The 119,611-nt window shown below is 55.2% G+C and overlaps 34 protein-coding genes across 34 annotated transcripts; 18 read left to right on the forward strand and 16 right to left on the reverse strand.

Annotated features, from left to right (window-relative positions):
• Nucleotides 1-3,370: 3,370 nt before the first annotated feature.
• On the forward strand, nucleotides 3,371-3,852 carry ISF_00880 (Cgr1; the record flags this gene model as incomplete). Its single annotated transcript, XM_018844487.1, has 3 exons — nucleotides 3,371-3,422; nucleotides 3,490-3,635; nucleotides 3,712-3,852. 3 exons carry the CDS (start codon nucleotides 3,371-3,373, stop codon nucleotides 3,850-3,852), a joined length of 339 nt encoding a protein of 112 aa, XP_018708937.1.
• A 903-nt stretch (nucleotides 3,853-4,755) lies between these two features.
• On the forward strand, nucleotides 4,756-5,935 carry ISF_00881 (hypothetical protein; the record flags this gene model as incomplete). Its single annotated transcript, XM_018844488.1, has 2 exons — nucleotides 4,756-5,183; nucleotides 5,254-5,935. 2 exons carry the CDS (start codon nucleotides 4,756-4,758, stop codon nucleotides 5,933-5,935), a joined length of 1,110 nt encoding a protein of 369 aa, XP_018708938.1.
• Nucleotides 5,936-8,140: 2,205 nt separating this feature from the next.
• On the forward strand, nucleotides 8,141-11,202 carry ISF_00882 (PX domain protein; the record flags this gene model as incomplete). The annotated part of the gene is made up of 4 exons (XM_018844489.1): nucleotides 8,141-8,273; nucleotides 8,360-8,589; nucleotides 8,660-9,382; nucleotides 9,439-11,202. 4 exons carry the CDS (start codon nucleotides 8,141-8,143, stop codon nucleotides 11,200-11,202), a joined length of 2,850 nt encoding a protein of 949 aa, XP_018708939.1.
• Nucleotides 11,203-12,011: 809 nt separating this feature from the next.
• On the reverse strand, nucleotides 12,012-13,413 carry ISF_00883 (eukaryotic translation initiation factor 3 subunit M; the record flags this gene model as incomplete). The annotated part of the gene is made up of 2 exons (XM_018844490.1): nucleotides 12,012-12,750; nucleotides 12,848-13,413. The coding sequence occupies 2 exons, from the start codon at nucleotides 13,411-13,413 to the stop codon at nucleotides 12,012-12,014; spliced, it is 1,305 nt and encodes a 434-aa protein (XP_018708940.1).
• A 920-nt stretch (nucleotides 13,414-14,333) lies between these two features.
• On the reverse strand, nucleotides 14,334-16,522 carry ISF_00884 (Serine/threonine-protein kinase domain protein; the record flags this gene model as incomplete). Its single annotated transcript, XM_018844491.1, has 3 exons — nucleotides 14,334-14,728; nucleotides 14,780-15,742; nucleotides 15,808-16,522. 3 exons carry the CDS (start codon nucleotides 16,520-16,522, stop codon nucleotides 14,334-14,336), a joined length of 2,073 nt encoding a protein of 690 aa, XP_018708941.1.
• Nucleotides 16,523-18,821: 2,299 nt separating this feature from the next.
• On the reverse strand, nucleotides 18,822-22,392 carry ISF_00885 (ARF GTPase activator; the record flags this gene model as incomplete). Its single annotated transcript, XM_018844492.1, has 5 exons — nucleotides 18,822-21,487; nucleotides 21,548-21,614; nucleotides 21,668-22,042; nucleotides 22,104-22,237; nucleotides 22,326-22,392. 5 exons carry the CDS (start codon nucleotides 22,390-22,392, stop codon nucleotides 18,822-18,824), a joined length of 3,309 nt encoding a protein of 1,102 aa, XP_018708942.1.
• A 2,811-nt stretch (nucleotides 22,393-25,203) lies between these two features.
• On the forward strand, nucleotides 25,204-29,358 carry ISF_00886 (C2 domain containing protein; the record flags this gene model as incomplete). The annotated part of the gene is made up of 1 exon (XM_018844493.1): nucleotides 25,204-29,358. One exon carries the CDS (start codon nucleotides 25,204-25,206, stop codon nucleotides 29,356-29,358), a length of 4,155 nt encoding a protein of 1,384 aa, XP_018708943.1.
• A 447-nt stretch (nucleotides 29,359-29,805) lies between these two features.
• ISF_00887 (protein kinase domain-containing protein) lies at nucleotides 29,806-30,390 on the forward strand (the record flags this gene model as incomplete). The annotated part of the gene is made up of 2 exons (XM_018844494.1): nucleotides 29,806-30,077; nucleotides 30,147-30,390. The coding sequence occupies 2 exons, from the start codon at nucleotides 29,806-29,808 to the stop codon at nucleotides 30,388-30,390; spliced, it is 516 nt and encodes a 171-aa protein (XP_018708944.1).
• Nucleotides 30,391-31,128: 738 nt separating this feature from the next.
• ISF_00888 (Glycosyl hydrolase 92) lies at nucleotides 31,129-33,822 on the reverse strand (the record flags this gene model as incomplete). Its single annotated transcript, XM_018844495.1, has 6 exons — nucleotides 31,129-32,174; nucleotides 32,225-32,533; nucleotides 32,587-33,364; nucleotides 33,434-33,474; nucleotides 33,525-33,626; nucleotides 33,672-33,822. The coding sequence occupies 6 exons, from the start codon at nucleotides 33,820-33,822 to the stop codon at nucleotides 31,129-31,131; spliced, it is 2,427 nt and encodes an 808-aa protein (XP_018708945.1).
• A 3,239-nt stretch (nucleotides 33,823-37,061) lies between these two features.
• On the forward strand, nucleotides 37,062-38,366 carry ISF_00889 (UDP-glucuronosyl/UDP-glucosyltransferase; the record flags this gene model as incomplete). Its single annotated transcript, XM_018844496.1, has 3 exons — nucleotides 37,062-37,110; nucleotides 37,181-37,348; nucleotides 37,402-38,366. 3 exons carry the CDS (start codon nucleotides 37,062-37,064, stop codon nucleotides 38,364-38,366), a joined length of 1,182 nt encoding a protein of 393 aa, XP_018708946.1.
• A 332-nt stretch (nucleotides 38,367-38,698) lies between these two features.
• Nucleotides 38,699-40,210, reverse strand: ISF_00890 (hypothetical protein; the record flags this gene model as incomplete). Its single annotated transcript, XM_018844497.1, has 2 exons — nucleotides 38,699-39,982; nucleotides 40,049-40,210. 2 exons carry the CDS (start codon nucleotides 40,208-40,210, stop codon nucleotides 38,699-38,701), a joined length of 1,446 nt encoding a protein of 481 aa, XP_018708947.1.
• Nucleotides 40,211-40,981: 771 nt separating this feature from the next.
• On the forward strand, nucleotides 40,982-42,523 carry ISF_00891 (hypothetical protein; the record flags this gene model as incomplete). Its single annotated transcript, XM_018844498.1, has 2 exons — nucleotides 40,982-41,707; nucleotides 41,771-42,523. 2 exons carry the CDS (start codon nucleotides 40,982-40,984, stop codon nucleotides 42,521-42,523), a joined length of 1,479 nt encoding a protein of 492 aa, XP_018708948.1.
• Nucleotides 42,524-42,734: 211 nt separating this feature from the next.
• On the reverse strand, nucleotides 42,735-44,649 carry ISF_00892 (Chloramphenicol acetyltransferase-like domain protein; the record flags this gene model as incomplete). Its single annotated transcript, XM_018844499.1, has 3 exons — nucleotides 42,735-44,294; nucleotides 44,353-44,365; nucleotides 44,435-44,649. 3 exons carry the CDS (start codon nucleotides 44,647-44,649, stop codon nucleotides 42,735-42,737), a joined length of 1,788 nt encoding a protein of 595 aa, XP_018708949.1.
• A 371-nt stretch (nucleotides 44,650-45,020) lies between these two features.
• On the reverse strand, nucleotides 45,021-47,279 carry ISF_00893 (CCCH zinc finger and SMR domain containing protein; the record flags this gene model as incomplete). The annotated part of the gene is made up of 3 exons (XM_018844500.1): nucleotides 45,021-45,561; nucleotides 45,617-46,291; nucleotides 46,354-47,279. The coding sequence occupies 3 exons, from the start codon at nucleotides 47,277-47,279 to the stop codon at nucleotides 45,021-45,023; spliced, it is 2,142 nt and encodes a 713-aa protein (XP_018708950.1).
• A 1,503-nt stretch (nucleotides 47,280-48,782) lies between these two features.
• Nucleotides 48,783-49,920, reverse strand: ISF_00894 (Transcription factor jumonji; the record flags this gene model as incomplete). Its single annotated transcript, XM_018844501.1, has 2 exons — nucleotides 48,783-49,815; nucleotides 49,901-49,920. The coding sequence occupies 2 exons, from the start codon at nucleotides 49,918-49,920 to the stop codon at nucleotides 48,783-48,785; spliced, it is 1,053 nt and encodes a 350-aa protein (XP_018708951.1).
• Nucleotides 49,921-51,339: 1,419 nt separating this feature from the next.
• On the forward strand, nucleotides 51,340-52,919 carry ISF_00895 (eIF4A-like protein; the record flags this gene model as incomplete). Its single annotated transcript, XM_018844502.1, has 4 exons — nucleotides 51,340-51,376; nucleotides 51,631-51,708; nucleotides 51,788-52,212; nucleotides 52,266-52,919. The coding sequence occupies 4 exons, from the start codon at nucleotides 51,340-51,342 to the stop codon at nucleotides 52,917-52,919; spliced, it is 1,194 nt and encodes a 397-aa protein (XP_018708952.1).
• A 1,001-nt stretch (nucleotides 52,920-53,920) lies between these two features.
• ISF_00896 (hypothetical protein) lies at nucleotides 53,921-55,541 on the reverse strand (the record flags this gene model as incomplete). The annotated part of the gene is made up of 3 exons (XM_018844503.1): nucleotides 53,921-55,000; nucleotides 55,055-55,473; nucleotides 55,526-55,541. The coding sequence occupies 3 exons, from the start codon at nucleotides 55,539-55,541 to the stop codon at nucleotides 53,921-53,923; spliced, it is 1,515 nt and encodes a 504-aa protein (XP_018708953.1).
• Nucleotides 55,542-57,808: 2,267 nt separating this feature from the next.
• Nucleotides 57,809-59,241, reverse strand: ISF_00897 (DnaJ domain protein; the record flags this gene model as incomplete). Its single annotated transcript, XM_018844504.1, has 3 exons — nucleotides 57,809-58,105; nucleotides 58,184-59,049; nucleotides 59,169-59,241. The coding sequence occupies 3 exons, from the start codon at nucleotides 59,239-59,241 to the stop codon at nucleotides 57,809-57,811; spliced, it is 1,236 nt and encodes a 411-aa protein (XP_018708954.1).
• Nucleotides 59,242-59,616: 375 nt separating this feature from the next.
• Nucleotides 59,617-60,648, forward strand: ISF_00898 (D111/G-patch; the record flags this gene model as incomplete). Its single annotated transcript, XM_018844505.1, has 1 exon — nucleotides 59,617-60,648. One exon carries the CDS (start codon nucleotides 59,617-59,619, stop codon nucleotides 60,646-60,648), a length of 1,032 nt encoding a protein of 343 aa, XP_018708955.1.
• A 156-nt stretch (nucleotides 60,649-60,804) lies between these two features.
• ISF_00899 (Hly-III related protein) lies at nucleotides 60,805-61,931 on the reverse strand (the record flags this gene model as incomplete). Its single annotated transcript, XM_018844506.1, has 3 exons — nucleotides 60,805-60,984; nucleotides 61,043-61,273; nucleotides 61,350-61,931. The coding sequence occupies 3 exons, from the start codon at nucleotides 61,929-61,931 to the stop codon at nucleotides 60,805-60,807; spliced, it is 993 nt and encodes a 330-aa protein (XP_018708956.1).
• A 1,847-nt stretch (nucleotides 61,932-63,778) lies between these two features.
• Nucleotides 63,779-65,673, forward strand: ISF_00900 (hypothetical protein; the record flags this gene model as incomplete). The annotated part of the gene is made up of 3 exons (XM_018844507.1): nucleotides 63,779-63,896; nucleotides 64,587-65,154; nucleotides 65,211-65,673. 3 exons carry the CDS (start codon nucleotides 63,779-63,781, stop codon nucleotides 65,671-65,673), a joined length of 1,149 nt encoding a protein of 382 aa, XP_018708957.1.
• A 306-nt stretch (nucleotides 65,674-65,979) lies between these two features.
• On the reverse strand, nucleotides 65,980-71,762 carry ISF_00901 (cellular morphogenesis regulator DopA; the record flags this gene model as incomplete). The annotated part of the gene is made up of 4 exons (XM_018844508.1): nucleotides 65,980-67,974; nucleotides 69,562-71,430; nucleotides 71,483-71,610; nucleotides 71,663-71,762. 4 exons carry the CDS (start codon nucleotides 71,760-71,762, stop codon nucleotides 65,980-65,982), a joined length of 4,092 nt encoding a protein of 1,363 aa, XP_018708958.1.
• A 483-nt stretch (nucleotides 71,763-72,245) lies between these two features.
• On the reverse strand, nucleotides 72,246-73,973 carry ISF_00902 (Cytochrome P450; the record flags this gene model as incomplete). The annotated part of the gene is made up of 1 exon (XM_018844509.1): nucleotides 72,246-73,973. One exon carries the CDS (start codon nucleotides 73,971-73,973, stop codon nucleotides 72,246-72,248), a length of 1,728 nt encoding a protein of 575 aa, XP_018708959.1.
• A 704-nt stretch (nucleotides 73,974-74,677) lies between these two features.
• On the forward strand, nucleotides 74,678-78,677 carry ISF_00903 (vacuolar fusion protein mon1; the record flags this gene model as incomplete). Its single annotated transcript, XM_018844510.1, has 5 exons — nucleotides 74,678-74,776; nucleotides 74,858-75,121; nucleotides 75,186-75,276; nucleotides 75,333-76,313; nucleotides 76,858-78,677. 5 exons carry the CDS (start codon nucleotides 74,678-74,680, stop codon nucleotides 78,675-78,677), a joined length of 3,255 nt encoding a protein of 1,084 aa, XP_018708960.1.
• Nucleotides 78,678-78,956: 279 nt separating this feature from the next.
• Nucleotides 78,957-79,427, reverse strand: ISF_00904 (hypothetical protein; the record flags this gene model as incomplete). Its single annotated transcript, XM_018844511.1, has 1 exon — nucleotides 78,957-79,427. The coding sequence occupies one exon, from the start codon at nucleotides 79,425-79,427 to the stop codon at nucleotides 78,957-78,959; it is 471 nt and encodes a 156-aa protein (XP_018708961.1).
• A 3,055-nt stretch (nucleotides 79,428-82,482) lies between these two features.
• ISF_00905 (hypothetical protein) lies at nucleotides 82,483-82,966 on the forward strand (the record flags this gene model as incomplete). Its single annotated transcript, XM_018844512.1, has 2 exons — nucleotides 82,483-82,756; nucleotides 82,884-82,966. The coding sequence occupies 2 exons, from the start codon at nucleotides 82,483-82,485 to the stop codon at nucleotides 82,964-82,966; spliced, it is 357 nt and encodes a 118-aa protein (XP_018708962.1).
• A 1,821-nt stretch (nucleotides 82,967-84,787) lies between these two features.
• Nucleotides 84,788-85,678, forward strand: ISF_00906 (hypothetical protein; the record flags this gene model as incomplete). The annotated part of the gene is made up of 1 exon (XM_018844513.1): nucleotides 84,788-85,678. The coding sequence occupies one exon, from the start codon at nucleotides 84,788-84,790 to the stop codon at nucleotides 85,676-85,678; it is 891 nt and encodes a 296-aa protein (XP_018708963.1).
• Nucleotides 85,679-86,179: 501 nt separating this feature from the next.
• ISF_00907 (Transcription factor) lies at nucleotides 86,180-88,296 on the forward strand (the record flags this gene model as incomplete). The annotated part of the gene is made up of 6 exons (XM_018844514.1): nucleotides 86,180-86,223; nucleotides 86,292-86,316; nucleotides 86,374-86,459; nucleotides 86,522-87,835; nucleotides 87,892-87,976; nucleotides 88,045-88,296. The coding sequence occupies 6 exons, from the start codon at nucleotides 86,180-86,182 to the stop codon at nucleotides 88,294-88,296; spliced, it is 1,806 nt and encodes a 601-aa protein (XP_018708964.1).
• A 4-nt stretch (nucleotides 88,297-88,300) lies between these two features.
• On the forward strand, nucleotides 88,301-88,507 carry ISF_00908 (hypothetical protein; the record flags this gene model as incomplete). Its single annotated transcript, XM_018844515.1, has 1 exon — nucleotides 88,301-88,507. The coding sequence occupies one exon, from the start codon at nucleotides 88,301-88,303 to the stop codon at nucleotides 88,505-88,507; it is 207 nt and encodes a 68-aa protein (XP_018708965.1).
• Nucleotides 88,508-88,694: 187 nt separating this feature from the next.
• Nucleotides 88,695-89,228, forward strand: ISF_00909 (hypothetical protein; the record flags this gene model as incomplete). Its single annotated transcript, XM_018844516.1, has 2 exons — nucleotides 88,695-88,903; nucleotides 88,979-89,228. 2 exons carry the CDS (start codon nucleotides 88,695-88,697, stop codon nucleotides 89,226-89,228), a joined length of 459 nt encoding a protein of 152 aa, XP_018708966.1.
• A 2,265-nt stretch (nucleotides 89,229-91,493) lies between these two features.
• On the forward strand, nucleotides 91,494-95,067 carry ISF_00910 (F-box domain protein; the record flags this gene model as incomplete). Its single annotated transcript, XM_018844517.1, has 2 exons — nucleotides 91,494-91,651; nucleotides 91,716-95,067. 2 exons carry the CDS (start codon nucleotides 91,494-91,496, stop codon nucleotides 95,065-95,067), a joined length of 3,510 nt encoding a protein of 1,169 aa, XP_018708967.1.
• A 693-nt stretch (nucleotides 95,068-95,760) lies between these two features.
• ISF_00911 (hypothetical protein) lies at nucleotides 95,761-97,305 on the reverse strand (the record flags this gene model as incomplete). Its single annotated transcript, XM_018844518.1, has 1 exon — nucleotides 95,761-97,305. The coding sequence occupies one exon, from the start codon at nucleotides 97,303-97,305 to the stop codon at nucleotides 95,761-95,763; it is 1,545 nt and encodes a 514-aa protein (XP_018708968.1).
• A 3,842-nt stretch (nucleotides 97,306-101,147) lies between these two features.
• On the reverse strand, nucleotides 101,148-103,569 carry ISF_00912 (transcriptional regulatory protein pro1; the record flags this gene model as incomplete). Its single annotated transcript, XM_018844519.1, has 2 exons — nucleotides 101,148-103,243; nucleotides 103,425-103,569. The coding sequence occupies 2 exons, from the start codon at nucleotides 103,567-103,569 to the stop codon at nucleotides 101,148-101,150; spliced, it is 2,241 nt and encodes a 746-aa protein (XP_018708969.1).
• Nucleotides 103,570-116,347: 12,778 nt separating this feature from the next.
• Nucleotides 116,348-119,344, forward strand: ISF_00913 (SAM and PH domain-containing protein; the record flags this gene model as incomplete). The annotated part of the gene is made up of 3 exons (XM_018844520.1): nucleotides 116,348-116,350; nucleotides 116,416-116,631; nucleotides 116,699-119,344. The coding sequence occupies 3 exons, from the start codon at nucleotides 116,348-116,350 to the stop codon at nucleotides 119,342-119,344; spliced, it is 2,865 nt and encodes a 954-aa protein (XP_018708970.1).
• Between the last annotated feature and the right edge of the window lie 267 nt (nucleotides 119,345-119,611).

A 119,611-nucleotide genomic window follows, 5' to 3' on the forward strand; every position in this document is an offset into this window, starting at 1 on the left:
GATAGTCCTCTCAAACGCAAAACATAAACAAAGCCCAACGACGTGCACGCATAAGCCAGCGTGTTCGTGTCTATCCGCATCTATGTAGGGCAAGGCATCAATCAATATATACACGCCCAAGCACACCTGCAAGCCTGCTGCCGGATTCCTCCCCGTCGACATGATGCGACATGACCCAACGTTGGCCCGTGTTTGACTTGACCTTCTCAAGTTCCCTTGAAGTCAAGTGCCAATGAGATAGCAGGAAAGAGCTGGCGGTCGTCTTCCGGATGGCGCAGCGCAATCATGAACATGGGTGAACTGGTCGCGCAGCCGCCTTCCATCTGCACCAGGGCATCAGCTTGGTCAATGCAGCGCGCGGAGCCAGCCCGCGCCTTGTTTTGTTGCTCACTTGTGAGTCTGGATATTCATAGACGCTTCGTATCCCTCGTGCACGCACCATCACGCTCTCGTCCGCGGGACTGTACCTTGCAGTTTGCCGCCTTGTCTCTGAACCAGAGCCTCGCCCATGTTCCCTGTCAGGTTGCTGGCATGCAACCCCGGACGGAACCCCCTGTGGGCAGCGATCATACTTGGTACATCACAATAACGGAACTAACTATAGTTAGTTGGATGCATAACCTGCAACGACTTTTTTTTTTTTTTGGCTTGCGAATTGCCTTCAATTTTGGCAAGTTTCGGTTTCCCCGGATGGCATGAAACCGGCCATGGTCAAACTCCCCATCAGACAGACAAGCCGGATCGGGCAGGTATTGACGGTGTCGAAAACAATGGCCTCTCTACGCAATGACACTATTTTCGTGCGGGCTAATAAGACTAGCAACGATGATCCTGATGGCCTGCCGATGACAAGGGCACGCTTCCGCCGTTACGGCGATAGACGACAGTGCATATGCGCAACAATTGCCCCGTAGCGGCAAACGCAGAGACAGTATGTGACGAATGTGCATGGGTCTTCCCGCTCCCCACGGCAAGAGTCAGATGTTGAGTCAAAACCTCCATGTAATCTGCAAGCGTGACCGAGATGCCTACTACCAGTCCAGCTCACGACTCGGATAGTTAGACGACTTCGCATCGCCAGGTCTACCGGGTTCAGCGGTGTAGGCTGCAACAAGGCACGAGTCGATCAGAGACATGGCTGACAGCCAAGCGTCATGCGAACGACCATCAAGGACCTGCCCTCTCCGAGCACCCTTTGCAACTCCATACCTATTGCCACCTGCTCCCCAGTGCTAGCGCCGCCAATCTCCCTCCCTTGCGCAACGCCTTGGCATTGCGATTGGCCTGCTAATATCATTCAGACTTCCTAATACCACCATGTATGGCAGCTGCACTCGATCAGTCCAGCTTCTTCAGCTTCGGCCAACTCGTCGCGAGATGCGACTGTTAATAATGGACGAATTCCTCCCCCGTAGTGAAGTAGACAGCCAAGACTCTCGGGTTCCCCATACAAGACCAACTAATAAACGGGCCCGAATTCGTCACAGTCATAATTCCTACTAGGATGTGTGGGATTCCTTTTTGCTTCTTTAATTGCAGTGGATACGGGGGGAATTAACTCTGCACAATCGTTATGCGCTGGCCCTGCAGGAAAAAGGTCGCCAGTTCGTTCTCGATAACCCCTGGTCGGCGCTAGTTGCTGAGAGATGCTTGGTGGGCTCGTGTATATTATGCAACTGTTTTTGTTGTATTATTTTCCTTTTTTTCCTTTTTTTTTTCTTTTTTTTCTTTTTTTCTGGCTGTTTTGCTTTTTTGCATTGCCAACGGTTTGCGTTAATTCCGGGTCCGGCGCGTACGCATGCAAGCCCAATTGTTCCAGTGCGCGCGCCTCGACAATTGCTCACAGCTAGTCCGTATTGTAGCCGCCCTTCCTACGTTCGACGATAATAATTAGCTATGCTCTTCGTCACTAATTATAACAACAGACGAAGTATCGTGTCCGCAAAAGCAACCATTCTCCAGGCACCCACCAATAACTCTGCCCATGGGAACGAATCCCTGCGAATGACGTGGGCTCAGCTACTATCGACGATACTATCCCGGCACTGGTCCTCTTTGCCCCCCTGTTCTCATGAATCGAAATCTCAAACTGGTTTCGCCCAGAATGGCGAAATGAAATCCTCGCCCTCGACTTCGCACTACTTTGTAGCTCCTCCCGTCGTCGCAACGAAAGGCCCTCGCATCGCGTTGTCGGATGGCACTCTCACTATGGAAACGTATTGAGGGGAGTTCTCCTTTTTCTCACTGCGCCAATCACCACGGCTTGATATTCGCGACCTAATATCATCCCATTCAAGGTTTCCGTCACCGATTCTCTCCCTCGTGTACCTTATTTCCGCCACATTGATATCGTGACTAGTTCATAGCCTAACTCCAGCGTACCAAATATTAATCTACATCACGGTTTATGTATACCCTGATCGCATGTGGGTGCTATAAATGCCTGCTTCGATTTCCCTTAAGCTTCTCGCCATCGACACTATCAAGACTGCGAAATACAGCCAACGCCTTACTTGACAGGGGCAGCACTAAGATCTGCTGATATCAGGACCGGATGTCTCCAAGACATGTGTTCGTTCTAGCGGCTCTCGCCCTGTGTGTGATGTTCAACTTGAGCGGCCGCTTTACATCGCTACGGGTCTCAAAAGGTCTAATGTAGCCCCCAACCCTGCGTCTCAGTTGCCATTGCCAGGAAAGCGAGGGATACATTTCAACAATACAAACACAATCCCAGTAACTTACCGGTTATCTGCATGTTGCTGGCATTGTTTGACGCAGCATTTCAGCAATCCCGCTGGTTTGATTTGTCACTATGCGACACTGTATGCATGAGTTGTAGGCGGTCCGACGGGATCAACCGTGGGGCGAGTTGACGCATAGTTATAGTTGAGTAAATGTTTGTCTGGGGTGTTCTCGTTGGTGTCTTGTTTATTACCTTATGGGTTGTTTGCAAGGTCCTGTCATGTAATGCCTTACAAGGCTTCATCTATTATGTAGAGTGATTGGTTGAAGAGTTGTTGACAAGGTCAACCCTGACCAAGGAAGACAACGCGTATTTGTCATGGAACATGTAGCAGCAATTAAAAAATTGCAAAGGGCATTGCATAGCATTACTGTAAGATATCTCTCTGAAATTCCATTGCTAATGCCGCTTCGAGGTAGCATAATGTCACAATTCAAGGTACCGGGTATCTAGCAAATGATGTCAAAGCGGCCAGCATCCACACCGCCTTTCCCCATCCGCGGGCGGTCCCGCTAGCATATGCTTTTAAGCGGCAGAAAAAAAAAAATCACTGCCGTGGATGGTGGACTAGTTTTGCGCTGGCGATGGGATGTGAGGCAGAATCGACCCAAGCAGCCCAATAGAAAAATGACGGAAACTACATCGATTCCCGAAGCGACCCAGGCCGACAAGCCCCTGGGTATGCGACAAAATGGTAACTACCTCCCGAGTGCTTATTGGCGCCCCGACGCTGACACACCAGTCAGGCAAGCAGTGGCATGCGCCGAAAAAGGCCTTTCGCCCGACCGCAGGCCTCACATCGTACGAGAAGCGCACCAAGGAGCGCGCCTTGATGGCGCAGATGAAGGCCAAGGAGAATGAGATGAAGGCGGAGAAGAAGGCAGAGCGCCAGGTACGGACAAGCACTGGCACCAACACGACCCTGCACAAGACTGTGGAAACTGACATGACCTCACGCCCCTTCGCAGCGCAAGGTTGACGCGATCCGCGAGAAGCGAGCAAAGAAGGAGGAGAAGGAGCGATACGAGAAGCTGGCCGAGAAGATGCACAAGAAGCGCATCGAGCGCCTGAAGCGCAAGGAGAAGCGCAACAAGCTGATCAACTCGTGAGCGGCGCGCCGACGACGAGCATTTGACGAGACACGCGTTAGCCGATTCAGCGACAGTAACATTCTCTCTGTTTCCTACAAACATGCTCCCTTTGTGTGCTGGCTGCAAAGGTCTCGATTACCGCCCCAAGTTTGGAAGGGCATTCCTAGAGTCTCGGCATCGTCACGGCTCGTGCAGCAAATTGCATTTTAATAGGATATGAGATGGAGGATCCATAATAGAGACCTCATTTCGGAAGACAATCTGAAAGCGCTCGGTTGGGGGTGTTGTCTTCTATCACGATGCATTCCTCCTTTCGTTTTCTTCCGATATCAACACGCGACCGAAATACCCGGCAATGACACCAACCAGCAAAAACTTTATACGGAAAGGATAAATCTCATGACTGCCATAGTATTGCATAAAGAATTCAAAGTATTACAGGAAGTCTGGTGTATTAAATCGATTTTGTACTGAGTGGTACAGGGTGTGACCTGCGGGCAACTTTCGGGGGAATGAACAATAAAGAACGCGAGTATTAAAATAGAAACTCCAATATTGATGACGATCCGCCGTTTCATTTTCCGTTGTTAATTGTCCGGCCTTGTTTACTATGTGGTAACATGGGCTTAGACAAGGTCTGGCTTCTTTGGCATGTGAATATATGAGATGACGGGGACCAAATCTGCGCCACCTTAACAGGCGGGGGTGGTCACCCGGATTTTGCAACTGGCCACTACTGGCGTAACAAGCTCCGCCTCGTCAAGCTCGTTTTTCCCACCGAGAACATCTTCTTGCAACCGCAGTACGAAATGAAACATTGAAAATACACGAGATAACAATCCTGATTGCATTTACCCTGTATATGGGGCCTCGGGCTACGTAGGTGCGGTGAGGCTCAACCTTCCAGGACAAGATAGCATCATGTCTAGCACAAACCTTGCCGCCTCGCCCCAGACCACGACGTCGCCGACTCGACGCCATCAAATCAAGCGATCGCTCTCCGAGCTTACATCCCCGGGCAAGCCGAGCCGGACCCGAAAGGAGCGCCTGGGCAACGGCAACTACGATGAAGGAAGCGGCGTTGCGGGGGCCAGCGGCACCCGGCTTCTTCGCCAGCCGCCTCTGGCCCCCAGCGACGCTCGCATGTCGCTTGACACGCCACGCAGCAACAATTTGTCGCCTACCATGAGCCCGGACCAGAGCAGGCGAGGCAGCGTGCTAATCCCGCCAGTCGCGCCGTCGCTGGCCAGGGAGAGCAAGGAGCAGCAGCAGAGGGCGAGCTCGATGGAGAGCAGCGGCAATGCTGCCCAGCTGCGACAGAGCCAGGCGAGAATAGCTGGCCGCACCGAGTATGTCTCCGGAATGCACGCACTGTCACAAGGGTGGGAGGACGATTTTTAGCTGACCACGAACGGATAGGACGCTCACGCAATCCCTCGCCGAGCTCAATGACTTCTCGGCCAATGCATCGCGGCAGCTCGACGACGCCTACTACGCCGTGCTCGAGAAGATGAGCGCCCTGCACGTCACCATCGCGTCGCTCAAGGGGCTGGCCGAGACGTCGCACGCCATCCACGAGACGTTCGAGAGGGACTCGCGCGGGCTGGAGAACCAGATCGCGACGCAGCTGGGCGCCATGGGCCACTTCCAGAACCACCAGGCCAAGGTGACGGCGCTGCGGCGGCGCATCGACAAGGGCCGCGCGCGGGTCGGGGCGCTGGGCGACCGGGTCGACGCGGTGCGGCAGCGGATCGAGCGGTGGGAGCGCGCGGACCGTCAGTGGCAGGAGCGCACGCGGCGCCGGCTCAAGATTGTCTGGTCCGTCATGTCGGCCGCGGTGCTGGTGCTGATCGTCTTGATGTGGACGGTGAGCAGCAGCGGCGGCAGCTCCGGCACTCCTGATGGTAAGGGGCGGGCGGCGGCGGCGCGGGGCGGCGCGACGGACGACCTGGGCCGCGCCATCTCCGTCCTGGAGCCGCTCAACTCGTCCGACTCGAGGCAGCCGCCGGGGCCGGAGGTCACGGAGACGAGGCGCACGAGGATCCTGTGGAAGACGCCGGTACGGGGAACGGATCGCCTGCGGGCCTTTGACGAGCTCTAAGAACATGGATCATTACCATTTCCAGGGTGGGAGATGACGCCTGCCAAGAAGGGAAGCAACATTCGACATTGGCAGCTCCGCTGTTATTACGCCGTTCTTTGGCGCTGGCCGGGGGGAGCCAAGTTGTCGGCAGCCCCGAGTTGGCTGCATGAGGCTGCAGCGAAACGTCACGCGCTGGGTCACTGCCACTGCCACGGCGGAGCTGCAGCTGAAGTTGTTTAACGGATACCAGTCGTGGAAAGTTGTTGTTTAACAGCAAGTGGGGAAGTCTCCGTTTGTGTTTTTTTTTTATTTCCTCATCTTGCATGAAGCGTCATTTAAATCTGTATTATTTCCTTTTTGGCGGAAATGAGTCGAGGTCCAGGCCCTTTGCCGCCAGCCTCTGACGAGCCGCACATACATTGCGTACTATACCCCCTTGTATTCGAGTAATTGAATTAGCATTCTGCCAGCTATCCAATCAGAGACCCTGAGGTGCACTGCCTAGTTATACTGTTCTCGGTTCTGCTTGCCGAGGAACCAGTTTACAGAGAAATTGGCGATGGCGAATGATAGCACTTTTGTAAGAGAACTGATGGCTGAAGAAGAAATGAAGAATGCCGTAAGGATTACAAGGGATAAGTGCTGAAATTCCCTGACGCGGCACAAATCGGCACCTCGGCGCCTTCACGGCTACATATGTTTTTGGACGGCGATGCAGCCTACCTGACTTACTAAGTTAGTTACACAGTAATGCGGGAACCATGCCGGTACGGAGACAGCTTGCTGCTTGGGCATAGACTGGACCGGATCAGTTGCGTAAAGCACAGCGGCGCAGAAATGCAAACGCAATTACAAAAAAAAAAGAGTAAGAAAATAAACAGGAAACGATGAGAATAGCAAGCTGCAAGGGCCACATTATACACGTCGTCCTTGTCCTTGTGCGTCCCACGCACTGCCTCGGTGCCAAGAGCGCGTAAGCCCTGCTGAGCCACATACTACTCATCTTCGTGCATGGGCAGGTAGAACGGGCTAGAGAATTGGGCATCAAGAAGGATAGAAAACCGAAGTACTTTTTGCCGCCTCATGATGGCCAATGGCGAAGTTTGCATGGGTTTGATGTGTTTGGGCCGACACCGGTGCCAACCAGAGCTGGTGATGCTCAGGAAACAGGCATGAATGCATTGAATAAGTGAATGGCGGCTAGTTCTCTGCGACCTGGCAATAAGACGGGTAATTAATGAGGCATGGGCGCCTTCTCTCCTTTTTATTTTGGATATGGGACGTAGGCGGCGAAGGAAAAAAGGACGTACGTACTCGTTGATGTGTATGGGAGAACCATATTAACGACGTCATAGGTAATTGTATGATGGGCCTTCGGCATATGCAGCCGAGAACGCGTAGGAGGGGGGAGAGGAGGGGGAAAAATCAAGTATAAATTTAGGACGCAAGCTGAGGCACGTTGGCATTTTCACTGGCAAGGAAGAAATTGTTGGCCTAGTAAACAATTTCAGCGTCATCGGCGTAGTTTTCCATTATCAAGCAAAGCAGAGGCAATACAGTGGGCGAAGTTGGCCGTAGCCCCTCGTCCCCCGCTGTACAAACTGTTATCTCCAGTGTTGTAATAAGCGCCGCAACGCTGCCGTGAATCAGCATCAGCCACATCAGAGAGGGGCAACGCCGCAAGCCAGCCTCGGGCTGAGCAACAAGGCGTCCAATCTCAGCTGTCAGAAAGCTTTCCCCAGTATAAGGTTATTACGCGCCCAGTTTGCTGCTTCCAAGTTTTCCCCTCCTCCAAGTTTTCCTTCCTAGCAACAACTCGGCAGACGAAGCAAGAAGCGGAAGTACGAGTGTCTTGTAGTCTACTGTCTCTTCTTCTCGCCCGGCTTTCTTTATTCTTCTTGGCTGTGTCGTACGGCCTTGCGCCGCGACCGCTATTGATACCCAGTCGTCTCCCGTTTGCCGTTGCTGGGGTAAGCTCCTACCTTGTACCAAGCTGACGCAATTACCGCTTTACAACCTCTTGTCCTCCCATCTGCTGTCCTACGACCTTTCTTCCGCCATTTCTGCTTTGAGTGGTCCAATTACACTTCGCAGCGTTGACCCGAAAGCCATCGCCGAGACCGAAGGCCTAGACATACGTTGGGCTGATTATCGATAACACCCACCACACCCACCACACCAACCCGAAACCCGACGCACCAGGAAACATCACCACTTTTAGCCATGACCGGCGACAATCAAGAAACGCTCGTCGAGGCCACCGCCGCCCAGGATGGCGCCTCCTTGCAAATTACCAAGACCAGGTCCTCTGAGCTGCCCCCAGAGGGACAGTCCCTCACCGGAAAGCAAGAACATTGTGAGTAGCTGCACCCCCGCCCCTCTCCGAACGCCGGAGCCATTCGCCCAAGCACCTACCTACTTGCTAATGCGCCATTGCTTCAGACCTGAAGCGAGAGCTCATGGCCGAGCAGAGTGTATATGAAATCAACGAGCTTAATTCTCCCACTGCGCTCCAGCGCTTCGGCTCCCCCTTTCGATCTGAACACGGCGAGATCTCCCCGCAAGAATCAGAGCTGCCCCTTCTGCGATACATTTTCGTTCACCATGTCCGCGACTTTCCCTTTCTCGACAAGGCGCGCGAAAAGGAATTCTGGCAGGACAAACTACAAGTCGTACGTCTCTTTATGAACCTGACATGCAATAGTCGAAACCGCAGCTGCTAACATTTTATTACCCCCGCAGTTCCTCGAGTCCTTTGCAACCAAGCACATCTCCTCTTCAGAGGACCGCCTCGAAGAGACAAAGCGGAGAAAACTCGCCATCAAAGCCCAAAAGATGGTCGAACTCATGATGGTCTCTGGAATCGGCACTTCCTCTGGCTTCGAAGAGCGCATCCGATTCTCCGAGCTTGATATTGTCGATTCCAACGCCATTGACACCGGTGTTATGCACACTATCCCCGAGGGAAACTACATCAACGGTTGGGACGTGAACGTGGCCGCCGTGCGCACCGTTTCGATCAAGCGCAACATTCGTCAACATAAGCACTCCGAGTTTATCCTCCGCGTTAAGAAGAAGGGCGAACTGGAGCACTTTATCGCCCGCCGCTACGGTGACTTCAGCCGTCTACACAAGCGTATTCGAACTGAGCTGCCCGGCCGCGCCCTCCCCTCATTGCCAAGGAAGAACAAGTCAAGTTCCACGGCGTCGACCATAATGTCCGCCTTTGGTGGCAACGCCGACTCTGACGATGGAGCTAGTCTGTCCACCGTGTCGACGCGATTGACTCGCCTGTCTGTGGAACCTGATGCGCCGTCTGCTAGATTATCGCCTGGACACCAAAGAGCTGGCTCTCTTAGATCGATGCAATCAAGCACTTCCAGGAATGGAAATTCGCCTCGACTCTCTGCTGATGGGAGACTGGCTCCTGGTGGCGCTACGCCAGATCGTGTTCCTAATGGAGATGTACGTATTGGCGTTAAAATTGAGTCGGAACAAACCAACCGCTAATTTTATTATAGACTGTTGTACTCGGCCGCGAGAAGCAGAGAATCTCTCTGCGATCCTTCATCCGCTCTATGCTACACAATCCGCAGGTGGCCAACACAGTTGCCATGGAGCAGTTCTTGACTACGGACACCATCACACCAACTGACGAAGATGTTGAGGATATTGTCCGCCGCAAGGCCCTAGACGAGAAGCGTGTCGAGGAACAAAAGAACTTTTACGAAATCGCTCGCAAACGTGCGGCTGAGCTTGATGAGTACATGGAACAGTTTCGACGGGACATTGTCGAGCGCAACGGTCTCACCATGCTCTTCAAGGAAATCAAGGAAAAGAAGACAATCGGAGACCTCAGCATCCAGTATCGGAAGTTTGCAGAGTGGCTGCGCATCGAAGTTGCTGCCGTCATCTACCACCTCTTTTTGGCTGAGGACAATTCCCCAGAGGTATTTGCGCAGGCCCGGAGGATTCACTCGTTGGTGCCTTATACCATCATCAAGAATATCATTCGCATCGCCAACCCGGCTGCTGTCATGTCAGGCATATTGGACGTGTTCATGGCGCAACCGTTTGGTACGCGCTCGTTGCTGCAGCGCATATTTTCCCTGACCTTAAACGACGGCATCAGGAGCTTCCAGAAATCTATTGACATCCTCAATGGCAAGATTGGTGACCCGACATTCTCGGAGAAGCTACAACGATATACAAATGCCGAGGAGCACATTAAGACGGCTATTCGGCAAGAGGCAGAAGACGAGAACATGGATCTCGTTGTCACCATTTTGCGCTCGGATTTGTTGGAGCCTGAGCTGACGGGACCACAGACCCAGCGGCTCTTTAATGCCTACGTCGCCTTCAATAACGCTGTAGAAAACATTGACGAGGAGCTCAAGCAAGGCGCTGAGCTCTTCTCTCACCTCAAGCAGCTTCTCAAGTTGTGCACGCGTCAGCGTGACAAGGCCATGATGCTGAATCTCGTCGAGGAGCCCGTCACACTGCAGCTCTTCCGCGACTTGTTTACTATTTTCTACGAGCCCCTCGTCCGCGTCTACAAGTCAGCCAACGTCTACAACAGTGTGACCGACTTTTCAGATTTTTTCAACGACATCATCCAGACGGTGGACAAGTGCCGGGAGCAAGACGCATCCGCGGACCCCAATCAGACGGTTCAGGCGTTTATCGACTTGTGCCAGCGCCATGAGCACAATTTTTACAAGTTTGTTCATGAGGTCCACACCCACGACAATGGGCTCTTCACCCAGCTCATGGGATGGATTGAGGGGATCCTCGAATTCCTCCGTAAAGGCCCCAAAAATGGCACGCTTAACGTCAACGCGTTATTTGAAGGTGGCGTCAGCACGGGCACCATTGACAAGGAAAAGGCAATTGAGGAGATTAACGCGCTGATCGCGTGGCAAGAGGCGCGAAAGAAGTGGCACAATGACAAGACGCGGCAAAAGATGGCCGCCGAGTCCAATGCAGCCGGCGGCATGGGCGGCAGCCTGGTGACCGGCGGTCTCGGCTTTGACGTCTCCGACTTTGGCCTCGACAGCGCTGACGTTGAGGATTTCAACAACTTCCACGACGAGGACTCGGAGGACGAGCTCGAAGCCGAGGCCGAGGATGAGCTGGACCCGATCGAGGCAGAGCGCCGGCGCAGGCAGAAGCAGCAGCACACCCTACGGCGTAGGGCGGGCGAGCCGGTCAAGCCCAAGATTGAGGAGGTGCACAAGCTCCATGACAACTTTTTGGTCATGCTGCGCGAGGTTCTCGCAGATTAGACTTGGATGGAACACTAAATATGCATCTCTGTGTGTTGTGGCTGGGAAGAGATATATACATGTTGTCCTGCGGGTTGTTCATATCATAGAGTGTTTTTGTCAGTGGTTTCTTTCGAGAGTGTCTTTTTGGCCTACGATACACACCAGTTCACATGGCATTACTACATAATCGCATTGCATTCGTCCGTTTCCTACATCTTTTCGTCCTATTCACGTAGGTTGTTGTTCATCACGGCGCTGGTAGTTTTGCTTCTCTTATAAACTTTTTTTTTTCAATCGTCATTCGCTCTGTAAACAGCATCATCTTTAAGGGAGGACATTAAAAAAACAAATAAACAAGACCCCCTCTCGCCAGTATATCCTCCTTCAAGATCATCCATCACCCCACACTTTTTTCTCTCTCTATTCAGTAGATGAATCCCGAACAGAAAAACAATTCAAGTCGACTTGGTTTGGATACTGTCGACTTGTCCCCAGCCCTCTCTATTCTTCGTACTTCCTTCCTTCCACCCCCTTGTCCCGTTTTCGTTTCATTCATGCCAAAAACGAGCCATAGGGAGAACCCCCTCCTCCTCAATATGCGTTATACTTTTCATTGCGCCGTATACATGGTATTGAACTTTGCAAAATTTGTCTTTTGGTCCTTCTTTTTCCCAGCCGAGACGAACCTTGGGGAGACTTTTGTGTGTTTACTCATGCGTCGTAGCCGAAATAACATCCCCCATCCACCAATGATGATTTTGTATGCGTGCTGGAAAAAAAAGAAGTAGACAAACAATTAAAAACAGGCTCGTCGACACATCTTGAAATTAGTCGTCGTTGTCAGTACGTTCGCGCTGCTGTCGGCGACGCTCGCCGCCCTGGTTGCCGCCGGCGCCGGCGCCGGCCAGCTTGCGCTCCAGCTCCAGGGCCTCGCGCTCGCGGGTGGCCTTGGCGGCGGCCTGCTCCTGCAGGAGGACGGTGAGGACGTTGCCGAGGGTGGCGCGCCAGTGGTCGACGCGGGTGGCGAGCTCCTGGTACTGCTTCTGGCCGAAGACGCGGTAGGTGACCTTGTGGACGAGGAACATGCGGCGCTGCTGCGAGAGCTTGCCCTCGACGAGGCCGGCGCGGACGACATCGATGGTCCAGCGCTCGACCTCATCGGTGGGGATCTGGAGGGCGCGGCAGATCTTGTCGTAGGCGATCTCGCGCGAGGGCGTGGCGGCCGCGAGGCTGGCAAAGGTCAGCAGGCGCATCTTGCGGTGCAGGCGGTCACCGTCGAGTTTCTGCTGCGCGACCCAGCCAGCGTGCTCGTCGTTGAAGTCGTTGTAGTCCTCGAGGTCCTGCTCGGCGAAGATGTCGAGGAGCTGCGCGTAGACGGGGTGCGTGTCGGCGAGCGCCTGTATCGAGGGGATGGCGCGAAGGTCCTGGAAGAGGAAGTAGGTGTTGGAGAGGAGCGCAATCTTGACGGCGCGGAGGGACAGGCGCTGGGCGTCGTCCGAGGTGAGCTCCTCCTTGTCGTCGGCGTCAAAGGTGCGGAGGGCCTTGAGCAGGAACTCGTAGCTTTCACTTTGAAATGGTAATTAGCATTCCCCTCTTAGAAAACGTGCGTGCATCTCTATCTACATCCGCCGACGGCAACGACATATTGGGCAAGGCAACGTACCTCTCTTCGCCAGCCTCGGCGGCCACGTCGGCCACCTCCTCGTAAATCTTGCGCTCAATCTCCTCGCCGGCACCCCAGGACTCCAGCCACGCGGGCAGGCGCTCGAGGTACGTCCGCAGGCTGTCGAACATGCCCTGGGCCTTGAGAAACTTGAGGATCTCCATGAAGACGCGCGCGCGGATGGGGTCGGCCGGCTCGAGCAGGTTGAAGACGGTGGAGAGGGCGTTGAGCGAGAGGCCGGCGCCGTGGACGGGCGAGTTGCCCATGGGCTTGGCAAAGTTGGCGCAGAGCGCGGGCAGGTACTTTTTCGGATCGGCCGACTGCAGCACCAGGTGGATCATGAGGTTCGACGCCGCCGTGTACTCCTTCTCGGGGACCGTGTTGAGAGCGCTCGAGGCCGCGACTAGCTTGGCGAGGACGTCCTCCTTGGAGGGCGCCTTGTCGCCGCTCAGCAGCTGCTTCGCGTCCTCGGCCTTGAGGTAGTCGGCCATCTCCCGGGCCAGCTCCTCGAAGGAGCCGTCGACGAAGAGCAGCTGAGGCTGCGCGTCGCTCTTGGCAGCAGGCATGTTGTCGTCGTGGGGTTCCGCGGTTGTGCTTCTGCTTTGGTTGGTTTCCGTCGATCGAGGTTCAGGGTGTATTTTGGCGATGGGATATGCCCTCGTTTTGGCAGGGTTGATTATCGACGCGGAGGGACTCTTTCACCACACCACACACACAGTAGACAGTAGGCGGGGAGTGGGAAAAATTGGACACACGAGGCACAGCACAGAGAGGTTGACTCAGCGGAGGGGCCAACCGAAAAGGTAAAGGTGGGTGGTGCTTTAGCGTCAACTTGATCCCAGTGGTGGATGTCAATGAGAGGAGGGATTGAACTGGGCTACCAAAGTGTGATACAGGGCGGGCAGTCAGTCAGTGCAGTTTGCTATAACCCTTGGGGCGGGGCTGTCTTTTTGGCAGTTGCTGCTGTGTCGCTGTGAACTTCCAATCCGTGCTTTCCACCAAGACCCCGCCAAAATTTCTGCCGTCTCAAAATGTGGGCGCTAAGCGAGAGCGGTGGCCTGTAAAGGGGCAGGTGATTTCGCACGTGACCCTTCTCAATACCTTGCAACTTTCAACTTTCCAACAACCAAGCATTGTGTATTAGTAGTTATGTATTATCACGATGAAGACGAACAAGGTCTTTACTGTAGCAATGTTGATTTAAGACTTTTGGTACTCCTAACCACCATTCCAACATGAAACCCGAGAATGAGTTCAAGTCAGCACGTAACCTAACAAAGCCACCAACAATCAACGTCTCCAACATCCCCTCTCTGTCCATGTGAACCCAAACGTACAAACAATGTCTGATATCTATGTACAATGCAATGAAAAAAAAAACACAAGAATGCCAATACTCGAATGCTGCTATACATAAAAAACGGTTGATAGAAGAAAAAGAAAACACCAAGACAGCGTATTAACGCGGCACTCTCAGTGACTGCCCTTATCTGCCTTTGCCTTTGGCATGGTCTGGATAAAGGACTTGGTCACCTTTGCCACCCATCTCCATAAATTCTGCAGGAGCTCGCTGCGCTGATGGTGCTTGTTCGCGAGGGACGTTGATAATGCGATCCCTCGGGTTGAAGACCTTGACTGGGTTTTTAGCATTGCCAGCTGTGACATGCTCCGGAACCAGCACCTGATTATAATGGCACAACAGGGTGCGCTCTCGCTTTGTGGCCCTACGATTCACCTCAAGACCAGCAATGCCGCCAACAAGGCCACCGGTGCTATCGTTAACGTTCATCGGTTGCTGCGTGAGCCATGGGTGGGAAAGGCATTGGTCGACCGTGAATCTCTTCTCAGGGTCGACAACCAGCATCGAATCAATGAGATCCACTAGGAAGCCGTTAGTTTGGTCATGCCAAGGATTGATTGAGGGCTACTTACAGGCTGGGTCACCGACAGAGTCCCAGTACGGCGACGGGTAGTCGAAGCGGCCGCTCCTAATCTGCTGGGAGAGGTTGTAGGGGAAATCCGCAGACAGGAGCTCGTCAGAAAATGGTGGGAAGCCGCACAAGCAAATGTAGAGCACAACACCCAAGGACCAGATGTCGACGGCCTTGGTGTACTTGCGTTGCTTAGACTCGGCAAGGATCTCAGGCGCGACGTAGCTGGGAGTGCCGCAGAGTGTAGTAGTAAATGATTGCTCGCCAATAATCTTGGCAAGACCAAAGTCAGCCAGTTTGACGTGGAGATCCTTGTCAACCAGCAGGATGTTCTCAGGCTTGATGTCCCGATGAACAATGTTGCGCTCGTGAAGATACTTGATACCATGGAACAGTTGCTTAAACAGTTTCCTGGTCTCGTCTTCACTGAGCTTAGACTTGGCAACAATGTAGTTGAAAAGCTCACCCTCCGGGGCGAGTTCTAGAACGAGATAGACGCGGTCTCGCTCGCTAAATGTATCCTTCAGACACAGCACGTTCGGGTGGCTGACGGCCATGAGCATGCCGATCTCTTGTTGTAGACCTTCCGTCTTTGACTTTTCGTCCACGCCAGGCGTTTTGGTGAAGATCTTGACGGCAAAGCGCTTGCCAGTCGATTTCTCAATGCACAAGTAGACTTCGGCAAAGTGACCCTTACCCAATTTCTGAAGTAGTGTGTATTGTTGTAGGAATGCGCTGGTGTGACGGCTTTTGGGGTACCGGAAGACAAATCGAGCGCGACCGTGAACGGCAATTTCATCGCCGTCTTCAAGTTCACGGCGTTGGTTGCGGCCAACAATGGCCTCGTTGACAAATGTACCGTTGCTGGATAAGTCCTCCACGATTGCAACTGCATCATTTCCGTTGTTTTCGGTAAAGATCAGACAGTGGCGATTGGAAACAACGCCCTCGCTCACGACAACATCTATAGCTAGTTAGGGACTAGAGGCGCTATGAATGAAAGAAAAGGGGTATGGCCATAACACCTACCGCACTCTGGGTGACGACCGATGAGGTATCCACGAGACGCAATACCGCCGATCTGTGTGCGCTCATAAGCCTCCTCTTCATGGATCGCGGGTGGTGTTTCACGGACGTTATCTTTCTTCTCGGCATTAGTGGCCGACTTGATTGAGTCATTGGGTGGGCAAGCGCATCGCTTCTTGAGGACCTTGGGCTTGTCGCCGTACTTTGCGTCCAGTGGAACAAGGAATCCCCAAACGCCCTCCTCGGTCGAGTCCTGTGCGTCGACGTCGAACTCGAGATGCTTGTCCAGGAGCTGGCTGACGGGCTGGGTATCCTGGGGAGGCGAGGAGAGGGCCTGGAGCTGCGCGTAGTCATCTTCGGTTTTGCGTGGCGTGGTCTCATCGACCGTCTTTGCGCCGGCAGGCGTGGGCGTCAGCTCCTTGGCGTCGCTCGAGCCGTAGGTCGCGTCGGTGGTGAGGGGGGACGGCAGGTGGTTGTCGCGGGAGACGGGCGTCTTGTCCTTGGCGGCGCCGTTGGGCGCATCGCGGTCCTCGGCGGAGATGCGGTCGGAGCGGCGAGGCTTCTTGCTCTCAGCCGGTTCGTCAGGCACGGTGCCCTTTGCGACGAGGACGTTGTCAGCGTGGTGAACGAGGAAACCAAGGAAAAAAAGACGGGCGGCGCGAGCACAAAGACTTACTCGGGCCCGCTTGAGAGAGCTCTTTTCGCCGCTAGGCGACATGACGAAGAGCAGGAGCAGAAGAAAAGAACGAGCACAGTAATAAGAGATCTATGTTGGTCGAGGGAAGCCAGGATAGCTAGGCAGCCAAGACTCAAGATGACGAGGTCCAGGCAGACAGTCAAAGGCAGGGAGGTTTCGAGCGAGGAGGGTCAATAAAAGGAAAGGGGGGGGAGGGAAGGAAGTCAGAGCAAGAAATGTGGCACGGATGCCCTTGTCGTAAATACAAACCCTCCGAAATAAAATGCAACTATGGAATTGGGCGTGACGCGCTGGTGCAAAGCGCTGGTGGATGAAGAAGAGAGGGAAGCCTCGTGCAGGTTTGGGGTGGGCTGATGGAGTCACTGGAGTCGCCTGGAGTCGCCTGGAGTCACTGCCGATGGAGCAGTTGGGATAGCAGGTGGTTCGCCTCGGCGGTGCGCACTGCATCATTCAGCAGACTCAATGCTGGTAACCAGCACCACTGCCACCAGGGAGGGAGCGAGTGGTCCTATGCATGTACTGTACATACAACATAAGGTAGGCTAGTGGTAGCCTGTTCTAGCGACCTGCTAACAACGGGGGGGAACTGCCTTGCTGACCGGTGCGGTGCCGCTTTTACCAGTGCTCTTTACCAGTGCCACTACATGCCCTCCTACATTCCCGGGGAAAAAAAAAAAGTAACAAATAAATTGGTTTCAAAAATATCAATCAAATTATCAAAGTCCATGTACATAAATTTTTAACCCAACTTCCCTCGAGAGCAAATGACCTCGCAGACTGTCCCAATGGCCTTAGGTTGTCTTGCGCCTCTCCAGCTAGACCAAGGCAGCCTTGTCCACCTAAAAAAAAGCGGCGTCCACTCTAGCCCTTCCAAAACCAGCAGCACCATCGCCACGATCTGGGAGCACCTACATACATAGACGTACCCACCAAGTACCTCTACACCCACCATAGCTGTAAACGGTACCCGTCCCAAACCTCGTACAACGCTCACCAACCTTCAACAAAAGTTGATGCGTGACTGGCAAGGCAGCCGACCAGGCGAACCATTCACACCCTGACAAGGCGTCCCTCCCTTTCCCCCCCTCCCCTTCTCCCCTCGTGAGCAACCAACCATCCAACACGAGGGCGCTCCATCGTGCCGCTTGGATTGATGTTTTCTTGATCTTCGGACCTGCCATTTCTGCTCTTCAACAGGTTGCGGCTCTCGCACCATACAAGGGAAAAAAGACCACTGAAACGGGTTCCTGCATTCCCTCATCTCGATTCCATGCACAGATCTTTGTGCGATGGAACATGGGGGGCCATCACCATGCCACGGGAGAGCTTCAATGCTTCGTCGCCACCCGCACTTTTGTGAGACAAACTTGTCATCACGTGGAAGGCCCCGCGTCGTAGACTCATCGTGACTCGATTTCCTTGTAGCTCAACGTCATTACCTTGCGCTTCTGTGTGTACAGTGCTTCCAGCGATTCCCCAACTACCATCGGCGTCAACAGCCATAGGGTAGCTGCTAAATATAATTGAGCAATAACACCTCGGACAAACGACCCGGTTTATCACATCTAGCTTTATGTGCTCCAGAAATGCTTCGTGAATTCCTGTCATTATTAATTACAGAGTACTTATGTTCCGTACCATCATGTCGTGTCCAACCATCTGTCGATATGTATTCCAGAAACAGAGAAAAAAGCAATGGGAGGAAAAGTCAAACCCAAAAGGCCATCCCGGAATTTAAAACCATGTCGTGAAACTCTATAGCCTTGTGGCACACCAGCTCTGTGTAGCTCCCCATTGGCCTCATCATCCATTGGTCGTGAAGAAAACCGATAAGCTGTGCGGGAGAAAGAAAAGTCGCCGCCACGATGTTGCTCATTGCAGCACCTTGGATCTTGAGAAACGAAACACTGTAGTAGTTCATGTGTCGCTGTCTGGCCGCACGCCTCGACTCCTTCTTCCGGCAGAAAAGAAAAAAGAAGGAAAAATAATACACGCCCTGTCCTTCTGCACGAAAGAAAAAAGAGAAGCGACAAGGGAAGAAGCGGCAGGGGCAGAAGGCAATGCTAGAAAAGCAGAAGAGACAAAAAAATACACCAGCCGCCAAATCAAAAGCAAAAAACCAGCGTCAAGAAGAGAAAGCGCCACAAATTATACCCAACCCATATTAACGTACCGTCCCTTACTTTAATAAACGTAACCTGTTGTTCATCCGTCCCATTAAATCGTGGCGGTTAAGTCGTTCTGCATTTCTGCGATAGCGCACTTCCATCATGTGGTAACATAGGCCAAGCCCCGTTAGTCGATCCCAAATGCCGTTCTCCTATTTCTCAGGAATTGGCGACCTGGCCAGTCTCCCACCGGCGCTGATGCGCTTCTGTAGTTTGGCAGTATCGGAGCGTGTTCTCTCCACCTCGCACCCACTGTTAGGGAGCACTTGGACCGAGTCTCTTACTCCTGCTCGAGTCTTGCCCTGCTTTTGCTGAACGTACAGCTGTGCGAAGCGGCCCAGCGGGAAGGCAGGCGGTGTCGCTGGGATTTCAGCACCATTCTGCGTCAGCAATTCTGCAACTGGGAATGGCACTTGCTTTCCCTCCTTGTCCGCGGTAGCCCCGGGTGTTGGTGACGGTGACGCTGGATCGGCCGCTGCCAGTGCCAGCCACACGGCATGTGTTCCCCTCATTCTGTCAACAGCGTTGGGGTTGGCCTTGAGCGCCAACGCATACAAAACCTGCTGGATTTCATTCTTCTTAATTGCTGCCAGCAAAGTCTCATCGGGCGTTGCGTAATGCGACAAAGTCGATGATATTGGTTGCACGTAGCTTCGGTTGACGTATTTATTGGTGATAAACTTGAGGCGGACCTCGCGAGTTGCTTGCGGAGCAAGTTTCGTCGTGGGATCCAGGGTCGCCTCCCAAACCATGTTTGAAACTCGGTTTCCAATCAAAACGAGTAATTCGACAATATCGACAGTGAAAGACTTGATATCGAGAGTCAATGACCGCACCTTGCTGATGTGAGTACCCAGCGAACGGTGAATGCCGCTGCACTCGATGCAGAGGATAATGCCCAAGTTGATAGACACCCACTCAACCTTTGAGCCCGATCCACAGTCAGCGCACCAGTTATTGCCCTGGTCATTGTCCCGAAGCATTTGCAGAAGCTGGTCGGGGTTTTCATCGTACCCTGCGCTGTGGGTTCGTACTGGCGCGGGTCGAGCTCCAACAGTGATTCTGCGGAATGGGATGCCACTCGAAGAACTGCCGTGCGAATGACTACTGCTATGCATCAGCGCCTGGGTTTTGCCGGTAAGAATAGAGCCAATGTCTCTCTTAATGGACGAGTCGTGGCTTGTATTTGCTGGTGCGGCATATCGTTCACGGCCGCTTCTGCCTTCCACGGCGCTTTGCAAGGCATTGTTGATGGAAACTATCCAGCTGTTCATGTCTTCTCCCGATGTAGCCTGGTAGACACGCTTGAAATTAGGGGTAATTACTTCAAAGCAGAAGCGACGTTCAGCATTGCGAGCCTCCCGCACAGATGCCATCCTCAGGTCAATGGGATCCATGTGGAGGTCTAGTTTTTGTTTCCAGTTACTGTATTCCAACAGCTGACCCTGGTCTAGCACAATCCAAAACTTGTGCCAGCCTTGCTTGTTGAGATTTCGGGGATCAACATGGCCACCGGGGCGATTGAGCGCCCAGAGAAGCCCTTCTTTGCGATGCGGAACGGAAGACTGTGAAGGGTTCGGTTCCTCTAAGTCACGGAACCCCTTGAATTTGGTGTTTTGAGAGGGACTGCCGATGGTTGTGGGTAGGCCGCCTTGGGGGTTGACCACCTCGACGCCGGATATGCTGACCTGACCGCCAGATGACGTCGACCTCAGTTGAGAGCCGGTGCTATCAGCCCTGCCTATCTCCGAGTCGGAATTGTGGCCCGTGTTGCCATTAGAAGACGCGGTCGGAGGCGGAACGGCGGCAAGGCTGGCCTGTTCGGGCTCCAGATAGGGGGTGTTACTCTTTTCCAGCAAACGCCGCTTTTCTTCGCGTTCTCGTCTTTGATATTGGTATTCCTTGTCGGCCTCACTAACTTCCGAGGACAGAGCGTCAAGCTGCGGCAGAAGAGCTTCTATCTTCTTTGCCGTGGCGAGGAAACCCTTGGTTTGTGCATCAGCATACTTTGTCAGGTGCGACAAGACTTCTTGCTCCTTGCGACCACCATGCAAATCCTGCATGAAGCTGGAGTAGTCGAATCGTTTGAGCTCGAAGTTGCGCCTCTTGTTTTGGTATTTGGAGTCGCTGTCAGCGAGTTTCTTAGCCTTGACCGAGTCGTGGCGCTGGCCAAGGTATCGCGATACGTATGCGTAATACTCTTTGCTCTCATCTTCAAAGTCGCGTTTCTTTGCCTCTGCTTGCTTGATGTCGAGCTGGTAAAGCTTGTTTATCGGCTCGATGATGATCTTCTGCAGGTTTGCAGTGTTCTGGCGGTCGTAGCTTAGGATTTCACGGGCGATCTTGTCAAAATAGTGTTCGAGCGCAGGCTGAACTGCGTGCGCGTTGGTGCTGGAGGCTTCACGCAAAGCGTCCATGAAAGCGACCAAAGCCTCATTGGCGACTAGTTGGCAAGTATGCGCATGTTCGGCACTCTTTAGCACTCTCTTCATGTGGATTCGCATATTGCCAGTCTTTTGCTCCAGGGCTTTAAGAGTGGCCCGAAAGACAGGACCATCATCCGATACCGACACATCCTCACCAGGACGCGGACATGAGACGTCGACCTTGACGGGCTCCTGGACCTGCGGTAGTATCGATGGCGAAAAGGTTTCTAGTGCGCCAGGCAAAGGCGATAATGGTACTTCGTCGATGTCGGAGTGTAAGCGAGAGTCTACTGATTGAGCAGAGGCAACACGAATCTTTGGAGGCGAGCCGAGCAGGAAGCCAGGGTTCGGAGAGTTAGGTTGACTGGTGTAGGCTGGGGAGACCGGAGAGGCTGCGATACGAAGGTCAGCCGAGAAAAATTAGCGACACGATCCTGCGAGGAAGTACATACAAGCTACCCAGAAAGAGAAACTGGCGAGGGCGTGCAAGCGATGCGCACGGGAATCATACTCGACAAACTAGGCCATGTCAGCACTCGGGGGAGATGGCACCCAAAACGGCGGGAACTTACACTGCAGAAATTTCTCCAACCGCCGATCTTGTCCTCGACGGGCTTGGGAGGTTTCCATTTCCAAGTCCATTCAAAGGTGACAGAAGAGCTGCCGCTGGTGGAATAGTCTCCGACGAGAGCGACGTTGTCGTTTTTGTGGAGGTTCGGGTTGGCAAGAAACTCGCGAGTTACGAGGTTTTCGACTTCGCGCGAGGTAGAGCCGCAAACGAATGTTAGCCCAGATATGCTGGTATCGGGAGTAGCGGTGGTCGCATCGGGAGGAGGGGAGGTAGGCTGGGTTGCGCTTGGCTGGCGCAAGACGAAAGTGAATGTGAAGATGAGTTCATCGTCGCTATCGAGCTTGAGCAAGAAGCCTGAAGCACCCGGCTCGGGATCCTAGAAAAGCCAAGTGGTTAGAAAGAGAAGACAAGTCGAAAGAGACTGGCCGCCAACGCACCTGGACGAATTCTACAGGGGCCTGTTCACCAGATGTCCGGATGACAGCCAGCCTGGTCGCAGGGAAGGTGTTTGGGGTAACATGGACAGATGTGCGTTTTCGCGGATTGGTAACGATGAGGGAGGAAATAGTCACTAGGTAGAGAGAAAATGTTAGGGGGGTTGTCGGGAAAACTGCAGGCTGCAGATTGCAGGTGATGAAGGGATCGCGGGGATGGCATACAGCGATTCTGGTCCCTGAGGTAGAGGGCGGCAGCCTGGTCATCGGGTTTGCTGGTGATATTGCCCATGTTGGCGGTCTATCGGCTGCAACCGCGGGCGAGGATGCAGGAGAAGTAAGCGCCGGGGTAAGCAGGCCGGTGAGGGCTAGGAAGAGGAATCGACGAGAATAATAAGAGTGATGTGCGGTGCAGGCGCTGGCTGCAAGGAGCGAGGATCCAGGAAATGCAGGCGGCGCGGGGCTCAGAGTGGGACAAGAGCAACGGCCGTCATCTGGCTGGGCGGCAAAGGGTAAGGTAGTTGGAGGAGAGGAGAGCGTCACGGCGATGGAGGGCGCGTAGCGATGAGCAAAATCGATGTAAGACGGAACAGGCGACTCATGGAGTGTGGGTTGAAGGTGGCAAGAGACGTGGTGGAGGAGGAGGAGGAGGAGGAGGAGAGGGAAAAGAGCGAAAGGATGGTTGGTGGTTGCGGTTGCTGTTTGCTGAGGGTCGAGGCTTGGAAGAGAGAGAGACAGCGTGCTGAAGCTTTGTGTTTTGGTGGTGAGGAGCCGTGGGGACACTACCTGGGGCGGAGGTATCTTCGTGGGGAAAGTGCGCCAGCAGGTGACTTTGTAAGGTAAGCAGCCCAAGGTATCTCGGTCTACCTCACTACTACTAAAACTATCCGCAGACAGGTTAGACTTTGGGAATTGAGGGGCTCCGTGAGGATCTTTATTTCTTCCGTCAGAGGAGTCTAGAGTGCCCTGGATTTTGGACTTTAGCGGATCCAGGGCCAAGCTGACAGCTGGGCGTAGCGCTGAGCTGCTGTAGAAGGGTCCTGTCACGGATATTTACATGTCATTTATTAATCAACTTGGAGTTTATTATCTGGCAGCCGATTAGGGTTCGACGTGAGACGGTTAGTCAAATAAGGACTGATTCGTACTGGTATCCGTTTAGTGTCAAAATAGACTCCTTTCCTGGAATCAAAAGGGGCTGGCACATGTACTGCAGTATCGAGGTAAGACAGCACCGCGTGGCCTGCGCCGCCTGCATGCACAGCCCATATCACTCCACGAACTTGCTGCTGGACGGCGGTATCACGAGCATGTCTCGACTGCTAGGCAGACAGACGGGTGACTGATTAGTTTCTGGTAGTCAAATTAGTATTTTGTAGCCACTGGATAATTATAGTCGAATATTGCCACCCATTTCTAGGTTGCCACTCTGGCAGTTCGTTTATGTAGATGCCTACTTACCTAGTAAATAGGTTGATGTACGAATTACCACTAACAGATATCGGAGACGAGCACCTGCCAAACACTCAAGCAACTTGGTCTTTGCTATTGAGCTGTAAGAAAAAAAACTCCCCATTTCCTTAGGTTTTTGAGCTCTCGGTAAATGCACCTAGGAGCCTGATATTTGCATCAGCTATGTGTTCCTTCAACATCTTGAGCGCCGTACAAGCTAACTACTTGGTCGCACGGAGCCAACCAGTGTTGCGTTTTATTTCGTGATGTGACATCTCTCCACCTTTTGCCTTGATTGCGCATCTGATGCGCTAGGTAGATCGAAGAAGAGTTTAGGCGACAATAGTAAGTTTGGACAACACGAAAGTAGGCAAGCGGATTCGCATGTTGCCATGGCGGTTCAGTAAAGGGCCCAGCAATCGTTCCGTGACTAGCATGAATTAGAATTGCCGCAATTCGATGATAAAATGTTTGTTTGTTTAATCTTTCTCAAAAAAAAAAAAAAAAAAAAAAAAAACCCCGACTGCCGTCGACTCGGTGGAATGCTGGCCACAGTATTGATCTGGGATGTGGCATCCTTGTGTCATTCCAAGAGGTATATCCGTAGTTATGCCTGATTTTCCAAACTCTACGGCCTTCCACATGGATTTTCTTTTCGTTTTTTTTTTTTTTTTTTTTTTTTTTTTTTTTTTTTTCAAAACTGAAATGAACTTGGTCGTTGATAGTTGTGGCTCTCTTGAAAAGTGTAGTTTTGGATATGCGCAGCATCGTATTGTATTGTACTGAACTTGGCTTTCTAGCAAAGGTCCAGATGCAATCTTTTTGTTTCATTTTCCTCAACCCTCCCTCACATCATAGATACCAGCGATGACCGCCTCGTCACATCTTTGTCCTCATTGTCTTGCCCATTTTCCGTTCCTTTGCCCCCACACGCTCTTCCAGTGCTACCCAAGTTCAGTATGGCGCCCGTCTTTGGCCTCCTTCCAGGGCCCTGGCGCTGCTACTATTCTTGGCTCCTTTGGTCTTGCATTCCACCGCCTCCACGATACCAAGAATGGCGTGTTTCCAAGCTTGTTTGGTTGTTTCAGACAGGTCTCCAGGGCAAAGGCATTTTTTGAGCGGCCCAAGCTCTGTTGCTAGGGGCGCTTCTGTCCAGTGTCCACACAGTACCTACGGAACGCATGCCTTCCCCGACCCAGCGCTTGTACCTGGAAGACAGAGACAGGGAGGGAGGGACAAGATGACGTTGCGCTCCCAAGACTTGTCGCACCTCTCGTTTGGGCTGCCTTTTCCATCTACCTGTCTACTTTCGAGCTTCAAGTTACATCTGCACAACTCCAACTCACAATTCCATCTGCTGGCAGTCTCCAACTGCCGAAAGCCACACTTTTTTTTCCCTGCCGCTCTTTCAACCTCCCTCCTGTACCACTCTGTCTCTGTCCTTCATTCACTCTCCCGCCAGTCACCAGCCGCCAACCTGAACCCATCACCGTGACGCTAAATATCCCACCTAGCTACTTCAACCTTCCGCCCCTCGTTCGCCGCCTGCTACCCGATCATCACAGTTGCTGTCGCGCCCATCTCTGGACCTAGGTCATGAACCACCGCAGAAAGCACTCTACGCGTCGACTTGCTTCTTGAGTCTCCCGCCATGTCCCAGGATTTTCGCAGGTCCTCGGTCGGCCGCCGTCTTAAGAGCAGCAGCAAGGACTCAGGGCGCCGCGCCCACCCCAAGTCCAAGTCCAACATCACCCTTGTGGAACATGATGAAGCCCGAAGCTTCGCCCTACGAACCGCATACCTCCACTACCTCCTGCAGCCGAAAGCGAAACGAAAGCAATACGTCGCCGCTCCCAAGCCCCCAGCTCGCACCCACACCAGTGTTGGCCAGCTCGTCCAGGAATATGTGTCTGGCAGCGCATCCGCCCTCAAGCTCCCCAGTAGCTTTCCTGTCGCACTTCTCGATCGTGTCGGCGGCGTCTTAAAAGGTTCCGAGCGCTTGCCCGGCTTCAACGATGCTGCTGTGAAGCGGAGCTTCGCAGAGGCTTACATTGCCTTTTCCGAGAAGACATTTTGCAAAACCATTGAAAAGGAGCGCAAATTCGAGCCCCTTGTTCTCATGTTTTACTCATCTGCGACCAAAGCCGCCCAAAAAGGGCGCGCCCCCGACGATGACTCCTGGAAGCTTTTGCCCGATCGTCACCTGGCCTTGTTCGTCCGCCTCGCCGCCACCATGCTCCGAGACCAAGGTCACGAACGCGACAAATCTGAGTTGTTCTCCAGGCTTATTACCCTGGAAAACAAGCTCCTGACCAATGACCAAGATCTCGTCAGTTCTGGCTCCGATTCTGCAGGCACCACCATTGAGGTTGTTGTCCCTCTGAGTTATGATGTCAAGGACATGCCTATGGTACAAATCGTCGCCGGTATATTTGGGCTCAGCCTCTCCGACGTACAGGCCGAAGTAAATGAGAAGCACACCGTTTGGACTGAGGAAGCAGCTCTGAGGGATCTCAAGACGTACCAGCAGCGCCTAACTTCCAACGGCTCTGGCGCTCTCCGCAGCGACGACTTTGATGTCGAAGAATCATTCACTGAGTGGCAAAAGTCGGAAGCCCACTTTCTGTCGCAAATGATGCTGGAAATCTTGACTGCCAAACCGGAGCTTACAAAGTCGTCTTCGTCTGGCGACAAACTCCTGCCCAGTCGCCCACAATCTATGTACGTGGAGGACCAAGCCTACGCCGACCTCAGCCGTGCCATCTCTTCGCTGGACACTTCCCTTGGATTCGATCCCTTGGCTTCCATATCCTCCATCTCCAACGACGCGAGCAGCATTCGTACTGTCGAAGAAGGTGGCTTGTATACTTTCATTCCGCCCAACCCTCGAGCATACTATAAATATATTCTCCAACACGCTGTAGCTTTTGACCAGCTACATGCCGACCCCGCACTCGATTACCAGCCCCTCTCCAAGCAATCCATGGATCTCATGACGGAACTTTGTGTGCGTTGGCGACTCCCGCAGGCTTCACGATTAATAACTCTGCTTGAAATTGCGGCGCGCAAGTTCCTTGACCAGGAGATTGTGCCCGAGGAGCTTGATACCATCATCGAAGTCGTCAAAAACCCGCAACCAGAACCCAAGAAGCCACCGTATATTCAAAACTATGCATTACCCCTGACCGATATACCACCGAGCAAATGGACCATACACGACTTTGCCGTCTATCAAAGCACATTTCACTCTATTCATGACGCTATATTACGAGAACTTTACGACATAATGGCACAGTGCTACGATAGCAAGCCTCCAAATATTGGCGCTGTCATGTTTATCCTCGAAAACCACATTTACAAGGACGAAATATTCACACCGAGACCCGAAGCAGTGGCTGAATTCACAGAGTATCTTACTACCGCCCTCCGGAACAAGGCAGTCGAAGTTTACCGTGAAAATATGCGTAAAGAAATTCCAGTCGTCAAGGAGGATTGGGAGTTTGCGCATGTTGTGAAGCTCGGCAAGACCATTACAAAACTTTGTGACCGTATTCGCAAGAGATACAAGAACAACCAAACCATCATCGGCGTGGACCCTTTTGCAATCCTGGTGGAAGAAATCTTCCCAAATTTTGAGAGCGATGCCGGCGCCATTCTCGAAACGATTCTTGGGCAAGCGCAGGTCAGCGGTGAAGACATTGATATTGAAGACGGATTTGAGCTCTACAAGGAGCTTGTTGCTATCCGACGCATCCACCATGACTATCTTCCCACCAAAGCGTTTGCTTTCAATATCGAGAACTTGCTTGTCGACTTCGTCTGGCGGTGGATTCGCGTCGCTGAAGGAAAAATGTCAGACTACGTCGACCAGGCAATCAAACAGGACCAATTTCAAGTTCGCACCGCACATGTTGATCACATCGTGCGCGACTCAGAGAGACATAGCGTGTCTGTCATTGACCTGTTCATGCTATTCAACCAGACAGTTGACCAGGTCTTCAAGCTGGAGTGGGACAATGATGAACACCATGCTCGTTTTATGACGGCGCTTGCCCGCAGCTTCTCGGCCGGCTTGGGCCGCTACTGCGAAGTGATTGAGCAGCGGTTTACCAAGGAAATGGATCGTCCATCCGCCGAGGAGATTGCTTTGCAGAATAAGTCGACGCAGGAGAAATGGATGCAATTTGCCAAAGATGCCTGGAACAACAAGGAAAAGGCGGAGCCCTTCCAGTTCTTTGCCGAGTCCTTCGTCAAGCTCAACAATATTGAGTATGCCATGCAGGAACTTGACAAGCTGGAGAAGAGTATGAACTCGGATGCCTGCGCCGAATTACTGGAGAAGATTGATGGCCCTAGGAAGCAGACACGGAAGCCAAGCAAGTACACGTTCACCATTAAGGTTGTTGAAGCAGAAGATCTCAAGGCTTGCGACCCAAATGGTTACAGCGACCCGTATGTGGTCTTTGGAGACGAGTATCAGAAGCGTCTGTACAAGACCCGCATCATCTACAGGAATCTTAACCCGCGCTGGGACGAGTCATTTGAGTTTACTGTGCAAGGCCCGGTAAATCTCATTGCCACTGTTTGGGACTACGACTCGTTTGGAGACCACGACTATGTTGGCCGGACGTCGTTGAAGATCGACCCGGCCCATTTTGGTGACTATCTCCCTCGAGAATTCTGGCTGGATCTGGATTCTCAGGGTCGAATGCTTATCCGAGTAAGCATGGAAGGCGAACGAGACGATATCCAGTTCCACTTTGGGAAGGCTTTCCGCCATCTTAAGCGAGCTGAGCGAGACATGGTGCGCAAGATTACTGACAAGGTAGGCCTCATCAAGTGCGTTGCAGTTGAAAATCGGCTAACCAGAGAAAAGCTCACGAGCCAGATCAACTCGACACTTTCTGTCGAGACGCTCCGGGGCCTTCTGGGGTTGAATGGCCTCGGTTCGCAGGTTACTAACCTGTGGAAAAAGCGTACATCCACGCTCCCAGTACTGACGCCTCAGCAAATCGTACATGCCCTGACGCCGCTCTTTACCTATTTCGACGAAAATTTTGCCATTATGAAGCAGACGCTGACTGATGCGACAATGATCGCCGTCATGACGCGATTGTGGAAAGAAGTCCTTATGACGATTGAAAACTTGCTCGTACCGCCAGTTTCCGACAAACCCTCCACGCAGAAATCACTCAGCAGAAAAGAATTGGACATTGTGTACCACTGGCTTGAACTTCTGTTTGGCTTCTTCAACGCCAAGGAAGAGCACTCTGGCGAGCAGCTCGGCGTTCCTGCCGAGGTTCTCAAGTCGCCTAAGTGGCACGAGCTGGCGTCGCTCAACTTCTTCTACTTTGAAGACACGCACAGCCTCATCCGCGAATCGGAGCGCATGGCTTCGGCCACGGCGCAGCGCGCGCAGCAGGCGCTCCTAAGCAACCAGCAGACGATGCGCCACTCGGCGCCGCCGGGCTTCGGCGCGGCGCTCGGCGGCGCGGGCGCCTTCGCCAGCATGGGCACGATCCGCCGCGGAAAGAGCATCATGATGAGCCGCAACCTGGGCACCATGCGCAAGGCCAAGGAGGCGAAGCGTCGCGAGACGCAGGCGGACCCCAGCGACGACATGATCCTCCGCATCCTCCGCATGCGTCCCGAAGCGGCGCACTACTTGAAGGAGCGCCACAGGCAGAAGGAGCGTCAGGCGGCGACGGCGGCGGCGGCACTGATTGTCAAGAACTCGATCACGCAGGGCTGGGGGGCGAATGTAGCTGCAAACGCCTTTGGGAGGGTCAATCTGCCTAGACGGTGATTCGTTACTTTCTCGTTGCTCTTGCATTGTGTTTTTTTCATGCATGGCGTGTCTATTTTTATTTATGTCGAATTTTTGTGTCATGGAAGCGAGTTATCATGATATCCCTGCTTACTTTTTATATGGGATGAGCGCTGGTTTCTGTGTTGGTTTGTGCAAAGTTGAGAAGGAATACAGAAGAACTTGCAAGAAGCAGGTTTTCCCATAAAATACAACCGAGTTTATTATGATGTATTTCTGAAAACACGTCTCGAGGAGTGTTGGCTAGGTACTAGGCACCTTATAGAAAGTTACCATAAAGAGCTGACTAACCTGCGGTCCTGCTTCTGACAACCTCGCTCGCCCGTCATGTGGCCGCGACGCATTAAGTCTCCGCGTTTCTTTTCTTGCGGCCTCTCGCGTTCCGTTTTCTTATCGCCCTACTCGAGAATACAGCAGACGGCCGCCATGTTTGCCGGCTCGACACGGAAGCGCCTTGCAAGCAAGTTGGGCTTTGCTACCCAGACGCCGCCCTCGCGACCAGGCCCATCGACGTTCCCTTCCCAGGGCTTCACCGTGATCCCTGGCGACCACCCACTGGAGGAAGAGTCTATGCCCGAGTATCAAGCCGATCATTTCTATCCCATGGTCCTGGGTCAACTCCTCCACGATTGCTACCAGACCGTGGCAAAGCTCGGCTACGGGTCCTCCTCGACCGTATGGCTGGCGCGCGACCTTGAGTAAGTTCAGTCAGCCAGTGCGAACCGTTACAAGAAACAGCAGCATGGCTAAACTTGACAGCTTTATAGAAAGAACCAATACGTAGCTTCGAAAGTTTATATGCATAACTCCGTTAAGCATCGCGAACCTCCCTTCTACCAGCACTTAGAAAAGGCACTGCCTAGCCGCCACACCGGCGCATCCAATATCAGGAAACTTTTGGCTGCTTTTGAAGTTGCAGGTCCCAAGGGCAAGCACATAGTGTTGGCTATGCAGGTCTCACAGATGAGTCTACGCGACATGGATGCCTATGAAGGGACAAGGCTTTCGTAAAAGTCTTTGTTAAGAGTGCCATTAAGGAGCTCCTCGAGGCACTTGATTTTCTCCATACCGAAACCCATACCGTTCACACAGATGCGTACTGATTTTCTGGTTCCTGAATCATCCCCACGTACCAAAGACAACCGCACGTCAAAATTGTTCGCGAACACGAACCATCGCTGCGGATTAGACGTCCACCCAGGCAACCTGTTGCTCGCGCCTAGAAGACAACACCGCCCTCAAGAAGCTCGAAGACGTCGATCTGACGAGCCCTGTTTCCCGCAAAATCTGCCCCAATCGGACAATATACTGCTCGCCCTGGCTCAGGCCGCAGGTTGGGCCTCTGCTGCTCTCCGACTTTGGCGAGGCCCGACTCGGCCCAGGCCCGCACGCCGGCGACATCATGCCCATCATGTACCCCCCTCCCCCCCCTCCCTTTTTGGAGGCAACGTTTATAACTATCATAACATTTTGTTTTCAACTTACGCTATACTTGCTATACACGGCCGCGGCTATGGTCGATGGCGTTGTTCAAAGGTTCAATCACTCTACTGCGGTGTAGGGAGAAGATTGCGTACTATATTCAGCGAGGAATTTGCAGCTCAATATTAGAAATTGTAGAATATAACATTATTATTAAAACAATTCAAGAAATTGCTATTTGCGGATCAATCGCTCCTTCCTCATTTGGCCCCGACTGCAAGTGATTACAGACAACTGCGTGATCCAATTCCCAGCACTCTCCAACCCTTACTTCCAGAAATGTGTCGAAGCACTCGGTGGGACATCGTTCGGACCGCTCCCCCAGCCGCTCTCCCTCGGCCCCAGGTGCAGCTCCAGCACACCGCCCTCGCGGAAGAACTCGTGCGTCAGCCAGCTCTTCATGAGTGGGCTGCCGTTGAGCGTCGCGTTCTGGATGTAAATGTTCCTGTACGCAGCGTCAAAGTTGTGCGTGCGCACTGTGGCCGTTTTGCCGGTCACGGAGTTGAGCAGGCTAAACTCGCGGAAGAAGGGCGCGGTGATGAGGTAGACGTCCTGACCGCTCATAGGGAACAGGCCCATCATGGTAAGCGCGGCAAAGCTGGCCATGGAACCCGAGTCGTCGTTGCCGGGGATGCCGACGATGGTGTCGTTGAAGGCGCTGGGAATGTAGCGGTGCGCGTACTCGGCCGACAAACCAGGGCGGCCGATGTAGTGGAAGAGGAAGATCATGATGTATGACTGCTCATCGCCAATGTAGAAGAGGCCGGGCGTCTCGTGCAGATAGCGCAGGCGGCGGAGGAACTCATCGGTGCCGCCGAGCGTGGGCACGAGCGTCGCCACGTCGTGGGGGATGTAGAACGTGTACAGCCAAGAGCCAGCCTCATATGTCTCGTGACCATCCTCATTAAGGTAGCAAGATGTGAAGTTGTAGAGGTCAGTGCAGATGGCCGGGTCCTGGTAACCAAAGGTGCCATTGAGGTAACGCGGCTGCAGGAAGCCCTGGAAGCTGCTGTCGACGAAATCGGCTTCGTTCTTGCTGCCGGTGAGGTTCAGCCGGGAGCGCGAGGTTGGGTCGAACATGTTGAGCCAGTTGCCGGAGCGGTTGAGGTACTTTTCGGCGTCGTGCACCTTGCCCATGTCACGCGCCATCTCGGCGATGCAGAAGTCGTTGTAGCTGTACTCGACGGTACGGGAGATGCTGCGAGTGTAGATGCCCACTCCGTAGGGGTCAAAGTCGTCCGTGGGAATGTAACCTAGGGTCTTCCAGGAGTGCAGACCACCACGACCCTCGACAGTCCACAGTGGCGGTTCATCTTCACGGATAGTCAGTACCGGTCGACAGAGATGTGATGCGAGTACTCACCTTCCGCGTCGGAAATGACAGCTTCATACCCAGTCTCCCAGTCAATTCCATCAGTCAGGCCTTTGAGATACGAGTCGGCCAGCAAGTTATCCGCGTTGCTGCCTCCTTGGGTAAATCCCTTGCAAAGAGACATTCGGCAGTCAGGCATCTTGCCCTCATGACGGTAAACATCAATCAGACTACGAATCATCAGGGCCTGAGCATGAGGGTCAACTAGGGTGAGAAACGGGTGAGTGCTCCGGAAGCTGTCCCAGATGCAGTAATAAGAATCGAAGTACGGCTCGTCGCTCTTCCAGAGAGGGTTCTCGCCTACACGAAATAAGCCATAGGAAGGTTAGAGACGTGTCAAAAAAAGCGCTTACCGGTGTAGTCCTGGGGAGATATGAGACTTCTGTAGAAGCTGCTCCAAAAAGTCCTCTGCAATGACTTGTCAACACCTGAGCTATCCACCTTGACGACATCAAGCTTGGAGCGCCAGGCAGCCTCAGCCTGATCGCGGATCTTTTGGAAGCCAAAGTCAGGTATCTCCCTCTCCGCATTCTTACAGGCCTGCTCGGCGCTGATGAACGAGAGTCCCACGCGCGCCAGAATTTGGTTGTCTTTAGGCGGCCTAAACTGAACCCAAGCGCCGGCAGGGACTTTGTTTGTCACGTTGAGACTTTTGGGGTCGTTTCCTGCACGGTTATTGATCCAGACGCCGTTGTCGCGTACCTGGGCGCCGTGAAAGTCGACGCAGAAGTGAGAGTCGTATGTGCCGACGCCAAAAGAGGGGTTAAAGGTGCCGTTGCCAGTGATGCGTCCTGTTGTCCCGTCCACTAAGACCGTGGCCTTGCTGCGCGACTCGGACAGATCGGACAGGTCAGCAATAATGAGGGGAACATAAGAAACGCGCGGGTCTGTATCCTTTGTTGGGGAACCGTCTGTGGGAAAGGTGAAGCGGTAGAGGGCCGTATGGTTGGAGACGGTCATCTCCGCCGTGATAGACGTGTTGAGGGAGATTGCAAAGTAGCCGGGACGCGCGACGACTGTACCATTCTTGCGTTTAGAGGCCCGTGTGATCTTGTTAAAATAGCAACGGTTCAGCTCATTGCCAGGACATCCAGTCTGGGCGAAGAGGGGAAAATTGCCCATCGAGGCGCCCTGAGATTCGGGATTTAGCGACATCTGTCGTCGGCCATCCTAGGGCCGGGCTGGTCTTCGGTGACTTACACCACCAGTTCCACTGTCGTGCATGTGAGAAAAGCCGGTGACTAGAAGACTGTTAGCTGCTGATACTGTGAAAATGCATTGATTCACATACCATCGGCATCGTTGGAGGCGAAACCGCCTTGGATTTCCTCGTTGACGTCGGCAACAGCCTTGGCCATGCTATATGGCAGACTGGCGCCAGGAAAGACATGACCTGATGAGGTGAATTAGTCTCTATATCTCGTTACCCGGAGCTCACGACTTTGCCCACCCCCGTTAACAGTTCCAATGAGAGGGTCTACATAGTCGAGGACGTCAAATTTGGTCGAATTCTGCGCGTAATTAGATACCTGCGCAGCGGCAACAGCAGCGTACCGAAGCTGGCCCAGAGCCGAAAATCTGAGAAGCATCTTTGCGGGCAAGCTCAAGCCAAGGGAAGTTGGCGAACGAGGTAAAGATGAAGGGTGAGAATCCCGCGGCAGCAAAGTCAGCCAGCTGCCTATATGTACAATGCGGGGGAGCAGCAGTAGGCCGTGGAATATTGCAACCATATGCAAGAATTAGTTCGGAATGGCCGGTCATGATGTCGTGAACTCGCTTAGCGGACTCATGCTGAAGGAGCGGTGGGTGAATCGAGACATGAAAGGAAGCGGGGTAGTTGTCAAAGGCAACCTCTGTGTAGGATCGACATGACACTAAGATCGGACCGCGGGGGAAAGCAGGGAAGGTGAGGTCGTCGTGCTTGATGGCTGCAGCACTTGGCGTGTGGTCTTGGCCTGCATCATCGTTACTAGGCTGCTAGCCTGCAGCTAATACGAGTGCTTGCATGTAACGAGCAGCCGGTGCAACCGTCTTTGCTAAAAGTTGGGCAGAGACAACGGTGTCGGTATTTACCGGTGTACCTACGGAGCGCAAAGCTCTGACCTCAGCCTAGGAAGCAGCGATGAGGGCCATGACGCTTGGAAGGTGCATCTCCTAGCCTCTTGAACGGCAATGACGAGCTGAGTTTTCTGCTTGGTGCTCTATCGATTGCATCAGTCAATCGAGATTTATTATCACTAGAATGACCATCAGGCGTGTGTATGACCCATGTGCCCAGTTTCAAGCCCAAATCTCTTTCGGTCTCTTTTGCCGTCTGTCTGCGTTGTTCTGCCCGGTTCGTTCTGCCTGGTTGCCTAAACAATCCTCGTAATCGTCGGATTCGACTAGGGTCCACGAACTTATCGGTCGGTGCACGCAAGTAGTATACTCGCTCACGAAAGTAGTCAACGATCCGGTGACGCTTTGTGGTTCACGATGGATGTATGTAGATGTCAAATCTGCAATTGCGTAGTACCCCTGGCTGATTCTGTGCCTGGTCAAGCCACAGAGGCTGCGATCGGTGGCTCGGCGTGCGATGACCCGCCTCCGCAATCTATGTAGGCGCGGAGCACCAAGTTCTGACTTATTAGACGGCCAACACAGTGCTCCAAGCAGCCACAGCTAGCCGTCATGCGCAGCGAATTACTATTGGTGCTGCTATTACCTAGCCGTAGGCTGCCTACATAGTTGTGCTCATGATGCTGCTGACTGAGGTTGCTGGCCTACAATTGCCCTGTGGCAGCAGTCCTAGTGGCGGTGCTACATCGCTGTGGAGCCGTTAGTGGCTGATAGCTGCTTCCATCTAATTGGACAAAGGGTGACATAATCAGTCAGGAAACGGCAAACGCCAACAAGTCACGAAGCGTCTTGACTGGCCCAATCCCACCGATACATCGCCCTCGCACTTGTCAAAATCGGGCAAGCACAAATTCAACCAAATGGGGCCTGTCAAAGAGTTCGCTCCTTTTGGGCTGGACCAAGTCCACTGATATGCTGCTGCCGAAAGCCTCTTCTGCGCCGTCCCGGGCTCCAATCGCCCGCCAGATGTGGCGCCTCCAAACCAACAACGCAGTCTCTGAGCCGCAAATCAAGCCGCCTCCGCACCCTATCATCCAGCTTATTACCGTTCCCTTTATCAATGTCAGCCCGTCTTGTCGTCTACTCTCGCTTTGTGGGCCGTGTGGCTATCTACAACTAGCCTTCTCCCACCATCGATATCTGCGACGATTCAGACGCAGCCGGGCTTGTCCCACGTTGGCTTGAAAGTTCGGTGTCCCCGTGAATTCCCGCTCTTACACAGGCTACATCAGACACAATTCTGCCGCGGACTGCCCGACGGGAAGCCGAAACTGCCGTGGATGCAACCCGATGTGTCGATGCAGCTCTGCAAGGCCCGTAACTGATGTCGCATCATCCACCGGCGACCCTTGTCGAGCGTGGTAGCTATCGGGCAACTAAGACGAGTATGCGTTACTCTATGTACAATATCGATATCACAGCTGAAAAGAACAGTCGGAACATGTGTGGCCATGGACATCTACATGCCCAACGACTTGCTGACCATGGTGAGTTGCGCGACATGACAACCCCCCAACCAATACCACATCGACGGCAACATATGTGGCACTATCTGGTCTGGATGGCTCACGATGAACCAGACGAGACATGCATAGGCTCGTGGCCAACATGCACATGCTTGCGTAGACCGAAAACCTCCGAAATGGGGGCCGTTCGGTGGACTCTTTGAGCCTCTTGCCTATCGCCGATTGGGCTTTCCCATTACGCTCGAATCCGCTTAGAATGAGGAAAACGACACTAATGCAAGGCTGGCTCGCTCAGCCCAATGCCATTCATTGTTCCTGACCCATGTCGCTGATGCTCAGGGTCTCGGCCAGGCTAGTCTTCTCCATGTTCCCAGCGTCGCGGCTCAAATAGAGTTTTGCAACCAACGTCTGTCTTGGCGCAGGGCATCTCCGTTTATCGCAACCTCTCCGGGATATACCTCTATCGGCAAACCTTGCTCATCTGCTCCTTCGGCCGAAGCAAAACATAGCCGTCCGACCTCGCCGCTCCTCTCTTCCGTCGCTGCGCTATCTCACGACACCCATAAGCCGTCTGCCTAGTCATTCTTTAGACTCTACTCTGTGCAGCATCCAAAGTGGGCAAAATGATGTTGCACAATTCATTCGATGAATTGGCTTTATGCCGCTCCGCTTCTCCATTTTCTAGTTGCCTGGCCCTGGATTCTGACGGAGCAGCTCCATCGTCATATCGTGGGTGAGCTTGCTAGCTGGATGGCGTTTGATAATAAGAATTAGCTTGGCTGCTCTTCCGAAATGCATTTGGGCTTTCGTTGTAGTTCATTTCTCTAGGACATTTGTCTCACCCTGTTTTTATACCCGCAGCATAATGCATATTGCCTTTTTGACGAACCCGGCCTCGGGTCAGGTCAATGTGCACTTTGCAACGGCACAACAGCTCGTTGACGAAGGCCACCGCGTCACATTTCTCTCAGCAGAATCGTGCGGTAGCAAAGTTGCCCGTTTCCGAGAATGTCAGTCCTTGGCACAGCAGCCTCTTGTTCACTTCATTAGCTTGGGCTCTGCACAAATCATTCAAGACTAGTATGCCTATCCCGGCTCACACAACCTTACTCACAAAACTGACCGTTTATAGCACAAAATTGGCACAGGTTGAGTTGTCGACCATGCAAGGAACCCCTGGGAGCATTAAAAGCTTAGTGACGGGCATCAATGGAGCATTTGGACCCAGTGAGGTCTATGCCAATATGGCCGTCAAAGTCTCACAGAGACTTGAAGATCTGGACCCCGACATGGGTAAGTGAACTCCAGATATTCCATCACGCGAGTTCCATCACGCGAGGCAAGCAGGCTAATATTTGGGCAGTCTGCGTCGACTGCTTCTCGTCTCCGTACATTCACGGAACGCGGCTGGCCCGGCGCAAGTACATTGTCTTCGTACCCTGCTCGCCTGGTCTTACCGCCTCACGCGGCAGCTTCATACCGCATCCCATTGCTGGCAACCGCAAGAGGTCATGGGGAACATTTTTCGAAAGTAAGTAGACTTTCACTAGAGAGCGAAAAGATGTAAACTTACACCCCTGTCAGATGCCGTTCTTCAAGCGCACGAGTTTCTTCACAGCCGCACCGATGCCAAGCGACGTGCAAAGCGCCGCTTGCTATTGGGCGGACTCAAGCTGAAGTCTTTTGGATACTCTGAGGATACATGGATCCTGCCGCCATACTGGAAGGACCCTGACTGCGTGGCCGGCGTGCACTTCAACACGCTAGGCCTCGCCGACTGCCCGGAGCAGCCGTCGAAATTGGCTTTTGTGGGAGCCGGTCTTTGCCCCGACATGTCGCCCGCCAGTTCCGCCGTCGACGAAGACGTCGCTTGGATGGATGAAGCTTTGAACAGTGACGAGTACGTGGTCTACATGAACATGGGTTCCATGTTTATCTGGCGAGAGAAGGACTTCTGGAATTGCATGAGGGTGTTCCAAAACATCAGCGACCAGCTCTTGGGACGCGTACGCTTCCTCGTCAAGATCAACTCGCCCATGGCCGCTGTCAAGGACGCTTCTCTGCACTTCCAGATCCCACGAGAAAACCTGCCCCCCTGCGTCCGCCTCACCCACTGGGTCCAGAACCAGGCGGCCATCTACTCGCACCCGGCGCTGCGCGTCTTCATCCACCACGGCGGCGGCAACTCGTTCAACGAGGCGGTGCACTTTGGGCTGCCACAGCTCGTGCTGTCGCAGTGGTTCGACACGCACGAGTACGGCTTCTGCGCGGAGAAGTTTGGGCTCGGGTTCCGCAGCCGGCGGCCGCCGCGTATCGAGCCCGCCGACGTGGAGGCGAAGCTGCTGCGGATGCTGGGCCGGCAGTGGCCGGTCTACAAGGCCAACTGCATGGCGTGGGCAGTTCGCAGTCAGATCGGGGGTGGTGCGGCCGCGGCGGCCAGGCTGGTGATTGCTCATGCGGAACAGAGTGGCAAGAGCGAGACGAGTCAGTCCTCACGATCGTCTTCGATGTGCTACTTGAAAGAGGAGCGCTTTGCTGAGAAGGTTTAGCTAGAGTTTGCTGGTACTTGCGTTGATCTGTGTAATGAGTCATGTTCTAGATGTTACAAAAATAGTGCGGATATGCAGTTAGAAAGTCATGAATTGGGCGCTGTACGTTTTAGTCTACCAGCTTGCATCTTGCCATAGTCTCCCGGTATTGCGACTTTCCATTTATCACGTGTATTCTTCTTCTCTCTTATGTAGTGCATGATGAACCATCTACTAGCGCTCTCACCATTATTATCCATCAAGGTCTGTTCGACGTCTAACCATGACAACTCAATAAACATGCTTCCTGATGGGCAGGGGTCCTGGGGCGTGATTCGGGGTCTTGTCACGTTCTAGATCTTTGCAGCCGGGGTGCCTTCATTACCACCACCACCATCCTGCACGGAAAAAATTGCCCGTCTAAAAATCCCCATGACCGTCTCCATGAGCGCCATCACGTCATCGCGGTCAAAATACTTGGCATCGAACAGCAGGTTGCACCGCATATCGCCCCGGAAGCTGTACAGCGCAAAGCACACGTTCGGATCCGTGTTCCGCCCTCCGGTGCGGAAGTGCACCAGCCTGGCCCTCGGAGGGATGCCCTCATCCGCCCGCTGCTGCTGCTGCTGCTGCTGCTGCTGCTGCTGGAAGAACTCTCCCTGGGAGGTCAGCGTCGGCCTGCTGACGAGCGGAACGACGGGCTGGTGCGACGACGCCGACGAGGCCTCCATCATGCTCCGGAACGCCGTCGGCGCGAGCTCGTCGTACACGCCGACAATGTGCTCCGAAGCCAGATCTCGGCCCTGCCTCTCCTGGATCGCTCTGGCTACGGCGAACACGTTGGCCGGCGAGCCCGCGTCGTCAGCGAGCAGGGACGCCTTGCCGAGCCACAGCGCGCCCGGCAGCACGCTCATCCCCACGGGCGGGCCGGCCTCGGCGCCGAGCCAGCGCCGGGCGTTGCCGCTGAAGACGAGGTGCGCCCCGTCCTCACCCCCGCGGGCGTGGCGCTTCGCCACGCCCACGGCGATGCACGCGAAGAACAGCGCCGTCAGGCTGACCCCGCGCGCCCGGGCCGCCGCGAGGGAGGCGGCGGCCTCGGCGGCGGAGAAGCGGACCTGCTCGTTGTGCACGAGGCTGGCGCGCGCGCGGTGCGCCGGGTGCACGGGGATGCCCAGCGAGGCGGGCAGGCGGGGCGTGAGGGCGGCGGCGGTCTCGGGCGAGAAGGCTCGCTCGAGGTCGGGGGAGGAGGAGGGCGAGGAGAGGTTGGCGACGAAGGAGGCGATGATGTGGTAGACGTCCAGGCTGGTGAGCGTGTGGGAGATGTTGAGCACGCAGCCCGGGCGGCCGGAGGGGGGCGCGAGGATGACGGTCAGCTTGGTGAGGTCGGAGGCCTGGCGGACCTGTGCGAGGAGGACTTCCTCGCAGGTGAGGCCGTCCGCGAAGACGCAGGTCTCGGACACCCAGCGCCGCGCGTCCTGGAGGGAGCGTATCGGCTGGAACGAGGCCTGCTCGTGGCCGAGGGTGACGCCGACTAGAGGGAGGCTCTGTCTGGTGAGCCACCAGGCTGCCTGGCATCGCTTGTGAAGCTCTGCTCTTGGGATGGTGGTCTCAAACTCTCCCAAGATGTTCAGTTGAAACTATATGAAAAATGGTAAATCCCGGTGCCGTACTCAACTATCAGACGCGACAGTTGTCCAACTCACGTTGCCGTTGTTTGTGAGCTCAGAGGCCCTGACGATGAGCTCTGCTCCTCGCAGCTTTCGAGAAATCGAGCCCGTGGCCGGGTCCAGATTCCACTCCGACTTGGCTTGCACCATGATGCTTGCCCTTGGTGTTGCTGTGGGCTCTTCCTGCGTCATACTCATGTTCCGTGATGACCACCAGGGCGAGGCAACGAGTAGTAAGTAACCTAGTAGGACTCGATGCAACTTGGTAGAATGCGGCCTACTTGAGTTGCCCCGAGGCTCCTCAAACCCAAATAGACGTTGGAATCATCAAACCCAACTACCGGACATGTGCAAATTGCGTCAAGATTGCCCAAGTTGATGGGCCAAGTCTCGACTCTCACGTCCTGCCCGAATCCCACTCCCGCTGCGACTTCCACTTACACTGGCACTTGGACATGACACAAGGCGAAGAATGAGAGCCACATGCCGACGACCGCATTGTCGGTAGGCTATCGCTTCCGCTAGTCACCACAACCAACGACTAGTGTGATCGCCCGGCCCATTGGCCTGGGTCCGCCTACCTACGGAAAGTTTATCCAGCTAGATAAGGCAAGGTTGAGGGTTGCAGTAGAGACTAGCGGATTGAGAGAAATATTGAGAAATCTCACGGGCTTGCCGAAGATGGATGGTGCGGAGGATTTGTCCGTTGACCTATCTCGGAACGGAGAGGTCAGCTTGGGATCTGATGAGATAACGGCCTGCGAAAGTCAATTTTGGGGCGGGCTAATAATTAACTTGCTACTTCTGGTAATACTTGCAGCCACACCCATGGTTCGCTAAACCTACGCCCTCCCGACCTTTATTGTAGAATGGACGAGTGTTGCCTTGTCTCGACCTACCTGTTGATGAGCAGCAAAGTCACTTTCTTTCAAACACCAAACCCTAGAATCGCCATCTTCGCAATACACAATGAGCATCGTTGGAGAGACGGAAGACGCCTCGCACGTCTGGCGCCAAACCTCCCCCGGCACCTGGTCCCGGGCCTGCCTCGGCGAGGAGCAGACGGCCTCGTACACGCAAAACGTGCGCGACGGGCACACCGAGCTCACCATCGCCGTGCCCTTTTCCTGCCGCGGCGTGCCCTCCGCCGCGGCGCTCACCCTCCGCGCGCGCAACGCCTGGCTCGCCTGCCACGCGCGCTTCCCGCAGGCGGCCGCCGAGATGTCCACCGGCACGCGGCTCCCCCAGCGGCTGACCTACGCGGCGCTGCGCTCCGACGAGGAGGCCGCCGCCTGGCTGCGGGAGACCCTTGTGGTGGTGGACGATGGGAGGAGCGCCGAGGAGGTGGCGAGGTACACGTACGGCCGGCGGCTGCCGACGAGGGGCAAGAGGAGCATGCTGTACTTGGTGGTCGGCGCGGAGGCGCGGGGGGAGCACGCGCTGGTGTGGAATGTGAGCCACGTGGTCTCGGATGCGTTTAGCATTCCGGTGTTCATGAATGAGATGCTGGGGCAGATGACAAAGGTCCCGGGCGACGTGCTGCTGTCGGTCAGGGACATTGACTACGAGGGCGTCGCGGAGCGGCTGCCCATCCATCCCGCGGTGCTCTACGAGGATCGCTACCGGCCGACCGCCGAGCAGCGGGAGCAAGCCGTCGCCGAGATTCTCGCGCAGGAAGACCTGTATTCGTCCCGTGTAAGCTGAACACGATCAACTTGACCCCCCCCCAATTGGCACCACCCTTACTGACCGTTGCAGATCGGAGAGTCCATCAAAATGTACCCCCGGGCGGACAGCGCCTCCCGGCCGCACGAGACGCACTGCCTGACCCTGCAGTTCACCCTCTCCCGGTCCCGAGCCCTCCTCGCCGCGCTCCGCCGGGAGGGCGTCAGCATCACCTACGCCGCCGCCGCCGCGACGCTGCTCGCCGTGCGCGCCGCGTACGCCCGCGGCGACGAGGCCGGCGCGCTGCTCGGCATGACGCGCAACGCGCGCCGCTGGGTCGACACGGACCGCGCCTGCGCCAGCGCCTCCAGCGCCGTCTTCCTCTGGATCCCCTTTGCCCCGGAGGAGCACCGGGGGTCGGCCCGGGATGCCGTGCTCGCGCTCGGCCGCACCATACGCGAGCGGCTGCAGCCCTACATCGCGGGGCCGCACCACCTCTCCCTGCCGAGCCTGGAGCTTGCCTCGCACCGGGCCATCGACGGCCTCGGTGCGGAAGCGCCGGAGCGCGCGGAGCCGTGCCCGCCGGGGTTCTCTCCGCAGGGCAAGTTGACGCTGAGGCGCGCGTTCGGAGGCGAGGGGGGGGTGAGCATTGAGGCGAAAGACTTCCGGCACACGGGGAGGCAGATCAACGAGTCGCCGTGGGTGGGCTTGTTTTCTCTGTGGGATCGGCTGACACTGTCGCTGGGCTTCGACTCCAAGTATCACGATCCGGAGATGATGGCCAGGCTGATCGCCGACGTCCAGCAGAAACTCGATTCTGTCGTCCACACATCTGCGAATCTGTAGAGTAGGGTTGAGGTAGTTGTACATGAATTGACCGTTGTTGTAAAGTGCTTCTGCGCCCTGGTCATATCATGCTTGAATGTTTACGTGCAAGAGCAACCAAGTTGTACATGCATTTACAGTGCCTGTCAAGTCTTTATCATACCATGCTTGAATACGCACGTCCGAGAGTAAACAAGTTCTGGATACTACCTGACCTGTAAAGTCTTCATCACTACAACTTGCTCCTCGGCTCTCGCAGCAGCGTCTCATACCTTCCAAAACTGCGCGGATCCCGCCACTGCTCCCTGCTCGCATACCCCAATATCCAGACGCCCCCCTCCACGTCCCCCAGACAAATGTAAAAGTCCCTCCTCGAGCTCTTCACCACCATGTGCCCATCCACCGCACTCATCTTCACCACCGCGGCCCCCTCGCCCGGCAGCCGCGCCGGCGAGAAGTCCACCTCCCCCAGCCTCACCGCCCGCCAGTCCGTGATGCCCGTCACAAAGTCCCCCGGCTCGCACGGCGCCACCACCGCCCCCGACGGCTCACGCCACCGCCCGTGCGCCAGCTGAAAGTTGAGCCACCGCTTCACGCCCTCGGGGGTGGTGCGCGCGCGGATGCCCTCGCGCACGTGCAGCGCCAGCTCGCCGAGCGGCAGCGCGGCGACCCGTCCGGCGGTCAGGCCGGGCAGGGCGATGGCCATGGCGCCGCAGAGGAGGTCGTTGTCCGCCAGGCTCGCGGGGTCGGCGGGGAGCCCGGCGGGTGGGCGGAAGCGCCCGTTGGAGATGGTCACGGCCGTGCTTGGCTGGTCTGGGGGGAGGTGCGCGTGGCTGTGCTTCAGCAGCCACGCGTACAGCACGTCCGACCGGCTGACGTACAGCTTCTTCCTCTCCTTCTTCTCCTTTGTGGTCGTGCCGTCGTCTTCACCCTCAGGTTTCAGCTTCTCGCCGTCCAGCCTCTTCTGCACAAAGGTCAGGTCGTACCGCGCCTTCTCCTGCAGCGCCGCGACAAACTCGTCCGGCAGAAAGATGCGCCTGTCCTCGATGGAGCGCTCCGGCCGCTGGACGTAGTGGTCCCACAGGTACCTCCTCATGAACCTCGCCTTGTCGAGCAGGCCGTACACCTTCCAGCCCTCCGGCGGCGGCGGCGGCGGCAGACCACCACCACCACTCGCCAACTCGCCGCCGGGCTCGTAGCCGAGGAACGGGTCCGCGTCCACGCGCTCGTACGGCCGGACCTCCCTCCCGTGCAGCGCCGCCTCCCACGCCTTCAGGAACGACTTGATCGTCACCAAGTCGCCGAACGCGTGGTTGACCGACATCGTCACCAGGGTCGCGTCCCGGAACCGCGTCACCTGGATCGTCGTCTGCGGCCGGTCCGAGCGCCGCAGCTGGTCGAAGCCGTCCACCGCGTTCAGCGCCGCGCACCGCTTCTGGTCCGCCGCCTCGGGACCCTGGCTAATCACCACCACGCCGCCGTCGTCGGAGGCCGCCGCCCCGCCGAAGCCGGGACAATAGCTCCGGATGGACCGGTGCGACTCATCCAGGCAGCAAAAGTCGCGAAGGTGCTCCGGGAGCGAGTCCTGCCGCTTCAAGTACTTGGCCATGCCGGTGGGGGTGCGTACGTGGTAGGCGAGGCCGGAGGGGGCGGAGGGACACTCCCGCATCGGCGCCTGCATGATGGGCCGGGCGTGGAGGGCGGTGATCCAAGCAGAATGGAGCTTCTCAAAGGAGAGCGGCGCGTTGAAGATGACGGAGACTCTGGCCTGGAGGGAGGGCTTGGTCAGTGACTTTGTCAAATAGAGATGAACTAACACGCTGTCTGTCACCAGCCGAAGCAGCACGTACCATCAACTCAACGCTGTCAGCAGGAACAAAGTATTAGCATCTGATGCAATTCTCATTTTGCGAATTTTTGTCAAGTACATACTTGCTCACTGTGGCGTTTAAGAGCGGAATGGGGACTACCGTGTAGTCTTCCGGGTGCATGGCTGTACTCATGCTGGGCAACACTGCCTTGTTTACTGATGCCGTGTATGCTGCTCGACGATTACCACGAGTGTAAATGCCGTTCTCGACGTTGCAAAACCTTTGGCCATGGAGAATGTGCTGCAACACAGCTAAAATAACATTGGTGATGCACATTCCCAAAGCACACACCCGGGGCGTCTCGTTAGTCCGCACGGACTATGTCAAAATGCCCGATGGTCTAGGCCATCATACCCAGCCAGGTCCTCGGTTATAATGCAGTTCATCATACCACACTACCTACCTCTATGCACTATGCACATCTCAAAGATTTAGACTTTTGGTCGTCATTGTCTCCTCTGAATGACCGAGGGAGGGGCTTTCTTATCGTGGCCATCGCCAGGGTCCGTCCGGCATTCGCTGCGCAGTTCGCTCTCTCAACCCCAAATCACGGAAGCCTGTATCAGTTGGCAATTCGTCAACACTGCAGTCAGGATATATTCATTGCTAGCGATGCAGCTCATTTTACGAATTAATAATCTCCATCGTCATCGTCTTGCGCCGGCGGCCGTCTTTGGGCCGTCTCGCACCAAGAGCCTGACTTTGCCGTCGCCAATCTCCACGCCTTGGCTGAGTATGTCTACCGACTTATCCTCTTGTCTAGCTAATGATTTATCCCAGCTTCTTGCGTCTATTCCGAGGATGCCTCCCATGTTATTCCGGTCCCCCGGAACCGAAAACTCCCGGTAGGCATATCTCCATTCGTTGAGGAAGTTTCTAATTGACTTGCCCACCTTGTCTTTTCCATTTTTGCTGTGATGTCCGGTACCGGTAATGGCATACACAGGTCGGGATTCCTTGGAATTGTCCATCAGAATCTTTTCCAGGTATTCTACCGCTTCATCAGGATGCAGCCCGTGGAGGTCAACATAAATCTCGGCCATGTCGCCGACTGGCTTGTTACGCTCTTCGTAGAGCTCACGGGCAGCCTCGCGATGGGCTTGCCTCATCAAGTCGTTCTCGCTCTGGCCCCGTAAACTGAGAGCCTTGGCTGCTCTCGCATCATTGCGGTTCCAGGCTTGCGCCGCGCTATGCTAAGATTTAGCATCAATGATACACACACTGTACCATCTGCAGGACTTACCTTTGAAGAAATTTGTTTCGTAGTCCACCGTGCTTAATGGCTTCCTGGCGAGCCTTCAAATACGCCTTGTTGGCGTGCTCTCCAGTCTCCAACCACGGAATGTGTTTGGGACTGGGAATCGCGAGAGCCGCAGCGCTATTTTCTCCGTTTTTGAACAATGCCGCGCCTCCGTTGAGCCTCCGGGCCTCTAGACGAGGTGAGCCGCCGGGGACAGGCGAAGGCGCCGTCTTGACGATGTCGGCAAGGGAACTCGGAGCAAAATTGTCTTTATGCGCATGGCCGTGGCCGCCTCTTTTTCCGTGATGCTTCTTGCCCTGCTTCAGCAAAGCGGAGCCCAGAGTCGGGAATGCCTCGTTGTCATCCAAGGCTGGAGCGGTCATGGGTGGCTCTTTCGCATGCTGGCGACTGCTAGGACGAGATCGCGACCGAGGGCTCTCTGTGCCATGAAAAGGTCGAAATCCAGGCGGCGGCGTGGCAGTTCCGCTGTGGTATCCATCTGAAGCTGGTCCTGAGCTTAAAGAGGGAAATGAGCTCAAATCTTGCAGCTGCAAGGCAGACTGTCCCCGAGAGGGTGGTGTACTAGAACCGTCCAGGGTCAGTCTGCTCGCCAGTTTGGCAGGATCATGAGAGAAGATGCAAGTTTCGCCCGCTAGACAATTTCCCATGACCCAGTATCTAGAGGCGCATTAGTAGTGGGTAAATAGATAATGGCCTTCTCAATGTATGGCTACACTCACTTGCACAGATGATTACTGAGGTCGTGGCTAAAGCGGCAGTCGGCCCTAAGACACTGGCCGGTCGACATGTAGAACTTGCAAATGACGCCAGCCTTTTGGGCCGAGGTGGGTGTAGCTGGGCGGCTATCCGGAGCTATGGACTTCCCAATCAAGACGTTTCTGGTATCATCAGTTGTTGTGTAATTGCCGTCGGCTGCTTGGCTTTCCATGATGGAGGCGATGGTGGCGCTCAAGTCATAGCCGTGAGATGCAAGTGCATTTTCGATTTCGTCATCGGTTTGGGAGTGGCCCAGAATAGAGCGAAGCATATCGTAGGGGGACATGTCAAGCTGCTGTGCAGACATGGAGGAAGAAAATTCCGGAGCAGCAGCATTGAGCCCACTCGAAGTTCCGACAGACGAAACACTCGCATTATCGTCATTGACCAACCATTCCACATTTTCCGTCTGATAGTCGCCTAGTATCTCGGGAGCAGGAGTTGGGTCACTGGCGAATTCGTAGGCGTTGAGGTTGGGGCTATGGGGGATCGCGGGTGTTGCAAAGGCGAGGCGAGGGGAAGCTCGTGGCGAGGAAAAGGGCGATGCAGTTGATGATATGGATCGGTACGTCGAGGGTACGAAGCCGGGCGGCGCAAGAGGACTGACACCAAGGCGCGGAGAGCTCGACGCGGGAGTTCCGCCGTGACGCCACGATGCGGGAGAAGGGCGTCTGAGGATGGAGTGGCGGATGGGCGGTGGTGAGGCCGAGGCCGTGGCACCCTCTCGAAATCGCCAAAGGGCGTCGAGGACTACATTGTCGAGCGACGTGCCGGTCAAGTTGGTCTCCTTCTTCAGCAGCTCCTCGAGCTTGTCTGTCTTATCTTCATCTTCGAGGGCGGTGTCCTGCAGGATGGGCAAGCAGAGTTCGTAGTGCTCATCCGAGACCATGACGACGACGGGTAGAGGGCGTGGCTTGAATGAAGCTGCGCCAACGGGTATATCTCGAACGCGACAGGCCTGGGGATAAGCCTGGGGGTATAGGTATTGGATGTCGGGGGCTGGTATCGAGTGTGAGAGTGGAGAACAATTCGTTGCGAATGGCAGCCGATGGGTTGACGCTGCGGACAAGGACGAGAAAAGGGAGGACAAAACTGTGTTTGTGCAGGTCAGGGACTGCACGGTTTGACGTTACATGTGCAGGCGCGAGTGCGCGGCAAAGTCCGGGAGTTGTAACGAACGTACCAGGAAGCCACAGAGAAGGCGGGGGGGATTGGGGGTTCAAAGGTAGCAGAGGGCTTCTAGTATAGTTTAGAAGCAGACGGCCAAGAAAAGAATAAAGAGAAGAAAGAAAAAGGGCTAAAACGGCGCTGGCAAGGGAATGCGTCGAAAAAAAAAAAAAGACCGCGATGATGCACTGATCAGGGGAGAACTCAAAGAAGCGAAGAGCTGCAGGTAGGCATGGTGTCGCAATCTACTAAGGTATTCCCCTCCCGTCACCAACGTCACCGGGCGGGCGTCAAGCGGCAGTGAATCAGTGAGACAGGATCGACTGGGAGAGGTGAAGGCGTCGGTGTGTGGTAAGTAGCTGTCGGTGGTGAGAAGCAAGTTGCGGGGTTGGGCTAGGAAAGCCGAGGCGCCGGCGCAACAATAGAATGTGCTGGCTGCTGATGTCTGAGGCGAGATGCCAGGGCGTCTCGGGGAGATGGAATCTGGCGATGGAGAAGCTGTTTGGGATGGAGGACGGACGCACGCATGCAACAGGGGGAACAAACAAGACGTGCTATGACTGGACAAGTAAGGTGTCTCTGCTGGTGCTGGAGCTGTGGTGCTCTGCGGATGCGGGTGTGAGGCTGAGGCTGAGAAAGGATTGGTTGTAAATAAAACTGGGCTTGGTGAACATCTTGGTGGCACTCTGCAGGTACATCCATTTGTGTGGACATTTCATAGCCTAACAAGTACCGGACGGCGATACCTTTAATACGCTACAATTTTTCAGCCAACTTATTAGATATTCACGCCGTATGCTGAAAGATTTGGAAATCAAGCAGAGCCTAATACCTTATTATAAGGGTCTCCCGCTTATGAGAACCTGGCTACGGCGCCCTAGTCTTGCCATGAATATCCCTAGAAATAGTGTTTTTTTTAGAGCGCCGGTAGTGGTGATAGTGATAATGATAGTGATAATGATAGTGATAATGATGATAATAAGTGGTGATGGCGAGAATAGTACTCCGTAGGTAGCGATAGTGACAACGGCTAATGCCATTGACAATAGTGACGACCCCGACAATTGCGATGGGTATTTTAATTGAAATACTATTCTAGGTTCATGCACATCCATCACACCATAATTCTGGACTAGAACCTTGGTACATTCATACTCTCATATCCGCTCTAATATTCCCAGATAAATTCACCATTGATATACAAAATCCAAAACCGCAGCCTCGTCTATGCAATTCCCTCTTCATCACCCCCAAACCCAAAGCTGAACCCACCGCTACCACCAGATTGCTCCTCACCTGCCTCGACCACAGCATCCCACTTCCGCTTCCTCCCCCCCGCTCTATCCGCCAACTCCAAAGCCTTTTCCAGCATTTCCGGATCATGTGCACGAAGTCTCTCCTCGAACAAAGCAAAAGGCTCGGTCACGTCGCAGTCGAAGCCCGATACTTGGTCCGGCTTGTCTCTCAAAAAGGCCAGTGCCTCCGACAGGAGCCTCAGGTTCGGCGACTTTGGGATAAAGTTTTGCGTCAGCGCAATTCCGCTCTCCAAGTTCACCACCAGATGCCACCATCCGCTGGGGACATGTAGGATCTCGCCGGCGTGGCAGACGCCCTCGATGCACCCCGCCATCTGCCGCGCTTCCTGGTGGAACGTCAGCAGCCACTCGGCGATGCTCAACGGGCTGGTGACCTCGCTGCTGTCCTGGGACACGTAGACACCAGGGACTTGAGCAGTCGGAGGAAACATGATCCAGTACTTGGCGCCTTGGACGACAGCATTCCACGCGCTCGTACCGTTGGGGTCCTTGTGGAAAGTAGAGCCGCTTCGCTTCGGCCCAACAATAAGCCATCGATGCGCCGGCCTCTCCGCGCCCAAGACTTCGAACAAGTCTGGGCCGAAACACGGAGGTTTCCAATAAGAAGCCCCGGGGTCTTCTCCGACTTGAATACCCATCTTTTCGGCAAAGTTCTTATCGAATAGGTACAGCGGGCTCTCGTCTCGGTTGTTGGACATGTAGTCACTGTAGCGCGAGAAGGTCCAGTCCACAGCCTCGGCGCGGAATTCAACATCGGCAAAGGACTTTAGTAAGGAGTCTGCCGTCCATTTTGAGCACACTGGCCAGTTTTGAATGCACTCCGTCAAGATGAAAGGCTCCTCCGTCCAACTCGTCGCGAACTCGTCGTATGATATGTCCTTGAAACGCCGTATTTGATTGTGCTTCGGTATTGTTTCCGCATATTGCTCGAGTTGAATGTTACTACATGCAAAAGGTCGATGAAGTACGTCAGAGAAAACTTGACTGCAGTCCACCTTGGCCTCGTCGCTAATGGCAAGCAAAGTACGGCGCCATGTTCCGTTCCATTTTAGCCTTGCACTGGCGGCAACCGGTTGTCTATGGAATAGGATTAGCATTCACTCTATGCATGAACCGTGTGAGCTCTTTAACATTTGTAAATTGATTCTGCTCCTATGCTTATTTTGCAGGGCTATTTTGAGAGCAAAAGCAGCCAGTTCGGATGCAACATGGTTAATTGAGGGAGGCAGATGACCTACTGTAAGAACAGAGCTTTCCAGAGCTCATCGGAATGCGAACATGCATATAAAAATCTACATGATGCACTTAGACTTTGAAGACTAGACACATCTAGCCGCTCCAGCAACAGCATGAGCATCTCATCGGGCAGCCCTCCGAGAGTGCCTGCGAAGAGGCGGGCATCGGTGCCACCGGATAAGTAACGGTTGCCTAATGGTTTAACTCCGAGATGATGCGTTGGAATGGCATCCAGTGGCGTTGAGTCACTGGTCTTGAGTTCGCATTTGATGTTGTGCGCCAAAGGAAGCGCTGACGATATGGCGGAAGGCATTGCTTCTGCAGGACCGAGGTACCGTGGTGCAAAGTGGTTATATGAGTCAGAGTGGCGCAGGGTTGATGAGAAAGAAAACGCCTATTTGGTAGTGGGCGGGCAAATCAAAATAACATGAGTGGTCAGCCACGATTGCAATGACTGCAACGACTGCATGAGGCAAACGAGGCGAGTCACTGAAATGGCGGATGGGATTGAGATGTGTCTTGGCTCCCTCGAACTGGTGGCGGTATCAAACCGCCCGCAAAAAAAGTTTATGCAGACCCAGATTGGGTACCCATGTGGTACTTGAATTTGGCTGTACCGCCCACAGTGCAGTATGTACCTGCGCGGGCGTACATCCACTCGAGTCACAGTGCTTGCAGCACCAAGAAGCAGCCCGCCCAGGATTGAAATCGAGGCTCTCCCATTACCTAACTACCAGGGAATCAGTGGGCAGGACAGACATAAAATAATGAATCCGTTTCCATGGCCTGCAGCTCAGTGATGCCACGGGACGCGGTACTTCTGTCTTTGCTGGCCGGACGCGCTAATCAGAGAGTACCCTAAACCTCACCCCACTTCTTTCACACGCGCCTCATTGATTGGCTACGCACTGGTGGGCGGGAAGAAAAAAAATAATACAAGTCGAGCAAATCGCCCCTCAGCTTTTTTTTCTTCTCTTCTCTCAACCCTCTGCAAACAACCAACCACCAGGTATAATACGCTTTTTCTTCCTAGGTTCTTTGACTCTCGTAGATTTCGAGAGCATTTGAATCTAGTCGACTACTTTTTGTTCTTTTTACCGACTTCGCCGGCCGCAGTCTTCCTTCGTGAGAAGCCTGCGATTTTTTCCTCAACCGCAACCACCCCACGAATTTTACACTTCTAGGTCGAGCTGCGCTTGATCTAGATTTTTCTTACCCCAAACCGCAATCATGGCTACCGACAAGGGACTCGAGGATGTCCCCGAGGGTGAGTGATCCCCTTTCTCTGACGCTCTTTGTTGAGCTGGCGAACCAGTCGCATCGCTCGCAACTCGTCGCGGGGCGGGAAAAATCCTTGGGGCAAGGGGCGCTACGCGGCCAGCGCAGGGCCCACTGCAATATTTTCCCCTCCATGGCATTTGTGTGCGCCGCGATAAGGCTGGTCCTGCGCCTCTCAGCGTCGCCAACAGCAAAACAAAGACGACAATGCACAGCATCGCTAACATGCCTTTTTCTTGCCAGCACACATCGAGTCCAACTATGATGAGACTGTTGACTCCTTCGATGACATGAATCTCAAGTCTGAGCTTCTCCGTGGTAGTAAGTTTACCTACTATCAAGTTATGCGCGACTGCGCATCTCGCCGCCAGCAGTGTCCTGACCAGTCGCCTTTCTATAGTCTATGCCTACGGTTTTGAGCGCCCCTCTGCTATCCAGCAGCGCGCCATCATGCCCGTCATCAAGGGCCACGATGTCATTGCCCAGGCCCAGTCTGGTACTGGCAAGACGGCTACCTTCTCCATCTCCACCCTTCAGAAGATCGACCCTGCCGTTAAGCAGTGCCAGGCTCTCATCCTTGCTCCCACCCGTGAGCTGGCCCAGCAGATCCAGAAGGTCGTCGTCGCTATTGGCGACTTCATGAACATTGAGTGCCACGCCTGCATTGGTGGTACCTCGGTTCGTGATGACATGAAGGCCCTCCAGGACGGCCCCCAGGTCGTTGTCGGTACTCCTGGCCGTGTCCACGACATGATCCAGCGTCGCTTCCTCAAGACCGACTCCATGAAGATGTTCGTCCTCGACGAGGCCGATGAGATGCTTTCTGTATGTTGTGACAGCCTGTCGCTTTTGGACTTCGGATACTGACTCTTCCTTAGCGCGGTTTCACCGACCAGATCTACGACATCTTCCAGCTCCTTCCCCAGTCCACCCAGGTCGTCCTCCTCTCTGCCACCATGCCCCAGGACGTCCTTGAGGTCACCACCCGCTTCATGCGCGACCCCGTCCGTATCCTGGTCAAGAAGGACGAACTCACCCTGGAAGGTATCAAGCAGTTCTACATTGCTGTCGAGAAGGAGGAGTGGAAGCTTGACACCCTCTCTGACTTGTACGAGACTGTCACCATCACCCAGGCTGTCATCTTCTGCAACACCCGCAGAAAGGTCGACTGGCTCACCGACAAGCTCACTGCCCGTGACTTCACCGTCTCGGCCATGCACGGCGACATGGACCAGGCTCAGCGTGATCTGATCATGAAGGAGTTCCGTTCCGGTTCTTCCCGTGTCCTGATCGCCACTGACCTTCTGGCCCGTGGTATCGATGTCCAGCAGGTTTCTCTGGTCATCAACTACGACCTTCCCGCCAACCGCGAGAACTACATCCACCGTATCGGCCGTGGTGGTCGTTTCGGTCGTAAGGGTGTCTCCATCAACTTCGTCACCGCTGAGGACGTCCGTATGATGCGTGAGATCGAGCAGTTCTACAGCACCCAGATTGAGGAGATGCCCATGAATGTCGCCGACCTCATCTAAGCACTTCTGCCGTCTTACCGGCCCTCTCCTGCGGGCACCCCTCTTTGAGTGCTAGGCACAAAGGGCGCAGAGCAGAGGGCCTACAACAAAATACCGCCTTGTTTTTTCTTCCTCTGGGGCCGCATTACTTTTTTTGTCCTATTTCTCCGTTTTCCTCTTCTTAACATGAAATCTCCCCCCGCGGCCCCATTTTACGAAACCCACGACGTCTTTATTTTATGAACGCGCGGCGATTTTAGTACTATTTGTCCTACGAATCAAAAACTACCACCACTTTTTTGCATGCGGAGGACAAAAACGAAATAGAAGGGAAAGAATGAGAGCAGTGACGACACGAAAGGAATTGGGCTTCGTTGGCGATGGAAGAAAGCCTGAAGAAACAAGGTCTCTGGCAGCTTCCTTGTTGGCACCTTATTTAATTGCGAGGTGTGGGAGGGCTACCAAAAGTTAATTGCAATGGCTGATTTCCTTTGTATTTCAAAATACTTTTCTTAAACTACCGCTCCGTCTGCTGCGTGACTGTTTCGAGTGCGTGTCATGATCAACATAGATGCAGATAAAAGTAAGGGACGCAGCAACCACGCACACACTGAATAATGGCAACAGGCACCGCCACCAGTGGCCAAGGTTTGACAGTACTGACTGACAGCATGTATTCACAATGATGTGTATTAAATGTACTTGAGAGTACCGTGAGATGTACGATGTGTAAAGAGAGACTAGAAATATAAAAAGAGACATGATCTGGCGTCCATCGACATCCGAGCCGTTGCGCATCCATCAAAGTCATCTGCTACCCTGGTTCCAGATCCAATGTACAAAGGAAACAAGGAAACAAAGAAGATGAAAAAAAAAAATTCAATCAGCACACAAGAAAGTTGCCAATGCTTGTAAGCAAACAACGCCGTACATGGTATAAAAGTCCCCAATGCCTATCGTTCCTGGCTGTTCCAGCAGTTTTTCCCCCTTTACAAACTTCCAACAACCACAACCGTCCGGCTCTAAGCGTGACGGAAGTGCGCCTGGTCGGCGGGTGGACTCTTGACGGCCTGGTCCGCGTACGCTCCCGGGATGGGAACGGCGTCGTAGACCGGCTCGTTGGCCGCTTGGGGCGCGAGCTGCTGCGGCAGGGGCTGTGCAAAGTCCGGAGCCGGGGGCGGCGTCGCGGACGTCGGGGTGAAGGCGCCGCCGCCGAGCTTGGGGGTCGCGGAGGGCGCCTTGGCGGGCGGCCGCTGCAGCTTGAAGCCGGGCGAGGGGCTGCCGAACTGCGAGTCCGGGACGACCACGTTCTGGCCGCCGGGCGTGAACGGGCTCGCCTCCGGGACGGGGCCGGCGCCCATGTTCTGGTACGCGGCGGGCGGGTGGCGCGGGGACATGGCGTACGTGCTGAAAGCGGCCGGCGACTTGGGACCGCCAGAGACGAAGCCGGGCGTGTTGGGCGCGGACATGGAGCGCAGCTGGGCGAGGTAGAGGTCCGACCTGGCGCGGTCGCGCATGTCCATCGACTTGGTCAGGCGGCGCTTCGTGTAGTACCGGTAGAAGACGACCGAGTAGAGGGTGATGCAGATGACCTCGACGACGATCTCGATGATCATGCAGATGAGGCTCCAGTTCTGCAGGCGGCAGACGAGCGCGTAGTCGACCTTGTCGTGGAAGACGTGGGCGCGCTGGTTGTCCACGCAGCTCCACCCCCACATGTCCTTGTTGCCCGAGTTGTTCTTGGAGTTTTGGAAGAGCGCGGCGGTGACCACCCAGAGCACCAGGGAGACAAGAAACCAACCGATGGCGAACATGGTGTAGTAGGTGCCGATGCGCTCGGCGCGGCGGTGGCCGCCGCGGCAGTAGGCGAGGAAGACGAGGACGCAGGCGCCGAGGGAGACGCAGGACATGGCGAGGACGAGCTTCTGCGGCCAGGTCTTTGTGTTTTGCGCCCAGGAGGGCATCTTGCTCTGGGTGGGCAGCTGCTTGGTGCTGTTGAAGATGGCGAAGGAGGAGGAGATCATGGCGAGGATGATGAGGGAGCAGCTAAAGTTGACGCCGCGGAGGGCAAACTTGGCGAGGCGGACGCGGGTTTTGATTTTCTGTTGTCACGTTAGGGATTGAACAGCCACCGAGCGTGTAGTTTCCCAACTTACGAGATCGCGGGCCTGCTCGGCATCGGTCGAGGCCTCGCGCTTCTCCAGCATCTCCTCCTCGCGAAAGGTCGGGCTGAGGGGGTTGGCGGCGAGGTGACGGCCGGGCGTGCCGGGCACCTTCATGGCGCTCTTGAGGGGTGACTTGGGTGCGGCGCCGGCGCCGGCCTCGTCGTCGTCGCCGCCGTGGCCGATGTAGCCGAAGCCGACGGCCTGGACCTCGTGCTGCTTCTCCGGGTCGTCAAAGGGCGAGCGGCCGTGGGCGCCGGCATGGTCGACGGGCGAGTGCACCGAGGTGGCCTCGGCGAAGCGCGGCGTGCGCGGGGCCTTGAGGGAGGACGAGTCCGAGTCCGTCGAGACGGCCGTCGCGGACCGGGCGGGAGTGAGGTTGAGGGCGGTAGGACGCCTCTTGTCGTCTGAGCCTGGAACGTGTGTTAGAGCGGCTAGCTCAACGGATGGGCAGATTGGGTGTACGATGCGCACCGATCATTGTGAATAAGTCTTTTTTGTCTTTGTTTGAGTTGGGGGAGAGGTGAAGTCGGGCTTGGAGTTGGCTTTCGTGATCCCGTCTAAGTGGCGCGACACTGAAAGAAAAGCCCAAGTGTAGGACACAGTCCTGTGAACCTCTCCGTGTAATGTGAGTGGTGCAATGCAAGTTGAGGAAAGATGTTTTGGGCACACGAGAAGGAGGAAATAAAAATGCAAACAGAGATCGAAAAGAGTCACGAGAGAATACGGATGAGACCAGCTAATCGAGAGGGAGAAGGCGAGAAGAGAGAGGGAGGGGGAGGGCTTGGTGGGAGTAGAGGCAGTTTTGAGGTTTGGCGGCAAAGGCCTGGTGTGGATTTTTAGCCTCACAAGAAATAGTAGAGGGACAGAGACAGAGAGGGGAAAAGCATGTACCAAAAAGAGAGGAGGTTGCAGTAAAAACAGGCCGTGGATAGTGAGGGTGGTGCAGACTCGCTCTGATAGGACTGGATTTAGGCGCCCGGGTTGGAGATGGAGGAGGGGGGGGGAGGAGAGTGGTCCTGCGCTGTAAGAGGGCGGAGAAAAGCTGTTGGGGGCGGCGGCTAGAACGGTGTGCGCAGAATTAATGTACAAGGATAATTCTCTCTCTTTCCTTCTCTATGCTCTGAATTATCAATAATTTTCTCGCCTTTTCCTAGCAAAGATGCAGCGATGATGCAACGGAGTAGTACGAATGTCGAGTTGACGGACGGGGCTTACACGAGGGGGGGGGGGGGCATGAAAAAAAAAAGAAGAAGAAGGCAAGGGAAAGGGAAAGGGAAGCGGGAAAAGGCCTCACTTTCTCACTGAACAAGTCATGGGGATAGAGGAGGAGGAGGAGGAAGGGTTGCATGCAATGCACGAGCTGTAGCACCAACCTGCCTGCCTTACTCGCTGCTTTGCCGACACAAGGCTCAAGCTCAGGTAGGCAAGCAAGGTGATGGAGGGAGGGGCGTGCAGTGCATACTGACGAGACAATTCGACAGAACAAGGGACAAGGTTCGGGATGTGGAAGCCGGGCGCGTACGGAGGAGAGAGAGAGAGGGCGTGATGAGACTCGGGTGGCTGGAGAATGTACAGATGCTGCAGGCTGGGAAGACGGACAGACAGACAGACAGACAGACAGATCAGTGCGCTGCAGCTGTGGGCTGAAGCATTGAACAAGGCAAACGGGTAAATGAACCCCTGCTTTCTCTCTGCAGATTGCCCATGCTCCTCCTCCTCCTCCTCCTCCTCCTTGTTGGTGTGAGTGGCTCAACAAGCCTTCTGTGAATACCCTTGCCCAAAAGCCATCCATTGGCCATGCTCGCAGCCGCTCGATGGCCCAGACACCGCTAGCGAGCTGCCGGCGCCGGCCAATCACAGCCGCAGAGGACCCCCGGGAGTTGGAGGGAAAGCCCCCGGGCCGGTGCGGGGGCAACAAGCCATCATCGCGCGGGCGGCTACAGCGGCCTCGTCATTCGCCCAAGCTGGGACCGTTGCATGCCACCCCCCCCCCCCCCTTGTTGCTTGGTGATCTGTGCCATCTTCCTCCCACCCCAACACCACACAACACGGGTTCTTGGGCGATCCGTGAATGGCCGAGCCCAGAAGATCACGGCGGTGCTGGTCGCGGTACGGGTACATGCCGCTGCGAGCGGCCGATAATGGGCCACAGGTAGGTAATAGCTGCTGCAATCAGTCAATCGCCAATGTCTGAGATGAGACGGATCTTTCTTTGTGCGGATATCCGAAGACTTGCTTGTCAAAATCAAAGATTTGGCAGCCGTTGTTTTTATGCACGCGTCTGCCTGCACATCTCCTCATACCGTGCCGCGACTTTGTGCAGCCGCAACTTGTGCACAAGACTGTTGCATAACTGGTACACACAAGACAGCAAACCCAACCCTCGAACCAAAATTTTACTGAATTGTATAGTTAATATGCCAATCCTCACAAGCAAACTCCTCTATAATACCTTTCTCTCTCTCCTTCTTTTTTTATAAACAGCCCGGTTCCATTTTCTACTTTCTACACACCCAATCAAACGGATAAACCCAAGATTGATTCACTCCAGGCAGCCCGTCTCACTCCACCTGCTGGCCCCAACCACACACCGACCACAAAGGCCAGCCTCCTTCCATCCATCACGCCATAGCCTTCCGCCTTTTGTGTTTATTCTTTCTGCTTCTTCTTCTTCCTCTTTTTTTTGTGTTAATTCTAACTGTACATGCCTTGACCTTCATTTTTCCCAGTACCATCATCTCACATCTACCTCTTCTTGTTCTTGCGCTTGCTCGCTTTGCCACCCTGCTCTGCGCCGCTCGACTTGGCCTTGCTAAGCGACTCGGTGCTCTTGCTGATCACCTCATAGTCCTCGCCTGCAGAGTCCGTGCTCGGCGTGTTCTGCGGCACGTCCGAGTCGTCGTCTGCCGCGGCATCCTCCTCGGCATCGGGCTCGGCATCGGCCTTGCTGCCCAACAGACGGCCTACGGACGCCTTGAACAGGAACAGAGGGACCTGCACGACGGCCGTGTCCTTGTAAGTAGGCGCGGCCAACTCCTCAGGCTAAAAAAAAACATCTCTGTCAGCGATTATGTTCCCCTTTCATCATCATTTGTAGCAATACGTCAATGCTCTACTTACGTCAAGGAGGTACTCGTGGACGTTGCCCTCCTCGTCCTGCTCCTCGAGGAAGACGTCGCCCTGGGAGTCGACGACGAGAACCTTGCCATTCTCCGCAACGACTCGCTTCTTGATGCCGGTCGGCGCAACAGAGGCATCTCGCGACGACGACTTGGACGCCACGCGCGACTTGCGGTCCTTCTTCTTGGACGGACGGCCCTCCTCCTTGCGCGTCTCCTTCTCCATCATGCGGCGCTCCTTGCGGTTACGCGGCACCGGCATGGCCGGGTCCTGCTCCGCCTCCTCCTCGGGCGCCGCGGCCGCAGCAGCCGCGGGCTCCGTGTTCAGGCCCGGGATGTTGCCGCCCCAGGCCGTGTTGCGCGCAAACTTGACGTAGCGGCCGACGAATTCCTTCTGCCGCTTCCAGTTCATGTACAGGATCAGGTAGTGCACGGCGCCGCCGGCGAAGAGGAGGAAGCCCGTGATGGCCGTGCCCAGGCCGGGCCGGTACCGGTTGTAGTAGTAGTCCGTGCCCTTCCACAGCGGGAAGCCGTTGGCCAGGAAGTGGTCGTAGCGGTCGCGCGACGGGCCCTTGAGGATGCCCGCGATCAGGGACAGGCGCGCCTGCCGGTCCGACGCCTTCTTGACGGCCGCGTTGATCTCGGACGACGAGGGGCCCTTGACCGACTTGGCGCCGTCCTTGGGCTTGCGGGCGCGCAGCTGCTGGCGCACCTTGTCCGGGTGAAGCTCGCGCGACTTCTTGCGGTACGCCTGCGTGATAATGTCCTGCGAGGCCTGCTTGGGGATGCCCAGGATGTCGTAGAACGTGGCCTCGGGGTCAACCTCGTGGGCCGAGATTTCGTCGCGGATACGGAAGATTTCGCGGTCTTTGCGGCGGGAAATACGTTAGCAAACAGCACCATTGATCACGCCAACGTTATAGCGAGCCCGTGCAACGGATCTTGGAAACCGGCAGACGTGGCCGCTTCTCTTGGGGTCGACTCACCTTCCTTGCTCCATGCCGCCGTCAATGGCGTCAGGAGGGCCAGAAGGCCGACCGACAGTGTCGAAAACCTCATGATTGCCTAGTCTGACGCGTCGCGCCCGGCAGATGAATTGATTGTTGGAAGCCGCGTCGTCGTTGGACCTTGTAAGAGGGAAAGAATGAGGGCCAGTCCGAATAATTTCATGCCCTACCAAAAGTATAATATAGTGGCGCGTCGCTACCCTGGCAGTTCGAATCGGCCAGCTTGCAGCTTCGACGACCCCTGGAGCCCCGTCGCAGGGAAGAAAGTGGGGCAACTCGCATGAAATCAGAGCATAAAATACTTCAACAAACGGATAACTCCGTAGCTGTTTCTACCACTTCAGGCCACGATTAATGTTCTGCGCATTGCACGTTAGAAAAACTTTGGATTTACCCAAGGCGCCATCACCAATCGCAGCATGTCGCCATGAGCCCGACCAACCAGCCCGGCTGCCCCGAGGCCCAGGGCGACGACGCCGAAGACGACTACATGAACATGACCTTTGACGACCCCGCGCCCGCCACGGAATCCTCGCTCCAGCGCACGCAGCGCCTCAAGAAGGAGTCACGCGCGCGCGGCGTCATCAAGTCCAAGGCGCAGCTCGCCGAGGAGGAGGCGGCCGCGCGCGACAAGGCCCTGGCCACGTCGCTGCTCGACGACCCGCGGCGCGCCAAGACGAGCAAGGGGCTCGCCATGATGGCCCGGATGGGCTTCGCCGGCGGCGGCCTCGGCAAGAAGGAAGCCGACGGCACCGCCCGCGGCCGCACCGAGCCCATCCACCTCAGCCTCAAGGACGACCGTGGCGGCGTCGGCATGGACGCCGAGAAGAAGCGCCGCTTCCGCGAGGTCGCCGAGGAGGTCATCGGGTCGGACGCGAAGGTGCAGAAGCTGGACCCGGACGAGTACCGCGAGCGCGTCAGGAGGGAGCGCGAGGACGCGAAGCTGGAGAAGCAGTTCCTCGCCGCGCAGCGCCTGGTCGAGCGCATGGACGAGGAGGAGGATGGAGACGGGGGTGACGCCTCGGCCTCGGAAGACGACGCGGAGGGGAGGGACAAGGGCGGCAGGGCGCCGCGGCCGATTTCCTCAAGGCCGTTGAGATCCGTGCCTGTGCTGTACCGCGGGCTGGTGCGCCACCGCGAGGAAAAGGAGCGTGACCGACGGATGCGCTACGACCTGGAGCAGTCGCTCTCGCGCCTCCCCGCCTACGAGGAAGAGGACGACGACCCGGATTACAAGACGGCGCTCGGGAAGCGCGGCACAGTGTACGCGGTGGCCGAAGACCTGGACGAGGAAGACCCAGAGCTAGACGCGTTCAATGCCGTAGATGTGCATGAGCGGCTGGAACGCCTGCTGAAGCATCTCCGTGAGCAGCATAGATATTGCTTCTGGTGCAAGATGGTATATCCAGATGCTAAAATGGATGGTTGTCCGGGTCTTACAGAAGAGGATCACGATTAGCACACCAAAGATGGCATACAAGACACACAACATGAAGAAGAACTGCCGATATGCCGTCTATTTTTGCCTAATCCAGAAGCCATTTTCGCCGTTACTAAGTCGTCTCGTGATAAAGAAATTCACTTGCTCTTTACGCCATTGCCATGCCCTTTTTGTTCACAGCTCGGTTGCTACATGCCTGATTCCGCACCGTGGATGAGTATAGTTGTAATCGTAGCCCGACAGAATACCAACGAAATGGCTCACCGAGCCAAGAACAACAAAACAGTGAAAGATTTGGTGGGAGCACCCCCAAATGTCGAACCTTCCCGGTAGCCAGCACTCGGGAAACCGTGTCTATCGATTCATCGTCAGCAGCGCACCACAAACATCCACGACCACCAAGGTCACTTACAACCAGAAAAGCAACGCCGGTGAGCATGAAAACGGCTTCGAGGTAATAATAGTTGAGCCCAGACTGCTTTTGCAGTTGATCATACGGGAAGAGAAGTACGGCGTGAAAGATGGGAATGAAAGCCGACAGGCTGAGGGCGAGGAACGGCAGCAGCCGCGAGGCCAGCCAGTCCTTGGACTCATTCTTGCCGTACAGCGAAAGATAGGAGTTGTATGCGCTCATGATGAATATCTAACCGAAAAAAACGTCAGCATCAAAGGCCCCTCCGCCCAAACCTTGGGGCATCCTCGAGACGACTGTCACTTACAGCGCCGAGATAGCCGCACAGCAGCCCCGGCTCGCAGTAGAAACCCATGTACAGCCCCGGCACGAACGACGCCATGATGAGCAGCGAGATGCCCACGTAGTCGATCCGGATCCAAAGGTCCGCCAGCTCGCGCGAGTGGCACAGCAGCGTGTGGTACGCCGCGGACAACCCGAAGCAGGCCGCGCACGCGGTCAGGTAGACGTGCAGGACGGCGCGGTCCACGGGGGAGGCGCCCGGGTAGCGCGCGGACAGGTAGTGGTGGAGCGCGGCGTTGCCGAGGACGGCGGCGACGCCGGGGACCAGGTGCGTGTAGATGTTGCCGCTCTGGTTGTGCAGGTAGGCCCAGCTGCGGAAGCAGGGGCCCGCGGCGGCGAAGACGGGCCGGTAGCCGGTGCGGATGTACGGGTTCTCGGCGTACCACGCGGGGACGGAGTCGAAGGGTAGGAGGAGGGTGCGGGTGACGGCGCGGGTGTCGGTCTCGGCGCCGGCGGAGGCGAGAGAGGAGGAGGAGGGCTTGACGGGCGGGTGGTGGTACTTGCTGTCGGCGACGGCGTCCGGGCGCGTGAGTTTACCGCGATACATGGCTGCAAGGTTGACTGGGGTTAGATGAGGAATGTGAGGCCAATGGATGATGGAAATCTATGAGGCTAGGAGCAAAGGACGGCAGAAGCAACTGGTCATCGATACTGCACGTCCAAGGCGCGGAGGACGTCGACTGTCGACACTGGCGATGAGGCATACGAGCAACATAGCCAGGCACAAGGTACGGGTATGGAAGGTTCAACGGATATGATGCGTGCTACTATTATTACCGCAAGGCGGACGGCAGGGAGGTGTGCGCGTGAGGTCGGTTGAGCCCGGTGATTGGTTAACTGGGTAGTAGTGTCGATACTAGGCGATACGATATCTCATGCCAGGGAAGAGGGAAGAGGGAAGAGGGAAGACGAGGAATGAGAAAGTCTAAGCTATAATTCAATAAAAACATGCATCTATATGGAGGAGTATGAATCTTTACGATTTGTTTGTTGGTTCTGGAATTACCTGGTAGCCGATCTGTTTCTTGTTCCGTGCAAGTTGTATATCAAAGTGGCGTATTCATACAGCTTTGTCACCGACACTCTACTAACTCTCGGCAGAGACCGGGGCGAAGACAACTTCGTACAAATAAATTAAGACAAATATACGTTGAAAACGTGATATTTGATTTGAGTGACCGTTTGCTTTTTCTGTCTCTGTTTTGAGGTCGGGGCGTTGAAAAGCCGAAGCTGGTGGTACGGATAGCTACCCTGCATGTTTCTATTCCGAGGTCAGCCGCGCCATGTGCCGAAAAGCCACCAGCACGCCTGCAGCAAAGTAAAAAGTAAGACAGAAAAACACAGGGGAGGAATCCTTGCTGTTCTTGTTTCTCACCTATGTCCTCCAACAGAACTAGCAGACATGTGACAGTTGATAGCTTGTCTTATTGTCGTCCGTTCTGGGAGCGTCCCGAGCGGGAGCGTGGAGGACCGGCTACAAGACCAGGTAGAAACAATCTATGTACATATGTTCTAGGATTTGTAGGGCATGAGAAACGTATTTGTCTATCCGCATGGCATGGGGATTGTTTGCGACGGCACCGCGGGATGGACGATATTGATTGATGATGAAGCGATTTGGAATTGTGGAGGAGATCAAAGACATCATATCATATAGCAGTGCATAGAAGTCAGGCGGGCGCGGTACATGAGTAGATCTGATGCTGCCATCGACCATGCCACATGTGGCTGTGGCTCTCGAGTGGAGCCATGCGTGGGACTCAGTAATGAGGAAACAAACGGGCGTCGATGATTTGGAATACTTTCTTTCGTTACCTCTCTCCTCGCAGCTCGGATTTGCGCTTGCGAGGCTGTCTCTCAGCTCAACACCGATTCCAGCAATAAGCAGCAATCTGTAATACCAGCAGCAGATGAATTTTCCATCGATGAAGAACAGAGATGACGCCTCGATAACGGGACAGCACCAACCTGGAGCATGCAGTAACTAGTGGACAGATGATGGATGCATCACCAACCCCGAAACACTCAAGCCCGCTAATAATAAGCTACACCTGACAAGCTGCCCCTAGATTGCCCGCTTATTACTGCCCTCTTACGACCTTACATAGGCCAATACAACATACAGTACGGATACCTTACCTCGCCTTATTCCTCCGACCTCCCCCCAAACCAACCACGCCATCGGCCTACCTGCCTGCATATCTCAAATCCTTCCATTTTCCCCGCCAAGACGGTACAGTTCACTCAACGGACCTCGAGCTAGCGGAAACATTTGCATCGGCCGCCCGCTTTGATCGCTCACTGTCGCAGGCTTCACGGTCCCATCCCAACTGTCGGCAGGAGCACACAACGCTGTCATCCGTCCGTCCCGCCAACAACATATGACACACCACGATGGCCGACAAGGACCCCGTCGAGCGCCCATCCTTCCTGTCCTACCTCAAGCGAGACAAGGAAAAGGGAAAGGATAAGAAGTCGTCGGGCTCCAAATCCACGACTGCCACGTCCACTTGTGAGTAGAAACAAGAAACCTCATCACGCCCGCGCCCTCGCTCGCCCGCCGCAGACCCCCCGCCCTGCTCGTTCGTTCGGTTGCATGGATCCCTTCCCTATGCCGACACGATTTCCCGCTCGCATTCTCTTGCCAATTCGTTTCCCAGCTGCTGCTTTTATTCCCGGCAACTGAGATCCCAGCTTTCCCCCTCCTCCCGCCGCCCCCCTTTCCCAAAACAACCGTCAAGGCCAAAACGCTACCTGCCAGCTGGTCGTGTTTGAGCACCAAGCACGCTCCATCTCCATGATTTGTCATTTCCCCTTTTGGAACGGCCAAGATGGCTCCCATGCCAAAAGACGCCGCCTCCACCGCCTCGTTGTCAGTTGAGCGTTAATAATAATTTCATATATTCCCCATACTATGCAAGCCCAGTCGCTTTCTTAGCCGCCACTACGTTGGAAATGTTCGCTTCTTATCTCTAACCCTGGCCGTCAAGCTCGCAAGATTCCATCCTTCTCACCCCTCCACTACACATCACTTATACACATGCAGAGCTTCTACCCCTCTTCCCTTCTCCTTCCTCCTTCACTGTGGTGCCGCAGCAAGCCCTCATCATAATGCCTTTTATAATATCCAGCGCCGCTGTTCGAGACACTGCCAGAATGAAGCGCTTCAGAAGAGACAAGTACCTGACCAAATCGTTGTTAGCCGGAGCTACGGACAGCAGTCCGGGTAATCAGGATGGCTTGTCCAAGAACCAAGTTCGCCGAGCTCAAGTTCGTCGGGCTCAGATCCAACATCGCCAGCGTAAAGCAAACTATGTCAAGCAGCTCGAGATGGACATTTCACAGCTCCGCGAGCTCATCACACAAGCCCAGCACGACACAAGCGCCCTCAGACGCGAAAATGACGACATGATGGCCTTCCTGGATCAAAACGGCATTCCCAGCCCTCCGGGCCTCACTCATAGCACAGGGTCTCCCAGTGCCGCGACGGTACTGTCTGACGCACAAAACACGGACAACTCACAACAACCTACGCCCGCATATCCTATCATGGACAACACCGACTTGCTCCTCTCCGGCAACTATGGCTTAGACGAGGAGCTCATCGTCACACTTAGCTCAAACAAGCTCATGGGAACACCGGCTTTCAGCGTCAACCCCAGCTCAACCAACAGCAGCTACTACACGGGCCAAGTGTCGGCAGCTTGGTCACAAGGCCAGGTCCAACTTACACCCGCCCAAGAGCTGAGCGTCATCAACTTTATTCTCGCGTAAGTACCAAATCCCAACACCAAAATTGCTCGCAGATCCTAACACTGCCGTACAGTCTGGAGCACGTCTGCTGGGACCACTTCTGGGTCGGCGACTGCCACAACCACAGCGCCCAGACCGAAGAGGAAAAGGGCCACACCCTCATGGCCTCGTCCTACCTCATGGCCAACGCCCCCGAGTCCATCTATACCGAGCGCGAGGCCTTCCGAAGCCGCTTCCGCAGCGCGCCCACCCTCCGCTGGCCCGCCTCCACCGTCACCCTCGACTCCCTCTACGGCCTCGCCCAGTCCCTCAACCCGGGCGGCGACGAGGTCGCCCCCGTCCAGGCTTGGTTCGAGCTCGCCAGCCGCTACCCTGTCGACGACCTTCTCCGACCCGACACCCTCGAGGCCCTCAAGCGCGAATTCAAGGGCGTTGTCCGCTGCGTCGCCTTTGGCGCGGCAATGGAGCGCGGCGCCTTTGAGAGCATCGTGCTGCGCGTCCTGGGTCCAGACGCCGATGCGCTCGCATTGCTGTAAAATTCATATCAGAAATAAGCGGTTACTGTGGTTTCTTTGGGAAGAGACAAGAGGCGAAATGGTGGTGGTGAGCGTGATGACGAAAGAGAAAATGTTCAGGCGTTTACATGGGATTTATTGGCGTATACTGGAATATTGGGTAATTCGACGTTGCAATGTCTCGCTTGAAAAGGAAATAAAACAATTTTGAACAATATACGTGTAATAAAAGAAGAATACAAAAAGAACTGTCATTACTGCGTCTACGTGAAAATATCTGTCCCCCTTCCCTCCTCCCCAGCTGCGCCTCTCCCTCGCCCCCCTTGCTCACAATGCCTTGACTATGGTCCTGTCGTCAAAGAGGTCCCGCAGCAGGCTCTGCACGCAGCCCGGCACGTCCGGCGCGCCCATGGCGTACGTCGACTCGAACGCGAAGATGCTGAGCTGCGCAAAGAACGGCCGCAGCACCTTGGCGACCAGCTCGTCGCGGCGGTCCAGGCCCACGCTGTCGTCCGCGATGCCCCCGGGTCCGATGAGCGGGTGGCGGCGGCCGCGTTGCATCGTCGCCGCCGCTGCCAGCACGCCTCCGTCCTCATGGTGGGTGGTGGTGGTGCTCGTGGCGGCGGCGCTGCCGAGGTCCTCGGCGAGCTCGTCGGCGAGGGCGACGGGGCGGGACGAGGAGGAGCGGTAGACGGCGTCGACGCTGTCGGTGATGAACAGCCACTCGCGCAGCTGGAAGTCGTCCGGGGCGAGGCAGACGAGCAGGTCGAGCAGCTTGCAGGCCTGGAGGACGGCGGCGGCGGCGTGCATCTCGGCGGCGGAGCTGCCGTCGGGGGCCGCGACGGAGGAAAGCGCCGCGTGAAGTTCGGCGCCGACGATGGGCCACAGCCCGGCGAGGTGCACCGGGTCGGTGCGAAGCACGAGCGCGCGCATCACCATGTAGACGTCAGCGCGCGTCGTCGACGACGGTGACGAGGTGCTGGTCGCGGCGAGCAACTCAACAAGCTTCCCGACGACGGTGGGGAGGTCAGAGACGAAGGCGTCGTGTGCGCCGGCGAGGATCAGCGTCGCGGCGCGGCGCAGGTTGAGTTGCGACTTGCGGTCGGCCTCGAGGCGCGCCGAGGTGGCGCCGACGCCGAACACGATGCCCGCCGTCGTCGGCGCCGCGATCCGGCCCACCACCTCTGGCAGTCGCTCCTTGTCCGAGGCCGTCCACTGCCGCAGCAGCGGTAGCCAGTCGTCGGCTACGAGTGACAGGGGCATGCCGAAGAACCGGCCGTCGTTGAAGGCGTCCCCGACATCCTTCTTCCAGGACCGCTGGTTGTTGGGCAGCCGGGACAGCTCGTGGATTAGGCGCACCGTGCTGCGCGTGACCGAGTCGGGAAATGTCTTGGTGCGCAGCGTAGGGCCGATCACGTTCGCGGAAATGGTGCCGGCCGCGGACAGCACCCGGTCCGGTTCGGGTAGGACTTTGGAGAGGCTGGGCACCACGGTGGCTAGAATGTCAACGACGTCTCGCGCATCGGTGGCATCCCCCTTGGTAGACTTCTCTGTGGTACCGTTGGAGGCTGTTGACTCGGTAAAGGTGATAGGTCGCGTAGTAAACAGAGCCGCAAGGAGCTTAATAAACAAATCACCAAGTTCTCGTCGCATCTTGCGTTGCTCGCCGAAGTTTGTATTGTCAACCTTCTCGCCCAGGATGGCGGCGAACTGCAGAAGACTAGGGAGTGTTTGCCGATGAGGAAAGGGGTTGGCGAGAATGTCCTTGAGGAAGATGATGCAGTCTTGCCAGATCTCATCCATCGCATCATCATCAAGAGATTGCGTGTACTTGACCAAGAAGAACCCAAGGTCTATGTCCTCGAGCGAGATCGTCAAGGTAGACGTGCGACTAAGATCGAGAGCGGTGGGGTTTGTCCGACTGTATATGGCGTTGAATATGGAGGGCACTGTTTGTCGTGGGCGAGAAGCCTCGAGCGCAGCTAGAAATTTGAAGACCTCAGACTTTTGAGCGTCTGAGCCGGCTTGCTTCCAGATGTCAACGATGGTTTCCAAGCATTCCAATGTCTCAGCGGTAAAGAGGTGCTCCAAGAGCCTTCTGGCGCGATTTCTCATACGCAGGGACGTGTACATGAACGAGGCAGCCGCAGAGCTGTCGCTGGCAGCTACGTCGTCCCCTTGGCCCCAGGACCAGATATTGTAGCAGATACGGAGAGCATCTTGAAAAGCAAGAATCACCGTGAGACGGTCGTTTGCAGTCGCGCTGCGACCTTGAGGAGCGTCGGACTGAAAAACACCAGACACCATACTGCCGAAGAGCGACTGCGGTTGATCGGGGCTTTTCACTGCTTGCGCTCGCGCTTCGTCTGCCAGCAGCTGATCATGCGCGCGAGCAAGGGCTTGCTCTAAACCATTCAAGAGATATAAAAGTGTAGTTTCTGGCGCAGCAACCTGTGCACTCAAGCTGCTTCCCGCGGGACCAAACGTGGCTCTCAAGTTTGCAAACGTTATACCTATCTGTTTGCAGAGAGTCTCAACCAACGGAATGACAATTTGGAATATAGATCCACCAAATAGTGGGAGACAACTGCCGAGAAAATTCACCCAACTATCAAGAACGAGCTGGGTGTTTTGAGCACCAAGCCCCGAAAGAAGACATTTCAAAAGCTGTGGAGGCAGACCATGTTGGGGCGGATGGCTGTCTGTATTTGATATTGAAAGCCGCGCAGGTCGCGTCAGATCTGTCATTGATGAGTGGTACTTTTCGGATGTCGCAGAAAGGGGACGCTCAGTGGCCACGGGTATTTGGAGTTTGAGAGCTGCGAATACAGAGTCAAGAAGAAGCACCTGCATATGAGGGTCGGGCCCTGCAATGGATTTCGAGAGTCTGTCAATCAAAATATTCTCCACATGGAAGTGAGCTAGGCGACCAGGTTGGGATGCCGTGAGGAATTGGTTGAGAATCATCACAGCATATCTTTGCAATTGGCAGGTTCTGTCGATAAGACCGCTATTTTGCGTCTCTGCTTCTCCAGTGACGCATCTAATCAGGGTTCGAAACAGAAACTCCTGGAGCGTCATTTCTTTCCCTTCACCGCCAGCTGTGATGTATTAGTTTCTGACTGCTGAAGTGGATAGGCATTGGGAAACTTACTGCTGACATGCAGCTTTTCATCAAACAGGGCAACATGCCTAGACCCCATGATAGCCCAAGGGATTTCGCCTGTGCAGACCAGAACATTGTGCATGGTTCGTAGGTAGTACAGACAAAGATCCAGATCGTCGCTTTCCGAAAATTGTTGCAGTGTCTTGTCCAGTTCGTCGGTGGTGATGACATTCCTGACAGCCCTCAAGAAAGGAAGGCTCGAAAGTTTAGATGCGAACAGGAGAAAAAGCCTAGGTGAATCAGTATGCTATCTCCAGACGCCTCGCAAGCACGTACCTATCAATGCCGATCATGCTATTAAGCCATGACCTGACATTCATATACAGGTGCGTACGTTCATCCAGTAATACGTCAAGGACAAGGAACAAAGGTTGTGTCAGCATAACTTCGAAAAAGTCTGCGCCTGGTAACCGCGAGCGAGGCTCGGAAAAAAAACCCGTTCTTGAGCCGCGGCGCTCTGCCTGATTATCCTGCAAAGTATGCGTCCAAAGCACACTGAACGTCCGGCTTGTATCTGCGCCATCACGGTTTTTCTTTTCAACTATCAAAGTGGACAAGGCCGCCTCGATATCGCGACGTTCTAATGTAAGAGCGGTTTGTAGCTGCCAAAGGCAGCGGACAGTCTCGACATGGTATTTGGGCTCGGATACGGCCAGGTATGACCAAGCGTGGCGAACAAGAGGTAATACCAGATCACATAGTCGTGTAAGTGATATCCTATCCGTGTAGTACAGTTGACAGACCATAGTTAGGATGGAGGAGAACGCGGCGAACGGTAGAAACTTTCCGTCGGACACCTCTTGGCTCGTGAACAAAAGAAGCTCTTCCTCCTCAAACTCATATTGCCTGGGGGTCTTTGTGAGCACCTGCAGGAATATTCGTACCCGCATATTAATTTCTGCGGACAGACCAGCCTTCTCATCCCGGTCGTATACATTTTTGGCAGCCTTTTGAATGAGAAGCTGTCCACACTCGAGAGCTGTGAATGGCGCGGGTGAGACATCCAGGTTGCCCTGCTCGTTAACATAAAAGTTTCTTATCTTCTTCAGGAGATCCATGTTGGATAAAGACAAGGCTTTCGACCCCGGAGTAGCGTTTGTCGACGGTACTGGAAATGTCCGCTCTGGAACGAGATCCAGCAATGACGACACAATCGACAAAACCTCATTCGCCAATTCTATAGCAACTGCGCCGGCCATTGCTTGCCTCTCGCGGAGGTCTTCAAGCATGTATAGGGCAGCGAGACAAGTCAGAGGCGCGTGTATAGTAACCATTTCCTCTTCCCTGACGTTGAAGTTGGCGATGATGAAGCTGACGAGCGATAGCTTCTCACTGCGTTGCTCGGTTCCCAAGTCGCCAGGCCCGATAGCTCGAGCTAGAAGAGCAACAATCTCACTATATATGAGACCACTTTCTATGCCGTCAAAAAAGACGCTTGCGCTTCGCAAAACTTCCTTGAAATCTGCCGGGGAGGAAGCTTTTTGTTTGAAGCGCTGAACACTCTGAACAACTGGTAGAAAGATTTCTGGGACGACTAGCCCGCCAATCTCCCATCGATCCATGAGAGATAGACAAATGCGATACGGCCTTGCACGTTCTGAGACACTACTGGACTCGGCATCTTTGATCATACCAAGGAGCGCTCGTGTTAGTGCTGCAAGTCCATGCTCCTCGAAATACTGCGTTCGAGCTGAAAGATCGGCGTGCTGCTGCTCCGCTTGAGCACCAGCGGTATCGTGAGTATGCTCAGTTTCTAGAACTGCGGGTTCAGGACCCAGCAGCCAAGCCCATAGGCGACGGTTTAGACTCATGTCTCGTCTAATTACCACCCCAACAGCCGATTTTAGTAGGAGCTCCAGATCAGAGGTCTTGACACGAGTTTGTAGGACAGTTGAGTCAAGAGGTAGATGAGATACGAGTAAATCGAGGAATCCACGCTGAATAAGAACCTGCTCGTCGGCTAGACCACTGGCAAAGCATCTGACTAGTAGCCCTGGCTCAGGCGACGTCACAATGGTAGCAAGTTCTCGGCTGCGTTGGTCGGCGTCTGAGGCTCCGGCCGAAGCGCCAAGTGCTGGAAGGTGTCGTACGAGATAGGCTAATGCACCACCGCGCCGGCTGTGACTGGTAATGGAAGCTAAGAAGAAGCACTGCCAGAAGAAATCGTCACCGACAGAGTGATGCTCTGTCAGCTTTTTACTATCAGCCGGCCTAATAGCCTTCTTGAAACTTCCGACCAGCTTCAACGTGCGGTCAAAGTCTTCACTTGTCTCGTCCTCTAGACCTGGGAGAAGAGCTAATATTATTGAGCGCATTGCGGGGCGTAGCGACCGCGCGTCCAGCTTGATCAAATGTTTTTCGAGAAGTTCAAGAAATGGTGATCGGACGGAGAGCGAGGCAAAGGATAGCGTCGGCGCAAGCCCGGGGAGGTATAGTGGAAGGTCTCTGGATAGACCGTCTGCACCGATGGTGTCGAAAACGTAATTGTAGACTTCGAGAGCCTTCTGGTGGACGCCGGAGGGTAACGTGGGGTTCAGGCATTGCGACAAGCGTTTCGACAGGAGCGCCTTTGCTGGTATCGTGGTGTTGGAGGATGGTTGTGCTTGTAGAGCCTTTTGGACGTTGTCAGTTAAAGATTTCAATTTCCGAGGAGACGCGACGAACCTTGAGAGCCCTGTTGAGGAAAGATATGTAGTCGGCCCATTCTTCCAGCGCCGTCTCGAAGAGAGCCAGGGCTTTTTCGACACCCGACGCGTATCTTCGGTATGCTTTATCTTTAGGAAGCGCTTCATCTATTTGAACCATCAGTCAGCTGTCGTCGGCTTGGTCAAACGAAGCGCGCACCGCCACCAGGCTGGCTGCGCCATTGTCGCGGGATTGGGGAATCGCGACCAGAGCTCTCGGGTGAGCCAGTCCACGCTCTCGAGCCAGGATCAAGCGCCATGGCAGCGGATAGCTTCCTTCATGGGGGCTCTCGAATTGCGATCGGTGTCTGCTGCGTTGGAAGCCGTGGTGCCGTGTGCGCTAGAGGTGCGTAGTTGCTTCGTGGAGCTATGAACGTTGAGCGTCGACATGTGGACACGGCAGCGTTCCGAATGGAGGCAAGTAGCCAGGCACCACCCATAACCCAGAGCTTACTAAGTCAATGCCAAACACTGCACAAGTGAACGAGTCAGCCAAATGCTACAAAGATGCGTGGTAGTTGACAGATTACTGCTAAATTCAAGCGAATATCATGAAATTTATTTAGAAAAAAAAAACTGATGCAACTGCGTTCGCGGGGCCTGTTAAAGCCGCTACTTGTAGATACACTACGCGCTAACTAACATGTATCAATCAATCAGTAGATACACGGCTACACAGGTCAACGAGTCATTCCAACTATTAGCAAGGCCGAAATGATGGATTTTCTTCAATCTGCCAAGTGCTATTCCTCGATGGCCCTGACCCAGCATGGCATGCAGTACCCCTTCACGCCCTTAACCCGCGGCCTGTCTACGATTTGGACCTGTCCATAAACATCCTTCATCCCATCATGTTGGAGAAACTCGAATTTCGCGACCAACAAGGCCAAGCTAACTTTGATTTCAGAAATGGCCATCCTATATCCAATGCAGTTTCTCGGGCCAATTGAAAACGTCATCAAACTGCTCCAGCCAGAGTGCTTGTGGCCTGAGATCACCGGGTTCAGTCCGCCGGTGTAGTACCTGTGGTTTGGATCCTGGAGCCAGCGTTCTGGCCTGAACATGTTCGCATCAGTGCCCCATAACGCAGGATCTACGTTCATCCACTTCTGCGGAATGATAACATCGTCGCCGCGGCCGATGCGGATCTCGCTGGTCAGGCTCCCGTCACGCAGCCTGATGGGCTTGCTGAGAGGAATGACGTCGTCCTTGGTGCACGTCCTGGGGATGGAGTGCGCCGGGCTGTAGAGCCGCAGGGTTTCTCGACACATGGCGTCTAGGTACGGCAGCTTCTCCAGCGCCTTCGAGCTGCTCTTCCAGTCTTCACAGCCCGATGGCGGCGCGAGCAATTCCTCACGAAGGCGCTTCTGGGTGGACGGTGTCTGGGCCATGGCCATGACGGCATACGACATGGCAGACGCATTATTATCATAGCCCCCTGAAAGCAGTGTCGGGATGATTGATACAATCTCATCGTCCTCGAGGCGGTGCTTGGCGTCCGCGGCGAGATTAGACTGCACAAGCAGGCCGAGAATGTCCCTTCTTCCGGAAACCTTCTCATCCGCACCAGTGTATTGAAAGTGCGCCTTGGCGTTTTCAACCAGTCGCAGACTGATGGTACGAATGTTCTGCTTGAGTTGGTCGAGATGCATCTGTTCCCGGACGAACCAATGCCCAAACGTCTCTACCAAGGGGAGCTGCGACCTCAGAAGAGAGTAGAGCGATCCAGTGGTAGCGGCTTGTGCCACCTCCACAAAGGCAGCTTCAAGCTCTGATCTATGTCCTTCCAGTGACCCGAACCTATACTGGAAGCCGCTTTCGCCGATCATATCCATGAAGAGATTCTCAAAGTCTCCGTACGCGTTGACTTCGATGGCGCGCCGCGTTTCATTTGCAGCCGATTTGGCTTCTAACGAGGGAGAGCCAAGGGCCCGGTACCACCTCTTTGCTAGCTTCTCCGTAAGCGCCGCAAAAACGGGCAGCATACTATCGATGGCTGTGCTGCTGAACCCGGGCCCGATGGCTCGCCTCTGGCGCTTGTGCTGGTCTCCGTCCACCGCAACCAAGCCATCCCCGAATATGAGTCGTGTGGTTCGCATTTGTACCTGGGAGCGGGCGTACGTATGCGAATCATTCAGCACATGGTGGATGCCGGCGAGATCTCCAAGGACTAGGCTGGGTCTGCGGTTTGTGAAGAGCGAAGCCCATACGCCGTCAAACTTGGCGCAGTATTCTAGTAGAAGCGGCGACATTTGAAATGCCTGAGCCTCTTTAGAGCTTAGAAACCCAAAAAACCAGTGCTGAGTTGGGGGCCCCTGGACGGCGTTGAGAGGTGACAGTGACATGGCGAGCCAGTAGGCTCTGCAGATGGCAACCGCATAGATGAAGAGCACAGTGAGGAGTCCAGAAGTGAAAATGCTTCGCACATCTAACTCTGAAACGGAGAGAGATCTCAGTTGCGGCGTCTCCATGGTGCTGGGAAATATCGGTGAATCGTGAGTATAAGAGAGTTCCAGGGACAGACAGGCAAGGTTGAAGACGGGGTATCAGCGCACAAGGTGATTCAAATCTGATCAAGCTGAAATCAATTTTGAACTTGGATAGCTACTGTTATAAGGGCCCCGGGCTATATACCCCAAAGTTCCAACATAAGCTGCAGAAGGAAGGCCCGTAGCGGGTATGGATGTTGGCGATCACAGGATTCAGCTCTCTTATTATGTAGCACTCAAGGACGGCTGACAGTAGCAGTTTGCAAAATGGCTAGTCGCATTATCTTACTTGCAGTCAACAATATAATACAGCGTTTTTCGAAACTATGGAAGAGGCGAGGGACATGTGATATGTCTCTCTATCCTCGTGTAGAGAACGGCAATCGGAGAAGTCCGCACAGCCTTTCAGGTGACTGTCGCTTTCGGACGGAGAAATACTTTGGCCGAAGAAGACAAAGACATCTTATCAAGCAGGCAAGTTTGTGCATTCTTGAACCCAATCTTCCATTTGAAGGAGTGACAGCTTGGAAAGGCGGCGTGCATAGTCTCCAGCCAGGCTTCTTTATTGCCCTCGAAACTCGATTGAAGCCCAACAAATATACCGCAAAGCAATCACGGTGGTAATGATGGACCAAACTGCAGATACGAGGCGGAGTGAGGATGTGCCTCATGACGATATTCAGCCTATGCCAGAAGAAGCAAACACAGAATCAGGCCCCGAAAAACTCGCCGGTCCCAAATGCGTCGCCCTCGTCGCTGCAGTCAGCGGCGCAGGCTTTCTCAATGTCAGTATCCATCCATTGTCTGCTCTGCTGCCGCAGAAAACACAACCCAGTCCGTGCTAACCATGTCCAAATAAAAAAAAGACCTTCTCCAGCCAAGCTGCAGTCATCATTCTTCCCACAATTTCCAGAGACCTGCATATCCCGCCCGGCCGCCAGCAGCTCGTAGTCTCCGTCTACGGGCTCGCTTTTGGATGCTTCCTCCTGCTCTGGGGAAGGGTTGCCGACATCTTCAGCAAACGAACAGTGTTTGTAGCCGGTAGTGTCTGGGTCACGTTGACCACGGCCATCACACCGTTTGCGCCTAACGAGGCTGCGTTCCACGCATTCAGAGCCTTGCAAGGAATTGTACGGTGCAGTCGTCATCCCCAGGGACTTGTAGCTTTATCTTTTTCTTGTCTAACATGCCTAGGGCGCTGCGGCGAACGTCCCGACGGCTATTGGGGTCCTCGGCACCACGTTCTCCAGAGGAAAGGCCAGGGCATACGCGTTTGGCTTCTACTGTGAGTCCCTCCCTCCCATGGAGCGTCCTGTGCATCGCTTATTTTCTACTGGTAAGCCGCTGCAACTCCGCTTGGAAGTGTAGTAGGAAATCTCCTCTCGGGGTTTATCGCGTCCTCTACCAGCTGGAAATGGGTGTTTGGCGTGCTTGCCATCCTCGCCGCCTGCATCACCATTGCGGGATATTTTGCAATTCCTTGTCAAAAAAGTCCGACGGCCATCGATGACGCTACGTTGCGCGGCCGTCTTGACTTGGTCGGGGCCTTCCTTTCCACTGCCGGCCTGGGCTGTCTCCTGTTCGCCCTGAGTACTGGTAACCAGGCTGGTTGGGCTACGCCATGGATACCAGTCCTCATCGTCGTGGCTGTCGCGCTCATAACGGCCTTTCTCTTCTGGGAACGGTTCCTAGAGGCAAACGGCAGTCGGCCACCACTCATGAGAGTATCACTCTTTCAAAATCGCGAGTTGAGTGTTTCTCTGGCAGTAATGTGCATGCTATTTGCGTCCTTCAACGGGTACCTCGTTTACGCTACCTTTTATTATCAGGAGTATCAAGCTCTCTCGCCACTGCAAACGACTCTCCGCTTCATCCCAACTGGTGTTGTCGGCGTCATCATGGCAATTTCTGTCCCACTGCTTCTTTCACGCATTCCTACCTTTGCTGTCCTCCTTTTAGGAACACTTTCTACCTCGGTGTCATCGCTGCTCTTGGCAGTACCGATCCCAACCGATACTTCCTACTTCAAATATGGGCTCTGGGCCATGATTCTGGCCACATTTGGCGCGGATTCTGCTACTCCTTGCCTCTACTCGATCGTTTCGCACGCTGTTTCGGGCGAATACCAAGCCATTAGCGGTGCTATGCTCAACGTCTCGATGCAGCTTGGGCGAGTCCTTGGCCTGGCTATCGCGACGGCTACACAAACCGCCGTCATGGCAAGAGGGAGAGACGCGGAGGTTGATCATGGCCAGCTTCTGCCGTGGGACCCAATCTCTTTAGAGGGCATCCGGGCAGCAAATTGGCTCAATTTTGCATTTGGTGTGTGCAGTTTTTTTATTGTTCTCGTCTGTTTTACCAGATCAGTCAAGGCAGTCTGAGCTGGCCCAAAGTGTAAATGCGGGTCGACGGACGGTACTATCTCCAAGTACTTACCTGGGTAGACAACTGAGTAGGTGGATAAAAGGCTGTGCAAGGGGCAAAATAATAATAATACAAACTCATCATAGTTGAGACGCATACCTAATATAATGCCATGTTTATTACTCCTGCTAAGGGAGGTACAAATAGGTAAAGTAGGTTAGTACTATGTACACACATACATAGGTACCTTAGTTGTAGGCTTGCTTCAGCGGCCTCCACTGTAATTCACCAACGTGTCGTCATTTCTTGAAACGGGGGTCACCCCGCCAAAGCTACCACATCTCCTGCATCGCGTGCCACCGACAGCCTGTCACCTACACGCGCCGCCCGCTTTCCCAAGAACTCGCACGACTGTCCAGCCGAAATGATACGGACATTGCGGCCTTGATAGGTATTCGAGGGCAACGCTGGCGCTGTGTCGGCTCTACCAACACGACATAAGATGACCTCGGACATACAAACGAGACAATGGCAACAGATGACAGCGCGTCGGCCGATGGCTCAGGCGAGGCATCGCAAGTCCCACCAAACGATTCCACCGATTCGAAAGCCTACACAGGCCAGGCGACTACGGCACTGACGACTGTCGACATTCAGACACTCTCCTTCCCCGACGGCTCGCGAGGCACATTTCAAACCCCTGCGCCGAGGTCTGTGTCGACGCCAGTGTCCAGCGGGTATGCTTCGCCCGGCTACAAAGCAAGCCACTCAGGAGGGGAAGGAGACGATGGAGCAAGTGTCATGAGCTTTGCGCCCACGATGCGACCGGCTGGCGATATCGCGAGCCTCTTTGTCGGCGACTTGAGCAAGCGCAGCATCGCCTGGAACATGCTGCGCTCGCAGGCACCCACTGTCCAACCGTTTGAGACGAGTCGCCATCGACAGGGCGACATCTTGACAAACTTCGAACGAGAATTCGAATTGGTGCCGGCAGAGGCAACAGAAGAGGTGGATGATGCGTCGCGTGTGGCCATGTGGAAGGCAAAGCGCAAGCACTACATGATTCTCTCGTCCGCTGGAAAACCCATTTGGAGCCGCCACGGAGACTTGATGCTCATTAACTCCTCGATCGGAGTTATGCAAACGATAATATCTTTCTATGAGGGCGCCAAGAGTCCGCTACTGGGATTTACGGCCGGCGACGCCAGATTTGTAGTCCTGACCCGGGGTCCCCTTTACTTTGTGGCTGTGAGCAAGCTTGGCGAGAGCGACTCGCAGCTTCGTGCGCAGCTTGACGCGCTCTACATGCAGATTCTCTCCACGCTTACACTGCCGACCCTAACAAGAATCTTTGTTAACCGACCGTCGTCGGATCTAAGGAAGCCACTCCAAGGCACCGAGTCGCTGCTTTCTTCACTGGCCGACACGTTCACGAGAGGCTCGCCAACGACGCTGCTAGGGGCACTGGAATGCCTCAAACTTCGCAAATCACAGCGACACTCGATCAACAATACGTTTCTCAAGCTGCGCTCAGACAAGCTGCTCTACGGACTCATTATTGCGGGCGGAAAGCTCGTTAGCGTCATTCGTCCACGGCGGCATTCGCTGCACCCGAGCGACTTGCAGCTCATATTCAACATGCTATTCGAGTCCGATGGCATTAAAGGCGGAGGGGGTGAAAACTGGATACCCTTATGCCTTCCCGCCTTTAACAACGAAGGCTATCTATATATGTACGTCAGCTTCTTCGACGACGAGGGTCAAGAAGCGCAGGAAGAAGCAAAAGCAGACAATGAACAGACGACAGGCACAAGCTCGCAGATTGCCATGGTACTGATTAGCACCAACAAGGAGAGCTTCTTTGGCCTCCAGAAGATGCGTCACGACGTGGCTCAGCAGCTGGCCAAGAGCGGCCATCTAGCCGTGATACGGGCCTCCGTGCGGGCCGGGCGGCCGCGGACGAGCCAGATTGTGCCCGGGAACCCGATGAGCCACTTTCTATACAAGTCCAAGGCCAACGTGCAGTTCTGCATGGCCGCGCTGGAGCCGCCGCTTGACGCCATCTCGGAGCGCCGTCGGCTAATAAGCCTGTACCACGAGATGCACGCTGCCGTGCACGCCAAACATGCGCACCTCAAAATCTTGCATAACACGGGCGAAGATTCCACGTCACTCGCGTGGGTCACGCCCGTCTTCGAGCTGTACTGCGTGGGAGGGCCCAACATGTCGCGCGCGACCATGGGGCAGGGTGCGAACAAGATCATCCAGTGGGCAAAGAAGGAAGAGCAGCGATTGTTCATCATCGGAGGCGGTGTCTTTTGATTGCCGCTATCGTGAATATAAAACCACTGAAGAAGAATAGGTTACCAACCCCGGAGCGTATACATCGCTCGATAACGGGGGATTATATACAAATAATAGAATAGAATAAGCAAACACCGAGCCCCGAAGCGCCGAGTATGAGTGATTCTGTTGTCACTCGTGCGTATGTCCCACCCATAATTCAGAGAAAATTAGATAAGTAAAATCGACCGTAAATCTTCAACCCATTACTCGTTCAACACATAGAAGATGAGCCTCTCCGTAGCGATCACGCCCAATTCATTTGGGTGCCTCTGTCGGGGACGCTTCGTTGGAGTGGTCCGCCTTGGAGAACGACCCCCCGGTCGCCTCGTCGGGCGACGCTGGACGGCTCTTGAAGATGAGGGACCTCCGGGCCCAGCCGCGCACCCGGTCGTTGACACTGGACTTGCGCTGCGTCGCCCCTCGAGTCCAGGGGAACTCGCGCCACTGCTCGGTGGGCGACTGCGTCGGGAACGAGGGCGTGCGCAGGGAGCTGCCGGGCGAGCTGCGGCGGAGGGAGTCGAGGCTGGGGCGCTCCTGGGACGGCGAGCAGACGGAGGAGGAGGACCCGGCTGCGGCGGCGGCGGCGACGCTGTTGAGGGAGGCGTTCATGATGGCTTCGGAGAATGGCGCGTCAAAGTCCTCGTGGAATCGCGGGCTGCGAGGGCCGGAGTGGTGGGAGAGGCGCCGGGGCGGCATTGCGATGTGAAGGGTCGGCTTGGTAGACATGGTGGAAGGTTTTGGTGTCTCGCCGTAGCTGAGGTTGCTGGTATTGAGGGGTCGGTCGCGATATTGGATGAGGCGGGGGAGGAAGCGGCGACATATAGCGAGCGTTACTGAGATGAAGGGATGCTTGTCGAATGCAGCACCAGATGTGGCAAGAGGGTGACACACTGAGGGTTAGAGCTTTTTAAAACAAGTTGCCGGTCACGCAGCGAAGAGCAAGTTCCTGTTGCAGGTGTGGGGTTGAAGGGTCTCTCTGCGTTCTTGATGCAACCCACCCCAGGCCTCAACGCCAAGGAAACAAGGAGGTCAGCACCGAACGGGCCTAGAAAGACTGGGATGCGGAGACTGTCCTATTCCCTTTTGTCTTCACCAGGGAACAATTGGCAGAGTAGAGTGACAAAGTGGTGGGTACATGGCTTTAATTAGCCCAAGGTGGAAGCCCAGCAAGTCCAGACCCTTTCAACCTTTGTCCGGCTCGTCGACTTGGAGACGACACCCACTGAGGGCCACCGCTGGGACGTGGTGGGCCACTTGGAAATTACTTGAAAAAAACGGTTCATCATTCAGTCGCTAACCCCAGAACTGTCAGTGGCGTTTGCCGATCGCCCTGGTGCAGGGCCAGACCTGGTCGATAGAGTTTGAACCTTGGCGAGGGGCGAGGTACAACAAAGGTTAGCCAGGGGTCAATGATGCCGAACATTTGTTGCTTGAGTGAGCCAGCTTGAAAAGGAAGAAAATAACGAACCGAGACGAAGTTACAGCTCTCTTGGTGATACCTTTTGGCCAGCGAAATCCTGCAATGCAGCTTGTGTCTTGCAGAGTGTGACAACCACGACAGGCCATAGGTTGGATTGGACTTCAGCCCCACGGTCATTTCGGCTCACAACGGGCCACGGACAGAACAGACTTGACTTGACCGGGTCATGGCCCCATTCGCACGTGAGCGGTCGGGCTGGCAAGCCGGCGGCGACGGAGGGTTGCCAACACAACAAACAGGATAGGCCGGAGAATAGGGGCAGAAAGAAGACAAAAAAAAAAAAAAAGAACAAGATCGACGGGGACCGTGAAGACGCTGACACAAAACGGGGCCCCCAAGCGCCCTCCTTCTCTCCCTTGCCTCCCTCCCTCCCTCCCGAGCCTCTGCGCTCGTGAGCAGAAGATGCGCGACGATCAAGCGAGCATTGGCTTTTTTTTTTGTTTGCCCCAGTTGATACTAAGAATAAATGCCGGCCGGTCAGATGAGCAGAAGCACGAGTAAGGTACCGATACTGAGAGATGAAAATTGACAATGTGCAGCCAAGCCGACTGCCGCCGGTTGCATACGACTTGTCGCTCTTCACTACCCCTCCAATGCCTCCAAACCTCCAAACACGATGCTGCCCCACCTCCATCACAAACGTTGACCTTGGCCCTCTGTCGCACCAAACGCCACGCAAGCCTCACATGTTATTGCCGCACACCATCTCCACGCTGCATCGTCGTTGTCATCCCGCACTGCACAAACGGCCTTCCAAGATTAAAGAAATACAACACTGCAACAATGCAACAATACATTTTTACTTTCGCCTGCACTCGCCTCTTCTCGCCTCTTGCACCCGCACCATCGTAGTCTCCATGTGAAGAACGCCCACCCTACTCTTTTGCCCTCGCGCTCTTGCCACAGCCCGAAACCATGTCGTCAAGTGGACGACAAGGCAGGTAGGTGGGCAGGTAGGCAGCAACTTGCTGCCACCACTCACATTCGAAAGCGAACCGCTCTCATGCATTAGACTTCCTACACTCTGCCATCCCACCACCTGGCAGACGACGCAATGCACATCTTGCTCCGATTCACTTGAAAACTTGCTCTTGCTATACAAGACCATCCTCCGAGGCCATCGATTTCGGTCCAACTTGGCCTGCTGGGTTTGCTTCCAACTTTCGTCATCTCGGCTTATCTTTATCTTTACCAACGTTGACCTACCCTCTCACCCCCGGTGTGTTACCGCACGCCAGGAGACTGGCGAGGCAAGGCTCTGCACATCGGGATGGATACACCTCAACACCAGACGGCCGGTGGTCTCCATCCTAGCAGTCCAACACGCCAGGGGCCCGCTCCAAGGCCTTTGAAGCCTCCCGACCCAGTACAAGAGTCAGCAAGATGGCCTCTGCAGACAGTTGACGACAACACAACGGGCGACCGCCATTTTCCCCCGGCTTATGCACGGCATAAATCGTTACGCGAGTTTGATCATTTCAGCCATCATAACACCCCAGATAGAGGCCTCCCTGCTACGTATCATGCACCCCTTCGCGCAAGACGTGGTATCGACGACCGTTCCTTCTCCAGGGGACCAACAGCCCGGAGCTTCGAGGAAGACCAATTCGCCCATGAACGCAGGATACGGTCCTATAGAGACACGACATCGGAGATTATATCACTATATGCGTCTCGAAATGCAGTGACTCACAGTTCCGTGCTGTCTCGAAACGATGACGATGCTTCCTCAACAACGTCGCACTCAAGGCACCCCACTGCTGGCCAGCGACACATGCAGTCAAACAACGGCCATCTTCGCAATGCCTCTTGGCAAAAGTCAAGAACACCCGGGCCTTATCCCACGCGGTTGAGACGTCCCGGCACAAGTATCACGTCGCCCCCACTGGCGGAGACTCGGGGCAGGGACTACAGCAGAATGATGGAGGGCGAACGTGGCCCTCAGGTACGTCGGGATGTGTCACTTTGAATTTATGACTGCTTACACTGGAACAGAAATTCACCCACAATCTTTACAAAGCCTCCCTTGCTAACAACCAAAGACGAGCCCCTCCACTGTCACTCCGCGCTGAAATGAACAAATCGTCCAGCACACTGCCGTCCAGATCTTCACCCGGTCCGAACTACTACATGACAGCGTCGGGTCGCGCTAGAACGCCGAGTTCCACTGTGTCTTGGGCATCAAGGCCATCTGATCGGTATTACATGGGCTCGACCGACCAGAGCAGTAGATCTGCAAGCTTGACTTCGATCGTTGAGATGTATCAGCGGCCGATGACATCTAGCAGCACGTGCCCAGCAATGCGGCCTACCGGCACCCCCTACTATGATTACACCGAGGATTTTAAGGACCCGGATTCCGAGGGTGCCCGCGAACCAGATATGCCGCTCTCTCCTGTTCCGCGCAGAACAGGTAGTGTCACGAAGCCAACCATCCTGCAGCAGGATATGCAGCTGAAAATGCACGGTGCCATCGATAACCATTCAATACCCAGACCTTCAAACGGTGGATACAGATGCGGCTATAGTCAGACAAATAGCAGCATCGACGAGTCGTTTGACTCGTATCTTCAAGGTAGTCATGATGATTCCATCGAGGAGATTGAACGGGCCATCACAAATGCAATCTCAAATGCAGCGGCAGATAAACTGATGGCAGCGTCAGAACATTTGAATTCTAACCAAGACACGTTGCGAAACAGACGACCAGACAATCAGCCCGCCCCGCCGAATGTCGCTGATATTTCTCGGCGACTACCTGCCACAGAACGACAATACGGCTTGAGAACAGCAGCACCGAACATTGAAACCAATGCTAACATCAGAAGAGCATCGCAATTGAGTCTGAATAAAAACAACATGGCTCTGGATCCCGCATTTGCAGACTTTACGTCTTTACTTTCCTCATTTGAGAGATTAGCCAAGTCTCCATTTTCAAGACTCAGCGATGAGGATGATATTGACGAGCGACACAGCAGACGAAGCAGCAAATTATCGACTATGGAAACACTCGATGAGATGGAAGCCATGGATAACCCGTACCCAAAACATCATCAGCACAGCGCAGCCATTGCGCGGACTGGCACGCCAGCACTCAGTGCCAGCGAGTCCCTGACTGAACATCCGTTGTCATCGGGAGAGGATACAATGGTCCTCACGCCTGAGCCTCTATCCCCTCGCCGTGGAAAGAAAGCCCAGAGTGAACTACACCAGAGATTCATGAAAGCCTTGCCGCCTCTTCCAGCGGAGATGCTTACTACACGGCCCAACCATGCACTTCATGACTCCGCCGACAAGCAGAGTAAGAACGATTCTGCCATCTCCCAGGTTAGGTCATTATCCCTTCGAAGTCACATTTCACGCTCAGGTAGCCCTGGTAAATTGAGGTTGCGCGTTCGAACGCCATCCTCATCTGGAGAGACTGACCCTGCGCCTCCATCGCACCATACTCGACAAGAACGCCGCTCCGCTGACGAGTGCAGATCAACTACCAATTATAGAGCCCCTCCGAAGCTTAAGTTGAAAATATCGCGAAATCAACTAGGGCAGGGACGAAGTCTCCAGACTGGATCAGTGATTCGTAACAACCGGCTGAAGCAGTGTAACTCACTGGCCGACGTGGCACAGCCACCACACATTAATATCGAAAATAAAACAGAGAAAACCAAAGATATGTTGAGAATCAAGGACCAAAACGATGTGCATGAGCTATTGGCTACGAATATCGAGCAACGGGATAGCGCAGGCGGATCGTACCAACCATCCGATCAGTTCAATCTTTCGTATCCCCCCACGCCTGTCCAAAACGCAGATACTATGCTACCACGGCGGGAACCCTGCCGCGAATCGACGGAAGAGCTGCGAACTGTGCAATCAGAGACTGGTGAGGCAGTTGCACGTCGCATAAAGCCAAAATTTTCGTTTCTACGACTACGGTCTCCGAACCAAGCAGCGCCAACGATGCTGACCAAACCTGCACCTGGTCCTACCTGCACCAACGGCGTAGCTGATGCGAAGACTGTTGAGACGAACATCGCCGGTGTCGCTGCCAGTCAATTTGATTCGACCGTAACTGAGAAACCTGCTGGAAGTGTTTCGGTGAAGTCGGAGCGGGTCGGCAATCGAGTGAAGCGGTGGGCTTCCGATGCCAAACGCGTAGTTCGATCATACGTCAGACGTACGCTCATTCGGACTCCCAAGAGTACAACTACATAAGTCTATTGCATGGGCACGACTGGAGGACATACAACTGGCAAAGTTTTCCGGGGTACAGAAGACGGTATGGGCTCGCTCACGCTTACACGCCCAAGAGAGTAGAATTAGTTTTGATAGTACAGACTCAAATCAGCAATATCATCAACTTCTTGTCCATCATTGGACTCACTTCTCGATGAACTTCAATGAGCTGCGGCGTGGGACGTAGGAGTGGCTTGGGCTGGCGGAGGTCCAAGTCCGAGGTGCCGACGACACCCACTTATTAACGAGCCATGGGAGCTGGCGACGCGGGTCGGGATAAAGCTGGATCAAACAACTACACGTCTCTTTAAGAAGAAATTTGAAGCGAGATTGTTTCTTCGTTCATCTTCTTTGCCAAAAATTGACGAGCATGGTTGAGCGAGACTATGCCACAGCGACGGGCCTCGACGTTCGCCTTGCAGCGCGCGAAGGGAAGCACACAGGTCCGACTGCGGGTCTCGCGCCGGGCTTCCTACAGGCGAACCTGCTCGTGCTCCCCGCCGAGTACGCCGACGACTTTCGCAGGCTCTGCGCGCGCAACCCGGTGCCGTGCCCCCTGATCGGCGAGTCCTCCGGCCCGGGCATCTTCGACAGCGTGACCGGCAGCGCGCCCCGGTTAAGCATGGCGACGGGCTGCGACCTGCGGACTGACATCCCGGCCTACATGGTGTACGAGGACGGGCGGCTCGTCAAGTCGCACTCCCGGGACGTCCAGGCGGAGTGGACTGCCCGGCACGTCGGGTTCCTGATCGGGTGCTCGTACAGCTTCGAGACGGCGCTGGCGGCGGTGGGCCTGCGGCCGCGGCACGTGGCGCAGGGCCGCAACGTGCCGATGTACCGGACGACGCTGGCGCTGATGCCGGCGGGAAAGTTCACCGGCGCGACGTGCGTGGTGTCGATGAGGGCGTATAGGAGGAGAGAGGTGGACGAGGTGCGGAGGGTGACGGCGAGGTTCGGGGCGACGCACGGGGAGCCGCTGGCGTGGGGGTGGGAGGCGGTGGGGAGGTTGGGGATCAGGGACGTGGACGAGCCGGAATGGGGGGACGCGCCGTTGACGGAAGATGGGATGCCGCTGGGGAAGAGGAGGAGGGAGGGTGAGGGGGATGGGGAGGAGGAGGAGGAGGAGGTGCCGGTGTTTTGGGGCTGTGGCGTGACGCCGCAGGAGGCGGTGATGAGGGCCGGGCTGAAAGGGGTGGTGATGGCGCATGCACCTGGTCATATGCTGGTGCTGGATGCAAAGGATGAGGATATTGTCGGCTGAACGGAGGAAGGGAGGCTTGATATTGTGGTTTTGATATTGGCTTATAATTGCATAGTTAGCGAGTACCTGGGCAGTGAGTGGCCATTACGTCTGGCCTCTTGCAACAGAGGGGAATAGGTACATATTGAATCGGCTTCTCTCCCCCCGAAATAATCTCTAAATTTATTCGTGATTTTGATACTCTACAAAAAAACGTCCTTGAAGCTGAGCACATTTGTGTCGCAACCAGCCCGTTCCCCAAGAGCGCTACTACCGGCAACTACTACCGCACTGAGAACCCCGCCTCCCCGAGGAGGCTGACGCGCTGAAGAACGAGGCGCTCAGAGGACCCAGTTCAGCCGCCCCGGTCCGGAGGAGCTTTAACCTCGACCTGCGTCGTCATTCTTCACGAAATATCATCAAATCCCGAACATATTGACGTTGGGCCTGCGGGCCACAGGTTTTGATTCAAAGTCCAGATAAAGCTATCGCATTTGAAGGTCAATTTGCCACGCACCCGGAATGGAGGAATCACAGACTCCCATGGGGGAGTCGATTCGCACCTCGTGAGTCCCATCGAAACCTCCGTTTGTTGGTTTCCCAGACATGCCACTGACACGGTACTCGACAATAGCTGCGAAAGATGTCGCCGACGCAAGGTTGTCTAATTCGCACCTTTTGTGATTAAGTTACTCCAACTAATTACCCCTTGATAGATCAAGTGTGATCGCAAACGACCTTGCTCGCGTTGTGTCAAGGCCGGCAAGGAATGCATCCTGCAAGGCACTGGTGAAAAGCAACGGTAAATTTCCGAGGCCTCAGTTATTCACCTCTCGACCCACGCCTGACCAACACCCATCATAGTCCGGTCTCGAAAAGCTACGTCACCGCGCTCGAGGGCCAGATTGCGGCTCTTGAGCACGTTATCCGTCGGCTCGCCCAAGCCGACAGCACGGAACGCGATGAGATTCTCGCCCAGCTCCCTGCCCTGTCCGTTCCGGCTCCGGATGGCGCTCAAGCACCGGAAAAGACGGAGACGCCGTCTGATCCCAGCGTCGTCGCCGCGCGCCTCCGCTCCGGCCAGCTGCGCCGCTTGCACCCTAGTCAGGGCGCGCAATTCTTTGGCGGCACCAGCTTCCTGCAGATGCACCTGTCCAGAGAATCGTCCGTCCCGGACAGCACCGCCGCGCTTCTCGAAACTTCAACGGCGAATGATTCACTCCAGGACTTGACTATTGACCCCACCGCCATACCTCCCATCCCTAGCTCTTCAGCAGGTCTAGCATCGGAATCGGATGAGTCGCCGCCTCACAATAGCGCTTTCCAATATGCCCCGCACGATGAAATGTCGCAGAAGCTCATGGCAACCTTCTTCAAAGAACAATACCAATACAGCATGATCGTGTATAGGGAATACTTCCTTCGCGACTACGATGTTGGATCCGGCAAGTACTACTCGGACGTCCTCCTGTATGCCATCTGCGCGCTCGGTGCGTTGCAGTACGACGACACGCTTAACGTCTCGGAAGTCTTCGCCGGACAAGCCCAGGCGCTACTCTACGGCTCCCTCGACAACCCGGACCTCACGCTCCTGCAGGCGCTGGTGCTGCTGGGCTACCGGGAGATCGCCGTCGGGCGGACGTCGAAGGGGTGGCTGTTCTGCGGCATGGCGTTCCGCCTCGCGCACGAGATGGGTCTGCACCTGGATCCGAGTAACTGGGACGGCTTCACGGGCTTCCACCGCGACCGCGAGATCCTGCGCCGCGTGTACTGGGCCGTGTTCACCGCCGATAAGCAGCTTAGCCTCTACTTTGGCCGCCCGCCGGCCCTGTACCCGAACGAGTCGGACGTCCGCAACACAATACGCCTGCAGTACCCGCCGGACTGGCAGGGGCTGCTGGAAACGTACCTATGCGAGAAGGTGTCGGCGACGGAGTTTGAGGACGGGGTCGCGCTGGTCGGCTCGTTCATCTACCGGGCGGAGCTGTCCAAGATTATTCACGTCATGATTACGGACCTGTTCGAGAACCGCCGCGGTGACTCGGACCCGGCCGTTGTGGCAGCAAAGTCTCGCCAGATCCACGTGTCCCTCACCAAGTGGCTTTCCAGCTTGCCGGGCACTGTGCACTGGAACCAATGGACGGTAGGCAAGGTGCCGCCCTCGGTACTCCATCTGCAGTAAGTACTGGCTTTCCCCGGAGCAGAGGCCGAGTGTTTGACTGACCGCATATTAGCATGGTGTTTCACACCGTCATGATCATCCTTCACAGGCCACCCTCCAACATGTTTGACAAGCCTGGTATCGCCGAGAGCGAAGACGTGGAAATCTGCTACGAGTCGCTGCAAGCCATCCAACGGTTGATGAGGAGCTTCTCGCGCTTCTATAGGTACCGGTCGCTGCCGTTGGACTTTGTGCAGACGCTGGCGACGGCGACGGGCATCGTGCTGATGCGGCGATACCTGCTGAAGGCGTCGTGGACGGACCCGGAGGTCGAACGGTCCGTGTCGCTGCTCCTAGATGCGATGAACGACATCCAAAATACGTGGCCGCCGGTGCGGGAGATTCGCGACGCGCTGGTGCAGGCGCAGCAGAGCCAGCAGACAGTGCTGCCGCCCGACGTGCCCTTTGCAGGCAGTGACCTGATGACGGGCCTGCACCTGGACGCGGGCGGCGCCATGGGCGACTTCCTGCTGACGTTTGACGCCGGAAAGGGTGGTGGTGGAGGTGGCAGCGTGGGCGACGAAGACATTGACACACTCATCACGGACGAGTTTTTGAGCGCGCAACTGCAGACTACGGAACCGATTCTGCAGCCGTTTGACTTTAATCACCCCCCTGGGATGAGTTGAGGATCGAGGAAAGGGCCCATGAGCTTGGGTATTAGGCCCTGATCGTGACTGTTTTGCCAAACAACATTAACTGTTGAACCATTCGGGCCCGCTTCAATCACTTCTCCTTCGCGCTGATCAAACAGAAGATATTCATTCACGCCTCTCGCGCCTTGCCCCAACAATAACAATCACGAACACCGCAATCATGGCATCAGTCCATCCCCTTCACGATGATCAGCTCAAGCTCGACGGCAACGGTCATGTTACCATCCGTCCCGGCGTCAGATTCCTGTGGCCGGAGTCGATCGGCGGCGTCAGCATCCCAGAGCCCAGCCAGGCAAAGAACAGCCCCAACAACCTCGCATCCCTCACCGCGTTTCATCTTATCTACGCCGTCCATCGAGCCGGGCACAAGTATGGGCCGCTCATTAACGATCACGCTAGCTAGAGACCGCGTCGACTTTTGGAGCCAAACACCCGTACCAACAGCCGCGGCATCTTCAGTGTTTCCCTTGGGCAGACGCGCCCTCGCCAGGCCGAAGGCGTCCTTCACCAGCTCTTTGGCACCGAGCGTGTCGGCGAGGACAGGTGCACTGACTGCCGCAAGGGCTCCGGCGCGCTCACCGGCTGCTACCAGATTCCGGAGTCGAGCCCGGGCTGCGCCAACTGCACCTACTGTTCCCGGGACAAGGACTGCAGAAGGGGTGATCCCTCGGCGACTCTCAGCCGTAGCTGGTAGCGCCAGCTCAAGAAACAGGCTACGGATGAGGCAGCTCGTCAGCTTTTCTTGTCCCAGGTTCGGGAGCTCGTCCCCGGTTCTGAGCCGGATGTGCGCAACTTGGGCGTGTAATTGTTTTGAGAATTTTGGGGGACTATCACGGAAAGGTACAAGTAGCCGGCTAGCAAACGAGGAGTGAGATGATATGAAAGACTTTTTTTATTCCTTGAAGGAATATGTTTTCATTCTGAACTGACGCCTGTCCAGTATCCCTCAGTCTGGGCACTACAGTTCGCTCTAAACAGCCAGCCTCCGGAGCCAGTAGTAGTCAATCGCAAGCTCTCGACGTTCCTAGGACTGATTTGAATCGATTTGTATAATTTTATCAGAGTTTAACCCCATTGAGTAGGCGGTTGTATTATCAAGTAATCTGTAGCTGGAGCATCAGTACCAGTACGTCAAGGAAAGTTGATGCGGTGGCAAGCTGCATGGCTAGCGGCGTCGCCGATGCTCACTCTATTAGGTACCTACAGTATGCAACGAGGGCAACCGTGACGATGAGCAGGGTTACGATGTTTACCAGGGCTTTTGCTTGGTGAATTCCCAGCAAAATTTCTCGTGAGCGGTGGCTTGCACGGGCTGCTTATTATAGATTTTGTATCAATATCATCCGTGCACCTCGGGGAATGCTAGGCTGCGCTGGGCGCAATTGAGACCTGCAGGGGGCTGCTGGGCTGCTGGGCTGCTGGCCTGGATGGAGCCTGAATCGCTGCATGCAGATATCCGTCGTGTAGATGGATGAGCTCGGCACTTTCATGGGTGGTGGTGGGCATATGTGGGAGATAATCTTGCATGAGACGGGCAAATTGGATGACCCTACGTGTCGGCGCGCTGACGACGACGATGAAGATGATGAATATTGAGCGGCGCCAAGTCTTTGGGCGAGGTGAGAACGCGTAGCGAAGTTGTGAGTGGTGGAAGCATGATTCAGATGATTCAGGTGGCGCGCCATGAGGCTGGCTGCGACGGGGTAAGATAATCGTGCTTCATTACTTGGTAATCTTCATTTATAAGAACATATATTTTTCATCTATGGTAATAAAAGCATTTGGAATATTCATATCGTTATTAAAAGGTATTTTCCCTTAGTTCTACCTCCCATAACGACTCCGTCATTGGATGAATATGAACGTCACAATTCTTCCGTGGGCCATCATGATATTACCCCGCGACGAATCTGTCTCACATTGGCATAGTGAAAGTATGCGAGATGACGAGTCGACGACTGGGACGAGTCTAAGAAGGCCAGGAGCCAGGATGGAGGACATGTCGAGGGACAATCTCGCAATCTTGCTTGAGGACTGGGATAGGCAGTACGACTGCTGCGAGGAGATGGCATGGGCGCTTTGGCAGCCTTTGTTCAAGGACGGAGAGAACTGTTGGTCGGTACCGATATCTCGACTGAGGGAACAAGTACACTGCGTGCCGAGACCTTTTTATGAAGCGATTTCTAATAAATGTACACATGTCAGATAGTTGTTAGCAGAGCGGGACACTCTCAGATTGCCCTAGCCCCCATAATAGAGGCTATTGATTCACCGTGGCGAAGTGGTAATGGCGAGCTCGTGTTGCTGCCCGACGCGGTGATTGCGGGCCGCCCGTTATGGACAGGGTGCAGCATAGTGGCAGGTGAGTAGGTGAGTAGAAGGACCCGACGACATGTGGGAGCGGTGTGGTTGACTTGGGTGACGTTGATAGGGATGACTTCTCCGACAGCGGGCGTTTTCGAGCTGTTAGACGGAATGTTGTTTGCTGACGGGCCTTGTTGCTACGGATGGATGTTGATGAAGAATCCAGCGTTCCAGCGCACCGACCGTTAATTTGTACTGGTACTAGTCGCCCGCCGAAACTCAGAATAGTGCGCCCTGTCCGTCAAAAACGTCACCGCCCAACCCCAGCGGCAAACGGCAATCCCCTACTAATAATAATAAACGGCCCCCTAATAATCACGGTAGCACCGACTGTCCCAGGCGCGCCGCTAACTACTAATTGGCTACCCAGTAATCTTGTACCAAAGGTTAGATACCCTGGCAAGCTGGTAACGCTACTACCAAGCCGCTCGTCAGCCTTCTCACGGCTGGCCTTGCTTCCTTGTTTCCTTGCCTCACTGCCCAAGTTCATCCTCTACAAAAGTCTGCCTGCGAATCTCGGCGTCCTTCTATCCCCCATGTCGCCCAACGTCTAACCGGCCGCGGCCTCTTCCCTCCTCATATGGCCGTAGCCATCATGGATGAACAAGATACATCGACCGCAACATCGCCGCCGTCCACGTCTCCTCCGCCCAAGCCCGAGCCTCGTTCCCCCGCAGCCGTTGCCGCAGCCGTGTGCAGCAAGACCTCGTCGTCGTCGCCCTTTGACAAGCTCCCCGACGAAATCATTGAGCAGTACGCAGCTTCGAACCCGACTACTCATACATCCCCCACTAACGCACCCTTCTTCCTTGTCCAGAATCCTCCGCGTCGCCGACCCCGATAGCTTCGCGTCCCTCCTCGTCCTCAACCGCCAGGCTCGCCGTGTCTCCCAACAGGCCGACCTCTACGCCAGCCAGCTCCAACGATGCGCCTCCTACGCCACCGCGCATGCCGCCTTCGCCAACGTTCATGATGACGACCTGCCGCGCTTCCGTCGGCTCTTTGCGCGAGAGGTCAAGCGCAACCTCTTCAACGCCTATAACCGCCCCTCCGAGACCCTCGTCAAGCTCGTATCCAACTCCAACAGCTCCTCCTCCTGCCCCGGCGGCGAGGGCATGCAGTTCAGCGCCTCCTCCAAAGGCCACCACCTCCTCGCCTACAACTCGGCTCGCATCTACGTCCTCGGCGTCCAGGGCCCCGATCTCCAGGTCAAGCGCGAGCTCAAGATCCAGCGACGGCCCGTCTCCGCTACCATCACCGATGATGCCGCCACCCTAGTCGTCCTGTCGACTGAGATGCAAGTCAACCTCTACGATCTTCAGCAGAAGCCTCCAAAGAGAAAACACGCCATCATCCTCGACAAGAACCCTCGTGCCATTGCCGTCTCCTCGTGCGGCTCCGTCATGGCTGCCGCTTACGAAACCGGAATCGAAGTCTCCTCATTACACCCCAATGCCATGCCCACGGAGCGCCGCGAAGTCAAATGCGATCCTGTCGATAGCCTCGCCTTTTCCTTTGACGGAACGCAGATCCTTGGCACCACGACGCACTCGAAACCTCCCAACACCGTCGTCCTGACTGCCCCATACTATGACCCCAGCACCGTCGCCGACCAGGACAATCTCAGCGCCATGTGGACAACTTCGATTCTTTTCCCCAACACCAGCCATGACTGCAGCCATGCTGTGCTCTTGCAAAATGGAACCAAAGAAGAGGCTTTCTGGGCCTTTACCTACGACCCTAGCTTCGAGACGTTTCGCGCCATTCGCATCGACGACCTCCGTAACGGCACCACCTACTTTACAGGCCCTGTCCCACAACCATCATCGCAACACAAACTACTCCCGAGCACACTACCGGCTGCCGCCTACCATGGCCAACTTGTCGCGGCTGGCTTCCATGGTAGCCAAGTTTGGGTGTATGGCGTGCCTGAGGATTTGGATGCTGTTCCAGAACACCATCCAAGTGTCTCTGATGGTCCCTCTATCCACGCGAGGAGGAGCAGCCAACGTAGCAGTATCTCCCGGCATGACTCCTCTCGTGGACGAGACGAAAATACCAGAGTACCTCAGTGGCAACTTTTGTGCGACAAGCTTCGCAACAACTTTATTGCAGGTCGAAAGGTCGCCGAGCTGACCGCCATCAGCACTGTCAAATGGGTAGAAGGATTTTCCGCTTCATCAGCCAAGGATCGCCTGCTTGTGACCTCGCGAGGGATATCTCCGACCAGGCTAGTTACTGATGAGGAGGACATTGACTTTGTCGATGGCGGTCGGGTGTGTATCCTTGACTTTGAGTACGGACCAAGAAGCGGATCGAAACGTGAGGTTGTCATCGACGTGGGAACAGAGGACGCCGAGGTCTTGCAAGAAGAACAGCGCGACATTGAGACAGAAGTGGCCATTGTGCGCCGCCGCACCGTAGTGCAGAATCGCTCCGGCCGCAATCAGTTGCTTCGTGCCGCCACCACGGCAAACCAGAATCTCCTGCCACCAGTGCCGCGCAGACAATCACCAGAGCATGATGATCCCCTCGTGCCGAGAAAGCTCGGTGTCAACCCTGCCAGCAGAACTGATAGGGAGGAAGAATCCATTGCTTCTGTGGATGAGATGGAGGCCTTGGATGCCCCATATTCACATGCAAGCCCTCGTTCCACGACAACCCTGCGGCGTGCCGCAACTGCCGCTGCGGTGAATCGTCGACTTAACCCACGCACGGCTAACGGTCAGAGAGTCGTCTATCGCCGCGCTGACGGCCGAGGCGAATTACCACACGAGAGCGATGCCGATAACTGGGTTCCTCCGCCCCCTCCCTATCAACCAGATGATCCAGGCACTCTGCCCGCGTTCCTCCGGCGGCCAGCCGTTGCACCGCTACCGTCACCCGTACGACCTTTTACTGCTGTTACGCCAACGCAAACTCAAGCATGGCCGGGGCAATTTTCTCCCCGCGCCCAACAAGCACAAATGGACGGGACCAACGTCCCTTTTCGCCAACGAACTGCAAGCGACGAAACCACGTATAGCAGCAGCAGGCAGCGATTCGAGGAAATCCCACGTCCTATCTCGACGCCCTTAGTCATGCCGGGCGATGCAGAACCCAGAACAGACGATTTGTACGGAGTCTCCCCGTCGGCCTCACCTGCTCTGGAGAGCCAGGCCATGGCGGAGGGGCCACGAGCGGAACCCATCTCGCCAGATATGCGTCACTCTGAAACAGGGACTGCAACGACCACCCCCGCAACCGTCGAATTTTCAGACGCAGTTGAGCATATCCAAGCCCAAGAAGGACAAGCTAACAACTTGATCCTATCGGTTGCCATTCCATCGGGGCAGCTGTCCCCAGTAGGCGACGCGCCATTGCATAATCGGAGGCTTTCAAACGCGCAGACCTGGCCTCGTGTATCCCCGAACCAACCGCAACAAGCGCCGCCACCCATCCCGCACAGCATCGCAACGTACTCGGCACCAGCTACAGAAATGACGATGGCCGAAATAGCATCCGCCTCGCTCCCGCCACCGCCCAGCAGTGACCAGATCAGTCGGCTCAATAAGAGGATAAGCATGGGTGCTCCGCGACGTCTATCGGGTGGACTTCTTAACCAGTGGTCTGCCTCCGGAAGCAGATCCAGCCTGACGGAGCCACCCCCCATCAAACAGCATACTTTCGAGCACGAGCCAACGGCCGACGTACCGCTCGTCAATCCCGACGAAGACCAGCCGCTCATCATAAGCACCCCCGCGGGTGTGAGCGGTGCCTTTGATTCCCCAGGAGAGACGCAGATCTTGGCGCCAGTGCCTCGCCGTCCTCGACAAAGCATCCCTTTCAATCCGGAGCCCGCCCAGCCTGTGCGGGCGCTCTTCCCGGCGCTACCGAGCAACAACGGCGCGACCGAGGCCAAGCAGAAGGCGCGCCACCTGCCCTCCTGGCTGTCCTCGCCACCTTCAGGCTCGACGGCGAGGTCGCCGATGCGCGTCAGCCGGAAGCCCAGCAGGGCGGAGCGGGGAGCGGCGAAGAACATCCTCGACGCGAGGAAGCGTGGGTGGAGGCCCAAGTCGAGGAAGGCAGCGGAGCCGGAGCCGCCGTCTCTCAGCGCGGAAGACTCTGGCTGGACTGACGTCCCGCCGCAGCCTGCCCCAAAGGATCACAAGAAGTGCGTGATCATGTAGATTTTGGGCGGCTGTTGACGGTTTTTGCTCTTTGTTTGTTTTCGATCACGTAGAAGAAGCAAGTTTGTATTTGTGCAGGGTCCGGATCAATCTTTTGCAAAAGCGATTCAAGCGATCTGTTTTTCATCTACTTGGGCTATATTTCCCTGTTTGTTGCATTTACGTTTAGCTTTTTGATACTTGAGCTCTATTTGCTCTTTTGTTGCATTTGCGTTTCTCTTTGACGGAAATCACTACAAGGTTGTCACAAGTCATCATCATACATAGTTTGAGGGTTTGCAGCGAGCGGGTATACATAACAACAGCAAAATGAAGTTGACTTGATGTTTTTTTTCCCATTTTTTTATTTCATATTCATCTATGAAAAAGTCCAAACAAGACCTAAAGATGAAAAATACTGCGGGTCGTATGTAAATGATTTGTGTGTGTGTACATCCCTCAGTCAAAACAGAGGATCAAATCACCAAGGGACAAATTAAGAAAAAGAGTAAAACCAGAAGACTCCGACACCTAGAACAGAACAATAAACTAAAAAATAGGAGATGAGGTAGATGGATACTGTTTTCCCTCTCGTATATGTGTATATGGGAATTCTCAACTTTGTGTGAGAAAGAGGTAAAGAGTTGGGTGGTGTGTAAAAATGTCAATCGCTGTTTGTTTTTGCTTGCCGTTCTTGCATTTCTTTTTTTGTCTTCACAGACGTGGCGTCCTGTCCGGCACGGGCACGTACTTCTTCTCCCCACGATGAATCGCCCCCAGGCCCGCGTCGTCCATCAAGCCCGAGAACATCGTGTCCCGACCCCCTGCCTGCTTCTGCTGCTGCTTCTGCTGCTGCTGCTGCTGCTGCCCCCGCAGCGGCGCCACCACCGCATACTCATCCGAGAACACGTCACTATCCGGCCGGCGCCCCTCCTCCTTCTCGTCATAGTAGCCGTAGCCGTGCATGTCCTGCGGCTCCACGTTGCGCGAGACGACCCGCCGACTGTCACGCAAGTTGTTCAGCGACGGCGCCACCGGGCGGCCGACCTCGCCCGTCTTCGCATATCTCTCATCGCCCTCCTCCTCCTCCTCGTAGTGGCGGCCGTCGTAGTCGTAGCAGGAGCCCGGGGAGGTGAGTCCGTTCCGGCCGGGGTCCGGCGAGGCGAACGGGTTCGGGATGGACAGCCGGTACTGGTCCTCCGGCTGCGGGTCCAGTCGGGGCGGGTGGGTGAGGTTCCGCGGGGCTGAGACCGCGGCGGCGCCCCCCCCGCCACCGCCGGAGGAGCGGTCGCCCTCCCACCGGTTGTTGATGGGCCGCTGGCTGATGGAGGAGGCGGCCGAGGGGCTCTTGAGGATAAAGTCGGTGCGGAAGTTGTCCCGCTCGATGATGGGCTCGGAGATGAGGAAGCCGCGCGCGCGCACGCTGCCCGCGTCGTGGGACGGCGCCGAAGTGCCCGACTTCTCGCGCGACGAGGACGATGCGTCGTCGCGCATGCCCTGCTTCCGGCGGCGGCGGCGTCGCACGCACAGGATTCCGATGACGGCGGCGACGACGAGCACGACGGTGCCGCCCACGGCGCCGCCAATGATGGACGTGGTCTTGGACGTCATGCCCCCGCCCCCTTGCCCTTGCCCTGCTTCGGAGGTGGCGGTGGCGGACTGGGCTACCTGCGTGGAGGAAGTGTGCGCATCCGTCGCCATGGCAGAAGAAGAAGCCGGGCTTGTCGACGTCGTCGTCGTCGTCGCCTTCGCGCTGGTGTTGGGGGCCGTCGAAGTCGCCGAGGCGCTGCTGCTCGTCGCGCTCTTGGAGGCGTCGGCGAGCTCGGCGGGCGACTTGGACTGGTCGGCGCTCCGGAGGCACTCACCGTTGTCGCAGGAGTACCCAAAGGGGCAGCAGCCGTTGGCGCAGACGGGCAGGTCGAAGCTGAAGACGGTGGTGAAGATGACGGCGGTCGGGTGCTCGGCGGGGTCCTGCATGCGCACGTCGCAGGCGATGGGCTTGATGCGGTCGCAGTCGCTGCCGGAGGGGCAGCACAGTGCGGTGGTGTCGGCGGCGAGGCCCTGGCATTTGGTGTCGGCCGGGCAGCAAAAGGGTGCCGGCAGCTTGGAGGGGCAGGCGAGGAGGTCCTTGGGGCAGGTGTAGTTCTCGGGCGAGGAGTTGGAGGCGCGGGGGGTGAAGAGGTCTTGAGGGAGGGCGGTGGTGGTGGTGATGGTGGTGCTCGCGGCTAATAGCGCGAGCACGGCTCGACGTCTGTGCATTATCGTGGATGTGGTTCTGTCGGTCGGTCTAGGCGATGAAGGGGAGAGAGAGGATCAGAGGTTTCCAAGATGTTGGTGGTGGATGACGATGGTCTGTCTGGAGGATCGATCGTTCCCGGGTATCTATCTGGGTGAGGCGGGAGGGGGATCGGTGGATTAGGCGGCAGGTAGGATTATGTTTGTAGATCGTCTGTCTAAATGATGTTTGAATGCCACGGGCCGGCCGCAGTTTCCGAGAACGAGAGAAGGACAGAGAGAGACGGAGAGAGGAAGGATGGGAGTGGCAGTGAATGAGTCGGGAATTGGAGCAATATTCAAAGATTTGCGGGGGCGCGTAAAGAGCAGCAACACAAAGTAACATGTATCGATATGCCGGCGGGAGCAGAAATTAAAAAAGATTTTGCATGTATATGTTTGTGTGTTGCGTGTGTCTGGTTCACAACATGCCTTGTAAGAGGGTAAGACAAAGGAGAAGATGAGCTTGTGATGGGAAGGGGAAAGGATGAAAGATTGCCACCGAGGGAAGAATTATTGCCGAGATGATTGTATGGGATTGGCAGAGGGATTAAGGAAGGGAGACGGAGTCAGGAAAGGGTAGGGAGAGAAGAAAACAGGACAGGTAGATGAGAATGGCCTCAGTGAAACGTGGTATGGCCGGTTTTGGGTGGACGTGGAATACTCGGAAGCGCCCAGATGTCGACGCGGGCCGGACACGAGGTTGGCGGTAGTCTAGCAGACATACAGACAGGCACATAGAAGCAAGGGTCAGTCAGAGAGCAGGAGAGGGAGAGGGAGAGACGAGAGGTCAGCAAGGACTGTCTGCAGCGGAGCTTCGGTACTGGGCCCCATGCTATCATGCCTTGACTAGCGTTTATAAAATTCTCCAGCTAGCAGGAAAGTACGAGAAAAAACATGCATCTGAGTGGCAGTGACAAGGTAGGTAGACTTTTCTCTTGTTGGGCTGGTGAGTGATGCGGCGCAGCACGTTACAACAAGCGCGAGGTATAAGTGAATCAAGAGGCAGAGAGCGGCCTGTTGGAAGAGAGGGGGGGCGTCAGGGTTCCACAGGTCAAATATAGATTCTTGCCAGGGTGATACAGGAGGGGGTTAGTATCGACGATTTAGATGAAGAGAGATGAACAAGAGGGAAAAAGGTAAGCGACTGGGTTTGCCGCCGTGGCGGGTCAGGGGAGAAGGTGAAGGAGGTGAAGATGTCGCAGCTTTGGCCGAGTTGGGAGACCTGGAGGGTTGTGATTGGCTGGAATTAGCTGTTGGGGCGGTGCGGTGCGTCATTGGACGAGCCAGTGGCGGTGCAGTTGAGCCACAGCAGGATTTGAAGATGAGGAACTAGAGGAGCTAGACACGCGCAAAAGAAAAGAATATAAAATATATATAAATAAATATATAAAAAAAGAGAAAATGAAAAAAAAAATTGGCAGGATATTTTTCCGGCATTCCGTTGTTATTTTTATTGGGATGAAGATGGGAGGAGAACCAGACAGACCATCGTCTTGCTCAACCATCTGCAGCAGCCTACCTGCCCTGCTGCTGGGCGCTAAAGCACAGATTACAGGCAGTCAGCCTCAGCCAGCCCTGAAGCAGACCCTGTAATTACACACGGTGGCTCCTGCTGCAGCAGCCCGCTGTAAGGCATCAGCAAGCGCCCGCACAAGACGGGATGACAGCCAGGACTGATTTGCTTGCGGTTGCATGTAGTAACTAGTAGACGCAAAGAAATAATGTAGTAATTGTTATGTGTGTTTGAGGAAAACAGGGCCCAGACAAGACGAACAAGGCGGACGGGAGTAACAAAGGAGGAGCAGGCGGTAAGTGAGATCATATGCTACAGGATGTGATTCCACGAGCGACAAGAAACACGCAAGAAAGAGGGACAAGGAAGAATACAGAGAGAGAGGCCTTGTTCGAGTACCACCAGCGCCCACCGCTCGCTCCCAACCCCGGCTGGATGCCTCACATGCATAGAAGACGACATGTTAGCCTCCGGCCCCCAACGACCTAACACCAGGGTAAAAAGGAGGAGAGTACAAGGTAAAAAAGGACAGGCCCATGGATTGAGTCGCTCAGACCGTGTACACGCCGCCCCGCTGGCTATCCGAAACAAGCATCCCGAGGGCGTGTGGCAAAGAAGAAGAATAAAAGACAAAGAGTTCTCGGAGAGACAAGAGACCGTCCGCCGTCTCTTGTCTCGCATCACGAGACGAGGCCAGCTCAGCGCCTGCTGAACTCACGAAAGTCGGTCAAAAAGAAAGGATGCAAGTCGCACTCGTCGTTTCTGCACAAAGGTCTCGGATGAGCCAGACGCACCCCAACAGAGGGAGAAGAAAAAAAAAAGAAGGACTGGGCATGTCTTGAATTGTGTTCCGAGAACCGGACCCGGCATGCCTCCCTCTTTGTCCTCCCACACCCATGTAAAACGAAACGACGGGAAAAGGGCCATTGCTGCGAAACTGCTCTTTCCGTGCTCTACGACTTCCCCAAAGAGACAAACAACGAACACACACACACACACACACAAAAGCCTCATTCCAGCCACCCTCTTTTTGCCATATGCAGCTGGCAAGCCTGGTGAGAAAGAGCGGATGGAGGGAGGGGGGGGGGCGTGGGCTTGAGGATGCGTTGGCGGGCCGCGATTGGGCATCCACGGCATCAACATCTATCTAGTCCGCATGTTGAGAGTAAAAGGAAGAACTTGCTCCGCTCTCTTCGTACGGTGCGAGGAGGAACCCTCCTTCTGCACGCCCCTCGCCAACTTCCTGTCCTGCCATGTCTTTTTTTCTTGCTTGCGGCGCCCGGAAAGCCCAACGCGGGGTGAGCTATCAACTATCAACTTCTTGATTGATTGTGCCTACCCTGTACGTACATGTAATAACTAGAATGCTCATATACATGCACCCTTTCAAACGCAAAGTACAGCAATAATTGCATGCAGCAGCGGCAAGTCATGCATGCTCTCTGCAATTTCTTCTTCTTCTTATTTTTTCCTTCTTCTTTCTGTTTGTTACTGCTTCGTCGTGATGCGTGCCATTCAGTCCACTCATCAGGGCTCTTCCAGCAGGGCCAATATCATGGCATGCACCACGAAGGCTAACGTCATGGCACAAGTCCCGTCTCGTCATTCACCAAGGTGGGCTTCCCTCGCTTCGGTGAACGGGCATTGACATTCCAGAAGGACCAAGTGGCGTTCCTTGGCCGTGCGCCGATGTGCACCGCTCATGTTGCAGCCTCGCCTCGCAGACCCAGATCGTGCAGTGCACGGACAAATAGACACTGGAGAGAAGCCAAGGAAACGACGAGATCAATCAATGGAAGAATATTTCTTAAATTTTATGTCATTTTACAGAAAAAGCCAAAAGAAGCTCAACTCTTCCAGCGTCCCCTATGAGCTTTCCTTCATATGGTATATGGAAATCATAACGAGTGATGGTGGTATAAACTAGAAATAAAAACAAAATCCCACAAATGCCTCCCAGGGCCGTTTGTCACGTAAAATCCAATCCAAAATCAAAAGCATCCAACTCCAATCCTCCTTCCAAGTGTCCAAAAAGAAAAAGTCGTTGCCAGCAACAGAAGTTGCCGGTTTCTATTCCGCCAATGAGATCTTGTCCGTGGCTGAAAAACCCCATACACCGCCTCGCGGCGTCCTCTATAAAAGAAGTTTGAAAAAGAAGAACCGGAACCAGCAGGTATAAATAAATAAATAAAAAATGGGGAGAGGAATGGGAAGAGGGGGGAGAATATGTACGAAAAAAAGTTGACAACAGCATCTCGCAAGGCCAGCTTTGAAAGATGCTGGCCTTTGGCACTGGAAAGAAAAAAAAAAGTCAGATGAGCAAATAGTCCCATCCGTTCATCTGCATTACCTCTCTCCAGTGAAGGAACGGAGGAGGGACGTCCGCCGGCGCCGCTCCGGCCTGCTCAACCAGCAGCCGATCATTGTGCCGCCAGAGCTCACGCATCAGGCAGACCATCCGACCGAACGCGCCGCACTTGGCCGCGTCGCCTAGCATCGCGATGCGCTCCTCAAAGAGCTGCCGGAACTCGCCGCCCGGCGCGCTGATCGAGCCGCCCATCAGGTACACCCAGACGAGGCTGCGGTCGAAGCCGTCCGGCCCCGCGGGCACGCCGACGCGCAGCACGCCGACCAGCTTGTCCAGCAGCGAGGCCGGTGACGCCGTCAGCGGGTGGAAGCCCGGCACCAAGCTGCACAGGTAAATGCGTGCGGCGATGCGGAATGCCGACGTGATGTTGCGCGCCAGCTGCTTCGGCGAGAGAGCGCCGGTGGACGGGTGGAAGGGGCTGCGCGGGACCGGGTCGGCACCGACCTCGGTAAGGCTGATCTGCTCGCCCAGTGAGGATACGTGCTGGCACAACACCAGCTCGTCCATCCCGGCCGTCTTGAGCGACTCCAGGCAGGCCACCTCGGAGATGAGGTACATGACGCGGTCCTCGCAGCCCATCAGCTCGCGCAGGCCCAGCTGCGGTGTCGCTGAAAGGTGCTTCTCGCGGTACGTGTGAGCGAAGGTGGGTGACACGCCGAGCATGGAAGCGCCCAGGATGTCGATCCACGCCGTCAGCGTCATGTTGAACGGCGTGCGCTGCAGGGGAGCCCCGGGGCCCGGCGCTTCGGAGACGAGTCGCGTCAGGTCCAGCTTCTGCACCAGGCTGATGGCGGCATGGAAGTGCTGGTGCCAGGGAATGTCGAGCAGCCCGTCGTCGGGCCGGCCCACGACGCACTGGAAGAAGATGAGGGCGAGCGTGGCCTCGAGGATCTTGTGGTGCTCCTGGTCGCGCTTGAGCGCCTCGCAGAGCGACCAGATGGTCGCGTAGCGGTGACGCATGATGGCGCCGTCCGCCTCCGTCTCTTCGTCGTCGCCGTCCTCCTTCCCTTGGCCCTTCTCCTTCTTGGCAGCAGCGGCAGAAGCAGCGGCGGCAGCAGCGGCGGCGGCGGCAGCAGCAGCTGGATCAGCATCGGCGAGGGCCATGTCCAGCGTCTTGACGTGCTGGGCGGCCGCGCTCAGGCAGCAGTGCAGGTAAGTGTTGTTGGTCTGCAGTGCGGGTAGGACCAGGTCCGAGCCGACGGACCCGTGCTGGTTGGCCTCGAGGATGGGAAAGATGGTCGGCAGAACGTACTGGATAAAGTGCGCCAGCAGCCGCTCGTCGTTGTCCTCGAGCTCGAGGCGGACTTGTCGCGATTCCTGGTGCGGGCCGTGGGAGAAGTCGAAGAAGTGCAGGTCAAGAGCCTCCTCGGCGAGCGACTCGCGACGCTCCTGGTGGACGTGCTCCGTCCAGGTGCCGCCGTCGGGGGGGAGAGGAAAGGAGGAGCCGGCGGGGAGGACGGTGCCGGGAGGTGGCGGCGTGTGCATAGTGGAAAAGGTCGAGATGTGAGATTCATGGACGGTGGGCACGTCGTTGACGAACATTTGCCGCTCCGTCTTGATATCAACCTCATATGGCGCGACACCGGCGCCGGGATGGTGGTAGCCGGCGCCGTAGACAAAGTCGGGGTGTATTTGTGAGTTGTAGGCGACAAAGTCGGCGCCGCTGGGCGGGCTGTTGAAGTTGAAGTTGCTGCCGGCATGACTGGAGGCGCGAGAGTCAACCGAGGCGGACCGGTTCCGGTGGTCGTAAAAGTCGGAGGCGCCCGAGACTGAGGTGGGCATTGAGTGGCTGAGGCTGGGCGGTGGTGGGCTGACCGAGGTGTGATGATGCATATCGTGATGTTGGGCGGCCGACTTCTCGGCCAGCTTCTTGCGCTTGATGATGATCTTGATGTCCTCCTTGTTCCTTCGGCGCGCATCGTTGTTGCTCCACCAGATGGGCCGGTTGTATTCGCATTCGAGGCCGAGATGTTGGCAGGCCGAGCAGAAGGGCGCGACCTCGTCGCATTTCTTCCGGCGCAGTCGGCAGGTGTAGCATCCTGGTCAATCGGGACGGCAAAGGTCAGCGAGGGGATTTTCTCGGAGAGTGAGTAGGATGTGCTGTATTTAGAGCGAGAGATCCAATCCAATCCGCTGCCGTCGTGAGAATGACATGAGGATGAAGGATGGAGGGCGCGTCTAAGTCGAGCTCCAGCTAGCTCCAAGCAGGGAACCACGTACCAGATCTTGAGCGGCGGTGCATTTGCGTTTTCGATTTTGAGATACCGTCGATATCAGAGGCCTTGGCCGTCATCTTGGACTTTGCAGTCTTTGTCGTAGCCATCTTGACAGAATTGACGAGAGCATTGGCAGGTGTTCTGCGCATGCTGGGGGGCAGGGTAGACATTTGTATGGGCTGAGCCGGGGTGGGATATCAAAGCTCTGGTCTGGCTGGAGCCCTATTGTCGGGGGGGTGTGTGCGTGTGCGTGGGCGAGAGAGCCTTGGTTACCTAGCACAAGAGAGGAGGACCTTGGGGATTGTTTGTACAAGGTCAACTTTTGGCAGAGGGAAGTGAAGCTGAGAGCACCTGTACTTTTTGGCAAGGTTAGCTGGATGGCCTGTCTCTCTTAGTGTCCCCGGGACGGGAAGAGGAACAACGGCGACGAGGACGAAGACAAGGACGAAGACAAGGACAAGGACAAGGACCAGGCCTAGAGAGAGACAGAGCAGAGAGATACAGAGAGAGAGAGAGAGAGACGGGCCGGGGAGGGGAGGGGCGTGTAGGTGTAACCGTCAGTAGAGAGGGAGGGTGTGCAAGTATAGGAGCAAGGTGCAGACAGGGGGGGTGAGGCTCGAGGTGACACGGTGTAAGCACTGTGCGATGGGCGTACCAGTAAGAGAAGAGAGGAGAATTGTAGGACCAAGTCAGTCAACAAGCCGGGCCTTTTTCGGTAGAAAGAGAGAGAGAGAGAGCGGGCTTATTGAGCCGGGATTGTAGTCTGGTCTGCTGAGGTTGCTGTTGCTGATTTGTGCGAGTGCGGGAGATTACTCGGAGTCTGGAGACGCCCGCTGCGACAATGGATTGGTCGGTGCTGAGATGTCGACGGCTGCTGCTTCTGGTGCAGGGAAGGTTGGCTGGCTTGTAGTGCTTGCCTGCGGTATCATGTGGATGTTGATGTTTTATTTGGACAAGACAAAGAAATAAAAGAAACAAGTAAAAAGAAAGTAAAGAGAAAGTTGCCGGTTTGCGGGGGAAATGGCCGTTCCAAGTCGAACCGGAAATGAGATCAAAAAATGAACAAAAAGAAGAAGAGGAACAAAAGATCGTTTCCGAAAGCAAGGCCTGCTTGCTTTGTGCGGGTGGTGGTGGTGGTGGTGGGTGGTGGGTGGTTGTGTTGGTGATGGTATCGAGAAGAGACCGGGGGGACTGGTAGGTAATGTGAGAGAGGCGAGGATTAAACACGAGAATGGGGGTTAAATCAGGGAACAGCAGGAATAAAAACGAAACAACAGACTTCTTCTCAAAAAAACGCCGAGAAGAAAAGAGGGTTAAATTCGAAAGCTGGGCGGCAAGAGCATTCGTCTTATACCACGGGTCTCTAGACATCGCGGCCAAGCGCTTGCTCTTTCTGTCTCTATCCCAATGACAACCTGTATGTCTGCAGGTATGTATGTATGGTGAGCTTGCAGATGTTTCTATTTTTGAACACACCTCTTCTCTAGCTTCCAGCCCTTGGCCTCCCCTCCTCCTCCTCCTCCTCCTCCTCCTCCTCCTCCTCTTCCTACTGCCTGCTTCCTACTTGATAGTCTACTCTACCTGCAGCCAGCCAGCCCCAGCCGTGCAACCTTTTTTTTTTTTAAACCAGTCCCATCTGAGTTAGCGATCTTCCTCTTCCCTTGCCCCTCCCCATGCACGGTCAAGTTACCTCTGCGCTTACAGCTACCAATCACCTCGACAGGAACCGGCATTCCAGACCCGCTCCCTCAACAGCCGTCCTAAAAAAGACGATGTGCTCCATCGTCTGGGGGCAGGGGTCCAGTCCAGTCCTGTCCAGTCCAGTCCTGTCCTGTCCTGTCCTGTCCTCGTGGAGAAGAGACTGGGCAAATCAAGAGGGAGGAGATGTGGACATGGATGGGACAGAGCATGCATGTCCTGTGAGTCCCGATGTCTTTCTGTCGTGGATGCCGCTCTTCCTTTCTTCCCCGCTCTCTCTGTATCTTTCTCTCTCTATTTTCCTCTTTCTCTCCCTTCCTTCTGTGCGCCAAATTGGGCAACTGTTGAGCCGTGAGCTGTGATGCTGCCAAGCATATCCCGATACCTTGTGCTCTTCAACCCCCCTGCCCTGCCCTTCCCTGCCCTTCCCTGCCCTTCCCTGCCTGCCCGACGGGCTGACAGCGCCCATCGCCTCACTAAAACCCAGTCACTCACTACTGAAATCCTCCGGTTAACCGAGATTGCACCTTGTCATCAAAACAAATACTCGGTGGATTATTCATGAATACTACTCGCATCCATCCCGCCCCAAGGCTAGATACAGCAGATCCTGCCGCAACTCATCGTACTCCAACTAGTTACTCCGTTACGTGTATTATCCAGGCCGAGTACTCGGATGGGATTCCTTGATTTGTTTTTTCCTTGTCCCTCCTCTCTCCACACCCCATATATGTACGTCCATGACTGGCAGAAAGTATGGATGGTATGACCTCTATGGCTCCCACTTGCTCCAATTCGTTGCTCCGATGTGCCACCTCCTCACCTCGACACCCCGAATCTGACCCGCTTCCGCCTATATGCAGCTTTTCGCATGTCCACCCATTAACCGCACTATTATGCTGCAGTTGCTGCTGTTGTTGGGAGAAAGATTTTGCAGTCTTGCATCTATCGAAACTCCGAGTTTTTTTCTTGCTGCATTTCCATGCGATGTGATAACTACATGCAGTTGTACCCCGCAGGAATAGTTTGTCGCCCTGTATTCATTCATTCATTCATTCATTCATTCATTCATTCATTCATTCATTGTCCCCCTCCTCAAAGACGGGGGAGTACCAGTACCAGTATACCAGTACAGCGGCCTGTATGGAGTACAGTGGCCAGTACAGCGAGTGGGCAGAGCGCAGATACGCGGTACACTAGGCAGCCACGGATACAATGCACCCGCTGGACATTTCAGAGTCGCACGTGTGACGGATGAATCTTCCAGATACCGTCGGGTCCTTGGAGACGGACGGTAGGTGACACAAAATAGCGGTAAGGAATATGGCGGGTTTCTGGGCTACAAAGGGCTGGCTTCCAGGTCAAGTGGCCTGGTGTATGGCACGACAAAGCCTTGTTGTCGAGCTAATGAATTACAGCACAGTGGGAAAGGCGGCGGTTTGCTCAGCGTTCAGCGGCCCGTCTCGGGAGGGGAGAAAGCCAAGGAAGAAAGAGCTTCCGGAACCATTCCGCCATGCAGAGGTACCCGTGCTCAGTTTAGGGTACGGATAAGTACTCAGTACGGAGTACATGGACCGGAAGTCGTCAGCGCAGAAACAAAAGGTGGGTGAGAGACATGCCCAGCATTCCTTGGGGGCTGCAGCTGGAGTAGAGGCGAGGCAAGGTAAGGCCAGGGAAGGCATGGCCTTTGGGGGGGGGGGTGGAAAACCAAGGGCCCAGGCCGACACCACTGCAATGGCCACGAAGAGAGAGGAGAGAGGAGAGAGAGAGAGAGAGAGAGAGAGTACAAGGAAGAAAAGAAAAGGAGCTAATTCGTAGAATCATGTGGCCTTTTGTGTCCCTCGTATTGCAATTTTCTTGTTGCAACAAGTAGGACAAGAAAACGCGGGTGATGATGATGAAGCTCTCTCTCTCTGTCATCTCCGCTTTCTTGGAAGACGCACGGGGCAGCGCGGGTTACACTACACCTTACAAGGAAGGGAGAGGAGGGTTCACTGACCAGATAAAAACACAGGCGCGGGCAAGGACGGGAAGAAGGCGCCCGCCCGCATGGAAGGCTCAAGGCAAGAGGGAACAATGAAGGAAGAAATGACTCTTGAGTTATACGGACAGTGGACAGTGTGCGATAATAAAAGGCCGAGCGAGGTTCATGAAAGAGGCGGGCGCGGCGGCCAGGCCAGGCTAGGCTAGGCATGCGCGGGCTATCCGGTATGGCCATGGTGTGCAACTGTTGCTGGTGGGTATTGGTACGGAGGAAGTTGACAGCCAACTTTGTCTCTGTTTTCGTTTCTCAGCAGGGCACTTGGATGAGAAACAAAACAAAACAAGAAGGAAAAACAACAACAAAAAAAAAAAAAAGGACAGCCAAACTAACTAGCAAGCAAAACCCCATGTCGACAAAAGGTGACAGATGATGCATTCTCGTCAGTCATTGGCGCATTCCCCCCAGCTGGTGTGACGAGACGGTTGAGGTGCATGACCGGTTGCGGGCCCTTTCGTCTTTCTCTTTCTTTGCACTTGATTCTCTACTAGTCAACTTCCCAGTAGTTTATCGGTAATTATAGCACTTTACCAGTAATAGCACGTTACCAGTAATAGCACGGTTACCAGTAATAGCACTTTACTTTAGTTACTTTCCCCATTCAACCCCCCCCCCCCCCCCCCTCGACAACCCATACCAGTACTAAACTTTAGCGTGCTCGCTCAGAGGCCTGCTGGTGATCGAGATTGGCCATCGCTCGCATGGTGCTAGACAGGGGGTACCTAGCCTAGCGCCTGCCTAGGGCCCTGCTGCAAACAAGGGTCTGCACACCCTCTCATGGCTTTTTTTCCTCTCTTGTGCGGACAGCGAACAGCTCAAGCAAGTACAGCAATGAGTTGCTGCTCTCTCACGAAAGCCCAAGTAACATTCACTGTGGAGTGAGGTCCTCTTTGCTGTGGTTCTCGACTCTTGACTTGTGAGGCTCGAGAGGCTCGTCAACCAGCCTCAACAGCCCGGCCCTTTCCACCCTGGCTGGTTCTTTCTTCCAAGGAGCAACCGGTTGGTCTGTGAGTTGTTGTGTGTTAGTTATTAGCTCGTGTTTGCTTGCCCTGCTTCCTTCTTTGCCATCCATCATTCATCAACCAACAAGTCAGTCCAATCTCTTTCACCTTGCTTCCGCCATGCCCTTTCAAGTAATCCTTATTACTGTACGAGCACCACACTCGCCCACCGCCCACCGCCCACCGCCTCGCCAACGTCATGGACCATGGTAACACCTACCATTACTGAGTAACCAGCACCCGAGCTCAGCTCAGGTACATTACTCAGTCATCACATTCCCATCACACCGAGCAACGCCACTCCCCTTGCCTCGAAGCGCCAACCTTGAGCTTGCTCGGCTGCATCACATCTCGACTTGCCCTTGAATCATCCCCATGACCGAGGCGTGACTAGCCTTCCCTGCTCGCCATCTCATCAACCATTTTCTTGCTTTGCAACTTTTGCACAGACCTTGCCATCTTCCTTCTCCCCGCAGTCCGAGTACAACTAGCAACTACAGTCAGTACTAGCTCGATGCCTGACCATCGGTATCTATTTTGGGCTAATTACCTCACACCTTCACAGCCCATACACGACTCTCCCTCACACCACACTTCCCATACTGATACTTCCAGTCCTCACGCCATTGCTACTCGGCGCTTACACGCTCCCCTCCCTATTCTATTCTATTTTTAATTTATCCCACATCTCCCCTTTTTCTTGGACTAAATACTAGCTCCGAATCAGTCTCATGTACCCATCACGGCACTGTACTGTCACGGTCCTTGAGCGCTCCTATGTATCTCCCCCTCTTATCACAGGTCGACCTTTCTCGGCAAGCCAACCGGCCCTTTTCTCGCCCTCTTTTTCATGCTCGTCCGGCCCCGATTTCCATTGCCGGTTCAAACTCCACCAGCACTCGACGCTCACGCTTCCTCACTGGTATTTGAATGAGGGGTGCATTGTCCGCCCTGGCGCAGTCGGGTGAATTCACGTAACACCGTCTTCGTAGATCGACTTTGGTCTTGTCTCCATGTGATTTAACCACCGAGATCGGGCCTGCATCCCATAGGAGGTTGCATGCGTGCATCCATCAAGCTCAAGAGCTCGGCGCCATCCCACAGCGCCTGTCTCCTCTCCTCTGGCCCAGTTGTGAACCCCAAGACGTGCCGGTACGTGATGTCTTTACCCGACGACGTTACTCGCACCAACTTCTTCCTCGGCTTGCCAGAGACGTCACTCGCTGCATCAGTCGAGTGTGCGCCACCACGCGTGGCTTACCGCCTTCTTTCTCCAGGGTTGACCAGAAAAGCTGCCCCTCCAGACCTCGCCAGATTCCTCAACCTCTTTGCTTACCCTGCACAAGTTGAACAACCAACTCAACAAAAGTTCACGGCCAGCATTGTCGTCCGTGCTCGCACCTCCGCCCCCATCGCCCTGCAGTGCCACCATGACTTGCATGATCGACTGGATAGTTAGCTTCTGTGCCGCTCTCCGTATAGTGCACCGGCCGGTCTGGTCGAGAAGAAGAGAGCCGCATCGACTGGCGCCGCCAGTGACGCCGGCCACTCATCAACGTCGCATCGCAGGCTGTTTGCGGTTGATCGTCCCAAGTAAAAAGAAAAAAAGCCAAGCACTGCAACGACAAAAGCCACGCGAGGAGAAAAAGCAAACATGCAAAAAGTGATAGATTACCTTCTGTGGCCAATCGATATCAACGGCCGCCAAGAGGCCGCAACCACTTTGGTTCCCTTGATTTATATGCACGCCACTCCCTTCTTCGCAAGGGTCAAACCGTTGTGGCTGCGGGACAATGGGCCATCCACACCATCTTTGAGCGCCGTGGCTGGCAAACTCGCATCTGTACTGGTCCGCCGTGTCTCAAGCCAAAAGCCGCTTTTCTCAGCCGCGACGCCAAAGAGCCGTGGCTGGCTTCTTCCTTATTAACGGTGTGTCTTGACTCGTCACAATGTGGCTCGCAACCATTTCCATTACGCTTCTTTGCCGTCCTGCCGCATGCAGTTTGGCTCGCCTCTGGTGCCGTTGAAACCATGTCCTCCATATGCAAGAAACTTTTCCCATCCGAGATCTTCTTGTGTACGTTGACTTGGCGTCCACACGGGAGACCAGACGAAGACTGGTCACATTTACTCAATAATGGCTCCTCTTGTGTGCCCGCTAGTTAACCTTTGCACAACATTCCGGGGCGTTATTGTGCTTCTTTTCTTTCCTTCTCGACTCCCACAGCCCAGCCATGTTATCGTCTCATCGTCAGCGAGCGGTCTGCGCGAGATAAAGAGGTCTTCGAGGCGGGGCTGGCCGGCTTTTCTGACATTACCTACAAGCCCGCCGTCACGATGGATCAAGGGCCCCCCTATGAGGACGGTGGGCTTGCACAGACTGGTATTTTGGAGCTTGATACCTCCGCTGTTGTTCGGGGATCTTTTTTTTTCGATAGCTTTCCCCCCCGTTTGGCTGCTCTCCATTAAGTTAAAGTGGCTCGCGCCGAGGAAGCGATCGAGCCAACCCAGTGCGACGCAGCCTCTGACTCCATTCCCTCTCCACATCCGTCCTGGTGTGGTTGCATATATATAGGACCAGTTGGGAGTCAGAATTGTTCAACCCCTCCTTGACTTGCCGGTGTGGCCATTCGGGAGTTGTAGAGTGTCGGGTGCACGTTGGTTGGTCAGAATTCCGTAACGCCACCAATACTCGAGAAGAAAAGACTGCAGCGTGGGCTAGGCAAGAAGAGGAGACGAACCAAAGGTTCCAATCCACGTGGGCAGCAGCAGGGGCGGCGGCCGTGTGCAGGTCCAGTTACACTCATCCAGGACCGGAAATGTCGCGGCCGTTTCTGTGTAATACAATTCACATTCAATAATAATGGTGCCTTAGGTATGAAGCGACACTTCCTCGTCGCAGGTTGCCATCACCCGATGAGGCTGTTGTCGTCACGCACTTTATGTCGATGAACACAGACAGGTCCAGCAGCCTTGCATTTACCATCTGCCCGCACTGTGCCACGGCGTCTTCTTCGAGGCTGAGCGAATTCTCTGTGCGGCCAAGCTTTGTTCATCTGCTGAGTTATCTAGGAGACTTGATAAACTAGTGATCTGAGGGTCGAGATAGCAAGATGGTGTAGTGGACCTTTGTCGCCGCACTCGCTGCCTTGTGTGGGATATGCTCCGGGCCGCCGTGCTTTTTGCGACTTGTGTTACTGAGTGTGGTGGCATAATGACGTCTGTGAATACGACACCGGCCTCGGCTGTTCTTTTTCTCACAGCCTTTCATGTTCTGGTATTACCATGTCAACCTGTCGCCTATACTGTATGCCCGTTTTGCGATGGATGACTTATTCGTTTCGGCGAGTTGTGGACCATCCCAGAAGGCCAGGATAATAGCTATCCGAGCATCCAAGCTAATAACGACCGGGGTCTAGCTCGGTTCATGGGGAGAGGAGTGTGATGGGGCGGGGAAGTGTCTTGCCGAGCCCGGTGATGGCTTCTGTAGCTTATCGCAGCGGCCAAAGACCCTAGCGTTTCCGACGCCATTTTAGCATGGCGAAGACGAACCAACCACACATTCAAGGAGGGTTGCTAGCAGCTCACCAACAACGCTAGCTCTGGGGGTTGGCGGCCTGGACCGTGAGGATATCTGTCGCCGCTCATCCTTGTCTTCAAAGCAGCTCATTGCATACATGGCTGCCCAAATCGCGGGCGTTGTTACAGATATGTTGTGAGCTGAAGGCCATGATGCGCCATGATGTGCTCTTCCGTCGGAGCGATGCGTTCCGGAAAAAGGCTGCTGCAGGTTATCACAAGACATGCTGCTGGGCTGAACCAAGACGCCGCAAATACCGTTCCGAACAAGTCGGTGAGGATCTGCAACTCATTTTGATTCGACCTCGACAGGAAGGATGATGGGCCTGATACTTTAGTGTGTACTGTATGTAGGCGGATGTGCGTTCCTCTGCACCGCAGCATGCAGTATGCGATGGGTCTTCTGCCATGATCAAGACGATTGATTTCCGAGACTAGTTAGTGAGGAGAGCGCCACCGTGCAGCACCACGGACAGCGAAAGCCATGACATGGATCCATCCTTCGCTTCGCAGCAAGGGTGCAATGCAAGGTGTGCTCGACAACAGCAGCCACAAGCGAGCAACATGGCTGCTCTCCAGCCTTCTGCACTCCACAGTAAATCTGCTCTTTTTCGTTCAAATTGCAAAAGGCCGGCAATCTGTCCCATGCAGGATGACGGCGGCCGGCGTGGCTTGCAACTAGCGGGTTGGCAGGATGCCTTTTGCCAATGGTAAGGAGCGGGCTCGTCGCTGCTTGTCGATTGGGCATGATGGTAAATTGGCTGCCCAGGCATCACTTGATCACTTGACCCTGGACAAGAAAAAAAACCCTGCCTCTTTCATGGTGTCATGTTACACCCGCTTCTGACAGCACACACGCCTTGCCACCGCGGATGCCGAACGAGCGAAGAATTGGCGGCGTGTATTTGGATTGGTAGGCCTGTGTGTAAGAACGACCAGCCGTCGATCGAGGCTGCTACGCTGTAATTCCGGATGTCAAGGGGATGTCTCGACCAAGAGACGGCGTTGAAACGGCGTGCAAGGTAGATAGAGAAGCCAGACCACAATGAGGATAGTGCTCGGGAAGAGAAGAGAGCGACAACTATCCCGTACGGCATAGAGAGATAGAGAGGGGAAGAACGGGGGAGTCGACCAGGACCAGGGCCTACCATTGCTAGTTCTTGTTGGAGCAGTTAGCATCGTTGCACAGAGGCAGAATGAAGGGTTGGATGGGGTGAGCATCGTTGAAGGAGGTGTGGGTTGCGGGTTGTTGGAGGTGGAAATCATTATGTGAATGCCGAAGGAAGGCCTTGAAGCTAGTAGGTTGGCTGTTTGTTGAGTGAGGAGAAGGGGAAGGACTGAGGCAGGCAAAGTACAGTGAGAGACAGTGTGATACAGTGCGGGAGAAGCGTTGACCCACTGGCCCACTGCGGGCTTAAACACACCCCCTGCCCTCCCCATCTCCTCATCTTCTTCCTTCCCGCCTCCCGTCTTTCTTTGTCTCTATCGTGCTCATGACAAGGGCAAGGAGGAAAAAGGTCCCCTGTCTGCAGCTCTTTTGCGACATTTTTACGCTCTTGTTTCCTTCACTGGTGGCCGGTGTGGAGCCTCGAACAAGCATACTAGAACGCAACTTGATGCATGTCGCGGAAGGGCGAAAATAGCAAGGGACAAGTTATGCCTTTCGGAATGCCGCCGCTCTCAGAAAGCCCCGCGAAAAATGGTCTATCTCATTGATCAAGCAATATCCGGACCGAGAGTAGGATATACGGTGCATTCCCTGTTCTCTATCTTTTGGATCGTGGTCGTCGCAGATGGATGTGCGCAGACGGCTGTGGCGCAAACGTGACAGCTGCGGGTTGCCCATGAGGCTTGCGGTGTAAGTCATGTGTAGAACAACGCACCAGGATCGCCAGCAGCTGAACCAAGGCCGCCACAGGAAGGAGGAACAATACATGCAGAGAAATTCTTTCTTTCCGCTGACGAGCAAAATTGTAGGATTTTTTTGCTTCACACCCACAAATATGTCTTTTCTTTTGCAATGTGGCAAGCGTTGAGCCAGTCTCAAGTCTTAGACAGAAGGATTCTTTGGGGTCGGGAAACGAAACACATGCGCTCGAGTCGGATTGATTAATCGCGGTCTGGACGGGTTGATTCAGAGAATCTGAGCCTTTGGCCAGTGGCAATCAATTCTTTGCTCGCCGCAATGAATCTTGGCTTTGCCGTCCGTCGTCTTCCCGTCGCCGTCTCCGTGTCCGGCGCCCAGTGACATTCTTACCTGTCAGCTGCAGCTGTCGCTAATTATTTCCCTGCAAAAGGGAGAGCATGCCGTGCAACGCGAGCCAGAGATTGTGCCTTTCCGATCGCTGCAAGATGACTTCCTGCTGGCTGTTTTTCTTCCCTCTCGTACAACCTGCCACTTTGATTCCCCCCTCCTCCAGGCCAACCTTTATCAACCTGCTTCTGAGGCCGTCGCTGGTGTAGGTAGGTAGGGTAGGGTAGGGTAGGGTAGCTAAGGAGGGTTCCACGGAGCTCATTCCGCTACTTCAGCCTCCCCCCCCCAGACAATAACTGGCAGCGGATATGGGGTCTCGGAAGGGGTGGAGAGGAGGAGCGGGAAAGGCTGGGCAACAGCCTTTGAATCGAGAAAAACGGTTAGAGAAAGGATGCTTGTTCTTTGCCCCTGGTATGGCCATGTTTGTTTTCTTGAAAGAATCGACCTTTCCGACCGTACCTTTTTATATATACAGACCAAGGCGGCGGCAAGTACGGATACCCATTGCTGGGGCCGCTGTCGAGCCTCATGTCGGCCTGTCACACGGCAGTTTTGCATGCGAGCTCTTTAGAACGGCCTATTCTGCAACCATGATAATGCCGACACTAATTAATTAGTAAAGCAACTATCTCGCCAACCTTACCCGGTGTGAGTGGGCAGTGGTACTGACTGTGGACTCTTTTTTTTCACTTGGCGAGCCTCCCCGCCTGTGGACTGCAACAATGGCTTGACCCAAGTAACCATCTAGGTCTGCAGGCCATTGCAGAACAAATTAATGCTGAACATGAGAGGGGAAAAATCAACAAAAAAAGGAGGGCTGTTGCCGGGGGGGATCCGGAAGTCGAGAGGCGGGGAGCAGGGCAGGGCGGTCGCCGAAGTGCGGACGCCGTTGATGGCACAGACAACGGATACCCTGTAATTCGTAGAGACAGAAATGGCGTGCAGCAGGGTATAATACTGATAATAATGGGATAGTTTTACTCCGGCCTCCTCCATATTCAATGCTCCGTCACGACAACTCCCCGGAATATTTGCACGGTCGACGTACACTCGGCCCTACTTCGTATTCCAGGAGCTAACAAGGCTTTTTGTCTTGCCTGTCTCCCATAATACTAGTCAGTATCATACACCAAGGATATGTGCAGTAACTCCGGACTGGCACGGAGCACAAATCGTGAGCGGCATCGACATGCAGGCACACCACTTGGCCCGACCATCTTCATGCATCAAGCAAGTCCATCCATACATACGTCCTCCTTGCTATACGCACCTAGTATCCGTAGACAGAACGACGAAACCCAGACTGGTCAGGGATCCCTATTCGACAAGCCAAGAAGTGGTCTGGGCCGCTGCCACTTGCCTGCAGGCCCTTTTGCATCGCCCAATGATGGCCTTCCTCCTCGCGCCGTACCCTGGGCCGCACCAGCGCCAACATGCCGCTTTTGCACCAATGAGGTTGTCCATGCTGGCCCCTCGCGGGGTCTGGGGGCCGGCCAAGAAAAGTGCTAACTAGCCCAATAGGTGGGAGGGAGGCGTCGTTTCCTTTCCTGCTTCTTCTTACATTGACTGGTGCCGCTGTGATTCCAGGTCCATACTGGTACTTGAAAGGTACCAGCAGGTTCATCGTGAATGTGCCGTGCGTGCCTGCCAGGGACACGGCACAGGGACGCACGCTGTATTCGTGCTCCGGAGGTGCTCCGTACACACAGCACACCCTCACATTGTGACCCCTCCTCGTCCTCCCCATCCTCTCTCTTCGTCCTCCCCATCCCACGAGGGTGTGGCGCTTTGGGGCGTGTCTTGTTACGTCCACTGGACTGAACTGGCATGCCTGTCAACTTTGGTTCTATTCTTGTTCACCACTGGCGGACTCGCGCTGCAGCATGTACATACTGAACGTAGTAGGAAGTGGCCTGTCACACACCCTTATGCCGCCCCCTCTCACACCCCCAACGTTTCTTCTGGCGCTTCCAGACAGCGGTGACAGTCCAGTTGAGAAGATCCAACCATGGATGGCTTTCTAAGTGGCATACATAACGCTCCGTGGGCCTCTCGCGCGGCCTTTGTTCCTGGCCCTCCTTCCCGAGTTTTTGCAGAGCGTATACATCTCTCACGAGATTTTTGTTAAATTTTTTTCCCTAAATTGTTTTCTACATCTGAGTCTCACGACCAGCTGTTGAAATATAGCCGGCTTATAAGCCTAGAAATTGTCTCACCGCTGGCGACAGCAAATCCCCCAACCACCGCATAAGCCCCCCCCATCCGCTCTATATAGTTTGGGCTCTGGGTATTCAGGTCATTGTCCGAAATAGAGTTTCCAGAGCTCCTTTGAAAACGGGAAGCGAGCGAGAACAATGGTGAGATATGACGACAACAAAACCTGCGATGTCCGCGCCTCGTTTTGACTAACACTGCTTCGCAGGAGTACGCAGAAATCCGGTCCGGCCCAAGGCGGACATATTCGGAGATGCGCCAGAAACCTGCACCGCAGGACACCTTTTTCAACCTGATCAACGACTCGCAGCAGTACAGACCAACCTCCGTCACCACGGAGTTTGTCGATACTGACTGGGACGAGGAAGAGACGGTTCTGACCGACGCCGAAGAGGAGAGCTCGCCCCGCGGCAGTTTCCAATCTGTGAGTTTTGTCCATTTCCGCACGGCACATCTCGCACCCGAGACTTGTCTGCTAATCGCGACTTCAGTCGGGACAAACAACCCTCGACTCTTTTGAAGAGGCCGTGACGCCTCGGTCGAGCCACCATGAGCACTCACCCAAGCAAATCGAGGGCCCGAATGGCCCTCACCTGTTCCACACAGTTACAGTCTCCGACTACGGCTACTACCACCATGTCCCGGATGAGAACCCGCCCATCCTGGGCATGTCGCCCATCACGCCCAAGCCGCGCGGGTTCGGTGAGATTACCGTGCACCCGCCGCTCCCACAGGTCGGGCCGTTCCAATATACGCGGGAGGAGCTCGACACGGCCGACCTCGTGTCCTGGACGCCGGAGATGGTCGCGCAGTCCATGCTGGACTCGGGCATCGAGGTGACCGTGGCGGACCGCTTCATCGAGAACGACATCAATGGGCCCATCCTGATCACGCTCAAGTTCGAGGACCTGCGCGAGCTTGACATCCCATCCTTTGGCATCCGCACCAAGATCTGGCACCAGATCCAGAGCCTCCGCGACAGCGCGCAAAAGGCGGCGCATGGCCGCGACAACGACGACAACGACGACGAGTCGCGGCCCTCGACCCCGATTGAAGACAGGCCGAGCCGCGAGGTGCGCAAGGAGGAGCGGAAGCAGGACCACTACCAGCATCACCACCAGACCGGGGCGGCCGCCTCGAAGCGTCGCACACCGCAGCAGCAACAGCAGCAGCAGCAGCAACAGCGACGGAGAAGCCCCGATGACATGGACGCCGCCGCCGGCGACAACATCATGCCGTACGAGTCCGTGTCCATCATCGGCATCGAGCAGGTCATCCCCAAGCCGCACAGCTGCTCCAAGGGCGAGAACTGCAGCAAGTGGCGGAAGCAGCAGCGTCTGATCGAGGACTTTCGGCGTCTCAACCCGCACGTCGACATGAGCGCGGCCGGCCGGGTACTCATCTGCGGCGACGCGGGCAACCCGGCGACGGCGCGGGCCATCGACCCCAACGAGGACCTGCTGCCCTCGCCTCCCCCGCGACCCTTCTCCGACGCCGCGCCGTCGCTGGTCGCGTCGTCGGACGTTCTGGGCACCGGCGGCATGCCGCCTCTGCAGTACCTGCGCGAGGCGTCGCTCCGCGGCGTACAGAGTCGGGATCCGCAGGAGAATGTGCGACAGTTCCTCAGCTTCCAGCGCACAACAAAGAACGCGCTGCCTTCGTCGTCGCTGGCGTCGTCGTCCTTGTCGTCATCCCTAAACCAAGAAGAGGTGCCGCCCACCCCTCCCTTTGAGCTCGTCGTCGCACAACCGCAGCCACCAGCGGCACCAGCGACGGCGGTCACGCCGCAGGCGCCTCATCACGGCTTGCGTCGCCTACCCAAGCTCTCCATCCCCCTCAACGTCCAGGCGCAACGTTGCTCGACAGCACCCCGACGTCCCTCGACTCTGCAGCAGGTCTCACCGCAGGTGCAGGAGGAAGTCGCTCAGCAGCTGCAAGATCATCATCATCAACAACAACAACAACATCAACAACAACAACATCAACAACAGTCGCACCACCACCAGCGCAGCAACTCGCACAAATTCGTCCCGTACAGGATGGACAAGGCAGACCCAAGATCGCCAGACCTCGAGACGCCCAGGAACCCCTACCGCTGGGGCACGCCCTTCTCGGAGCGCGACGTGCCCGTCACCGCCGTGGCCCTCGGCCCAGTCGCCCGGGACGCATCGCAGTCCGTGCCGCCCGACATGGGCTATCGCGTGGCAGCCTCCTCGAGGGGAGACCCGTCACCGCCACCGCCGCAGCCTCGCTCCCAGTCTCGCGCCTCGTACCGCCGACCCTCGTTTCCCATCCTGCCGTCCGTCAACGAGCACAGAGTCGTCCCCGTCGTCGCCGCCCGCGTTTCATCATCGCCGCGCACACCGTCTCCCACCCAAGAGTCATCCTCGTCACCGCCACGACAGCGTGCTGTGCGACGCCTGCCGCTCCAGGCGCCTCCTCGTGGCATGTACCCGTGGTCGTCGAGCAACAACAACAACAACAACAACAGCAACAACAACAACAGCCAGGACGACGTCGCACGGAACGCGAGCAGCAGCACGCCCTCTCTGCTTCCGGGCGGCGGTATCACCAGGTGCGCCACGGCCACGCCCGCCGCAGCAGCGCCGATCAGCGGCGTCTCGTTCCAGGGACCCATGAAGAAGCGCAAGACGCGCCTCCTCCGCAGCGAGTGGCAGGACGGCTACTTCACCCTCAAGGGCACGCGCCTCAACATGCACAAGGACGTCGCCGCCGTCGACCGCACCCTCGAGTACATTGACATTGACGACTACGCCATCGCCTGCTCCAGCCTCGCCGCCTCGTCGTCGTCGGCGTCCAGGCTCACCGCCGCCTTCAAGACGGCCGTCTCGTCGTCGTCGCACCACGCCCGCGAGAAGAGCGACCCGGTCGGCGCGTTCAGCTTCCAGCTCGTCCCGCAGGACAAGCACACCGCCCGCCTGCGCAAGCGCGAGAGCTCCGTTAGTGGTGGTGGCGGTGCGGCGGTGGAGGGTGTGGACGGCACGGGCAAGACGCACCACTTTGCGGTGAAGAACCGCGACGAGCGCATCGATTGGATGCGTGAGATGATGCTGGCGAAGGCCCTTAAGCAAAAGGGCGACGGCTTCGAGATTAGCGTCAACGGTAACATGATCTGAGCCTTCTCCGTCTCCCATCTTCTCATCGCTTCCACGCCACTCACTCACTGCCTGTCTGCGATTCATTACCGGCTTCCCTTCCACTCTCGCATATCTCTCTCTCACACGCTCCCTCATCGTCATCTCATCTGCATCTTTCATCTCTTGCATCAAAGCGTCTGAGCGAGCCTCGACTGCCATTTGCTCCCAACCTGCGCAGAAAAATCCATGCATCTTCATCGTCGTTCCTTTTTTTAGCATTTTTGGTTTATGCCCGCAACGTTTCCC

This window comes from Cordyceps fumosorosea, assembly GCF_001636725.1.
Source record: "Cordyceps fumosorosea ARSEF 2679 chromosome Unknown scaffold_1, whole genome shotgun sequence".
Taxonomy (NCBI): domain Eukaryota; kingdom Fungi; phylum Ascomycota; class Sordariomycetes; order Hypocreales; family Cordycipitaceae; genus Cordyceps; species Cordyceps fumosorosea.